This window comes from Phodopus roborovskii, unplaced genomic scaffold, assembly GCF_943737965.1.
Source record: "Phodopus roborovskii unplaced genomic scaffold, PHOROB, whole genome shotgun sequence".
In the NCBI taxonomy this organism is placed as follows: Eukaryota; Metazoa; Chordata; class Mammalia; order Rodentia; family Cricetidae; genus Phodopus; species Phodopus roborovskii.
The window spans coordinates 21787727-21930951 of record NW_026125052.1 but is presented as its reverse complement, the minus strand read 5'-3'; the positions used below and the strand labels follow the sequence as shown (position 1 = coordinate 21930951).

At 44.3% G+C, this 143225-nt stretch overlaps 3 protein-coding genes across 5 annotated transcripts in view; 2 read left to right on the top strand and 1 right to left on the bottom strand.

The window, feature by feature from the left end:
- Nol11 (nucleolar protein 11) overlaps positions 1-9993 on the top strand; it is a 20311-nt gene extending 10318 nt beyond the window's left edge. The window contains exons 11-18 of one of the 2 annotated variants that reach the window (XM_051179477.1): positions 274-348; positions 1496-1677; positions 3585-3710; positions 3861-4112; positions 5564-5642; positions 6123-6215; positions 9337-9444; positions 9851-9993. In XM_051179477.1, coding sequence (XP_051035434.1) covers positions 274-348; positions 1496-1677; positions 3585-3710; positions 3861-4112; positions 5564-5642; positions 6123-6215; positions 9337-9444; positions 9851-9967 — 1032 coding nt within the window. In that variant the 3' untranslated portion in view covers positions 9968-9993. The remainder of the gene's footprint in view (positions 1-273; positions 349-1495; positions 1678-3584; positions 3711-3860; positions 4113-5563; positions 5643-6122; positions 6216-9336; positions 9445-9850) is intronic. The other variant, XM_051179473.1, reaches the window with a different exon arrangement.
- A 27064-nt stretch (positions 9994-37057) lies between these two features.
- Positions 37058-136944, top strand: Bptf (bromodomain PHD finger transcription factor). Its single transcript, XM_051179462.1, has 31 exons — positions 37058-37975; positions 58642-59464; positions 72538-72761; positions 73746-73955; positions 74472-74660; positions 80884-81072; positions 85206-85393; positions 87458-87813; positions 88151-88282; positions 91377-91506; positions 92065-92203; positions 93436-93615; positions 95473-97753; positions 101792-101916; positions 102948-103076; positions 107081-107231; positions 107499-107541; positions 110291-110537; positions 111235-111386; positions 113087-113195; positions 114575-114792; positions 118610-118826; positions 119337-120217; positions 121382-121464; positions 121668-121893; positions 124470-124810; positions 127049-127222; positions 127935-128127; positions 128855-128939; positions 131593-131779; positions 136042-136944. The coding sequence occupies exons 1-31, from the start codon at positions 37342-37344 to the stop codon at positions 136076-136078; spliced, it is 9273 nt and encodes a 3090-aa protein (XP_051035419.1). The 5' UTR covers positions 37058-37341; the 3' UTR covers positions 136079-136944.
- A 4819-nt stretch (positions 136945-141763) lies between these two features.
- The window catches only part of CUNH17orf58 (chromosome unknown C17orf58 homolog), a 4699-nt gene continuing 3237 nt past the window's right edge, over positions 141764-143225 (bottom strand). For both annotated transcript variants that reach the window (XM_051179445.1, XM_051179450.1), the window contains exon 5: positions 141764-142303. In XM_051179445.1, coding sequence (XP_051035402.1) covers positions 142113-142303 — 191 coding nt within the window. In that variant the 3' untranslated portion in view covers positions 141764-142112. The remainder of the gene's footprint in view (positions 142304-143225) is intronic.

Below are 143225 nucleotides of genomic sequence, written 5' to 3'. Positions count from 1 at the left end.
AAAAATAAAAATAGCTGGGTATGGTATCACATAACTTTAATCTCAGCACTCAGGAGCAGAGGCAGGTATATCTCTTTGAGTTTGAGGCAAACCTTGTCTACATAATGAGTTTCAGGATACCCAGGACTACATAAACTTGTGTCAAAAAAATTAAAAATTTTATAAATCCTTAATATATGTATTTTAAGTATATGATCATATCAAGTATGCTAATATAAATTTTGTATGTGCTTTGCATTATTTTGAGAGCCTAATGAATTTATTTACTTACAGCTAAGGAGGAAAAAAATTGAAACAAATTTACATCCAGAAGTTCCAGGATCCAAACAACTTTTATCAATAATAAAGGTAAATTTAAAACAGGAAACTAGAAACCAGGCTGGTGAGATGGCTCAGTGATAAATGTACTTGTTTCACAGATCTGGTGACCAATGTTGATCCTTGGGTCCCATACAAAGGAGGATCGAAAAACCCAATCCATAAATTTATCTTACTTATATGAATGCATACCACATGAGTGCCTGGGCAGTTAAGCTACCATGTAGGTGGTGGGAACTGAACCCAGGTCATCTGAAAGAGCAACAAGTGCTCTTAATGGCTAAACCATCTCTCCAGCTCCTATTCTACATGTTCTAATGTTTAATGTTAGCTATGGTGAACATTTGTGTTGTATATTACCTTCTTCAGAGCTGGTGCAAAATGTTGCCTTTTTTGACTTATCTGATAATAATTGGTGATCTGGTGCTGTCCTCCTCCTGTGTCTCAGACTTTACGCTGCAATACAGTCTCTTATGGAATTTTTTATTCTCTGCTTGTGTGTGTGTGTGTGTGTGATTTTTTTTTCTTTTATTTATTATGTATACAGTGTTCTGTTTGCATACATGTCTGCAGGCCAGAAAAAGGTGCCTTATCTCATTACAGATGGTTGTGAGCCACCATGTGGTTGCTAGGAATTGAACTCAGGACCTCTGAAAGAATAGTCAGTGCTCTTAACCTCTGAGCCATCTCTCCAGCTCCCATGTGTGTATGATTTAATGTCACCTTCCTTCAGTGGATTGCATGGATATTGGTGTTTTGAGAGAATGTTGTGCTGGGAAGTGTTTTGTATGACATTTTGTTTGTTTGTTTTTGGTTTTTGAGACATGGTTTCTCTGTGTAACAGTCCTGGCTGTTTTGGAACTAGCTCTGTAGGCCAGGCTGGCCTCAAAACTTAGAGATCTGCCTTCCTCTGCCTCCCTGGATCAAAGGCGTGTGCTGCCACCATGCAGCCCAGCATGACTTCCCCCTACTCCCATCCCCCACCCCAAGACAGGATTTCTCAGTGGCTATGCAGCCAATCTTGGAACTCGCTCTGTAGACCAGGCTGGCCTCAGAGATTCATCCACCTGTCTCTGTCTCCTGAGTGCTGGGATTAAAGGCATGCGCCACCACTGCCCAGCTCAGTATGACATTTTTTTTAATGTGCCAACCTAAATTCTTATATTTGCCTTTTCAGAATAATTCAGAAAAACACATTGAAGTAGAACTACGTAAATTTTTGGCTAAGTCAACACCTGACTTTCATACTATAATTGGAGATATAGTAGCAGGACTTCTGGGAAGGTGTAAAGAAGAACCATTGTTTTATCCAAGGAACTGTCTGATGCAGCTCATTCAAACGCATGTGCTTTCCTACAGGTAGATGTGTGTCTCACACTTCATATGCAGCACTCTTTTGATCTTGTTTTTTGTACTTGTGATTTTTCCCTGTAAAAGTGGTTCCTGAGGAGGTATCTAGGTGAGTAAAGTAAGACTGGAGTTCAGCCTCCCAGAACCCACATAAACATATGGTGGGGTACGGCAGCCCACCTCAATCCCAGTGCATGAGAGGTAAAGATGGGACTAGTCAAAACTTCCATCTCTAGGTTCAGACCGTTTGTTATAGGGTGAGGGGCATTGGAGGAAGCCACTCACATTACTCTAGGGCCTCCACAGACACAAGCATAAACATACATGTATTAATACACCAAGACTCTGTATTTGATATAATGATATAGGCCCGTTACTTGTTTCTTATCAGCTAGCTCTGTCTTAAGTATCAACCCATTTCTATTAATCTAGTATTTCCACGTGGTCTTCTTACCAGGCAATGAGGCTGGCGTCTGGTCTCCCCAGCCTCTCCATCTTGACTCCTCCTTACTACTTCCTCTTTCTCCTTCACTCCTAGTTCCTCCTCTCTTGCTTTCCTATTGGCCAACAGTGCTTTATTCATTAACCAGTATGAGAAACATATTTACATCTCCCATCACATGTATACTCACTTATAAGTGAGCATGCATAAATTCACAGCACATGGACATAAAGAACCAGAGAGACTGCCATCTGTGTTCGGTAGTAGTCTTAGTTGCCTTTAGTCTCCTGTTTTCGTGATGAAATAGGCTGTACCACATAGACTTGACATTCACAGCGTCACATGGTGGGCTTGTGGACCCTCTTTATAGGAACTCCAATCCTGATACACATTGCCTGAATTCAGTTTTTGAATCTTTACCCCCAAAACCATTACTACATAATAATGCTGCTGACTTCTGCTATAAGCTTAAGGTATGGCTTGGACCACAGTACTGGCTATAGCACTGCTAGGCAGTTGCATTCAAGGAGCAGGGAACTCCTCCAACTTAGACTCCCTTTAAATGAGCCTGTATATGTTCACTAGATAGAGCTTCTGTGGGATGGAGTTTTGCCCTTGGGACAACTTTCCTATTGTCCAGTGTAGCACAAATGGTTTCTAGTTAAGGGTGTTTCTCAGTAACAAACTAAATGATCTTTTTTGAAATTTCCTCTATGAAACAAACTAGTCTGTTATTGCTCAGTTCAACTTCATGTATGTTCTCAGGACATGGGACAGAGTGAAACCAGAATCTTGTTTAGAATACCACACAAATGGCCCAGCGATCGGTCCAGTTCCTAAAACAGTCTCTTATTCCACTGTCTGCATTTCTCTCGACATTGCTGTTTTTAGGTCAAGCTTTCCTTTCAGCATTTAAGTGCCTTTTGAACCCCAATTACCAAACTCCTCCACACTGTAGCCTCAGAAAGTTCCAGCATTCTGAGACCCTCACAGATTGCTACAGCATCTGGAAAAAAACTAAGACGGTGGTAATGGCATATGCCTGTGATCAAATACTTAATTGGTCAAAGCAGGGAGATTATGGGGTTGAGGCCAGCCTGAACTACATAAAAAGATCCCCTGCTCCTCTCCCCACCCCTCCCCCGTTTTTTAAAGATGGCTTAGTAGTGAAAAGCACTTGCCCTTCTCGAAAAGGACCTAGGTTTATTTTTCCAGAACTCACTTGGTGGCTCAACCATCTATTATTATACAATTATATAATCTATAATTGGATCCATTATTACGAATCCAGTGCGCTCTTCTGCCTTTCACAGACAATAGGCATACATGCGGTACACAGATTTACACGCAGGCAAACCACTCATGCATGTGGTACACAGATTTACACGCAGGCAAACCACTCATGTTTGGTGTGTGTGTGTGTGTGTGTTGTTTGCTTTGGTTTTTATAGTAATTGTCTTATTTTTGCTCTCAGCTTGTGCCCTGGCTTGATGGAGATTGCCCTAGAACATACAGATGTTCAGATGTTACAGCTGTGTCTGCAACAGTTCCCTGACATTCCTGAGTCGACCACCTGTGCTTGCTTAAAACTTTTCTTGAGGTAAGTTAGAACCTGTGCTCTCATTCCCTGATGTCATTTTTCAGATCTGTGATTTATTTGACTTCTAAAATGTTGAATGCTTAGAGAGTGAACTTTCAGAGATTCAAATCGTGAGAAGAATTAACCTCTTGCTTTCAATTAACATCGTAGCATTGGTGATGACTGTCTTCGAGACATTAATATCAATATGGAGTCAGTTTTTGATTATAGTGATACCATACACGATGAGAAAAAGGAAAAGGAAGAGCAAACTGAAATAGTTCAAAATGGCTTCAGTCCAGAAGACGGTAGCTGCAGTAAAAGTGATCAGCAATTAAATAAAAAGCCGGGCGATGCAGCAAAGGAGACCATCTCTTTCCCTGTGACCTCATGTCCTGTGGCACCAAAGCGAGCGGCTCTGCTGTATCCTTTCAGACAATTTCCATTGTACTATGTCCATTAGGGATATAGCTATATGCCAAGCAGTAACTAAGACATGATTAAAGAAATTTTCCCCTATAAATGGGTTATATTTGATGCCGCTTTCAACTAATTTATTCAATGTGTCCCCCACCCTCTGTGTGTGTGTGTGTGATAGGAGATGTCATTCTGTAAATAAGTTTCTCATATTAGTTAATGAATAAAGCACTGTTGGTCAATAGGAAAGCAAGATAGGCGGCTCTAGGAGACAAGGAGGAGTCGGGGAGAGGTAGGAGTTTCAACATGTAGGACCAAGAGAGCAGAGCTCCGGACCCTCTCTCCGGGAAGATAAGACACTTAGATTGATAGAAATGGGTTAATATTTTAAGAGCTAGCCAGTAAGAAATGCTAGTAACAGGCCAACAGCTTTATATCTAATACAGTGTTTCTGTGTGTTATTTGGGGCTAACGCGGCTGTGGGACCAGGCTGGCAGGCAAACTACTTGTAACGTGTGTATTGGGGTGGATTACTCCCATGGTCTTATGCATACTTGTCAAAAACTCTACCTCAGATCTACCTTCCCTAGCCATTGATAACCTGTTTTCTTTGGGGATTCTTTTTATTATTTGGTTTGGATTAATTTTGTTTTGAGATGTGGCTCGGGTAGCCTTGGCATCATCCTGTCTCTACTTCTGGAGTGCCAAGATCGTAGGTGCTTGTCACCATTTCTTACTTGGCCTGTTTTCTCCTTCCCTCTCTTCCTCCCTCCCTTCCTTCCTTGCTTTTTCCCATTTTATTGATTAAGAAGCTGTAATATTAGGAACTAGAGAGGTCGCTCAGCAGTTAAAAGCACTGGCTGTTGTTCCAGAGGACCCAGCACCCACATAGTGGCTCATAGCTGGGACTCCTTCCCAGTGAGTCTGACACCCTCACACAGACAGACGTAGGCAGAACACCACGCACATAAAATAAAAATAAATCATTAAATAAATAAAAGGAGAAGCAATACTAGACCTCACACCTGTAAACCCAGCCCTTGGGAAACTGAATCAGAGGGATTGCTGAGAGTTCAAGGCCAGTTTGGACTAGATTAAGATTCTGTATCCCAAAAAAAGGGGTGAGGATCAAGTAATGGCTCATGCCTTTAAACCCAGAATTCAGGAAGAATAGACAGGTAGACCTCTGTGAGTTTGAGCCCAGCCTGGTCTACAAAGTGAGTTCTAGGATAGCCAGGATTGTTACACAGAGAAACACTGTCTGGAAACCACACACACACCAAAGAAGAAGCTGCATGGGATTTTTTTTTTAAAAATGTTTACAAATGAGTGGTGTCCCCAATCTCTGACAATAGGAGTGTTGGTGATCAGACCTCTTGTAAACCAGGAAGGAATGACTCTTGTTTATAGTAGTACCACCTTGCCTTTATTGAAGATTTTCCTTTAGTCCTGAATAGAAATGCAGTTCTCCATTCGGCATATAGTGAGGCCTTCCTCCTGCCACACCTGAAGGACATCCCCGCAAAGCACATCACGGTAAGTGTTCTGCATAGATTTCTTCGCTTCTGATCTAAATTGTGCTGCTTAATTCTGAGCAACTGGTAGGTCATTCTAATGCTGGGTTACTTTCATGCACATAAGAGGGAGGTCCACACGTGAAAATTGCTCAGGGAAACCTGGGTGATTTGGGGGTGAGAGACCTATGTTTCTTCTGTCATGCTAGAAACCAGGTTAAACTGCCTTAGGGTGTCACTGAAGAAACACTCAACTATAAAGAGAAAAATTTTCCTTTCTTACCTGTTGTTTACTGACCTGAGCTCATCACCCTCCTGTCATAACTAAATAGCTTCTTAGTGGTGACAGGAACCCCATTTTACTCATTCTGTCCCCAGATACCTGTCACATTTGTTTAATGTATAATTTGATTGGACAACTTTGTCCATTTTTTTCTACTATCTTGGGTTTATTTGTGGAGAACGTTTTAATACTGGAGTGTTTGTGTTTTCCCTCCAACAGCTATTTCTCCAGTACTTGTATTTCCTCTACCTGAAGTGTAGTGGCAATGCTGCCATGACTCTTCCTGGAATTAGCCCTCCAACTCTGAGCCAGGTAGGACAACTTTTGCCTTTGTCTAGAAATCTGCGTGCAGTGTCAGCCTTGGAGTCCCATAACTGATTTGTCCCTGTTGGCCCAAGATGGGATGATGCCACCTCCTCCCTTGTGCATGTTGCTGGATTGGAGAGGGCTTCTCTGTTCAGTAGATGGATTTCTAGATTCATAATTCCAGATAACAGAATCCCAAAGACATCTTTGTAAGGGAAATTTTCTGTAGTATCAAGAAGGTTTCAAACCTGTCTCAAAAAAACAAACAAAAAAAAAAAAAGAACTTTGGGTCCAGGTGTGGTAGTACAAGCTTTATATCCTAACACTCAAAAGTCAAGGGCAGGTGGATCTCTATGAGTTCAAGACTAGTCTGGTCTATGTAATGAGTTCTCATAGTGAGACCATGCCTCAGAAAATTAAAAAAAAAAAAAAAAAGAAAGAAAAGGTAAACTTTGCACCTCTGCTCCTCCAGTCCCTCTTAGAGATAACCAATATTAAAAGTTTCTCTTGTGGAGCTGGGCAGTGGTGGCACACACCTTTGATCCCAGCACTTGGGAGGCAGAGGCAGGCAGGGTTTGAGATCAGCCTATTTCAGTGTGAGCTCCAGCACAGCCAGGACTATACAGAGAAACCCTGTCTCAAAAAACCAACAAACAAAAAACTCAGAGAAGTTCCTTTTGTGTCTAGAAATAATGATTCTAGCCTGGCAGTGGTGGCACATGTCTTTACTCCCAGCACTCCGGAAACAGAGGAAAGTGGATCTCTGTGAGTTCAAGACCAGCATGGTCTACAGAGCAAGTTCTGTCTAGGACAGGTTCCAAAAGTTACACAGAAAAATCCTGTCTTGAAAACAAACAATAAATATATAGATAGATAGATAGATAGATAGATATCTATATATCTGTCTTTGATTTTTGTCTTTCTGACACAAGACCTTTAATGTGTGACTTTCTGCAAGTTGATTCTTTGTCTCAGTACCATGTTGCAAACATGTTCTAGCCTGGTACATCCATCTTTTCTCATCTCCTCTTGATACGTTGCTCACAAGTTTTGCAACGTAAATAAGTTTTGAGTTCTAATCTTCACCTGGGTATCCTTGTGGGTTTATTCCCACAAGGGAAACAGGCATTTGTTTTCAGTTTTCATAATGCCTTTCCAGAGAGTTGTGAATGGGCTGCCCCTGAAGTTGGATCCTTAGTTCCCCATACTCTGCGCACACCTGCTATTATTGCTAAACTTCTCTGTCTTGCTAATCGGGTAGGAAACAGTGAGCCAGGCTTTGGTGGCACATGCCTTTGATCCCAGCACTCAGGAGACAGAGACAGGTGGATCTCTGTGAGTTCAATGCCAGCTAGTTCAAAGACAAGCTCCAAAACAATACAGAGAAACCCTGTCTCAAAAAAAAAAAAAAAAAAAAAAAAAAAGACGAGAGGGTGCAATAGTTTTTCTTTATTCCTTTTAGTGAGGTATTTACTCAGGTTCTTTATCCATCATACTGTTATATTTCCTGTTTGGGTGGGGAGGTGTTTATAAACAGTCTTTTGTGTATGGAGTTAATTTCTATCATTTGTGTTGTTACTGTTTTAGTGTTTTTTTGTCCTTTGACAGTGTTGTGTGTTATGTATAAAGTCTTTTTCTCTCTGTTACCTCTCCCTCCCTCTTCTGATGAAGCCCTTTATTCCTGAGATATGCCCTTCATGTGATTTCATGTCTGTATGTGAGACCCACATGATTAGAACTCCTTTATGAGCATGGCTGGAGGGTGTCTACTAGACCCGGAGCTATTTTGCAGTGTCTATACCACTGGCTAAATAGACAACTCTCACCAACAAATGGGAATTGTCAATAGTCATGTCCCTCAGGGAGGGTGGCACTTCATGTACCCTCCTTATCACTTCTAGGCAAGTTTTAATTTTTGTGCTGTGACACGCACTAGACTCTTATTTTCTCTAAGGTTATAAAAATAGCCTTCTTGTTTTTCTCACCAGATATTTTTATCGTTTATCTCCTCTTAACTTATTGACTCATATAGATTGTGTATTTATTTACTTGTTTTTGTTTTGTTCTTTGAAGGCAGACTCTCCCTCTAGAGCTCACGCTGGCCTTGAATTCTCATGTGCTGGGATCTATTTTGGTGCAGGGAGTTTCATAGAGATAATTCTTCCTTTACCACTAGAAACCAATTTCTTAATGTCTTTTCATATTTGCATACTTCATAGAACATTTGGCAGTGTAGCAAGTGTAGCGTACTTCTATAAATATGTATTTTATTTGCATTATATTCACTGTGATATGCAGACCTGTGATACGTCTGTCAGGGTAGAAGATGAGTGGGTTCTTCCTTGTAACTACAGGTAATTATTTAAAAGAAAATTTGTTTTTCTTTTGTGAAAAGGTCTCACTGTAGCCCGGGCTGGCCTGGAACTCACATCAGTGATCTATCTTCCTTCTACCTCCAAAATGTTCAGATTACACCACAGCAGACAACAAGCTTTCTACATCAGATGGCTAGTGCTAACTGCTGGATTAGATCCCATCTGATTTCCCTATCACTGGCTAATGTTATCCTTACAAAGTAAAAGCAGAAAGAAAACATGCTTCTTAGAATTATTCCATCTCTAAACTTCATCTTCAAACTTTCATGAGGATTTGTTTTTCTAGCCAGGGTAGTGGGGCATGCCTTTACTCCCAGCACTTTGGGGAGGTAGAGGCAGGCAGATCTCTGGTCTACATAGTGAATTCCAGGACAGCCTGGGAGACATAATGAAACCACCTTAGGAGAGACGGCTCAGTGGTTAAGGCTGCTCTTCCAGAAGTCCTGAGTTCAATTCCCAGCAATCTCATCATTACTTACAACCATCTGTAATAAGATCTAGTGCCCTCTTCTAGGCAGAACACTGTATGCACAGTAAATTAAATAAATAAATAAATGAAGCAAGCAGTGGCTGTGCCCCTTTAGACCCACTACTTGGGAACCAGAGACCAATTTGGTTCACAAAACAAGTCCCAGGGCTTCCAGGCTGTTACACAAAGGAACCCTGCCCCCCCCAAAAAAAATTGTTTTTCTTCTGTTTGAGACCATGATGGACTTGAATTAATGTATTAATCTTTTTGTATTTATCTCTAGATTATGGATTGGATATGCCTACTTCTAGATGCCAATTTTACTGTTGTCTTAATGATTCCAGAAGCAAAAAGACTGTTGCTTAATCTTTACAAATTTGTGAAATCTCAGGTTTGTGGTTATAACTCTTCAAGTTAATTATCTTATTCTGAGTGGGGTGATGTGTCTGGGTGGGTGCAAGTATGCCAGTGCCTGAATGTGTCAGTCAGAGCACTGCTTTCTAGTGTTTTCTCCCCACACCCTGCAGGGTCAGGGTAGTGGCTTGTCTCAAGTAATTGTTTCCAAGAAAAAAAAAAAAAGCTAATTGTACATAAGTATAATCCATACACCTTACCCTTAAAATGTGGTTATAAAGAAGCAGGAATCAGCTTGTGATAGAGGAGCCATATGTGCTTCAGGCTATTGATTCATTCCAGTTCATACAACAAAAGTGTTCCTGCAAAAGCCATTAGTGATGGGAGAAAGGATGTTGTATGTGATGTTACAGAAAGTTACTCTGAGTCTTTTTCTTCTCCAGATTTCTGTCTATTCCGAGCTCAACAAGATTGAAGTAAGCTTTCGGGAGCTACAGAAATTGAGTCAGGACAAGAGTAGTAGAGGACTTTACTCCATTGAAGTGCTGGAACTCTTCTGAAAGCAGTTTTCCTTCATGGACATTCTATGGAGCTCGCTGTCTCTCTCTCTCTCTTTTTTTTTTTTTTTTTTTTTTTTAATTGGTTTTTTGTTTTCTTGAGACAGTGTCTCATTATGTAGCCTTGTCCTGGAACTGGATGTGTGGATATGTAGACCAGGCTGGCCTCAAATTTACAGAAATGCACCTGCCTCTACCTCCCAGAGTGCTGGGATTAAAGGCATGGCCACCATGCCCAGCTTGATGAAATTCTTTATGTGAGTCCACCTGCGTCCAGGGAAGAAAGTTTGCTTTCATCATCCCTTGGTGTCTGAAGAGAAGTGTGAATCCTGGACCATCACATCACCTCTCCTCAGAGTTGCTACAGGGTTCATGCAGACAGACTCTAGGTTGTAGGCATCACTGGAAGGAGGTGAAAGCTTTTAAAATATGGGATTGAGCTGATTTTAAGTAAACTTATTTGTGTACTGATAAAAGTCTAATTTCTTATACATTTTGAAAATAGTTTTTCTTTTAATAAAAGAAACAAACCATCTCTGAAGAGTCGACCCAGGGAGAGTGCATTTCTCAGGCAGAATCTGTTCCAGTTCCTTTGTATCTGTGGCCGCAGAGACCCTGCCACATGGAGCTCTCAGAACCCCAGCCAGCATGGTGCTTGCTGTCTCCTGCCATCTCTCCATCCTTCATTTTCTGCTGTCCCTGGTCTCTGCTCAGGGTTGAGGGATTCCCTCTTGCAGTGTGATGTCTCAAATGAGCTGTATAACAAGGATAATGGTAAATCTTATACCCAAATATTGAAAATGTCTCTTAAAAAACGGCTGTACTGGGGGCTGGAGAGATGGCTCTGCTTGCTCTAGCAGAGGTCCTGAGTTCAATTCCCAGCAACCACATGGTGGCTCACAACCATCTTTAATGAAATCTGGTGCCCTCTTCTGGCCTGCAGGGATACATGCAGGCAGAATACTGTATACACAGTAAATAAATAAATCTTTTTTAAAAAAAAAAAAAAAAAAAAAAACGGCTGTACTAGCTGGGCAGTGGTGGCACACACCTTTAATCCCAGCATTCAAGAGGCAGAAACGGTCGGATCTCTGTGAGTTTGAGGCCAGCCTGGTCTACAGAGTGAGTTCCAGGACAGCCAGGACTGTTTCACAGAGAAACCCTGTCTTTCAGAAAGAGGCCAGTGAGAGAGCTCAGTGGGTGAATATGAGTGCAAGCTGTGGGAGCCTGTTGACTGGAGTTCAGTCTCTGGAATGTGTGTAGAGCAGGGAAGAGAGAGCCAGCCTCTCTGAGTTCCCTGCCCTCAACACAAGCACAAAGATCTACACACCACTGCCACACACCTGTAATCCTGGCACTCAGTAACAAAAACTGGTGGAGCTCTGTGAGTTCAAGGCCAGCTTTATCTACAGAATGAGTTCCAGGACAGCCAGAGCTACATAGTGAGACCCTGTCTCAAACCTTCTCCCCAATAAATAAATTTTTTTTATTTATGGGGTGATTGATAATAACTGAGTGGTTTCCACAGTTTGGATTTAGGACAAATCAGTCAAAGTGTGATCTAGATCCCGTGTACACAGAACCTTTGTATTCTTAATTTTAAGTCACAACTGTGGTGGAGACAGGTTCCCCTCAAGACATCACTAATCTCTGTAAACTTGAAAGAAAATAGAAAAGAAATAAATAGAAGAAGAAAAAAATAGTTGAATGGCATGTTTGGAATGTCAACTGTTCAGAGGCTGAAGAAGAATAATCCTAAATTTGAGACTGGACTACATAGACCCCCATCAGGAAGGAGGGAAGTAAGACGAAAATGGGGGAGAGGCCAGAGCAATGCACTGGTTGAGACAGAGTCTCACTGTAGCCCTGGCTGGCCTCGAACTCACAGAGACCCACCTGCCTCTGTCTACACCCTGCATAAGTTGTCCTAACTCCATGCAACTGCCTGAACTAGCGCTGGGAACTGAGACCGGGTCCTTAGGAACTGGGGAGTGCTGTCCACTGCTGAGGCATCTCCAGCCCCATTTGTAAATTAAGCTAGAAAATAAGAGAAGCATATTCAGTCTGTGGTGGTCAGTTTGCAGACCCACATTTGCTTTACAGTATTTGTGGTTTGGTTGTACTTGAGGTTGGCTTGTCGTAAAAACTAACTGATCATTTAGTCAAATGAAAGTGTAGCTTACAGTGACACACTAATCCACCACCGCCCTGCTGGCCACTTGATTTTTAATTGCCTTTAAATACTAGTTGCACTTAAAGGCACTAACTTTAGGCATTCAGGAAGAACTCCATAAGGCTCTTTGTCTAGTTTGCTTCTCTATGGCAGTGATAACACTAACGAGGGCTGGCAAGGTGGCTCAGTGGTTTAAGAGTTTAGTGCCTAGCAACCACTTCAGGCATGCTGTCTGCTCACTTCCATGGCCACCACAGTTCAAGTGCAAACACACACACAGGGTTGTGTAATAGTAAAGTAAAAGTACACTATTAAAGAAAAAAGACATTCTGATTGAAAGCAGCTGGGGAAGGAAGGGGCTTACTTAATCTCACAGGTGGGTCTGTCACTGAGGGAAGTCCAGGCAGGAAGCCTGGAGGGGGGGACTCATGCTGGCTCATTAGTTTAGACCAGGATCACCTACCTCCCTTGGGCATGGTGGCATGCCTGATGGGCTGGTCCTTCCTGCATCAAGACAGACAAGACACAAACACACACACACACACACACACACACAGGAGCTCGCAGACAGGCCAAAAGCTGAGAGTTGGGAATGTGGCTTCACTGGGGCTTTCCTTGAGTGTGAAGCTCTGAGCTTGATCTCAGCCTCCCCTCTGTGAGTTTTCCTTTGTGTGTGTGTTTATTAGGATGTGTCAGTTATACATAATTATATAATAACGGGCTTAATTATGGCATTCCCCTGCTTGTACATATGTACTTCATAGTCACTCCCATTTCCTTCCCCCCCCCTCATTCTTTTGTGGGGAGGGCAGGGGATTGAGTTTCTCTGTGTAGCTTTGGAGCCTGTCTTGGAACTCACTCTATAGACCAGGCTGGCCTCGAACTCACAGAGACCTGCCTGCCTGTGCCTCCCTAGTGCTGGGATTAAAGGCATCTGCTGCCACCACCCAGCTAGCTGAATTGCTGACCATGACAATTCTTATAAAGGAAGATATTTAACTGGGGCTGGCTTACAGTCTTAAGGGTTAGTTCATTATTGCACAGCAGGAAGGATGGCTGCATGCAGGAGACATGGTGCTGGAAAAGGACCTGGAGTTCATCTTGAACTACAGACAGCAGGAAGAGACTGCCACACTGGACCTGGCTTGAGCATATTAGACTTCAAAACTCCCCCCCCCCCAGTGACACACTTTCTCCAACAGGGCACACCTACTCCACAAACCCACACCTCCTAATAGTGCCCCTCCCTAGGAGCCTATAGGGGCCATTTCTTTTTCAGACCACAATACTGTTTTCTTTTTTTTTTGTTTGGTGTGTGTGTGTGTGTGTGTGTGTTATTTTTTTAAACAGGTCTCTCTACATAGCCCTGGCTGTCCTGGAACTCATTATGTAGACCAGGCTGGCCTCAAACTCTGAGAGATCAGACTGCTTCTGCCTCCCGAGTGCTAGGATTAAAGAGCTGGGATTAAAGACATGAGACACCACTGCCTGGCCCCAGCTTGTTTGTTACTTTTTGGTTTTGTGGTGTTTTGTTTGTTTATTTATTGGTCCATCTCCCCAGTGCTTTTTGCTTTGAAGATTTTATTTTTGTGTCTCCTGGAGCTGGAGCTACAGGCATTTTCTTGTGAGCCGCCTAATGTAGGTTCTGGAAAACAAACTCTGATCCCCTGAAAGAACAGCAAGTGCTCCTAACTGCTGAGCCCATCTCCCAGGCCCATCATTTTTGTCCTGAGTCCTGGCCACAGCTCTGCTACAAGTTCCTGGCCCTAGCAATTACTCTCACAGTTGCTTTACCGTCAAGCCTCCAGGCAGTTTATTATCAATGTTCAGGCTGGAATGAACCTGTTAAAACAAAAGAGAGTGGAGGACAGGGCTCAGTACTCAGTACTTGCCATGTAAGTGTCAGTCACCAGAACTCACACAGAAAGGCCAAGCAATCCCAGTGCTGGGGAGGCTCGATGAGTGGATCCCTGAAACTCAATGGCTAACCAGCAGAGCCAAGCCTGCTAGAAACAAGGCAGAGAGCTTCCTAAGAAAAAACATCCAAGGTAGTTCTTGGTCATACGCAGGGGCAGGCATATATATGCACGTGCATGTACCCACACAGACATGCATTTAACACCTTATACGTGCACACATGTAGTTATTTTAAATAAAAACAATTGCCAAGATGTGGTGGCCCATACCTTTAATCCCAGCACTCCGGAGGCAGAAGCAGGCAGATCTCTGTGTTAGAAAGCAGCCTGCCTGATCTACGGAGTGAGTTCCAGGATAGCCAGGGCTGTTGCACAGAGAAACCCTGTCTTGAAAAACCAAAAATATAATTATTATTAATAGTAAAAGAGTGACGCATATCTGTAATCTCATCCCAAGAGGCTGGCCACCTTGTGCTTTGCCTCAGCTACATAAGTGAGACCGTGTCTAAAACAAAACAACAAAAAAAAAAATCAAAGCAACAAAACACCTTCTCATACCAGACTTGAGTGTGCCCAGTGCGAGAGGGCTTGCCTCACATCTTCAAGGACCTGGGTTCAGTTCAATCCATCCAGTTATCTTCCAGATTCTAGCTTGTCTTTTCTTGGAATTAGCATTCTTTCCACTTGGTAGCTGAGGGAACCAAGACCCAGACAGCCCCAGTGACTTGCCTGAAGTCCCAGGATGAAGGTAACACATAATGCATAGCCTGCCTTCACTATGGCTTTCCTTGTGTTCCCCGCCCCCGCCCCAAGCTCTTCCCACTTACCCAGGAGGTTACAGCACAAAAACTCAACTGCTCTGGAAGTAAACTGTTCTAGACTTGCTCATCTTGTGACCAAGTCATTGGTGCATTTCCAAGATGCCCCAAGACAGACCAAGAAGGAGCTGAGGGCAGATTCTCTCTGCTCAGCATCAGCATCCAAATTACCTCACTGCCAGGAAAGCCAGAAATGCTTGTCCTTCCAGCTTCCCCTGCAGCCTCCCCTGGCCATGCACAAATGTTCCTGCAGTAGAATTTCCAGCTTGGATGGGAAAGGAATGTATATTGAGGCCACAATAGAAAAAGAATTCAACTTGGCATCAGTCCTGGGGCCATCACATCCCTGGTGAACTCCTGAGTGTCCACACCCAGCCGCTCTCTGACTCCTGGAAGCACTCTCTCAGGATAGGGTGTGTACCGACCAAACTCAAGATGGAGTGAGAGGGGCAGGCAGGATAACCCTTGGGGGCACAGTCCTTCAGCTCTCAGCTTGTCTGCAGTGGGTGGTGGTGGTAAAATCTGGTATAAAGATGAAGCTGTCCCCAAACCCTGGGGGTGAAAGCAGCTGTTACACATGGTTAGAAAACTAAAATGAAAGGAACAAGCATAAGATTATACATCATGTGAGTGGGGTCGAAAGTTTAGTAGGTTGAAAAATATGTTTTTCAGTTTACATCAGATCTAAAACACAGGAGCTTATTCTTTTTTGGGGTGGGGGGAGAGGGAGGGAGGGGACATTGAAACAGGGTTTCTCTGTGTGTAGCCCTTGCTATCCTGGAACTCACTCTGTAGACCAGGCTGGCCTTGAATGAAAATCTGCCTCCTGTAGTGACATTTGGATCCACCACAGGCCCAGGAACAATGATCATAAGACTATGGACTAAAATTCTGAAATCATGAGCAAAAACAAGCCTCCCCCGCTTAAAAATTAGTGTTCTGGCTGGAAATATAGCTTGGTCCTCTGCAGCTCCAACTCCTGTTCCAAGAGATACAGTGCCCTCTTCTGGCCTCTTCAGACACCACGTGTGTGTGTGTGTGTGTGTGTGTGTGTGTGTGTGTGTGTGTGTTGCACAGACATACATGCAGACAACACATAAAATAAATAAATAAATCACAGGGCAGATAGCAGTGGCCCATGCCCTTAACCCCAGCATTCCTGAGGAAGAGGCAGGCAGACCTCCATGAGTTTGAGGCTAGCCTGGTCTACAAAACAAGTTCCAGGACAGCCATGGAGGTTACACAGAGAGACTCTGTCTTAAGAAATTTTTAAAAATAGATAAATTAGCCTGGGTTGTGGTGGCGCACACCTGTAATCACAGCACTCGGGAGGAAGAGGCAGACGGAGCTATGTGAGTTCGAGAACAGCCTGGTCTACAAGAGCTTGTTCCAGGAAACCTGTCTTGAAAAACCAAATAAATAAATAAATAAATAAAGGGGGGTAGTGATCTTATACTCACCCAGTGGGATTACTAATGACCTTTGCAATACACTTTTTTTCTTTTTCTTTTTTTTTTGGGGGGGGGGTTGGAGACAGGGTTTCTCTGTGTAACAGCCCTAGCTGTCCTGGAACTAGCTCTGTAGAGCAGGCTGGCCTTGAACTCACAAAGATCCACCTGCTTCTGCTGGTATTTAAGGCATGCACGCTACCACCGGCCTCACTTTTTTCCTTTCTATAATTTATTATTGTTCTTTTATGTTCATTGGTATTTTGCATATATGTATGTCTGTGTGAGGGTGTCAGAAACCCTGGAACAGGAGTTACAGACAGTTGCAAGCTGCCATGTGTGTCCTCTGGAAGAGCATCCAGTGTTTAACCCTGGAACCATTCATTTCTCCAGCACCAGAATGTATTTCCTGGCAGAAGGAATGGCTCAGCAGTTAAGAGTTACAGGCTGTTGTGAGCAACCTCACACAGGTGCTGGCAATGGATGGAAAGGGAACTCAGATCCTCTGTAAGAGCCATAAGCACCGCTGACCACTGAGTCCTCTCTCTCTCTCTCTCTCTCTCCCTCTCTCTCTCTCTCTCTCCCTCTCCACCCCCTCCAGGGATAAGAAATCAAGCACATCATGAACTGAACGGGGGTGTTTGGGGCCTGTGAGGCATCTCAGGTCTCCACTTGCAGCCTTGACTCTAAACACACCGGGTGCATTTTGTACTTGCATCCCTTAATGCTACACAACACTATTTATTGTATGGGTTAGCCTCCGAGCCAGCCAGGTGACATCTTCAGGCATTCAGCTGAGTTGGGCTTGTTGATTGCTGTCCTTCCTCCTAAGGAGGAATGGGTGTGGTGGGCCGTGGCACTTACACCTGACTTTGGAGCCACACCCTTCAGACAACTGTATGCCATTCTGCCCTAACTGCATGTGAGCTCTAGGAGGGGCTAGATTATATAAATGGGACTAGGGCTCTACCTACACGGCCATGGGAAAGGCATCATCTATGCAGGATGCTGCTGTTTTCTGGTCTCCCTACCCATAACCCCCACCCACGCTCTGTAAGTAACCCTATTAAGTGCATTGGTAAAGTTTGGTGGAATCCCAATTTCGGTTGTCATTGGGACCTTATAGGAGAAGACAAATGTTGTTTCGGCATCTCCCCCACCCCTGCAAATTATCTCCACAAATGCTGACAAATGCTTCGCAAAACATCTCAGCTCCGTCTTAGACCAAGGCGGGTCTCAAACTCACAGAAGTCAGCCTGCCTCTGCCTCCCGAGTGTGCTGGCATTAAGGCATACGTCATCACCACCTGGCTTTGATTTTGTCATGGATTTGAGACATGGTCTCAATATATACCCCAAGCTGATCTGGAACTCATTATGTAGCCCTGGCTGGCTTCAAACTTGCCAGAATCCTCCAGCCTCTGCCTCCCAAGAACTGAGATTAAGGATAAGCGTGAGCCACAAACTTGACAGTCATGTGTGAGGGGGAGGGGGGGGACAGACACTGGATTTAACTGAGTCAGAAATGAGGAACCCATAGGTTAACAACAGTCAGCTGAAATGAACTGTCTTGGTCAACTTCTCACTCGTAGAAGGACTGGTAGCACCCCCTACTGGTGTCACCTGTGTACTACACCCTGCCTAGTTGGAAAACTGGAGGTTATAAAGTTCTAAAAATGGTTATAGCTTCTTGGACTGTGATAGTTTCTCCTGTCTCACTGGCTGAATCACACCTTGTCTTGTCAGGTCACCACCATTTGTCCCTCCCTCCGTCCCTCTCTGCCTCCCTCAATCCCTCCCTCCCTCCTTTTCTTCCTTCCTTTTTGAAATTTGTTATTCTACTGTCATTGGTGTTTTGCCAGCAGGTGTAACATGTACATGCAGTGCCCAGAGAGGCCAGAAGACAGCGATTAACCAATCAATGTGCAATCTCCACCCCCCAGAAGACAGTGATTAACCAATAGCTGTGCAATCTTCCCCCCCAAGACAGTGATTAACCAATAGCTGTGCAATCTTCCCCCCCAAGACAGTGATTAACCAATAGCTGTGCAATCTCCACCCCCCCAGAAGACAGCGATTAACCAATAGCTGTACAATCTTCCCCCCCCCAGAAGACAGTGATTAACCAATAGCTGTGCAATCTCCACCCCCCCCAGAAGACAGTGATTAACCAATAGCTGTGCAATCTCCACCCCCCCAGAAGACAGTGATTAACCAATAGCTGTGCAATCTTCCCCCCCAAGACAGTGATTAACCAATAGCTGTGCAATCTTCCCCCCAAGACAGTGATTAACCAATAGCTGTGCCGTCTCCCTCCCCCCCCAGAAGACAGCGATTAACCAATAGCTGTACAATCTTCCCCCCCAGAAGACAGTGATTAACCAATAGCTGTGCAATCTCCACCCCCCCCAGAAGACAGCCATTAACCAATAGCTGTGCCGTCTCCCTCCCAGAAGACAGTAATTAGCCAATAGCTGTGCAATCCCCCCCAACCTCCCCCCACTTTTGAGACAAAGTCTCACTGCGCATTAATATCTGATCTGGAACTCACTTTGTAGACAAGCGGGCCTCAAACTCACAGAGATAGATCTGCCTGCCTCTGCCATCCAGGGATCAAGGGTATACAGTACGACACCCTGCTTCTTGCGAGGCCTTCACACCCATGTCACCTAACTCCATCTGACAGTGACACAATTCCCCTGGAGCATCAGGAGAGTGGGCATAGTTGAGTCTGCTGAGGTTCTGACCTGGCCCCAGGACTCCATCCATTCCTGCAGAAGCTGGAAGCCAGAAGCTTCCAGCTAACCTGGATTTGATATTAAAGCCGCACTGCACCGTCTTCCCTGCAAACCCATTCTCCCACAGAGATGCTTTGGTGCACCTGCTAGGCTGACTTTAGACTCTAACATCTTGTTTACTGGAGCAGACAGTTTCTCTGACAGTTCAATGTGTCCTTCCTGGCTCCCAATCTCCTCCTAAACTGGGCCCTGACCCTTAGGTATAGCCAGTGTCCTTCAGGAGCCCAGTTCCAGCCCCAGATCTCTCTTCTGCCACCATCAGGGGAACTGTGACCAGTCGCAGAGGTACTAGATTACCTCAAAGCAAAGACACACATTTAACTCCAGCATTCAGAGGTAGGAGGATATCTATAAATTCAAGGCCAGCCTGGTGTACAGACAGAGTTCCAGGACAGCCAGGGCTACACAGAGAAACCCTGTCTCAAAAACAAAAATAAGACTAGACCAGGTATGACAGCACATTTTTAATCCTGGCATTTGGGAGGCAGAAGCAGGTAGACTCTAAGTTTGAGCCCAGTCTGGTCTATACATGGAGGGTGACAGGCAAGGCTAGATGGTAAGACCCTGCCTCAGAAAAAAACTAAATACAGGGCAAGATGGAACACCTGGGAACATATGTCAGTTGGTAAGAGGCTTACTTTGTAGATATAAGGACTGGATCCCCAGCGCAGACAATAAATAAATAAATAAACTGATAGGATGGGGTGTGTTTGTGACCCCAGAGCTGGGATGAGATGTGTGGGGCTCACTGGCAATTATTTGGCAAGCTTCAGCCCTATCAGAGACCCTGGCTCAAAAAACAAACAACTAACCAAGAAACAAAACAACAACAAACAAAACCTAAGGTGACAACACATGTACATGTGTTGGCTATACTGGAACTCACTACTCCGTAGACTAGACCAGGCTGGCCTTGAATTCACGGAGATCTATCTGCCTCCCCAGTTCTGGGATTAAAGGTGGGCTCGGACACCATCCGGCTCTGCCCAGATTCTTAATCCCCAAGAAGTCTTTGGTTAGAGAATGAATGGGAGAGGGTATTTTCCGATCCCAGAGCATAGATCAATGCCCTGAAGTTTTTGGACACTGCCTGAAATGAGGGCCTCCCTCGGAAAGTAGTGCTTCTAAAGATTGGCCTGAAGGTGGCGCCCCTGCTGTTGAACTGAAAAAGCTGGACTAATCTGGAAAATGAGTGAGGATGTCTCCCCCCCGTGGAAAGGGGTGTCACAGGTGAGCTGGACTCTTTCTTCAGGGTCCTGGAAGAAAGCGGACATTACCCACACCTAACAGCACTGTCAGCCCCTGAAAGGGCTCAAAATCACCTTAAAATTTATTTTGAACTCTCCTTGTCTTCAGATCCAAAACAACATGGATTTAAATACTAAACTCCAGTCCCGTGTGGTCCCCAGACCAGTAATCCCCAGCACGAGGAACCTGGGATTTAAGAGCATCCTGGGCTTCATGAGACCCTGTCTCAAAAAACAAACATCAACATTTCCAAATAAATGTTCCAAACCCAGCCTGGAGTTCTTCCATGATAGGGTTTAGGAGCTCTTCTGAGTTGGGCATGGTAGTCCACGACTTTAATCCCAGTCCCAAGAAGACAGAGGCAGGTGGAGCTCTGTGAATTCGAGGCCAGCCTGGTCTACAGAGTAAGTTTCAGGACAGCCGAGCTACATAATGAGAATCTGCCTCAAAAATACAAAAACAAAACACCCCCAAACAACAAAAAATACCCTTTCTAATCCAAATGTGTTCTGAGTGTTTCCAGGCCATAGACACACTATTATCTACAGTAGCAGGGCTGCAGGCAGGGCCAGACTGAGGAGCCAGTCACCTTGTGTCTTATACCCACCCAGTTCCATGGAGCCTGGCTCAGCAGCGCGGTCGGTCAGCTAGGTGATGGCGCTGCAGGCTATCTGAAGGATTATTCATTCATTTCTGCCCACTCTTCTAATCAAGAGCATCTATCTGGGCAAACAGGCCTCGGCAAGGCTGCTGTCAGCCGTGGGATCCCCAGGCTAGTTTTCTAAACTTGGAGAATCTGGGCACTACCCATTGTGTGTGAGGGGTATGTGTCTGGTGTGCTATGTGTGGTGTATGGTACATGTGTGTTTTACATTAAGTCCAGCCTGGACATTCCTGGCCTATAGGGCAATTTACTTTGCATACACTTGCATGTGTGTGCCTGTATGTGGGGAGGGTGGTAAGGTGTGGGTATGTGAAATGTATGTATGATATATGTGTGCTGTGTGGTGTTGTATGTGGGTTGGGGGAGGGAGAAGGGGTAGGAGTGTGGCATGTAAATAGTCTGTGTGTGTGATGTGTGTATGTATGTGGTGGAGGTGTGTATGTGTGGGACTGGGTAATGTTATTGATGTATGGAGCATGTGGTGTGCAAATGACGTGTCTATGGGAAGGGTGTGTATGTGGTATGTGTGTAGCTTTTGAAGTATGTATTGGTAGGTGTGTGCTATGGTGTTGGGTGTTGCATGCTTGTTGCTATATGTTTGAGGCATGACATACATGTGGTATGTACATGGTATATGTATATGGAGGCATGTGGGTCAGAGAATATGTGATGGTGTGATGTGTGTGTGTGTATGTCTGTGTAGCTGTGTATGGTGTGTGCATGTTGTCTATGGTTTGAATGTATGCTGTGTGTAGTATGTGCCTGGTGTGTTACATGTCTGGTGTGTGTTGTTAGGAGATGCACAGTGAGGTAAAGCATACCCCTTGCTTGCAGGCTCAGGGACACACTAGCCAAGACACAGGAAGTCTGCACTTCCCTAGTCCCCCCACTTCCTGTTTGTTTTAGGAAATGAAGAGAAACCTGTGTGGCCCAGCAGGGCTGGCATGTGCATGGCCTGTTTCCTCCCTCGCCTTCCCTCCCCTAAAACAGCACATTCAGTAATGCCAGTAACTGTTTAATAACATTCCGATTTTCTCAGATGTTAGCGTTAAAGCTTCCTGGCTGAGGAAGTGGGCATTTGGGTAAGTAGGGTGATAATAAAATGGTCAAAATTATTCAAGGTGGCTTTGGTTCAGCAGGAAATCAAAATAATTTGTTCTCCTATTATTTCTCGTAAATGACCCACTAGAAAGACCAAATGGAATTTTCTTTCTTTTCTTTTTTCTTCTTTCTTTCTTTTGGTTTTTTGAGACAGGGTTTCTCTGTGTAACAACTCTGGCTATCCTGGGACTCACTCTGTAGACCAGGCTGGCCTCAAACTGAGATCTACCTGCCTCTGCCTCCCAAGTACTGGGATCAAAGATGTGTGCTACCATGCGTGCCCCAAATGTGTTTTTTCAAAACCTGTGCTTACTTCACTCTGTATTAGCCAGTCCCAGACAGGGAGCAAGGAAGGCCAAAAGGAGCTGCTCAATAACGGAAACCCGGTCAGAAGAAAACGTGGGTTGTAGTGGCACATCCCTGTCATGCCTGCATGCAGGAAACAGGCAGGAAGATTAGGAGCTCAAGCTCTCATCAGCATAGCAAGTTTGAGGCAGGCCTGGGCTGTCTGAGAACTTCTTGTCTCAAAAACAAAACAAACAAAACCCCCCACAGGGCTGGAGTGATGGCTCATTCAGTAAAATGCTTGCAACAAAAGCATGGAAACCTGAGTTCAATTCCCAGCACCAACATAAAAAGCTGAGCACAGAGTACTGGGAAGACAGAGCTAGGAGCATCCCTGGGCAGCCAGTCTAGTCAAAGCACCAAGGTCTAGGATCAGCAAGAGATTTCTAGAAATACGATGGAGCCAAGTGTAGTGGTACACTCCTCTAATCCTAGCATTGGAAGGCAGAAGCAGTCTTCTCTGGGAGTTTGAGGCCAACATGGTCTACATAGTAAGAACCTGTCTTTTGTTTGTTTGTTTGGGACAGGATGTCTTGGAACTGATTATCCAGACTCACAGAGATCCACCTGCCTCCGCTTGCAGACTCCTGACATTAGAGAGGTGTGCTGCCATCCCTAGCTGACCCAGCTTTTAAACAAACATAAATAAGTAAGATGGAGAGATTGAGGAAGATCTCTGACATTGACCTCTGACCTCTACACACATGTGCTCACAGATATGCACATATATATGTTATATTTTATGCACATACTATCACAATACAGACACACACACACACAAACTTTCTCCTGGAAACAAAGTTTGCTTTCTACTGCAGGACCAGAGAGGCTGTGAATCTGCATATGGATGCCAGTTGTGGGGAAGGTCAGCAGCTACAAAGGAAGTTTGAGGCCAGCCTGGACTACATCAGGCCTTATCTGGATGAGGGTGATGAAGAGGAGGGGAAAAAAGTCACTGTGAACCTGGGTATAGTAAAACATGCTTAGCACTCAGAAGGCTGAGGGAAGATTATGAGGTCAAAGCCAGCCTGTGCTGCATAGCTAGCTCCAGGCCCTCTGTACTACACAGAACGTTTGTCTCAAACAACAACAACAACAACAACAACACACACACACCAGGGATTACAGGCCTGTGCCTCCATCCCTGCTCTCTCTCTCTCTTTTTTTTTTTTTTTTTTTTTTTTTTTGGTTTTTCCAGACAGAGTTTCTCTGTGTAGCTTTGGAGGGCTGTCCCGGAACTCACTGTAGATCAGGCTGGCCTCAGACTCACAGAGATCAGTCTGCCTCTACCTCCTGAGTGGCAGGGTTAGAGGTGAGCATCTCTACCGCCAGGCCCTAGCCTCTTTTTTAAATTGCAGGTCTGCTGTTGGAAGATCCTCACAGTCATGAGGCAAACACTTCACTGTTATTCCTCACTTTGTGATTGCATTATCCAGAAGGAGGTGTGTGCGTGGGGCGGGGAAGGCTTTTAGATCTGCTTAAGACCTGGCTTAAGATTTAACTTCTGTCTATATGTGTGCACATCTATGTGTAGGTATGTGTAGGAGTTATATGCAGTTGTAGGGCTGAAAGCGGAAGTCAGGTCCTCTGCAAGAGGAGTTATACTTTTTCATTTGTTTGTTTGTTTCTTTTTGAGTCAGAGTTTCTCCGTGTAGCCCTCACTGTCGTGGAACTGACTCTGTGTTAGACCAGGCTGGCCTTGGTGGCCTAGAGCTCACAGAGATCTGCCTGCTTCACAGATATCCAAGGGCTGGAATTAAAGGGTGTGGCTTAATTTTTTTACTTTTTAACTGAAAGAAACCTAGTTCTCGGAGAGCTGAGAAATCATGTCATTCTGTAGTGGTTGTGGCAGTGCGTCCAATCTTGTCACCTTCCATTCTTTTTAGATGTCTACTAAAACACACTTGCACAGGCACACACACACACAATTGTAGCAACTGTTACTAGTTATCCACTAACCTTGGTAAACAGTCACTAGATTTCCAGGTCCCTGCTAAGTTCTTTCTTAGCTTTCTTCCATTTTTTTCCTCAAATAATTCCTGTCTGTTTTCTGCTTTACACATGAGGAAAATGAAGCCAAGAAGACACCTCTGGGCTTGGAGGCTAACGGTGAGTGAAGGGCCTCCCTGTGCAGCCCCTGGTTGGCCTGGAAGTCTTGCTTTGGCCTCCCCAGTGCTGGGAATACAGGTGTAAACCATCTTTCTTGGCTCTTGATTCAACCCTGGGGTAGCATGAATGAAGTCCTGTGTTCAGCCCCAGCACTGAAAAGAGATAAAGAGTTTAGGGATGGGAAAGAGAGGAGAAAGGGGAGGAAGAAAAGGAAGGGGAGGGGAAAGAAAAAAACAGAGGGGAAGAAAAGGCCAGGCATGGTGGCACACACCTTTAATCCTAGCACTTGAGAGGCAGAGATAGGAGGGTCACATGGTCAAAGCCTGCCTGGGCTGCAGGACACCTGTTTAAATAAGTAAATACATAAAATTAGCCGGGTGGTAGTGGCACGCTCAGCAGGCAGAGGCAGGGGGATCTCTGTGAGTTCGAGGCCAGTCTGGTCTACAGAGTGAGTTCCAGGACAGCCAGGGCTACACAGAGAAACCCTGTGTAGAAAAGCCCAACACATAAATAAATAAAAATAAAAACAAACCAGGCATTGGTGGTACATGCCTTTGATGTCAGCACTCAGAGGCAGGAGGATCTCTGTGAGTTCGAGGCCAGTCTGGTCTACCAGAGTGAGGTCCAGGACAAGTTCCAAAGCTACAGAGAAAACCTGTCTCCTAGAAACCAAAAATAAACTAATAAATAAATACAAACAAGGGGCAGGCAAGGCTCAGTAGAGCCAGGTAAAAGACGTGTCCTGAAACTTTTCACATTTCACTATCACTATATTGGTGTATTGGGTCGTTTTTTGTTTTTGTTTTTGTTTTTGTTTTTTTTCTTTTGTTGAGGCAGAATTTTGCTGTGCACCTCAGGCTGGCCTAGGCCATGTGGTTGACCTGCTTTAGTCTCCCAAGTGCTGAGATTACAGGTATGAATGAGCCACTATGCTGGGTTTATCAACATCTTTGATTGTTTCCCAGACAGGGTTTCTCTCTGTAGTCCTGGTTGTTCTGCAACTTACCATGTAGACCAACTGGCCTTGAACTCACAGAGATCTGCCCACCTCTGCCACCTGTCTGTGACACCTACCCAGAGAGTCACTAGGAAGGTGAAGTAAACATCTTTATAGTGTGCTTAGCTCTGTCACTTGTGTGCAGGACACACTTAGTAAATGGTTGGGCTTTTTTGTTTTGTTTGAGGTTTTTGTTTTGTTTTGTTTTGCTTTTGGTTTCAGCACTTGGGACCAAACCCAGGAGCTTGTGAAGGTTAAGATAAACATTCTAGCCAGGCAGTGGTGTTACATGAGGCAGGTGGATCTCTGTGAGCTGGAGGCCAGCCTGGTCTACAGAGTGAGTTCCGGAACAGCCAAGGATGCACAGAGAAACCCTGTCTTGAGTGGGGGAAAAAAAGATAAACATTCTACCACAAAGCGTTTTGTGAGATAGGTTCTCCTTTTGCAAGCATGGTCTTAGTTACTGTTCTGTTGCTGTGATGAAACACCATGACCAAAAGCAACCTGGGGAAGAAAGAGTTTGTTTGGCTCGCATCCCCTGAATCAGTCCATTGAGGGAAGCCAAGGCAGGAACACAAACCTGGCTGGAACCTGGAGGCAGGCGCTGATGCAGAGACCATGCAGGAGTGTGGCTTACTCTCCCATGGCTTGCTCAGCCTGCTTTCGTTCTTTCTTGTTTCTTTGGTTTTGTGCTTGCTTGGTTTTGGTTTTGGTGCTATGATGCACAGTGTGACCTACCCAGAGAATCACTATGAGGATGAGACAAACATTTTACAGTGCTCAGCCCAACAGTAAGGTGCAATACACACACACGGTTTCTCCGTGTAGCCCTGGCTGCCCTCGGATCTTGCTCTGTAGACCAGTCTTGAACTCACAGAGAGTTCTGCCTCCCAAGTGCTGGGATTAAAGATGTGCACAGGCCAGGGGTGGCACCTCCCACAGTGAGCTAGGCCCTTCCTCTTCAGTCACTGGTTAAGAAAATGCCCGACAAGCTTGCCTTTAGCTCAGTCTTCTGGAGGCATTTTCTGAACTAATGTTCCTTACTCTTGGAGGACTCCAACTTGTGTCAAATCAACATAAAGCTAGTCAGCACGTCCAGGCTGTCCTCAAATTCTTGAATTAGCCCAGGATAGCCTTGAACATGCAGTGACTTTTCTGTGTCACATTCAGAGTTCTGGGACTATAGGTGGGAACCACCATGTCTGGCAAAAATCTTGATGGAGTACTAACTGTTAAGTCATAAAAGTGTTTGGTAGAGTCACACACACACACACACACACACACACACACACACACACACAGAGCATTGGGCAAAATTAGGTATGTTCTGTAATCCTGGTTATGTAAATTGACCAACAAAGACCCTGGGCCTCTCCAGCCCATGGCTTTAAATGAGGTCACGTTACCCTTGAACCCAAATCTCACCGCCTCACTGCCCCCACCTGTTCATACAGTCCTCTGCAAAGGCCTTGAGGCCTTCCAAATATCTGTCAGATGTCTGTGCTTGTGGCTGGACAGATAGCTGGGGGAGGGGAGGGCAAAGTGACCACATAGATAGGAGGACCTGATTCCTAGTACCCAAGTCAAAAGCTGGGCTTAGCATGGGCACTCGTGTGAGCGTGCACAGGCGTGCACACACACACAGAGACAGACAGAGAGACACACACAGACACAGACAAATGCACTCACACACACACACACAGAGACACACACACACACACAGAGACACACACACACTCACACAGACAGACACAGACACACACATACACAGACAAACACACTCACACAGACACACACACAGACACAGACAAACACACTCACACAGATACACACACACAGACATACACACAGACACACACACACATAGACATACACACAGACAGACACAGACACACACACACAGACACAGACATACACACACCTCCACACTTGATGGTCAGAATCACTCTTCTTTCTTCTTTTTCTTTTTGATTATTCATTTATTTGGTTTGGTTGGTTTTTTTGTTTGTTTGTTTGTTTTGTTTTGTTTTGTTTTGTTTTGAGACAGGGTTTCCTCTGTGAAACAGTCCTGGCTGTCCCAGAACTCACTGTGTAGACCAGGTTGGCCTAGAATTCACAGAGATCCACCTGCCTCTGCCTCCCAAGTGCTGGGATCAAAAGCGTGTGCCACCACCGCCTGACTCAGATCTCTTTCTTAAACCTTTACCATTTTGAGGCCACCGGGTGAGGTGACCCATCCACTTGGTTCATCAGGGACTGAGGGATTTCCTGGAACTCCAGACCCGGCACTCATCTGAGACGTCCTTAGCAGAAGCAGGATGGGAAATACAGCACAACGTCGATGCCCAAGTGAGGCTCTGTGTTCTCAGATGGAGCCAAACTGTATTCCTCACTAGACAGGCTCCGGTGGATTGCTCGGAGACTGAGTGCGATGGGTATGGCGGTTTGAGTCAGGGACCTTTTTTATCCCTGGTGACAGAGAAAACAAGCAGACTCTGAGGACCGATCAGAACATGGTGAGTGGTGACTGAAGCAGCCATGAGAGTGGACAAGTGGACAAGATCTAGAAACAGGCAGAGACCCCAGGTCAATGCCAGTAAGGCACCATGCAGCAGTAAGGGGGTCCACAGCCCAGGTCAGGGGCCCCAAACACAGAAGGAAGCCTAGGATCTGGGGTTTATAAGGTTTGATTTGGTTTTGTCTTTTTGAGATAGGGGGCTCTCATGTAGTCCAGACTAACCACAAACTTGCTATGGATATGACTTTCAAATCCTTAATCCTTCTGCCTCCACCTCCCCTGTGCTGGGATCACAGGCATGTGCCTAGACACCACGCCTGCTTCATGTGGTTCTGGGACTGAGTCCACAGCTTTTTGCATGCTGGGCAAGCTCTCTACCAATTGAGAGCATTCCCAGCCTTCTTCCCCTTCTTAGTTTCCATGTTTGTTTTGATGCTGGTCAAGCAAGCTTTCTACCACTGAGCCATTCCCAGCCACTTCCCCTTCATCCAGCTCCCAGCTCGTGAAATGCAGGTGGTTGCCCAGTGCCCACGAGACTCTCTCTCTCTCTCTCTCTCTCTCTCTCTCTGTATTCCCTACTATAATGGTCCCACTTATCACTGAGATAGCTAAGTGGTTAATAAAAGTAAGTGCTGCTCTGGCAGAGCAACTGAATTAGGTTCCCAATGCCCATGTTGGGTAGCTGACAGCTGTCTATATCCAATCCTAAGAGGATCTGATGTCTCTGGTCTCCTAGAGCACCTGTAGTCACACAGACACATCCATATACAGACACATGAATATCATTAAAAATAATAATAAAGATAAATGCTTAAAAAGAGTTCGATTGGTGTATCTGACCACCATTATTTATTTAATTTGGGTTTTTCCAGACAGGGTGTCTCTGTGTAACAGCTCTGGCAGTCCTGGAATCAGCTCTGTAGACCAGGCTGGCCTCAAACTCACAGATCTGCCTGCCTGTGCCTCCCAAGGGATTAGAGGCCACCACCATTTGGTGTACTTCTGAGACAACTTTTAATAGTCAGTTCTTTCGTTCAACCCAGGTGGGTTGTGGGGATTGAACTCAGATCATCAGGTTTTGCATCAAGTGCCCTTCTCTGCTGAGCCATCTGGCTGACTCTCAATCCATCTTAATAAGAGTCATGAAGGATGGTAGTCACAGACATGAGCGTGGGAGGAATCACTCACCCATGTCTCCGGGTGCTGGAGCCTCTGCAGTCCTTATAACCACTACCAGCCTTGCTTACTGGCTTTCTGTTTGTGTTTCTTTGTTTCTGTTTTCTGGTATCTGTGGTGTATGCGTGCATGCGTGTGGATGTGTGGATGTCAGAGGCCCACATTAGGTATCTGCCTTGTTCCCTCCTCATCTTATCTTTTGAGACAGGGTCTCTTGCTGGACCTTGAGCTGGCAGTTTTAGCTAGAAGGGCAGGCTGGAAAGGCTCCAGTCTCTGCCTACCCAGCACTGGGATCACAGGCTCATGCCGCCTCTTTGTATAACTGGGGATCTGACCTTGGTACTCATGTTTGCATAGTAAGTAAGCATTTTGTCTTCATCCCCCAGCATCCCCCTGCCCCTGCCCTTCTCTCTCTCTCTCTCTCTCTCTCTCTCTCTCTCTCTCTCTCTCTCTCTCTCTCTGAGAAAGAGGTTTCACATAGTCCAGACTGATCTGAAACTCACTAAACAGACCAGGCTGACCTTGACCTCCCAGAAATCCTATCTCTGCCTCCTGGGTGCTGGGATTAGAGGCAAGGGGCCCCATCCCAGACTCATAGATTGAATTTCTAAACCTCATTCCTCATTCTCTATTTTGTCCTGGATAATATAGTGTTTCAGAACAGAAACTGTTCCAACCCAGCTCCCTTAACTGATGGGTCTGGCAACTGGGCTCAAGGCTGGCTAACCCACCTGCCTAAGGTAATCATTTCCTGTGTAAACCAGCTTCACCTCTACTTGATTGTTTGCTTGCTTGCTTCCTTCCTTTCTTTTTCTTTCTTTCTTTTTTTTTTCTTTTCTTTCTTTTTTTTTTTTTTTTCTTTCAAGACAGGGTTTCTCTGTATAACCCTGATTGGCCTAGAACTGTAGACCAGGCAGGCAGGCCTCAAACTCAGATATCTGCCTGCCTCTGCCATCAGAGTGCTGGGATTAAAGGAACATGCTACCACTACCTGGAACCCTGAATTTCTGAGTCTTAACAGTAGACCTGTGATACCCTACCCAAGTCAGGTTATTCCTGTTTCTGTCTGGCCAATTCCCCACAATCTCAGGCTTAAAAGATGTTTAAACATCTTTTGTTACATTTTATTTATTTATGGATTCGTGTTCAGGTTAAAGGTCAACTTGTCAGAGTTAGTTTTCTCCTTCCAACATGTGGACCCCAAGAATCAAATTCAAGTCCTCAGGCTTGAGAACAAGCTCTTGTCCACTGAGCCATCGCATCGTTGCTCTTCCTTTTCCCGTCTGTGTGATGCTGGGAATTAACCCTAGGTCCTCACATGTGCTGGGTAAGAGCTCTAGCATTGAGCTATGTCCCCAGCACTTGTTTTGGGACAGGGTTTCAATTAGCCAAGGTTGCCCTCACACTTACAATGTACCCAAGGCTGTCCTTGACCTTTTGACTTCCCACCTCTTGAATGCTGGGATTACAGATACGCACCACCATGCCTGGTTGTGTCTTTGGATTTATAAAGACCATATCTTGGGGATAGCTAGATGGCTCAGGGGTTAAGAACACTGTTCTTCCAGAGGGCCCAAACTCAATGTGGTGGGTCACAACTGTAACTCCAGTTCCAGAGGATCCAAAGCTGCCTTCTGGCCTTTACAGGTGTCGTGCATGAATATAGTTCACAGGCATATCTGTATGCAGAATACCTATACAGGGAAATTGATTTATTGTTTTGTTTTTCAAGGTAGGGTTGGTCTATGTAGGCATGGCTGTCCTGGAACTCGCTCTGTAGACCAGGCTGGCCTCCAACTCACAGAGATCTGCCTGCCTCTGTCTCCTGCGTGCTGGGATTAAATGAGTGCACCTTCACTCCTGGCAATAAATAAGAATTTTAGGAAGGATTTGTTCCATGTTCAGAGTGACTGGAGGCCTGCTGATGTTGAGCCACAGGCAGGTCAGGGGTTACTCAGGTCTACATCACAGCACAAGGGGCTTTGATGACTGGAGCTCATGACCTCGTGGAGCCCACGTTGTTCCACCCCCAGCTATGTATGGGGAGGTTGTATACAGCCTGCTGCAGCTCTCGGAAGGAACTTTTGTGGGTGCACTGAAGGTACAGAGCCTTGCTCTCTTTGCTTGCCAGCTGTTCTTTCTCTGGGTCCTAACACAGTATTCACACAATTATGAAGTTTATCCTGAGCAGAGTATGTGTCCCACTTAGCCAAGAAGGGCTGGTAATACTCCCTTCCTTGAGACCATATGTCTAAAAGAACAGGCCTGAACACGTCCCGGGAAACACAGAAAAGTGCATCCCCAAGCTTTTTAAACTCCCATTTTGCTACCACTCCCTTAACTCATAGTGACAGACTAGACTCATGGAGTAACTTCACCTGATCAGTCAGGTAGGTGACTTTTAAAGTTTATGTGTATTTGTGTTTGTGTCAATGTAAGCCAAGCGTGTATGTGTGTGTGTGTGTGTGTGTGTGTGTGTGTGTGTGTGCGCTTGCATGCTCACCTACAGTGTCCAGAAGGCAGGCAGAGGCCAGAAGAGGGCATCCATCAGATCTCCTGGAGATAGAGTTAAAGCAGTAGCGGGCTGCCCTATATGGGTGTTGGGAACCTAACCCTGATTCCTCCAGAAGAGCAGAAGCCCTTTATAAAATTACTTATTTTTATTTTATGTGCATTGGTGTTTTGCCTGCATGTATGTCTGTTATGTGGGTGACTGACCCCCTGGAACAGGAGTTGCAGACAGTTGTGAGCTGCCATGTGGTTGCTGGGGACTGAACAGGGGCCCTCTGGAAGAGCAGCCTGTGCCCCCTTTATAAGACCTTGACAGACAGGCAGGAAGAAATCTTCCCAGCACATAAGTGAGTTGTGTTCTTCTGGTTCCCTTTGCCACAAGAAGGACTCTCCCAATCCTCAAGCCAGGTGGTCATGAACGTAGGAGTGTCAGAAAGGCACCTCAAAGAATAGACAGAGAAAGTGAGAGTGTTTGTGTCTTATAATAATACTTAACTTGCCAAGCAGTGGTGGCGCACGCCTTTAATCCCAGCACTCCAGAGGCAGAGGCAGGCGGATCTCTGTAAGTTTGACGCCAGCCTGGTCTACAGAGCAAGTCCCGGGACAGGCTCCAAAGTAGTACAGAGAAACCCTATCTCAAAACACAAACAAACAAACAAAAAGAATACTTAACTCTCTGGGCAGTGGTGGTGGTACAAGCTTTTAATTCCAGTACTTGGGAGGCAGAGGCAGGCAAATCTCTGAGTTCAAGTCCAACCTGGTCTACAGAGTAAGTTCCAGGACACCCAGGGTTATACAGAGAAATCCTATCTCAAAAAACAAACAAGCAAAAGAACTGCAAAACACCGGTGCTCTTCCACAGGACCAGGATTTGGTTTCTAGCATCCACATGGAAGCTCACTGTCTGTAATTCCAGTTCCAGGGTATCCAGTGCCCTTTTGGCTTCTTCAGGCATAGTTTACAGACACATGCACATGAAAATGGTCAGTGCAGAGGAAGCTTCGATAAGTTGAGTGGACAATGCTCACGCATGGGACTGAGATGTAGTTTAGTTAGTAGAGTACTTTTATAACATGCAAAAGGCCCTGAGTCCCGTCCCCAGCAACAGGTAAACTTGGCATGGTGACTCACACCTGTGATCTCAGCTCTTAGGAGGTAGCAGGATCAGATAATCAAGGTCATCCTTGGCTGTATATGAGAAGAAACACACACACACAGGGACAGACAGACAGGCAGACACATGCACGTGCAGGCATGGGGGGGGGTGGTTGACCTGTGGATCTGAGGACATGAACAAAGTAACACAAAGTAACAATCAGGCCAGTGCAGAGATTAGGATGGGCTCTTGGCGGGGTTGTCCTGGAGAAGGCCTTGCCTGTTGCTTTTACTGAGTCGGTTTTATGAGGAAACAATATGATTCCACCTGTGTAGAGATTTCCTCCTATCAGCCTCCTGATATATAGGTCAACCCAACATCTGCCTAGTTCAACAATACAGTAACTTCTTTCTTTCTACCCCTCTCTCTCACTCTTCCTTTGAGGTGGGGTCTTAGTCTCCTGGGTGCTGGGGTTAAAGGTGTAAACTGGCTGGAGAGATGGCTCACCAGTTAAGAGCATTGGCTGCTTTCCCACAGGGCCTGGGTTCAATTCCCCACACCTACATGGCAGAGGATAACTGTCTAGAACACTCTAATCCCAAGGCTTCCTAACCCTCTCCTAGCCTTCATTGGGTATTGTACACACATACATGTAGTATGCAGACATACATACAGACAAAACACTTACACACACTTAAGAAAAGCATGCACCACCATGCCCAAAAATCTGTTAGAATTTGATTTATTATTTTTAATGTGTCTGTGTGAGGACTGTGAAGGCCAAGAAGGTGTTGGATCCCCTGGAGGTGGGAGACAGTGGAGAGAGTTACAAGAAATGGGTGCCGGGAACTGGACGGGTCCTCTGGAACAGTAGCAAGTGCTTTAAACCATGGGCCATCTCCTGAGCTTCCCAGACTGCCTTATACATTGTAGCGCCCCTAAGACTGACCTTATCACGACCTCACACGACAGCCACTGACTTCATTGTGTATGCCCATGCCCGACAGTGGTTAGTGTCCTTTGTCTGTGCTGGGACTCGGGTTCAAACTGGTGGCCCACATCTTCTCCGGAACATCAGGAAGATGGAAGGCAGCAGCTTCAGAGGCTGGATTCCATTTAGACTCAGAACCCGCAATTCTAAAGCTCTCAGCATCCTCCTTTGGAATTCCTTTTCCGAGGAAATGAGCCAGAGTCACTTCTCTGTGGCTGGCAACCAAAAAGTCTACGTAACACCTAAAATCTCTCATTGTTCCATATATTATGTTTATAAAGGATTGGTAAATACATTTTCTTCTCTGTTAGTTTGCAAACTCTGAAAAGCTGTCCCCATTTCTAATATAATACCCTTGCTTGCCCTACAGTATGTGGAACACTATAGGTGGACAGATTGCAAAGTTGTAGAGTCTGGGCCGTATCCACAAAGTACACATTTGGATCAATCTGCAGTATGGTTGTTCTGTCGTCTGACTTGATGCAGGCCACTAGTCTGAAACCTCAGGATGCTGAGGTTGGAGGATCATTTGAGGCCAGGAATTTGCACCAGTCTGGACGATAATACTGTGTGACCTTGATTTAAAATAAAAAGTCCCAACATTGGCACACATCTATTCCCAGCATTAAGGAGGCTAAGGCAAGAGGAACAGCAGTTTCAGGCCACCAGCTTGTGCTACATAGTGACACGGCTTCAAAACACAAAACAGATAAAAAGAAAGGACTATGTCATAGACCTGTGAAGTAGGGGCAGAAGGGTTTGGAATTCAAAGACTGCCTTAACTACAGAGTCAGTTTGAGGCCAGCATAATACCCTGTTTCAAAACAAATCAACATTTAAGAATATGTTCCTATTATCTAAAAAAAAATAAATAAAAAAAAAATAAAAAACCAAACAAGCAAAAAACAACAACAACAAAAACAAAAAAAACCTAGCCATGCCGAGGAGGCTCCCACCTTTAATCCCTCCTCTCCCGGAGGCAGAGGCAGGCAGACCTCTGTGAATTCCAAGGCAGTCTGGTCTGCAGAGTTCCAGGACAGACGGGGCTGTTAAACAGAAACTCTGTCTCAACTCTTCCCATCCCCCCAAAAAAGTTTGGCACTTAATTATTTATTTGTGTATGTGTGTCACAGCTTGTGGAAGTCAGAGGGGAACTTATGGGAGCTGGAACTAGATCTCCTCTGCTTTTTATTATTTGTTTTTCAGAAAGGGTCCCTGTGTGTAGTCCTCTGCTTCTTGAGTGCTGGGATTGAAGGTATGCCACTATGCCCGACAGGTTTCCTTCCTATATCATGTGGGTCCCAAGGATTGAACACAGGTCAATAGGTGTGGTGGCAAGGACCTTTACCCACGAGGCATTATTTGCCCTCTATTAAATAACTGTAATCTATCTATCTCTCTCTACACCACACACACACACAGATTTTTTTTTAAATTTTCTAATTTTTGCCATGACTGGGTATGGTGGTGGCACATTGTCCAGTTTGATGCCAGGATAGGCCTCTTCATCTAAAAACAAACATGTTTCAGTTAAAACCCCCATATTCTCTTGAAAAATCTAGAAGATGGGGGACAGGCATGGAGGGACCTGTCTGTAATTCCAGCGTCTGGGAGGCTAAAGCAGGAACATCAAAAGTTTGAGACCAGCCTGGAGTACATAGTGAAAGCCCGGCCCCAAACCCTTCAGTGCAGGATGGCAAACGCCTTCAATCCTAGCACTCAGGAGTTAGAAGAAGCTTGTGAGTCTTCACGAGTCCGAGTTGTAGGCCAGCCTTGTCTACATTGGGAGCTCCAGGCCAGCCAAGACTGCATAGTGAGACCCTTCCTTAATAAAATGCCTACCATTACCAAGGAAGATCTAAAGTTCTGCCTGCATTCCTGATTCCTGTAGCTGCATTTTTTTTTTTTTTTTTTTTTGGTTTTTCAAGACAGGAGTTCTGTATAGCTTTGGAACGTGTCCTGGAACTAGCTCTGTAGACCAGGCTGGCCTCGAACTCACAGTGATTTACCAGCCTCTCGAGTACTGGGACTAAAGGGACTAAAGGCGTGCGCCACCAACGCTGTACTCTTTAAACAAAACTCTGGCGTTTGTTACCAAAGGACTCATGTTACTCTCTTTATTTTCGTTACCTATGAGGTCCTTATAGGTAAGTTTACCACCCTCAGAGATCACCTGAAGTAAAGTGAATAAATAATAAATGAATTGGCAAATAGCCCTTGCTTTTTTAATTTTCATCTAATTCTATTCACCTAACTAACTATACTGTATTAAGCCATGTAGAGGACTGAATCCTATTAATTAATTATTTTTCTTCAAATGACTTTTTCGATTCTCACATCTATCAATACAGGTTCCTAAAACCTTTCTCTTTTTCCCCCAGGGCCGACCCCCAACCATACTGGCTTGGATCACCCTAATTTGGCGACTTGTGCATGTGCCTGAAATTTCATCAGTGTAGCCAGCTCCCTGGGCCAAATTGTGACTAGTGATTCGTCAGGTAGACATTATTTCCTTGTAACACAAATACACAACTTTGTGAAGCCAATTATAGACAAGACGCCATCCTCCCTATCGCAAGTTTTCGCTGAGGTGTGGAAGTTCCTAGCCGGGAAGTGGGAAAGATGCGGGAAGCTGCAAGGAACCACATTCTGGGATTTAACCCTGGCTTTCGGGGTAGGGACTCCGAGAAAGTCTGTGATCCACCCCGGGGGTGTGGCTCCCGGCGTGCAATCCTGGAACAACTTCAGGACCCTCTAGATTCAAGCCTTTGGGAGCTTCTACTTGGGACTGGCTATCTCCAGCTCCTGGCTGGCTTTGCGCGGCGGCGACTGTCCTCAGTCTGTAGGTCGCGCCCTTTCCGCGACACATCTCACCGCTCTCTTCTGCATCAATTTCCCCAAAAGGACCAGTGGCTTGGTTGGTGGGCAACTCCCTGTTTTGCAACCCGGCTTGCAGAGACACGTGTAGAGCTCCTCTTGAGCTCCAGCTCCAGCTGCGGGGTGTGTGTGTGTGTGTGTGTGTGTGTCCCAGGAGAAGACCCCAGGTTAGGGGACACCGCACGCCACCCCTCGGCCCTGCTGCGCCGCCGACCGGCCGCGCAGGGGCGCCCCGGGGCCTCCCCGCCCCCGCCGCGCCGCTCCCGCGCTCCCCCTAGCGGCCGCCGCGCCGCCTCGCTCAGTCCCAGGCTCGTCGGGCGGCGCAGCTCACGTGACCGCGCTCCGGGCCTGCGGCCGCTGTCGGTTCCCCCAGTCACCGAGCGAGAGGGAAGAAACAAGATGGCGGCTGCAGGCGATCCGGAGCGGGGCCCCGGCAATTCGGACTGAGCCTTCTCTCTCCACCCCGCCGCTGCCGGGCCGCGCCCCTCCCGCCCGGGCCCCGGCGCCCTCCCCTCCCCCTCGGCCCGGCGCCCCCCGGCGCCCCTCCCCCCACTCCTTCCGCTCCCCCCCCCCCCCCGGCCGCGGCTCCGACATGAGGGGCCGGCGGGGCAGGCCGCCCAAGCAGCCCGCGGCTCCCGCTGCGGAGCGCTGCGCCCCGGCCCCGCCGCCGCCGCCACCGCCGCCGCCGCCGCCGCCGCCGCCGCCCGCGTCCGGACCCATCGGGGGGCTGCGCTCGCGGCACCGCGGCAGCAGTCGGGGCAGGTGGGCCGCCGCCCAGGCTGAGGTGGCGCCCAAGACGCGGCTGAGCTCGCCCAGGGGGGGCGGCCGCAGGAAGCCACCGCCGCCGCCACCGCCGGCCTCCGCCAGCAGCGCCAGCGGCCCGGGCCGGGGGGGCCGAGGAGGCGGGGGCGGCAGGACGGGGGGCGGGGGCGGCCACCTGGCCCGGACCACCCCGGCCCGCCGCGCCGTCAACAAAGTGGTGTACGATGACCACGAGAGCGACGACGACGACGAGGAGGAGGACATGGTCTCGGAGGAGGACGAGGAGGAGGAAGAGGACGGCGACGCCGAGGAGACCCAGGATTCTGAGGACGACGAGGAGGATGACATGGAGGAGGACGACGATGACTCCGATTACCCGGAGGAGATGGAAGACGACGACGACGACGCCAGTTACTGCACGGAAAGCAGCTTCAGGAGCCACAGCACCTACAGCAGCACTCCAGGTACCCACCCAGGCCGCCCGGAGACTCCTTCCCCACCTCCTCCCCTCCCCCTGGCTTGCTCCCTCTCGAGTGCAGTGCATCCTGCTTTCCAGCTCCCCACCCCCCCCCCACTCCGGCCTGTCCCCCACGCGGAGGCCACGGCGCATCTAGTGACAAAAAAAAAAAAAAAAAGACAAAACAAAACTAGATTTGCAAAAGGAAAGAGGCGCATTGTTCAAAATGGAGATTGCATTGTTGCAGTTTGCAGGCCGCACTCTGGTTCGCTCTCCTTCTCCCCCCCTCCCTCTTTTTCCTCTTCCAAATTTGTGCCAAGTGCGGTGTCTCCCCCAGGCAGGATTGAAACTTTGGCACACTCGTATCCATTGAGTTCGTTTTACTGCTCTTGTTTTGGTATGAGTATTCTATTTATTTGTTTTTGCAATGAAAGCAGCCTTCTGCTTTGCAAACCATTGCATTGCATGCCTAATGCGTTTTCCTGTATATTTGGGAAAATTACCTGTTCCTTAAAAGTGGGAATTCAGATATCGTAACACACATAGACATACTTCCTTTCTTACCCCTAGTCATATAGTTTGAAAGCTGTTTTGCAGGAAGGGCTGTTGGGTTAGCAGGGAGCTTCATTTGGCCCTGTGCGTGCGTTTGTGTTCTTCGAGTGCTCATGGGCGCGAGCAACAGTTGCTGGTAAATGGCTGATTAAAGAGCAAACCGAAAACCTGACCAAACCAAATTTGGCAAGCCTTCCGATTCAGAATTGCTTTGGTTAAGTTCCAAATAAAAGTATAACACCAAAGGGCCGTGTGTCCTAACCAGTTTGATCTTGGCTTTGCGTGGGAGATGCAGGGTTGCCGCACCTGTTGCAGAAGAAGTGTAGTTGATCATCTGGGCGAAATTGCTGAAGATGAACTTTATGAAGTCACAGTGTAGAAATGTCAGCTTGCATCCGACAGGACTTTTTCAATTTTTATTCTGTTTCTGAGGAAAACGTGGGTTTCTCCATGGTGACTTCTCCTATGTTTTCTCACGTAGTTTCTTGAGATTGGCCCCTAGATGTGTCTAGTTTAAATAAAAAGCACACATACAGTTGTTCCTTTGTAGTAAATGAATAGTTATTGGGGAGGAACCTTAACTTGTAGCAACAGACAGTCAAGAGTTTGCTTTACTCTGGATTAACAGAATTAAAATCTAATTTTAAGGACATTTACAAAGTAAAGTGTGTGAGGATGTGTAGATAGTCTTTCTTGTGAGTTCTTGCTATACCATTTTCAGAGACTGGGGTAGCAGAAGTGGTTAAATTTCAATGTTTCCTTTTTTTTTAATTGTAATTGATTAAATCCTTAACTGCCACAAGTATGAAAATTAAACCAGATTAGACTGTGTTAACATCAAGTGAAAAAGCCAATTCATTTGCCTGATTCTTAAGAACAAGTTGCTTAGCTTAGGGAACTTGGAGGAGAAGCTTGGAGGGAGACTGTCTTTTAGCAAGTTCCATTTCTTGCCAGCTTAGTTCAGTGCGTCTTTTATAGTAATAGGTTTTACTTTAAGAAATTATAAGTTGGCCATCCCTGTACCACGAGCCCAGAATTGACCTGAAGACTGACATACAGTAGTTGAGGAAGTTAATTTTTGAGTTAGGACGGAGTCATTTTGGCAGGGTGTTTTAGCTAACTTTTAACTCTTCAAAGCCCTGGCAGACAGTACTGATGAATTTGAAGGCTGGGCATCTGCTTGAATTCAATTGCAGGGTGTGGCTGGGGTCCTTTTTTAATTAACCACATAAAACTTGTGTACTCCAAAAAATTTTAAATGAATTAATTTATTTGAGAGAGGGCCTCTCTACATAGCCCTAGCTGTCCTAGTACTCATTATATAGACCAGGCTGTCCTCGAACTCACAGACATCCACCTGCCTGTCAATGCCTGGCAAACTTGTGTACTTACGATACTTCAAAGACATTTTTCTTCCAGTGACACTTGTAGCCTACCTTGGTGTGTACACTTGTCCTATATTTATGTGAATTAATAACTTACAGGTGTAAGTTTTGATCTTACACATCCTGCAGCTCCTAATAGACATGTCCATGGCAGATCCGCATGAAAGACTGTTTGGATAAGTTATTGTTAGTAGGTGAGACTTTTGATAATTCTGTAGTAGGTGCCATAACTTAAATGATCAGGTTTTAAGAAACTAAAGTTGGTGAGATTATATATTGAAGAACGCTTCAACTAGTAACTGTTTTTAACAGCAGATAGATTATACTAAAAAAAAAAAAAGAACTTTTAAAAAGATGTGATTTTATTGTTATTTTTAAAATTGTATGTGTGTGTCCATGTGAGGGTATATGCAGGTCAGATCTCTTGGAGCTCTTGGTCTGAGAGCCATCTGCCATGGGTGCCTGGAATTGAACTCGGGTCTTCTCCTAAGGTTGAGCTGTCTGTGGAGCCAGAGTATACTGTTTAAACTGCTCTCCTTTTTCTTTCTCTATTGGCTGTGGAGTTGACTTGAGGATTTGAAACAAATGACTTCTTCAAATGATGATAAAAGGATGCTACATTTGGTGTTTTTGACTTTTAGAGTCTGTCTATACTTGTTTGCAGTGAGAATCCATGGCAGCAGTGAATTGTGCCATTGGTTTTGTTCTTGGTACACCTGGGAGGATACTTCAGGTCAATGTGTATTTGTATGTTTGGGTTAAGGTACACTTAAGCCACCCGAGGACTGCCAGGGCTACAGAGAAACCCTATCTCGAAAAACAAAAAAGATATACTTAAGAGAGTACGTCCAGTTGGGTGTGGTGGTACACACCTTTAGCCCCAGAATTCTAGAGGCAGAGGTAGAGGCAGAGGCTGAAGGATCTTTATGAGTTTGAGTCCAGTCTGGTCTACATAACAAACTCCAGCTCATCCAGGACTACATAGAGAGACCCACTTTCAAGAAAGAGCAGGTGGCACACACCTTTAATCCCAGCACTTTGGAGTCAAGAGGCAGGTGGATCTCTGTGAGTTTGAGGCCAGCCTGGTCTACAAAGTGAATTCCAGGACAGACTCCAAAAGCTACACAGAGGATCCCTGTCTCTGAAAACAAAAACAAAAAACAAACAACAACAAAAAAAGAGCAAGTCCAGAGAGGAAAGTAGAGGAATACATCTCGTATAGTCAAGGCTAAAGAGGCGTATGCTTTAGGTAATGTAGAAAGTTTGGTTAGTTAGTTTTTGTTTTGTTTTTTAATAATTTTATGTGAATTGGTGTTTTGCCTGCATGTATGTCTTTCCTGTAACTGAGTTATAAGATAGTAGTGAGCTGTCATGTGGGTGCTGGGAATTAAATCCGGGTTCTCTGGAACAACAGCCAGTGCTTTTAACCACTGAACCATCTCCCCAGCCCTAGTTCAGTTAGTTTTTGTAGTTAGTGCATTGGCTTGAGTATTACTGGCATATTAAATTTCTGGCAAAAAGAGCTGTGGGTGTTGTTCATCTGGTACAGTGCTGGCTTAGCACTCATGGAGCACTGGCTTCAATTTCCAGCACTTATCCTGGGTTTGGTAGTGGATGCCTGTAATCTCAGCTCTCTGGAGGTGGAGACAGGAACAGACAGACCTTCACAATCATCTTTAGCTACATAGTGACATGTGCAGTCTCTCTGACATCAGACCGAGTACCTTCACTAACCAAATAGTATACAAGTAGATACTACTAAATAAATAGCTAAAGAAATAAGTTCCTAGTGTAATTAATTCATTGACCTATTTATTGAGTACTCTGTAAGTAATGTAACTGTTGATGCATACAGATTGTCTTATTAGGGTTACTATTGCTGGGCTGAAACACCGTGACCAAAAGCAACTTGGGGAGGAAAGAGTTTGTTTGGCTTGCATCCCTCCATTGAGGGAAGCTAAAACAGGAACATAAACCTGGCTGGAACCTGGAGGCAGGCACTGTTGCAGAGGCCATGCAGGAGTGTGGCTTACTTGCCTTGTTCTCCATGGCTTGCTCAGCCTGCTTTCTTATAGAACTCAGGAGCACCAGGCCAGGGGTGGCACCGCTCACCATGGGCTGGCCCTCTCCTAATAGATCGATGATTAAGAAAATGCCTACATATTTGATGACTTACAGCTTGATCTTCTGGAGGCATTTTCTCAAGAGATTCCCTTCTCTTATATGATTCCAGCTTGTGTCAAGTTGACATAAAACTAACCTGTACACAGATATTATAAAGTCAAGGACTTTAAAATTTTAATATTTATTTATTTTGCAGTAGAGTGGGTTTCAGAGTCAGGGTTTTTCTATATACCTTATGTAGCCTGGAACTTGCTCTGTAGATCAGCCTGCCTCTGCCTCTGCCTTCTGAGGGCTGGGATTAAAGGTGAGCCCTACCAAGCCCAGTTTTAAAAGTTTATTTAGCACTTAGTCAGAGGCAAGCAAATCTCATTGAGTTAAAGATCAGCCTGACCTATAGAGCAAGTTCCAGGACAGCCAGGGGTACACAGAGAAACCCTGACTTGATAAGCAAAAGTTATTTTATTTGGGAAATTTTCTTTTTTGTGAGTTTGGGACTCATTGTCATCCTCCTGCCTCAGCCTCTTGAGTACTGGCATTAAGGTGTGAGCTATCACACTCTGCTGTTTACTTTTTTTTCATTGTGCAATAAAATTTTCTCCATAGGGCAAATGCTACTGTAGAGATGTCAATTATTAATGGAAACTGGAGATCATCTCATTTTGCTTTAGTTACAGGAATTTGGTTGACTGAAGTGTTTATCTTTTTTTTTTTTTTTTTTTCAATTGGTAAAAGTTTGTGTTGGGCTGAAGATATGGCCCAGTGCTTTGGAGCATTTGTTGCTATTGAAGAGGTTCCAGGTTCTATTCCCAGCATCCATCCACATGTTGGCTCACAACTCCAGTTCCAGGGGATCCAATGCCCTCTTCTGACCTGGGGCACCAGGCACCCACGTGGATACATTAGAGACATGCAGGCAGAAACATTCATACGTAGAAAATAAATAAACCTTAAAATGCATATATAAAAAACCTACATAGAGTTAGTTTATCTGGTAGGCATAATTTTCTGGTATATTGAGAAAAATTTCCCATCAAGGACCTGTTTTGTGGTACTGGGGTTTGAACCTAGGTAAGCAAGTGTTCTATATGCCCAGCCTTTTTTATCTTTTTTGTTTGTTTGTTTTTTGAGACAGGGCTTCTCTAAGTGTAGCCCTGGCTGTCCTGGAACTTGCTCTGTAGGTAGACCAGGCTGGCCTCGAACTAAGGGATCTGCCTGCCGCTGCCTCTCAGGGTTAAAGGTGTGCTCCACCACTGCCCAGCACCTGTTATCTCTTTAAGACAGGCTTTTGTTAGGTTGCCTTGAATTTGGCAACCTTCCTGCCTTAACTTACCAAGTAGAGTAACATACCAGAAAATCAGATTTTTTTTCCCTTCTTCCTTTTCAAACATGATCTCACTATAGACCCCCTGGCTGGCCTGGAACTGGCCTTGAATTTGTGATCCCCCTGTCTCAGTCTTTCTGGTATTGTGATTATAGTCATGGACCATTATGTCCTGCTCAGAATGTGCATTTTCAGTAGACATTTGGTAGAGTTTGATAGCACTTTGATTTTTTTATTTCTTTTTTTAAAATTTTATGTCCAATGTTGTTTTGCCTATAGAATGTCTGTATGAGGGCATCAAATCCCCTTGAACAGTAGTTAGACAGTTGTAAGCTGCCATGTGGGTGCTGGGAATTGAACCTGGGTCTTCTGGAAAAGCAGTCAGTGCTCTTAACCACTGAGCCATCTCTCTAGCCCCTTGATAGCACTTTGAAATGTAACATTTTTGATATAAACAAAATGATTTATGTTTTGCTTGAGACAGAATGCCCCTTGTGTGAGACTTCTGGGACTATTTAGGTATGTTTTTAAAATTTGGCATCTTTACTACTTCAAAACAAAATCCTGGTATCCTGGGAGCCTTAATGATTTATGTCCTCTGAGGGTTATGACAGCAGAGATTGGTGGCAGAGATGCTCTGAATGAGCTGTAGATCCCCAGAAATAGAGTGTAGTACTCTACTGGTAGTATTTACTCCTTCAGTGTCACCCCAGTATACACAGACTCCCTAATGCTTCAAGGGGGGGTACAAAGTGGAGACTTAGGGAAGGAGGACCAGTGCCCTGGTTTGTGGGGTGGCTGGTGTGGGCAGAAGCTTCCTGGTTGGACTTTTCTACAGTAAGAAGGGAGGCAGAGGAGGGAGCAGCATGATCTCAGCGCTGATAGTAAAGTGTGGGCAGTGGCAAGAAATGCGTAGCAGGAGCTGGAGCTCATGAATAGGAAGTCAGCTGTGTGGTTGCATTTGCTACTCTGTGCTGGGCAGATCCCTAGAGAAGCAGGCTGTGGCCGTGCACTTTCTGCCCTTGCCTGTTGCATTGGGCAGTTGGGTGATCCTTGGCATTTTCCCCCTCTGGAACACTGAACTCATGTGCTGGGTTCTCATCAGCAGTACCCTTTGTTCATGCCTGAACTGGTATCACATCAGATCAGGGAGATGGTACTGTGAGGTCTCTGGGGTAGCCCTTTTTACTGCCCTGAATGGTACACCGGAAAGGTGGTCTGAAGCATTCTGTCTTTCTCAAGATCAGTGTTAGGAGCTTCATTCTGGTTCCTGGGATCAGTCAGAAGATCTGGGAATAGTGCTCTATGGCCTCAGTGATTGAGCAGGATGGCTAGGAGGAAAGTGAGCTAGTTGGTGGGATCTGGATGAGTTTTGTAGCTCTGAATGGCAGCTCAATCAGGAGTTTCCCAGCCTTGACCCATAATTGTGAGTGAAGAATGAATGCACCAGCTATCCCTCTGGAAGAAAGCCAGCATGATCAGGGATGAAACAAGACCTGTTTTGACCACCATTGCCTGCGGAGGTTCACCTTGAGAATTAAAATGAGGCCAGGAAACTTACTAGAGTTAGGCAGCATGGTCTGTGAGTAGTGGTCAGGCATGTCCTGTGTCTGTGATCATAAGTAGGCTTGTGTGCGGCTTACACTTGCCTGCTCCTCTGGTCCCTACCCACAGGCATATTTGGAAATGGAGCTGTGCATGTTGACATGTGCAGCAGAATCTGGGAGGCTGAAGCCAGGAACTCTGGTCCCTTTTGTTAGGCCCTCCTTTGCTCACCCTTGAGACCCTGTCCTCCCTGTGACTGTGACTTGCAAGGGATATTGCAGTTTGATAGAGTGTAATACTGATTGGGCAGCAGTAATCTGGTGACAGAAAGGCCAGGAACAGCTTGGTCCATTCTGCTTAGACCCATAACCCCCTTGTTGTGGTTTATTGTTTAGATTCCTCTTGCTCATCTTGATCCATTTTTTTCCCACCTGCTTAGAGTATAGTCAAAAATCTCAGCTTAATAATAATAATAATAATAATAATAATAATAATAATAGATCAGTTATTTATTTTATGTGTGTGGGTGTTTTTTTCTGCATGTTTGTTCACCACTTGAACGCTGGGTGCCCTCAGAAGCTGGAAGAGAGTGTCAGGTCCCATGAGAGTGGTGAGGCGGTTGTGAGACCCCTAAGTATTGAGATGTCTCCAGCTCTACCAGTTCCATAGTTTTGCAGCGAGCCCCATTCTAGTTTTTTTTAAGAGATGCCTCAGGAGGCAGAGGCAGATTTTTATTCTTTAAGAACCCCATCCCCACCCTAGATCAGGTCTCAACTATGTAGCTCTGGCTGTCCTGGTACTATGTAGGCTAGGTTGGTCTTGAACTTTAAAGAGATCCACTTGCTTCTGCCTCTGCCCCTGCCTCCCCAGTGCTGGTATTAAAGGCCATGAGTCACTACACCCAGCTATTTAGTAGTTTGTGTGTGTGTGTGTGTGTGTGTGTGTGTATTTTTCCCCCCCTCTCCAAGGCAGGGTTTCTCTGTATTGCTTTGGAGCCTGTCCTGGAATTGGCTCTGTAGTAGACCAGGCTGGCGTCGAACTCACAGAGATCCCCTTGCCTCTGCCTCCCGAGTGCTGGTACCAAAGGTGTGTGCCACCAATGCCCAGCAGGTTTTTATAAAATTTTAAAGATATATTTAGGTGTTTTTGCCTGCATGTATTTATGTGTTCCTGGTACATGCTTGGTGTCTAGGTAAGTCATAAGAAGCCATTAGATCCACTGGGACTGGCATTATGAATGATTATGAGCCTCCGTGTGGGGCTGGGAACTGAATCTGGGTCATCTGTAAGAGCAGCAACTCTTAACTCCTGAGCCACTTCTCCAGCCCCCATTATTATTACTATTTTGAGACAGAGTCTCATTGTGTAGCCCAGTTCTGACCTGGAACTCACAGCAATCTGCCCACGTCAGCCTTCCTACAGCTAGGATTATAGTATGAGCTCCTACACCCAGTGTGGAAATGAAATCATACAGGAAGAATGGTGCCCCATTATGGAGGGGCATGCACGTAATCCTAGAACTGAAGCCAGGAGTATCAAAAGGAAGAAAAGAAAGAAGCTACATTATTAAATGAATTGTGTGGTTTTACATTTGCATTCATGTATTTTGTATGGGGTAGGGTTGCAGGTGTGCCACAGCTTGCAGGAGACCATCTGTCCGTCCACCATGTAAGTTCAGGAATTGAGTCTGGCCCTCAGATCTGCAAGCACCTTTATCTACTGGGCTAACTGGCCAGTCCCAAATATGCTTTCATTCTTCTCTTTGCTAGTTTTTTTTTTTTTTTCAAGACAGGGTTTCTCTGTGTTGCTTTGTTTGGAGCCTGTCCTAGAACTTGTTCTGTAGACCAGGTTGGCCTCAGACTCACAGGGATCCGCCTGCCTCTATCTCTGGGATTAAAGGTGTGTGCTGCCGCCGCCACCCAGTCTGTCATTTCTTTTTTAAGTTGGTATACAAAGCGATGAGCTTCCTTATGAAGTTTATACACATGTGTCATTAAGATTTTTCACTCGCTGTTGTAATGTTTCTTGCCCTCCTGCAGATTTTTTGTTTTTTGACAGGGTCTCTCTCATATGACCCAGGATGGTGTTCAACTCCTGTCCTTTTTGTCTTAGTGTGTGGAGTGCTGGGAGCCCACCCTCATTGGCTCTCAGCTACTTTTTTTTTTTTTTTTTTTTTTCTGGTACTGTGGGAGTGACCCTAGGTCTCTCTGTTTGATAGCTAGGCAACCACTTTACTGCTGTGATATATTCGCAGCCCTTTGCAAATTCAGTTTAATTGTTGTTGTTGTTTTTCATGACATGGTTTCTCTGTGTAGCTTTGGCTGTTTGGGAACTTGCTCTGTAGACCAGGCTGGCCTCGAACTCAGAGATCTGCCTGTCTCTGCCTTCTGAGTGCTGGAATTAAAGGCATGTGCCGCCACCACCACCACATGGCCAGTTTAAATTTTCTAAAATCACATTTATTAATATATCATTTTTCTTTATTTATTTAGAGTGTGTGTGTGTTCCTGAGTGCACACACACGTGCTTGTGTGTGTGTGTGTGTGTGTGTGTGTGTGTGTGTGTAGGTCATGGCACAACTTGTAGGAGTCGGTTCTCTCCTTTGAGCATGTGATCCTGGGGATTGAATGCAGGTTACCAGGCTTGCTTGGCAAAGCACTTTTGTTCATTGGTTCTCCTTAGTCCCCTGCAGTTAGCCATAATAGTTTGTTTCCTTTTAACTTTATGTGTATTCATGTTTTGCCTACATGTAAGTTTGTGCATCATGTGCATGCCTGATGCTTGTGGAAGGCAGAGGACAATGTCATGTCCCCTAGAACTGGAGTTAACAGGTGGATGCGAGCTGCCACGTAGATGCTGGGAATTGAACCTGGGTCTTCTGCAGAGCAGTAAGCATTCCTGTTTGTTTGTTTATTTGTTTTGGAGGAGATTGGGTTTTGTGTTTCGAGACAGGTTTTCGCTGTAGCTTTGGAGCCTGTCCTGGAACTTGCTCTGGAGACCAGGTTAGCCTGGAACTCAGAGATCTGCCTTCTGAGTGCTGGGATTAAAGATGCATGCTACCACTGCCCGGCTCCAGGAAGCACTCTTTTAACAATGAGCCATATCTTCATCTACTGGCAATAGTGGTTATTTTTTTTCCTTTAAATTAGCTTACTGGAGCTGGGATGATGTTCAGTTGGTAGAATGCTTCCCTGCATGTTCAATTTCCAGCACTGCATCTCTTCACCACTTGTAGACTAGGAGGATCTCCTTCCATCTCTGCAGTGCCTGACTCAAGCCTCTAACTTGCAAGAGATTCCTCTCTAGCTTTATGCCATTCAGTGAGAAAGTTGTGTAAGTGTAAATTCATTAAAATGATCTAAAATTGGACCCCCAGGTCCTCAGAGGCAGTAGGTACATTGCAGTTGACCAGGAGCCATTTGGGACATTTGCTGTCATTTACTGCAGGCAGTTCTCTAGGGCCCACTGCTCCTATTGGGTCAGTGACAGTTTCTTTCTGTGGCTTTTGTTTGCCCTAACCCTGTGCTGCCTGGGTAGCCTTAGTAGTAGTGCTCTGGCTATGGTTCCCCTTCCCTGAGGCTGTTGGTCAAGCATTGTTTATATGAGATGATGGTGTTGTATATTTTTGATGGACTTATTTTTATTTTGTATATATTGGTGTTTGCCTGCATGTATGTCTGCATATATGTCAGATTCCCTGGAACTGGAGTTAACAGACAGTTGTGAGCCGCCATGTGGGTGCTGGGAATTAACCTGGACCCTCTGGGAGAGCAGCCAATACTTTTAACTGCTGAGCCATCTCTCTAGCCTGGTGTTGTATCTCTTGCAGTAAGATTTTGGGGTTATCTTTAGGATACTTACAAAATACTAATGGTTCTTGTTGGTCAGGAAAGGGGCAGTCAGTTAACAATGTTAGAAAATGGGACACAAATTTTATCAAATCTTGATAAGATAAACTTTGAAGTCACACACACACACACACAAACACACACACACACACACACACACACACACACACACACACACACACAGAGTTTATACTTGGTTAAAAAGTTAACTTGTTAACTCAGATTTCCTGTGATTTAGAGTTACTATGTGAGCCGGGCATTGGTGGCACACACCTTTAATCCCAGCACTCGGGAGGCAGAGGCAGGTGAATCTCTGTGAGTTCTAGGCCAGTCTGGTCTACAGAGCTAGTTCCAGGACAGGCTTCAAAGCACTACAGAGAAATCCTGTCTCGAAAAGCCCCCCCCCCCCCAAATTACTACGTGAACTACTTAGGTGTCGTAGGGTGTACTCTATCGAATTAGTTAACTGATCATGTTCATTCCTTGTTATCTTGATGGGGTTCTTGTATGACCTAGTGACGAAATTGCTCTTTAAATCTGCCAGGAGAGTTACTGTTAGGCTGGCTCGTCCCTGCTGTGCTATGTCCTGTGGTTCACAAGAGACAGCCGAGTGGCGCGTACCATGGCACTCTGGGTGCAGCTTCTGTGTGCCTACAAGTGTAGCTTCCTACTTAGGATTTGCATGTTCACATTACCTCCTGCCAGATCTGTTTACAGTGTGTTCTATTATGGAACCTAGAAAGAACTTCAGGATTTTTTTTTTTTTTTTTCCTTTTTCTAGATGGGGGTTTCCCTGTGTAGTCCTGACTGTCTAGACTTGGGTCTGTAGACCAGGCTGGCTTTGATCTTAGAAATCCAGTTGCCTGTGAGTGTTGGGATTAAAGGCGTGCACCACCACTGCCCCGTCTGTCTGTCTGTCTGTCTGTCTGTCTGTCTATCTATCTATCTATCTATCTATCTATCTATCTTAGGTGTGGATTTCTTTCATCCTTCTCTCTTCTGATGCTCACGCAGCTGCATACACGTTTGTTTGGAGAAACAATCTAATATTAAAAATAGCTAATAAAATGTAGCACTGCCTGACATCCACTTTCCCCTGTTGTGACATCACAATTGCTTCTCATAATTCCTGAAGTTGGAGTTGGTTTCTTTAGTTATGGCCATGTTCAACTTTCACAGCATCATTTAACCACAGTTCTGGTTTTGTGTTTAATTTTTTGAACGTGTGTGTGTGTGTGTGTGTGTGTGTGTCTGTGTCTGTGTCTGTGTCACATGTACTGGGGCTCAAGTGTGAAATAAGAGTGAATGAAGCTTGTCAGGATCTAGGCATCTGACTGAGCTCATCAGACTTGGTGACAAGCACCTCACCTGCTGAGCTATCTTGCCAGCCAAAAACAACACATTTCTTTTCTTTTTGGTTTTTTTGAGACAGGGTTTCTTTGTGGCTTTGGAAGCTGTACTGGAACAAGCTCTTGTAGATCAGGCTGACCTTGAACCCACAGAGATCCGCCTGGCTCAGCCTCCAGAGTGCTGGGACTATAGTGCTGGGACTAAAGTATGCCCCACTGCCTGGCTCAAAATAACATTTCAAAAGTATATTTGCTGTAATTCCAGGTGTGCATTAGGATGTTGATTCAGCATTTCCAGGTGACCCTTGGTAACCTTAGGAGTTTGCCTTTTTGTTTTTTGGCCTTTTACTAAAGCAGTTTTGAGGGGGTCTAAGAGATGGTTCATTGAGTAAAGCCTAATGATGTGAGCTAGATTCCTGGAACTCACATAGTAGGAGGAGAGAACGGATTCCCCACAAATTGTCTTCTGACTTTTGTGTACACGCACGCACGCTCTCTCTCCCTCTCTTCCTCTCCCCCTCTCTGTCTGTCTCTGTCTGTCTCCGTCTCTCTCTATCTCTCTCATTCTCTCATTCTCCTGGTTCTGGGGATAGAGCCAGGGCCTTGTGTTTTCTTTGCTGTGCTGGCGCTCTGCCACTGGGTTTAGGTCCTAAGGCCCTATCATTTTGTAGCTCAGACTGGCTTTAAACTCAGGGTCTTTCTTCCTCTGCCTCCTGGTACTACAGACTTGTATCCACACACCTGGCACCAGATCTAAATCTAATAAACGCTGACATTTCAGGGTATTTGCTTCAGACCTCTGTTACCTTTAAAGATGAAGAAAGTTATAGATTGTTGACCTTTCCCTTACTTTGCTTCTCCAGAGGTAAAAAAGTCCTTGTGAAGTTGGCATGTATTGTTCCCATCCTTATTTTTATACTTGTGCTGATGTATGTTTGTATATGAGTGTTTTATGAATGTTCATAGGGCTTGAGACAGGGTCTCTCTCTTTTTTAAATTTATTTTTGTTTATTATGTATACAGTTTTTTGCTTGCATGCCAGAAGAGGGCACAGGTCTCATTACAGATGGTTGTGAGCCACCATGTGGTTGCTGGGAATTGAACTCAGGACCTCGGCTAGAGCAAGCAGTGCTCTTAACCTCTGAGCTATCTCTCCAGCCTGAGACAGGGTCTCTCTTGATGTAGATCAGGGAATCCTGGAACTCACAGTCTCAAGTACTAGGATTAAAGGCATGTGTTGCCACTACTTCCTGGCTTCTTAATCCTTTGTGATAGTTCTCAAAGGCAAATTCATTGACCAACTGTGGTGGTTGGTTTTGACAATGGAGGAGGAGCTTCACCTGAGTTTAAATCCAGGAAAAGGTGCAACGCTTGGGTGTCAGCATAGGGTCTCAGCATAGTGGCTGGTACCTGGACAAAGAATTTTGCCTCCATGAGCATCTTTGAAAGTCAGTAATAGCAGTAACTATTCGTTGAGTGTGTGTGAGGATAAAATTTGATAATGGGCTCAAACATACCTTGAAAGTACTCTGAAAGCTAGCCGCTGCTTTTATATTATTCCTGGCATGGAGAGCCCAGGAATGGGGCAAATGGAATGCACTTACACATAGCTTTGTAAGTAATAGCCCTAATACTGGATTGGGACACTGTTCCAGATCTGTCGAGGCCTTGTAAATTTTTTTTGGAGACAGGGTTTCTTTTTATAGCCTTGGCTGACCTGGAACTCACTCTGTAGACCAGGCTGGCCACAAACTCACAGAGATCCTCCTGCCCCTGCCTCCCGAGTGCTGGGATTAAAGGTGTGCACCACCACTGAGTCTTGTAAATTCTTGTGAATTAGTTTTTCTCCTGGAACTCCCTCTGTAAACTAGACTGGCTTTGAACTCACAGAGATCTGTCTGTGCCACCATACGCTGTTTATGTCGTGGTTTTTAATGATTACATCATTCATAGCTTGCATATGTGTAACAACTGGTTAAAACTTTCAGTTTTATTAGGCAGGAGAGATGGCTCAGAGGTAAAGAGCACTGGCTGCTTTTACAAAGGACCCAGGTTCAACAGGCATGGATTCGGTGCATATATGTACCTACATACAAAAGGGTTATACACATAAAATATTAGAAACGGAATTAGATTTTATTTCTTTGGTTTTTCGAGATTGGGTTTCTCTGTGTAGCCCTGGCTATCCTGGAACTCACTGTGTAGTCAGTTCCTCCTGAGTGCTTGGATCAAAGGTACCGCTAGGCTAGATTGTATTGATGGATAGCACTGGCATGCAGGAAGTACATATCCCGTGCTAACATTCATCTTTCAGATGTCACTTAGGGAGGGAGTGTCCCACCACTTTTTCCATGTGCTTCAATGGTTTTCATAGTCTAGATGTCAGAAAAGACCACAAATATTCCATTCAGAATTAATAAAATTAAAAACTTTTAGAGTATTGGACAATTAGCAGTGGTTTCTGGATTTAATCTTGACATGACCTCTGTATCTCCACCCTGACACTGCCTGATGGTGTTAACTTGCTGCTGTAAAGTCATGATCTGCTCACTAAAGGAGGTGGGACTACACAGTTATAAAGATGCACATGCCGTAGGGGGGTGGACAGTGTCAGAGACATACTCAGTCACTGTGGCACAACACATTTGAGTGGCTCCCTGAAAAATGGTCTTTGTCTGCCAAGTAAGCAGCACCAATATAAAATGTAAAGGTGGGGTTTTGACGTCTTAATTAAAAATGAGAAATTAAATGAAGATTGTGACCTTGGTGCATATTTCTAAAACTCAGGCTTGTTGAAGACTCGTGCAGCAGTTTGTGAGTACAGAGAAGAGACAGTCTCTTCAGGGAATCCGAAGCCTGGGCTCATTCCAAGCATCTGTGTGCACAACCACATGGCCCTCTAACAGGACAGCCTGTTGGAATGGTCCTGCACTCCATGCAGTGTTCTTCTTAGTGCTTGGACTCTGAGCATCGTGTCTGCGACACTTTCCCTTTGCATGCTCAGCTCCGAGGTCCCTCCTGAGGTAGCCTTTTGCCTCTCTTCCTTAGTTTCCAGCTAGTACTCCCCTCTGCTTGTTTCTCTAGTACTTTTCAAACTCTGGCTGCGTTTCAGAATGCACTGAGCAGAGGGCTGAAATACAGACATTTCTCAGGTTCTAGGCCCTTGGGCAAAACTTTTTTGACATAGGATCCTGCACTCTGACCCAGGTTGGCATGGGTGATTTTGTTGTACCTCCCCATAGTTTTAGGAAAGAGTGCTTGAAGGCAGCTTTTTGAATGGCTAGGGTGGAACCCTAATTTCCTAGGTAGGGATCTGGCAAGTGATTGTGCACGTGACACACTACAGATGCCAGTTTTTATCTATCTATCTATCTATCTATCTATCTATCTATCTATCTATCTATCTATCTATCTGTGAGAAAGAGTCTCTCTATGTAGCCCAGGCTGTTCTGGAACTTTCTGTGTAGCCAGGCTGGCCTCAGACTCACAGAGATCTGCCTCTGCATCCCAAATGCTGGGATTAAAAGTGTGTGCTCCCATGCTGGGTACTAACTCTATAGTCCAGGCTGGTTTCAGCTCTTCCCAGTTGTGAGATTACAGGTGTGACCACAACATGTGAGATTACAGGTGTGTACTCCGTAGCATTTGAATCTGCAAATTGAGCATAATCTTATTTTTCATTTACAGACGCTCACCCATAGTCATTAGTGGCAACATTACCTGACTCATTTCCCTCTCTGCTTCCTAACCCTTCCTTTTTTCGAGAAAAGGCTGCCCTCAGAAAGAGCTGCAGCATCCCTCCTACCCAGCCTTCTATGCGCTAGGATTGTCAGTGAGCTGACACACTCAGCACTCACTCTTTTCTTTGTGAACAAAACAAAAGTGAATAAGAAAGCTCAAAGTATAAATAAATCAGTCATCTTTACCGATTCCCCTGTCCTCCCCAGAAGTAACTCCTTTTAAAAGACACCCCTGACCTCCCTTTGTTCCCAGGCAGCTCTGTTCATTGTTCCTTAGTATTCCATGGTGAAGCAGCGTGAGGCTCCATCCCCAGTGCCAACAAAGGGAAAGAAGATGTTATTTTTGATCTTTTTTTCCCCCGTGATGCTGCAGTTTGCACCTTTCACCAGGCACATGCTCCACCACTGAGCAACATTTCCAGCTAGCTGGCTTGGTTCAGCACATAGATGGATGTAGATGCTTCATAATTGACTGAACTGTTGATATATATGGAAGCTAAAAAGAAAAAAAAATACAAATCATAAATTCTGTTGAATGAAGTGTTTTGTGCTCCATTGTGAGTGGCATTATCCACCTGTAGGATAGATTCAAGAGGCAAAGAGAATTTTGTGATTTTTGCCACGTTGCCTTCATTGAAAAAAATTGAACCTAGCCCAGAGTGGTGATACCTGCCTTTAATCACAGTACTCAGGAGGCGGAGGCAGGTGGATCTCTGTGAGTTCGAGGCCAGCCTGGTCTACAGAGTTGAGTTCAGGATTGCCTGGGCTATATCAAGAGAGACCCTGTCTCCATCCCCATGTCCACCCTTAGTGTTAAGGCTGGGAGGTGTGGTATGTGTGTAAGCATAGCTTGTGCTTCTAGCCAGATTGTGGGAAGTCTTGAGGCTTTTTCTTAGCTTTACTTCTAAAGTCAACAGAGTATTTGTTACTTGGGCAATTAAAATACAAATCTACTGCCTCAGTTACTCTGTATCCCTAAGAAGTCAAGGGACAAAATAAGGGAATTTATTTGCAGTTTTGGCCTTGGAGGAGGGGGAAGAATCTAATACCCTTCCCACAGTGGCCTATTCAGAATCCATGGAAAGCCCGGAGACAAAAGCGGGTGTAATGTAAATTAACTGTGGCTTGGGATGATCTGTTTTTTTCTGGGTGGGGGAGGGGACTGGGTCCTGCACTGCCTCAGAAGGGTTTATTTAAATCTCTTCTGAGTAAAATAGGGTCTTACAAGTCTTCATTTTGAAAGAGAAAAGAACATTTTGTGAGACGGAAGGTCCCGCCCCTTTGTCCCTAAGTCCCTTCCTTTAGTAGGTGGAGAGTTAGAGCGCTTGTTGTCTTGTGGCGGATTCCTGCTTCCTTGGAATTTTGCAAGTGAAAAAAAGTTAATTATCTGAGTCAGTCTTTCTAGAATCTTTTCTCTTGTCCTTCCTTTTTGATTGATCACTGCATAGACTAGACTTCAGCCTCAGGGACTTGAAGGAAACAGTTTTAATTTCCTACTTGATACCTACGTGTAGAGTACATCATGTGAAGACTGGAGGGAAACATGGGAGAGTCCCACCACGTGAGCCTGGGGGATCAGACTTGGGTTCTCAGACTTGGCAGCAAGCGCCTTTCCCCAGCCTCACCAATAGGGACTTTATAGCTTTTTCTACTTTTAGTTTTTTTGATATTGATTTATTTTTATTTTGTGTGTATGAGTGTTTATATATGCATGTGCACCATGTATATGCCTGGTGCCCACAGAGTCCAGAAGAGGGTGTCAGAGCCCCTGGAACTGGAGATACAGATGGTTGTGAGCTGCCATGTGGTTGCTAGGAATTGAAACCAGGTCCTCTGGAAGAGCAGCCATTGTTCTTAACTGCTGAGCCATCTCTCCAGCCCCTTCAGGGACTTTCTAACTGACATACCTGTTCAGTATGCAGCTGAGGAGCAGAGGAACTTGCTCCAGACGACAGTCTTTTGATACGCTAACATCCTCAGAAGCAGGTAAGTCCTCGAGCACATGCTGAAGACACGGTTGACTAACTCACCCTGATCTTAATACTTGGTGATTCTGTATTGTAGCATCAATGACACTTGGATTTTCATCCTCCTACTTGTCATCTTCATTAGTTGAGTTGGGGTGGAGGAACTGCCTTTCTTACTGTGTATGTCCTGCAGCCTTGTCTGGCCAACAGTGACCAGATTCTCTTCCACAGAAAGTGATGGCTCTGTTCTTATCTGGAAAATACATTCTCCAGATACATTGAGGGTCTTTTCTGTTTGTATTCTTTGGTGATTCCTTTTTTCTAGTATCACGTACCACTTTGGTTTGCAGGTAGAAACCTAGGGAAGGTGCTGGGGAGCAGTTAGTTACAAGCAACTCAGTTTCATGGTTAATAAAACTTAATTATACAAGAATGAATTTAATCGATCTCATTAACATTACTTTTGAAAATTAAAAACTTATCATTCTATAGACACCAGAAATTAAGTGTAATAGAAACAGTTTAGAAATAACTTGTTCTGTTTTTTCTTCTTTTTCTTTTCTTTTCTTTTCTTTCTTTTTTTTTTTGAGACAGGGTTTCTCTGTGTAACTCATCTGTAAACCAGGCTGGCCTAGCTCACAGAGATTCACCTGCCTCTGGCTCCTGAGTGCTGATATTAAAGCTGTGCCCCACCACTGCCTGGCTAACTTGTCGCTTTTTAACAAGTATTTCTTCTTACGCTCCAATTCAGTTTACTATGGCATGTATTTGAGTATGATTGAGGGCAGGGCATGCCTCTGAGGTCAGAGGACAACTTTGGAGGTTTGCTTGGCAAGTGTCTTTACTCCCTGAGGCTTCTCTCGCCTGTACTACTGTCATAAGTGTCATATGTGAACATACTACAGACTAAGTTCTTGGTGTGTGTGTACTTACCCAATGTGTTCAGGCACACAGAATGTGTGTTTATACTCAGATAGCTGCATCTAGTCCGTGGTCTTGCTTTTTTTTTTTTTTTTTTTTTTTTTTTTTTTTTATGGTTTTTCAAGACAGGGTTTCTCTGTAACAGTCCTGGCTGTCCTGGAACTCACTTTGTAGACCAAGCTGGTCTTGAACTTACTGAGTGAGATCCATCTACCTCTGCCTCTCAAGTGCTGAGATTAAAAGTGTGTGCCACCACTGCTTGGCTAGTCCATGGTCTGTGCATGTGTGTAGATACATAGATGGATGGATGGATAGATGGGTGGGTGGAAGGGTGGGTGGATGTAGCCTGTGTGCACTTAATTGGTTGGTTAAAAATTACATTCCTTGGTTGCTCTCCCAGGCAAGACCCCTTTTCCTCTCCAGTGCTGGAACTTTCCTGTCCTTTGCCTCCTTTCCCTATCCGTCCTGAGCTTGCTCCTGCAAGTACAGCTCCTGCAAGCTGTACTTCTGTCCAGAGGGGGCACAGTGCGAATCTTTTGTTGTTTGTGAGGTGTCTGGCTGATTCAAAATGAGATCTGCAGCCTCACCCCTCGTGCTGGCCATTTTATATGAAGGTAGCTATTTTTTTTTTTCATGTATATTTTGTCAAATTCTTAACAAAACAGTAAAAAAGATCAGTTGCCTGTAAATTCTTAAGTAATTGGCTATATTTTATAATTTTTTTTTTAAACTTCTGCTTTAGAATTGCATAGGAAGCCAGGAGTCCCAGTATAGCCAGAGCTACACAGAGAAACCTTGTCTTAAAAAAATAAAAAAGGAGGGCTGCAGAGATGACTTAGCGGTTAAGAGCACTGACTGTTGAAGGACCCAAGTTCAATTCCCAGAACCCACACGATAGCTCACAACTGTCTGTAAACTCCAGTTCCAGGGGAGTTGACACCCTCATAAGGCATACAAGTAGGCAATACACCAATGTACATAAAATAAAAATAAGTTACGAAATAAAAAGAAAAAATAAAAAAGTAGATCGATAGATAAGTAGATAAAAGAGTTGAATGGAAAACTTTGGATTTAGATTTTGTTTTTGTAAAGATTTGTTTATTATGTATACAGTGTTCTATCTGCATGTATGCCTGCACACCAGAAGAGGGCACCAGATCTCATTACAGATGGTTGTGAGACAGCATGTGGTTGCTGGGAATGGAACTCAGGACCTCTGGAAGAGCAGGCAGTACTCTTAATCACTGAGCCATCTCTCCAGCCCCCTGGATTAAGATTTTTTTTTGTAGACAACAATCAGAACTAAATCATTGTATTAGGCATGATGACTTACACTTGTAATTACAGCCATAAATGAACCCTAAAGCTCCAGGCTAGCCTGGGCTATAGAGTAGTGGGACTGTCATAAAAATTAAAGAACTAAGTCACTGATTTTTACTACTACTACTACTGTTATTGTTGTTGTTATTGAAATTGTCTCACTATTTAGACAAGGCTGTCCTGGAACTCATAGAGCTTCACCTTTCCTCTGCCTCCTGAGTACTGGGATTAAAGGCATCATGTACCCTTACACAGGGCTGGGGTTATGTTTGCTATTTTAATGATTCTAGGCGTGAACTGGGTGGTAGTGGCACACACCTTTAATCCCAGGTGGAGGCAGGTGAATCTCTAGGACAGCCAGGCCTGTTACACAAAGAAGACCTGTGTCAAAAAAAAAAACAAAAACAAACAAAAAAAAAAAAACCAAAAAGACTTCCTGGGGATGGGCCCAAGACTGAGACATGTTAAATGCCCTACCACTGAATTATAACTTTTGGTCTTGGCATTAGTTTAACTTGAGTGTTGTAGAAAATCTGGCTGGTATGTTTGTAGGAGCAAGGTGTTGTATTAGCCTGTAATGCTGTTGTGTCGTTATTTACAGGTAGGCGAAAACCAAGAGTACACCGGCCTCGCTCTCCAATATTAGAAGAAAAGGACATCCCACCCCTGGAGTTCCCCAAGTCCTCTGAGGATTTAATGGTGCCTAATGAGCATATAATGAATGTCATTGCCATTTATGAGGTGGTGCGGAACTTTGGCAATGTTTTACGGTTGTCCCCTTTTTGCTTTGAGGACTTCTGTGCAGCTCTGGTGAGCCAAGAGCAGTGCACACTCATGGCAGAGATGCACGTGGCACTTCTGAAAGCAGTTCTTCGCGAAGAGGACACATCTAACACCACCTTCGGCCCTGCGGATCTGAAAGACAGCGTGAATTCCACCCTGTACTTCATCGACGGGATGACGTGGCCGGAGGTCCTGAGGGTCTACTGTGAGAGTGATAAGGAGTATCATCATGTTCTTCCTTACCAGGAGGCAGAGGACTATCCGTATGGACCAGTGGAGAACAAAATCAAAGTTCTCCAATTTCTAGTTGATCAGTTCCTTACGACCAATATTGCTCGTGAGGAGCTGATGTCTGAAGGGGTGATCCAGTACGATGACCACTGTAGGGTCTGTCACAAACTGGGAGATTTGCTTTGCTGTGAGACATGCTCAGCTGTGTACCATTTAGAATGTGTGAAGCCACCTCTTGAAGAGGTGCCAGAGGACGAGTGGCAGTGTGAAGTCTGTGTAGCACACAAGGTGCCTGGGGTGACTGACTGTGTTGCTGAAGTCCAAAAGAATAAACCATATGTTCGACATGAACCTATTGGGTATGACAGAAGCCGGAGGAAATACTGGTTCTTAAACCGAAGACTCATAATGTAAGTACATCTGGCCATCATTTTTGTACTTATCATGATTGACAAGACAGAGGTGTTGATGCACAAAACTTGTAGTTAAAGACCTTTGAGCTGGAAGGAGTATAGATAGGCATTCACAGGGTATTTTAAGAACTGGGCATTGAGATGCGTTCACGAGAGATGCAGACTGCATACCATTCATTTCTGTATTCGGAGAAACAGTGTCCTGGGTGTAATTCTGCGTGCCGTTCCAAAGCCCACTGGAAGCCTCGCACCTTACTTGGAGTTAGGGCTGCAGCCTCCTCTGTAGTTTTACCACGTGGTAGTCACGTGGAGTGCACTGGAGAAAACCTGTCCAAGCTGGGCATTCATTCTCGGTTGCCGTCCCCCCAGGAGATCCCAACATATGGAGGGTCATAGTCTCCCTGAGTCATGTGCTTTCAAGAAACAACTTGGAGTTAGGCCTGTGGGACAGGAGGATCACAAGTTCAAGGCCTGCTCTGCTCTGCTCTACAGAGTGCGTTCAAGGCTAGCCTGGGCAATTTAGCAAGACTGTCTCAAAATAAAAGTAAGCAGGGGCTGAGGATGCAACTCTGTGTCACGTGTTTGCCCAGCATGTGAGGCCCCTGTGTATAGTCCAGGAACACAGAACCCAACGGTGCAAAAGAAGCTTCCAGCGGCAGGGCGAGTGGGGTCATGGAGCACTGTGCTTAGCCTGGTCAGGAGGCCAGGCCGTGTTCAATTCTGGACTGGCTGCATATTGAGTACCCTTAGAGACCCGGTAGCGGGCGCGCACCACTTGGTATTTTGAGCTTTTATAGTTTTGAGGCTTTCTTCCAGTCCTGGGTCAGGTCAAGAGAAAACTGGTGACATGAACTCAGGGTGCCATGTGGAGGGAGAATGGCGCTCTCTGAGACTTGACATTCGAGTTACTGTGTAACTTACTGATTCTCTTTGCTGGAAGCCTGTGGAATTTTCTCTGTATCTGGGTTGTGAAGGTGTACAGTGATAGGCACTTGTGTGGATCTGTTGTCAGGCGTTGAGCATTTGGTTGGCTCAGCCTCCAGAGTGCTGGGGTTCCACGTGTTTGCTGCCACACCCAGGTTCTGAGTAGATGTTCCCCATGTTGCATGGTTTAACGTCTTCTGAGCTGCTTCTGCCCTGGTTTGTTTTGGTCTTCTCCTTCTGGTGTCTTAGGTGTTTTGTTGTTGTTTTCCCTATGTTGCTTTGTCTGTCCTGGAACTCCCTCTGTAGACCAGGCTGGTCTGGAACTCACAGAGATCCGCCTGCCTCTGCTTCCCGAGTGCTGGGATTAAAGGCGAATGCCACCTACCCCCGTCTGTTTTCTTAGTTTTAAGCTGCTGGCTAGTACTGTGAACTACCAGCTGATTGGAAGCTCTAGGCATGTAGGTGGCCATATCGATTTCAAGCTTGACCATGGGGTGGCAGTCACAGTGTTAGGAAGTCCCTGCTGTCTGTATCCTTCCTTAGCTCAGTTTACTGCAGCTGGGTACTGGGCCTGAACGGGCCTTTTCTGCTGTCCTGCTTGGGGCACACTGGCACTTAGAAGCAGACTACCTGCACTGTGCCTACAGCATTCTGTCATGTCATACCAGGCCTGGAGGCTTTTGATACACAGAACTTCAGCTCTGCTGTATTCTCTTAGAGACCAGACCTTTGGTGGCTGGAAGAGGAGAGGTGGTCTTTAGGAGTATGCTTAAACAGCCCTACTGCGGTTGTGTTTCAGAGTTGCCCGTCCCATATCCACAGCCACGCCTGTACTCACACCCATGTCCTTGGAGGGTGAGTCTTCAGCAGCTGGGCTTGGGACTGGGCTTTCTTGGTTTTTCATGATGGCCCTGATCACTTAGCTACCTGCTTTCAGCTTTTTAAATTGTCTTTTCCCAATCCTGAGTTTGTCTTTTTAAAAAGGTTCTTTTTGGTTCTTTTGTTATGTTTTCAAACAAGCTATTGCTGTTGGGGGCAGGCTGGCTGGAACTTTAGATCCTCCTGCCTCAACTCGTGTATGGTGGGTTATGAGCCAACATGCCAGCTGTGCTTTTTTTTCCCAAACAGGGTTTCTCTGTATTGCTTTGGACCCTGTCCTGGAACTTGTTCTGTAGACCAGGCTGGCCTTGAACTCACAGAGATCTGCCTGACTCTGCCTCCACCAATGCCCTGCTTGCCAGCTCTTTAGCATGTTTTTTTTTTTTTTTAAATAAATTCTTTTGACATTTGTTTATGTGGAGTACAGGCGGCTTGTATGCTATATACAGAGTACCTGTGTGGAAGTTAAAGAACATCTTTGGGAGTTAGTTCTTTGGCTCCTGGAAATGGGACTGAGGTGGTCAGCGTTGATGACAAGCTCTTTTCTTTACTCACTGAGCCTCAGTCTGCCCCTTCCTTTAGAAGGCTGGTTTCACAGCCTCTGTCTTTTCTTGAGCTACTCGTTTTGTATGGAGACCAAAGGTGTCCGGTGTGTGTTCTGGGTACAGCTCAACATCTTTGATGCCGATAATTGGTTGTCTAGGTCTTCTTTAGTTTTAGAAGCCTGTGAATAGTAGCTAATCACTTAGGTAAATATAGGCCAAAGCCACATTTATTGAGCACCCAAGAGATTGGGTGTCTTGAGCATTTTACATACAATTCTTAAATTAATCTTTACAATATAGGTCTATGCCTGCCTGTAGCTTATGAATGGTGAGACTAAAACTAAGGGAGATTAAGTAACTTGTCCCAATACTATATAGCTGTTAGCAGGTGTGACCTGACCTTGTTTATTAGAATGTTTCTAGGGCTGGAGAGATGGCTCAGAGGTTAAGAGCACTGACTACTCTTCCAAAGGACCTGGCTTCAAGTCCCAGCACCTACATGGTGGCTCACAATTTATAATGAGATCTGGTGTCCTCTTCTAGTGTGCAGGCACACACGGAGGCAGAATGCTGCACACACACACAATCAATCAATCTTTTTAAAAAAAAAAGAATGTTCCTAATATTGGTTAGAATATACCCATGTTGGCTGCTTACAGACAGCTATCTGTAACTCCAGCTTCAGGGGGAGCTAATGCCTCTTGTCTCTGCAGGCATTGAACACACTCTCTCTCTCTCTTTCTCTCTCTCTCTTAATTAATAATAAAGACATATATTTTAAAAAAGAAGACCCCCCCCCCAAGACAGTTTCTATATGTAACAGTCCTGGCTGTCCCGGAACTCTGTAGACCCTGTATACTCTTGTCTCTACCTCCCAAGTGCTGGGATTAAAGGTATGAGCCACTACTGCCTGGCTAAAAAGAAGTTTTTCTAACCATATTGTATGCTGCATTTTAGCTTCCAAATGACCATTTTGAAAAGATTGCAACTTGAGTTATTTTAGCTTTTAAAACCAATGCCATGAGGCTAGAGATATGTGGTTCAGCAATTAGGGTGCCAGTTCAGAGGATGAGTACATTGCCTGTAGCTCTTGTTCCAAGGGGCATGACACCCTCTTCTGGCTTCTTTGGGCACTGCATTCATGTGGTATAAAGTCCCATACTCAGATAAAACATTCATCCATACACATTTTTAGGAAAAAAAAAAAATCTTAAAAAAAAAAAAAACCAAAATGAAAACATATATGACTAGTTTTTGTTCTGTCACTGAGTGTCTGAGAGCTTTTCTTATCAGAAATAAAGGTGCTTTTAGAAAACACCAACTAAAATGGAACATTACTGCTTTTACTTAGTGACTCAGGCAGATGCACTCAGATAGAGCAGATGAAGTAAGACTTTGGGAGGAAAGGGCTTGCCAGTTTGAAAGTGAATATGCCTGAGCTTTGGAAGCCACAGGACTGAAGGACTCATGTTATACTTTTAAGCACTTTTGTGGACTAATCAGACACACGTTATTGATGAAATTAAATAGTCTCTTAGTGGAACAGCAAATTTATTCATCTAACTTTGGTTTGGAAATAACATTTTATAATATTCTGTTTAAACATTGGCTTTATCAGCTCTCATGTTGCAGATTTCTCTCTTGGTTCATAGGAAAGTGCACAGACTTTCACGACCACTCAAACAAATATGAATCATTCTTTTGGTTTTTGTTTTGCAGTAAAAAATTGGGTTGATTTATCTTTATGTGTATGGATGTTTGCCTGTTTGTATGTGTATCACGTGTGTTCCTGATTCCTAACTAGGCCAGAATAAGGTGTCAGAACCTCTGGTTCTAGAGTTAGCTGCCATGTGGATGCTAGGGATGGAGCCCTAGCAGTCAGTGCTCTTAAGGTCCTGTGGTGTGTTTTTACTCTTGTTTTGTACTTTTGAAACGGGATTTTCCTTGGTAGACCATGTTGCTTGCAGAGGTCAGCCTGCCTCTGCCTTCGGAGGGCTGAAGACGTGCACCACTGACCTGACTAACAATGTTTTTATTGCTCCGATGTTTTGAGTATTTTCTGGGTAATATTACTGAGGGTTCTTTAAATGTTAGAGTGATACTAAATGTTTGTGTCAATAATCAGAAGGAAATCTAGAATATTTCTGCATCATTTGTGAAAGTCAGTTCCCTCGTGGTAGAATATATGTAGAAGCTTGGGAAGTTTTCAGAACCATGCAAACTGTTCAATTGACTTTCTGTAAGCGGAAATAAGGTATGTGTTTTTCCCTGGAAGCCTAGAAATTTAAAATGTTGAATCTGGGAGGCCCTGCTGCTCTTAGTAGGGGAAGCTGTCTGAAACAAAGTCTGCCAGTGAGCAGTATTTTAACTGTAGTATTAATTCATAGGCTTTTTTCATCATTGCATTTAGTTAGTGGGCATTAATATGTTAATTGTGTAGGTTAGTGACATGTGCAGTAAGAGAACAATTCTGTGTGAATGTGCACCAGCAGATGCCATGTCCAGACTAGACTCCAGGGACTCTCCTGTAAAACCACCCTCCCAATTCTGTTCCCTGCTTATTTTTTGAGACAAGGTTTCTCTGTGTTGTGTGGTCTTGGTGTCTTGGATCTCAGTCTATAGGCCAAGCTGGCCTCGAGCTCAGAGATCTACCTGTGCTCCACCACCTACGGGCACTGAAATAGTCTTTAAAATTTTTTTTGCCCTTGAGATAGTGTCTTTTGTAACCTAGGCTGGCCTTGAATTCTGTATAATACTGAATATGACCTTTAACTGCTGATCTTTTGCTTTTGCTTTTTGGCTTTTTTTGAGATTGGGTTTCTCTGTAGCACTGGCTGTCCTTGAACTAACTCTGTAGAGCAGGCTGGTCTCTTAACACACAGACATCCTCCTACCTCTGCCTCCCAAGTGCAGAGATTGAAGGCATGCACCACCTGGCTTATGTATTATTTTGAAGGACTTAATTATCTTACATGTGTGGGTGCTTTGTGTAGACTTGTGAAAGTGTACTTTGTATGTACTTGATGCCTGCAGAGGCCAGAAGAGGGTGTTGTGGAGGATGCCCTAGAACTGGAATTACAGGGGGTTATGAGCTACCATGTGATTGCTGGAGATGAAACTGGGGTCCTCTGCAAAAGCAGTCAGTACTCTTGACCACTGAGCCCCTCATTTTAATTATTTTAAGTTTCTGTGTGTATGACTGCAGGTGCCCATGGAGGCTAGAGGATTTATAGGCAGTTGTGAGCCATCCCAACTTGGGTGCTGGGAACCAGACTCAGACCCTGTGCAAGAATAGAACATACTTATAACTCCTGAGCCATCTCTCCGGCCCTGTTCTCTCCGGTTACCTGTTCTAACCCATGTAGTCCCCCAGCAGTACATTGTTGCGGAACTGTCAGGGTTTTCAGCAAAGATGGCAGAGGCAGGTCAGTTCTTATTTAAGGTCACACAGCTTGTGGTAGAGTCAGGATGGAACCCAGAGCCCTCCTGACCTGGCGGTTGCTGGATCTGTTAGAGGATGGACACAGTGACGAGTTTAGTGGGAATGAAGTCAGTTGTGAAGGCCAGAAGTCAGACCTCAGAGTGTCAGCAGGGCTCAGGGAGGAGAACCCTTTCTCAGCTCCCCAGCTCTCAGCGCCCTGGTGCCTTTTTTCTTTCTATCAAGTGCGCCACATTTTTTTCTTTAGCCTCTTCTCCATTGTCACTTCCAAAGCCTCATATTTTAGGATGCTTTACAGTAGCTCCTAGTACCAAGATTTGGGCATCTGCTGGGGCTGCTGTGACAAAAAATGCTAAAAACAGAACTATTGATGTTTAATAAGAATCAGGAGAAATAGATAGGCCAAATAGATATTTATTCAGGGAGAAATAACTCACAACATAGAGGAACACCAGCAGGTTCCTGGTCCCAAGGATGCCTGCGGATGCTCTCCTGTCCCCATGCTGCAAGCAAGAGAGCTCTTAGAGCCCCCTCCTCAGACTTAGTTCCCCCAGGTAATGCCGGCCCTGTCTCCACCCCCAATGGGCGTGGTCTGTGCCACAGGTGCAGACAATGAATATCTCACTATACAGAACTTTATTGAATGGTTCAGAGTCCTGCATCCCAAAGCCTGAAACCTGGAAAGCCAGACTCCTCCTTCCTAAGGCTCTCTCTGTGCCTCTCTAGCCTTGGACAGACCTGTCACACCTCTCTCCACCAGTAGAGTGACTAGTCATTAGAGTCAAAACCTCTGGGTAAATACATTTGCTAAACAAGGTCACTCTGAGGTTTTAGGTAGGCCTGAATTTTGGGGCCAGTATTCAGCCCATTACAGGATTTCTTACTCTTGTGTGGATTTGTTGAGAAAAGAGACTTGAAACTCACCTGTGAGTCATCTTCAAACTTCCTATTGAGCGTCCCAAGTCAGTCCCGCATGCTCTGTGGTCTAGGTCAAAGTCAAGCTGTAAAGCACACAACCATAATATGTATATATTTGTTCATGGTTCTACTTAGGCAAGAATCTTTTCCTTCCTACCCTTCTGACACTCTGTGAAGAGGTGGGGACACTTGAGGCAGCTGGGCCACTCCCAGTGAGCTGGAGGGACAGTTCCACCAGGCCCAGGCAGACTCACTGTGAGTCAGCTTGTTTATACTGAGAGAGGTAGCTGTCCCTGTATAGTTAGGACACCAGTTTTGATTGGCTAAACTGGCTTTGATAGCATCAGCAGTTTGTGCTCACTATTTCATTGCTACATTTGTAATGAATTTATTCTGCTTCCCTCCACCCCAAAACAGCAAAGTCAGTGTGAATATTATGTATTTTATTTTTGATGAGGAGGATAAAAGAGAGTTTCAGCAGCCCGATTTTAGAGAGGTGTTAACATGTTTCTGTCCTGGAGAAATGATCAAGGGACTGAGGATGAGGAGTGGAGAGGTGTTTGCGCATGCGTGGCCTGAGAAGAGAAAGCAAACTGGAAGTGTAGGTGCTGGGAGTGATGTGCGGAGGAGGTGTGAGATATGTCTCACATGCTGCCACAGACAGACTCAGAACTAATTGGTGGAATTACTACAGGTTTGAGGAATTTCATTGTAAGTAAAAACTTACTAAAAGTGGTAGTACATGCCTTGAATCCCAGTACTCAGGAGACAGAAGCAGGTTCTGAGTTCAAAGCCAGCCTGGTTGGTCCACAGAGCCAGTTCTTGTCTAGCAAGGGCTACACAGAGAAACCCAGTCTTGAAAAAAATAAACCAAACAACTTCTTACAAAAGTAGCTGAGTGCAGAGTGGACTTCTGCCTGAAGCGGTGAGTTAGTGTGTTGTAGAGGGGAAGTTCTGCAGAGACCAGGATAGAGTCCACGTGCCTGTTGGTTGTAGGGATCCTTTCAGAAGTGTGCGGCTTGCTGTGGGAGTTGGAGAGATGCACAGTGGTTAAGAGCACTTGCTGCCCCTGTAACAGAGGGACCAAGTTTGCTTCCTAGGTACTCACAGCCTCCTAACTCCAGCTCCAGAGGGTGTGATGCAGTCTTCTGGCCTTCACAGGTTCTCTCTCCCTCCCCCTCTCTCAGGTTCTCTCTTTCTCAGGTTATCTCTTTGTCAGGTTCTCTCTCACACACACACAAATAAATAATAAAAGCTAATAAATGAACAGAATGTCCACTTAGTTGAATTTCTTCCTATTATACTATCTTATTTTCATAATTGTTTAGTACAATACTTGGCAGTGTGAACCTGGGGCAGTGGCGCCTAAAAATGAGGTGAACAAAAGTCTCATACTTTATTCAGCCCACTTTATTCAGAGAATTAGACAATTTATACTATAGGGTTAAGAGTCACATGAGTAAAGCATCCAATCACAAGGATAAGCCTCATGTAGGTAAGCTGTACATGGCAAAACAGGTTTTCCCAAAGAGGCTTATAAACAACTATAGCCAGTTGTAATTAATAATTTGAAGTAAACCCACTCCTACACAACACACCTTGGGAGGGTCATAGATGCATATTCCCAGAACAATTCCATATTTTTGAAGAAACAGGTCACAAGTCTAGTCTTCTTGGAGTTTGCTCACAAGCATACAGAATTCCCCCTGCAAGACTCCATTTTTGGACAGTGTTCCAACACATGATGAAGCCTTATACTCCCCAAGTATGCTTCCTATCCCCCAAACTTTTAATTCTTTAAACAATTTACATTTGTTTGTATATGTGTAACTCCCCCCCTCGTCTCTCTCTCTCTCTCTCTCTCTCTCTCTCTCTCTCTCTCTCTCTCTCTCTCTCTGTGTGTGTGTGTGTGTGTGTATGTGTGTGTGTGTGTTCATTCAGAAGCTAGCTTGGGGAGTTTATTACCCTTTTACCATGTAGCTCGAACTTAGGTCATCTAACAGTCTCCTCCATTTATTTATTTGTTTGTTTGTTTGTTTGTTTTTCAAGACAGGGTTTCTCTGTGGCTTTGGAGCCTGTCCTAGAACTTGCTCTGTAGACCAGGCTGGCCTCAAATTCACAGAGATCCATCTGCCTCTGCCTCCCAAGTGCTGGGATTAAAGGTGCCTGTCACCAACACTCAGCTCCTCTCCCCTCCACTTTTTAAAGAAGGTTTGTTTTTAATTTTTAAAATTACTATTATTTTTATTTCATGTGCTTTGGTTTTTTGCCTACATGTATAGACATGTGAGGGTGTTGGGGCCCCTGGAACTGGAGTTACAGATAGCTGTGAGCTGCCATGTGGGTGCTGAGAATTGAACCTGGGTCCTCAGGAAGAGCAATTGGTGCTCTTAACCACTAGGTCATCTCTCCAGCCCCTGAAGATTTGTTTTTAATATGTGTGTGTATCTGTGTATGGGTATGTGTATGGGAGTTCAGTGCCCATGGAAGCCAGAAGAGGGCGTCAGATCCCCTGGAACCAGAAAATTGTGCCTTACCTGATGCGGGTGCTAGGGACCAAACCTAGGTCCTGTGCATGAGAAGTACACGCTCTTAGCTGTTGAGCCATCTTCATAATGAGAAAGTCTTAAGATAGAAACTTTAGAAAATAAAAGATAAGAGCTGACTAACTAAAGTTATAGATAATCCTAAATTCTCCCATTACGTACTTGGCACTGTTAATTTTTAACATGGCATTATGTTTTAGAACCCACCCCCCCCAAAAAAAAAAAAAAAAAAAAAAAAAAAACAGGGTTTCTCTGTGTAGCTTTGGCTGTCCTGGAACTCATTCTGTAGACCAGGCTAGCCTGAAACCCAGAGATCACGTGTATCTGACTCCTGAGTGCTGGAATGAAAGGTGTGAACCACCGCCTGTCCTGTTTAAGAGCTTTCTATAGAACTTTCTGCTGAGAAGACTGTCGTTAACCTTGGAAATTGGATTAAGATCCTTGTCATACTAGTCAGTAAGAACTCAGGAGACTCACTCCTTGCCCATCTTGGCGGCTGCTCTTGATTGATGGCTGCCCTACACCTAAGACAGGAAGATGGTGGCTGCAAGGAAGGTGACAGCTCTAGAGTTGATCTCTTCTAGCCACCAATTTGTTACGGGAAGTGGAAAGTACAGGCCGGGGCAGACAGACTCTGAAGCTCACCAGACAGGGCAAAGCCAAGTTGTTTTGTTTTGTTTTTTTGTTGTTTTGTTTTGTTGTTTTTTTGGTTGTTGTTTTGAGACAGGGTTTCTCTGTAACTTTGGACCCTGTTCTGGAACTCGCTCTGTAGACCAGGCTGGCCTCCAACTCTCAGAGATCCCCTTGCCTCTGCCTCCCAAGTGCTAGGAGTAAAGGCATATGCCATCACCGTCCTGCCAAAGCCAAGTTCTTATCCTCACCAACAGCTGCCCAGCTATGAGGAAATCTGAAATAGAGAATACTATGCCATGTTGGCCAAAACTGGTGTCCATCACTCCAGTGGCAATCAGTAATAGTGAATTGGGCACAGCATGTGGGAAATACTATAGAGTGTGCATGCTGGTAAAAAGTAAACCAGGAAGGTTTTTCTTGAATAAAACTTGGCCAGAGCTCATTTGAAAAGGAAAAAAAAAGATGGGGGGGGGGGCCTGAAAGACTGGTGGTGTGTGCTTCTTTAATCCCAGTACTCAGCAGCCCGGTCTACAGAGTGAGTTCTAGGATAGCCAGAGCTGCAAAGAGGAAACCCGTCTGGTGAAGGGTAGGGGTAGGGTAGAACTTAGTTAAAGTATCTATTGGAGCAAAATGAAGAAGGGTAGATGTTTAAAACATTTTGTGTTTCGGGGTGGTGGTGGTGGTGATATACATTTTTAATCCCAGCATTGGGGAGGCAGAAGCAGGAGGATCACTGAGTTTGAGGCCACCCTGGTCTACAGAGTGAGTTTTAGGACAGCCAGGACTGTTTCATAGAGAAACCCTGTCTTGAAAAACAACAACAACAACAAAAACAGCAACAAAAAAGTTTTGTGTTTATGACAAAAACCAAAAGAAAAAAAAATCTGGGTGGGAGCTAGGCAGTGAGTGGCTCAGTATGAAACATTGGTTGCCTAAGCCTGAGGCCCTGACCTGAGTTCAGATCTTAGCACCTGGCTCTTTTGCTGTAACCTGTGCACTGTGGGCGGTGACATGAAAATCCCCAGGGCTTCCTGTTCAGTGGAGAACTCCTGTCTCAGCGGGTAAAGTGGAGCCTATAGAATGGAGTGCCTGAATTCACCTGGGGCCTCTGCACACACGGGGATGCACAGACTTGTACCCATATTTGCACATATGCCAAAAAGAGGGAAAATTGGGCTAGTTTTTTTCTTTAAAGTTTTGGTACTTGATGTATAATTAATATATTCCTTTCAGAATTACTGAATGTTAATGATACATTTCTGAAATTCCTCTGCAATAATAATAATAATTTGCATCTATTGATCACTAATGGTGTCCCAGTTACTGTGATAGATGCCCTGTTTAATACCTTCAAGTCCTACAGTGGCCTGATGCCTGTGGCTGTGTCCTCACCCAGTAATAGTGAAGCACATAAGTGGCTTGGAGGGAGTTTGTCATCGCCATGCCATCTATCTCAAGAGGCTGAGTCTGTTCCCAGCCAAATCTTTTCTACTTAGTGACACTGAGGCTAGAACTCAGGCCTTGAGCATTCTTCACTGTTTTATATTCCTAGACCCAGAGTGTGTCAATGTAGGATGTCCTCCTCTGTTGTCTTTTTGAGAGCAGAGTCTCACTGAATTTGGGCTTGCCAGTTAGTGAGATGGACTGGCCAGCAAGCCCTAGGTACCCACTTCCCTCCCACATCCACACTGCGCCTTCCTTCATTGGAGATGCCCCAGACCCACCACCCTGGCCTAGAATCTCAGACTTGTGTAGGTGTGTACACACGCTCACAGAGGCCTAAGGTTGATGTCAGGAATCTTCTTGATCTCTGTCCACTTGACTCTTTGAAATACCACCTCAGTCAAATCCAGAGGTCAACGATACGGCTAGTTTCTAGTCTCATTAGCCAGTTTGTGTCAAGGATCCCTGTGTCTACCTTTCACTTTTTGGGCTAGAGTTACAGACAGGCCACCATACCCGTTGGAACTCAGGTTCTTTAGCCACTAATCCACCTCCCCTCCCAGGTCTTTGCATAGAGCTCCCATTGAGGGAGGAAAGTACAGTCTTGTGTATCTCATGTACACTCCTGAGTTCCTCTTGAATGGGGGAAAGAAACTTCATGAGGGGCGGGGGCTTGTTTATCAGGTGTTTTGCTTGTTTGTATTTTCTTGTGACAGTATGTGTGTAAAGCTGGTTCTCCCTCCCAAGTGCCCGTATAACAGGTATGTTGCACACTGCTAGCCGTGTGGAATACATTCTTGAAGCCTTGCTTGAGGTGGTACTCTGCCTTGTTTTTTCAGTTAGTGACCTTCTCTATTGAAGTTTCCAGTTCGCTTAGATGTGATGGAACCTCAGGAGAGTTGGCAGGAAGATGTCTCCTCCCGTTTGAGTTTTGGTTGTCTTTAAGAAGAGAGAAGAGCCAGGTGGTTGTACACACACTCAATCCCCAGCATTGGGAACCAGAGGCAGTGAGATCAAGGCCAGCCTGGTCTACGTGGCAAATTCTAGGTCAACCAGGGATCCAAAGTGTGACCCTGTTTTAAAAATGATTTGGGGCTGGAAAGATGTTTCAGCAGTTTCTACTATTTCAAAGTTCAGCAGTTTCTACTATTTCAGTTCTCAGCATCCACTTGGCAGGTCACAACCATCTGTAGCTCTGGTTCCATAGGATCTAGTATCCCCTTTAGTCTCTCTGGACACTACATATTGTGGTACAATTATACACATAGGCAACACAAACATAAAATAAAAATAAAATCTTCCAAAAAAAGGAGATGGATGATACACTGCTGCTGCTGAATCTGGAATCAAGGTCCCTCCGGGTCCTTGAATTTAGTAAAGCACCTGTCATGGTGGCAGTGTTTCTAGATGTGACAAACAGTGTGTCTGTGCTCTGCCTTGTGGTTTCCCAAGCTTTGAGACTTGTGAAAGCTCAGGGTTAGGGGTCTCAGCAGGCTACTACAGTAGAGTTGCTTGAGGTCTGGGTGGTCCTTTGTATAGCTCTGGGTGTTAAAGTCATGTCTTGCTAATACTGAAAATTGTTTGTCTCAAGGACTGAGAACTTAGAAATCCAAGTAGTTAGAGACTATTTAGATAAACAAGAGAAATGGACATGTAGTCTTCACATTGCACAGCTGAATTTGGGTAGATGTCTGTCTGTAAATGCCGTGTGTCTAATGTTTTCCCACACTGATTTCACAACAGAGAAGAAGACACAGAAAATGAAAATGAAAAGAAAGTCTGGTACTATAGTACAAAGGTCCAGCTTGCAGAATTAATAGACTGTCTAGACAAAGACTACTGGGAAGCAGAATTGTGCAGAGTTCTAGAAGAGACTCGAGAGGAGATGCACCAGCACATGGCCATCACGGAAGACCTGACCAACAAAGCTCGGGGCACCAACAAATCCTTTCTAGCAGCAGCTAATGGTGAGGGGGCCCTCTTGCTTGCTTTTTCTTGTTAAATTTGAGATAGGCTCTTGTATAAAATATTCTGAGACTTGAAAATGTGTTAAAATGTCCAACTTACGCATGCTTTGCTTTGACTCTATATGCCATTTTTTTTTCTACAGTGATGCTATCCATGCTAACATAAATTTGGGTACTGTGCATTTTAGTCTTTTATTTCTTGCCTTGGTCACTGATTGTTGCCACCCACCCTCACAAACATTTATGTTTTGTTTGTAACTCAGGCTGGATTCAATTTATTACATAGCCCAGGTTGGCCTTGAACTCATGATCGTCCTGCTTCAGAATATCGAGACTGTCAGGGGTGTCCACCTTTGCTAGCTCATTTGTATCCTCCTCAGTATATTCCTTGCATAGTGTAGACAACTTTATAGAATATTTTCTTTATTTCAGCCAGATAACTCTCACCCACACAAAATCAAATGGGCACACTTCTTTAAAGGCCGGGTCTCACTGTGTATCCCTGGTTGTCCTGGAACTCAATGTATAAATCAGGCTGCCCCCAAACTCTTAGAGATTCACTTGCCTCTCCCTCCCTAGTGTAGAAATTAAAGATGTGTACCACCACATGTAGCCATAAAGATCTTTTTTTGTTTGTTTGGTTGATTGGTTGATTGGTTTTTTGGTTTTTCAAGACAGGGCTGGCTGACAGCCCTGGCTGGCCTCTAACACAAACCTGTGTAATGTTTTTTTTCTTAAATACTTAAATATATTGGTCATTAAACTTTTTGAGACAAGGTCTCACTATGTAGCCCTGGTTATCCTGGAATGTGCTGTATAGATCAAGCTGGTTTTGTACTTAAACACCTGCCTCTGATCCCTTAGTGTTTGGATTCAAGGTACACACCGCCAAGCCCAGCGAACATTAAAATTCCTAAGTGGCATTTGTTAGTAACTTTATATTTGACATGGGGTGAAAACAATTATATCTGTTTTTCATTATAGAAGAAATTTTGGACTCCTTAAGAATCAAAAGAGGGGACGATATTGATTGTGATCAGAGCCCAGAAGACACAGAAAAAGACAAGGATGAGGTGGAGAGTGGCAGCTCCAGAGATGCGGAGAAGAACAGAGAGGGTTCAGGAGACCAGTCCCTCGAGAAGGGCAGTGGCGACACAGCCTTGGGTGAAGAGCCTGGGCAAGGAAAAACTGAGGGTAAAAGAATTACTTGGTTTAAAAGAAATGTTTGATTAATGCTTTTTGTTTGAAACCTCCAATTTTACTTGTCAAATGGAAATGAAAAATTTTACAGCAAACAGCTATTTTTGATTTCTAAAGATATTTAAGAGTGTCCCTTGTAACATTACAACCATTGGAATGAGTTTTGTGTATTGATGGATTTACAATAATGTTGTACTTATATTCCCTAAGAAGTTGGCATCCCTTGAAATTTGTTGATGAAAAATATATACCAGAATATACACTTTGGTATGTGATAAAATATGTTCTTAAAAAAAGAATTAACTCTCAAACATTCTTACTATCTTACTCTTTATCTTTGGATGGCCTATTGCAAAGCTGTCCCAGCGTCTGAATTGCTTTGAATTGGCCACCAAAGAGAAGCAGGGTTTTTGGTGATTGATGGTTTTTAGTAGTTGATTGAATGTGGCCACTTGTCCAAAAGCAATTTTAAAGCATATCTTTAAAGTTTTGTTGTGCGTTTTGCTGTAGAGCCAACAGAAGTTGGGGATAGAGGTAACTCTGTGCCAGAAAATCTTGGTGACAACACAACTAATGCTTCTTCAGAAGAGACTAGTCCCTGTGAAGGGAGGAGCCCCGAGGGCTGTCTCTCAGAAACCCATGATAGCAGCAACATGGCAGAGAAGAAGGTGGCACCTGAGCTCCCCCCGGACGTACCAGGTACAGAGGGCAGTGTACCAATGCCTCTGTAATGGGGGGAACCCTTCCCTTTGCAGTGAAAGCTGCATGTCACCTAGAGCCCGGAAGTCTGCATTCATTCATGCTGCTTGCTCACAGTGCCATTGCTGATTGCTAAACTGTCACCTAACATGGATGTTTGGCAGATGGTCTTGCCAATAGTGCCTGGAACTCCCTCTTAGTGCTTGTGCTTGTGTTTCTTAGATGGATTTGTATGCCTGGTCACCAGACCATCCTGGCAGAGATTTGATTTGAGTTACTCACATAGTAATGTCTGTCTCCATGTTGAGTTGAGGCTCTGTATATACTAACACATTAATTTTCTGTTTGCATGTGCTCATGTAGTGCTACATGTCAGATCATAATATATATTGGCAGAGAATCCATCATCACCAATCGTTTTTGCAAGGTGCATTGATATGTTAACCAATAATTCTAACTGTAACCTTTTTAGCATGGAAATTTTACTTGGAGTAAGTTATCATACTAAGAATGTGTAATATGACCTTTTTGCTTTTCAAGAAATCCAAAGGTATTTTTATTACAGAAGATTAAAATCAGAAAATAAACACCGGTATATCACCAAAAAAAAAAAAAAAAAAAAAAAAAAAAGTCATAGTTGAGGAAATCCTTAAAGGTCCTTTCCTGTGTATGTAAAAATATTGCTGTTTCCGAATCTGAGTTCTGTTATTGCTGTGTGTTAGTTGTGCTGGGATGTACCAGCTGTGTTGGGAGCACTGCTGTCTAGAAGATGTGCGTTCTAGGTCTTGTGCCCATAAATCAGTGCCATCTAACCCTTTAAGGGCCTCCAGGTTTCTGATTGGAATGTGAAGGAGTTGGGCGGCCAGCTTGGAACTTTGCTGAAAACCCTTAGGTTTTATACAGGCTCCACGTGAACCCCAGCTGTCAGCAGAACATCTGACATGGTTGACGGTGTGGGGACTGTGGGAGATCTGGAAACTATACTCCAGTGAAGCGGGGAGCGGTTGACTGGGTTTGACGGTGCAGCCCGTCCGTAGTCTCAGTGCTGGTAAGGCAGGCAGGAACTTGGGCCATGCACAGTGAGCTCCAGGCTAGTTGGGGTTCTGAAGTGAGACCCTGCGTGAACATACAAAGAGTTTTAAAAAAAAAAAAAAAATCACTTAGCCCAGGAAACTAGTTTTGGTGGTTGGAAATCCAATATTCCTCAAGTATTTGGGTGCACTGACCTGGGGATCCAGTAGGGATTCAATGTGCTGAAATTTGAAGTCATAGAAGTAGAAATAAACTAGAGTGAAATTTTGATTGAATATTAACAACTTTATTAAAATTAAAATTGTTTAGAAAACAGATCTGTCAGTGAGACAGGTGATGTTTCCCAGGAGTGTTTCCTCAGGGACTGAAGGAACACGGGCTTAATTCAGTTTCACAGCTGAGCGCTTCTAGGTTTTGGTCAGTTTTAGTCTCATTTTCATGTATTCGGGGTGAAAGGTTTTGAAGGTTGAATACTGAACTAATGTCGGGGAAAAAAAAAAAAACCTTCCGTGTTTGTTATTTTGTCTCTTTCGATGGATTAGTTCTTAATGTAAACCTCAGACATACTAGGCCTTCAGGGTTGACATAACTGACCTGTTTTTAAACCAAACTTGGTTGAGTTTGATCTGTTAGATCTGTAAATTCCATCTTTGTATGCTGTTTTAACATTATTTTACATTTACTTATTTTGTGTGGGCAAGTATGAGTGAGCGTGTGTATAGGCATCCATATGCCCATGAGAGATCCAAGGGCTGGAGTCAGTTTTCTTCTTCCTGGGATTGAACACAGTTTGTCAGGCTTGGCAGCAAGTATCTACCTTCTGAGCCATCTTGCCAGCCGTCATTTTTGATTTTATCAAGTAGTTAATAATTGTAATGAGTTTCAGACTCGGCAGTTGAGTGGGAACACATCCATGACCAAAGTAGAGTGGAGTCCTCATGTCTGCGTTCTGGTGGACAGCAGTAGACCTAGAGTGCCCTCTGACCTCCAGAGAGGACGCTCTGCCGCCTCCTCAGGCTCTGCTCTGCTACTCTGTGTTCTTACTTGTCCAGCAGGTAATTGTGTTACTGTTCTGTGCCCCGGGAGGGCGCTGTGTGCTCAGGGAAGCCCCAAACCATTCCTTGTTGTCACTGTTGATGATCTCTCTGGTCAGTGGATGAGGCGGTCAACTCTGGTAGGGAACATCTCGCTTGGTTTTCTTTTCTAGAACGTAGAGAATATATTTAGACATGACATTTATTGATTAAAAAGCCTTTTGATACAATAATATTATCAGAGTGGGTGGAGAGATGTTCTGGGTAAGCTATATTTCCTTGAAGTGGTAAGTGGTGGATGTTTACAAAGTGAACGAACACCCAAGGACCCTGCCCTCCAGAGATAGTGTCTGTTCTGCAAGAACCAGTGTACTTAACTGCTGTGCTGTCTCTCCAGCTTCCCATGATAGTTATTTAAATAGTTTCTGGTGTGGGGCCATAATGAGTAGAGTCTCCAAGGGTCTCCAAAGGGCTTGTGCAAGCTTTCCTAACAGTGTGAGAGCTCTGCCTACATACAGGACATCATTGCCTTCAAGTGGCATTAACACTGTCACTTTTTCCTTCCTTTTGGGACAAGAGTAGAGAGGAGCCTTCCAGTTGGCATGTGGGTCTGGGGGGAGGGGTTGTATTGTGATTTGTAACTGTAGTTACCAAGTGACTGGGGACACTGTGTGTGTGTGTACAGGTCTTTTGATTTTCCTCTTTAATGAAGTGCCTGTCATTTCCTTTGTACACTTTGTGTTTGTTTTGTTGAAAAACATAAGTCTTTTTTCCTTAAGGCTATCTTCACTAAAGCAAAAATTCCCATGTTGCTTTTGTCCAATTAATAATCCTTGATTAAGTGCAACTTGGTTGTAATCATTTTTCTTATCTATTACTGCACCTGATTTTCTAATACTTTGACTAGGGTTTTACATCTACTTTCATAAGTGAGATTAGCTTATATTTTCCTCTGTCCTTATCTGTCTCTAATAACGAGACTATTTTATCTTCATTAAAAATAATCTTGGAGCCAGGTGTCGGTGGCACATACCTTTAATCCCAGCACTCAGGAGGCAGAGGCAGGCAGATTTCTGTGAGTTTCAGGCCAGCATGGTCTACAGAGCTAGTTCCAGGACAACCTCCAAAGCTACACAGAGAAACCCTGTTTCGAAACAACAACAACAAACAAAAAAACAAAACAAAACAAAAAATCTTGGGGGCTGGTGAGATGACTCAGTGTGTAAAAGCATTTTCCATGTACACTTAAAATCAAGTTCAGGAGCCAATGTTGGAAAGCAGTAACTAACTCCTGAAAGTTGTCATCTGAACTCAACATGCATCCTGCGGCACATACACCCCCCCAAAAAAGCACATACACTATAATAAATACAGTTTAAACAGTAATGGTAATTTTGAGCTGGAGCGGATAGTTCAGCCATTGAAAGGACTGAGTCCTACCCCCCAGAATCTGTAAGTCAGGCATGATGGCAGGTGATCTCAGTGCTGGGGAGACTGGCCAGTCAGTCTAGCCTCTTTACAGAGTCCCAGGCAGTGAGAAACCACTCCAGAGATTTCAGGGCTGGTGAAGATGGCTCAGTTGCTCTTGCTGGGCAAGGCTGACTATATGAGTTAATTCTCCAGAACTCACATAAAATTAAAGCAGAGAACTGACTCCAGGAAGTTATTCTCTGGTCTCTGCACACAGCTCTTGCATGCTTTTCTCGTGTGTGTGTGTGTGTGTGTGTGTGTGTGTGTGTGTGTGATGGTCCAGCTTCTGAAGTCAAGGCTCTGATGGGCTCCTCCCGTGTCTGCTGTTAGTGCTTCAGCTTCCCTCTCTACAACTGTAGGTTGCAGCTTACAGTGTTTTTGCTGTCATGTCACTCGCTTTTGTAATAAATTAATTTTGGGTGGTGATGGGTGTGGGACCTAGAGCTTGTGCTCAGGAGGCAAGCAATTCCCAGTGTGAGTTTGACATTGACAGATGTCTCTTGTATGCTTGATGAAAGCACACACATACACATTTGTTGTTGGGTATAGTAGAAGACAGTGACATTGCTCTAATTTAGTGCCTTCTTTCCCTTCATTGTAAAGTGTTTTCAGTTCATTTTTAGCAAATGCATCCTAATGTTGATATTTTCTTTTGAATTAATATTTTAATCATTTTGAAATATACATAATATTTACTAATGTTTTCAAGCTATACTGCCTTTCTTCTGGTTGGCATTTATTTTCTATAGTAGAAAAGTTTTTTTGAAGTGTGTGTATGTCTGCGTGCGTGCGTGCGTGGGTGCGTGCGTGCGTGCGTGTGTGTGTGTGTGTGTTCATGTGAGTGCAGATGCCCATGGAGACCAGAAGAGGGCATCAGATCCTCTGGAGCCAGAGTTAGAGGCAGTTGTGAACCAGCTGATGGGGGTACTGGGAACTAGCCTCAGGTCTTCTCCATAACAGTGAGTGCTCCAAGCCTCTGAGCTATATTTGCCGCCCCCAGAGTGGAAACATTGTAACATTAAATTGTATTTATTTACTTTGGGTTAAGGTATGCCATGGCATGTTAGTAGAGCTGGGAGAACAACATAGTATGACTTGTGGAGGTCCGAGGACAACTTGTGGAAGTATGTTTTCTCCCTCTACCATGTGGTTTCTGGGGATGGAACTCACTCAGGCTTGACAGAAGCCTTCACCAGCTGAGCCACCTTGATATGAAAATTTAAAATCTAAAAATGCATACATTTTCAAGTTTTACCTTGACATAACATCTCAACGGAGAGCAGTATCACTTTCAGGGAATTTGGTAAAAGGAAAAATGACAGGTTTAGCCTAAACACAAAGGATCTGAATATTAAAGTAGGTATGCTATGGTAACCATCATATTGGATGCAGTCAGAGACCCAAAATATTTCATGTGGCTCAGGTGAAAGAATGCTAGACTTGAAAGTTGGGTGGTGGTATTTTGAAAGACAGCATTTTTATTTACTGTATGCATGTGGGTTCAGGGTCTAGAATTTGGCAAGTATCAGTAGCAGATAATACTAACATTTCTGTAAGTCCCTTTTCTTTTATGGTTTGGTTTGGGGTTTTGTTTTTTGGGGAGGGGGCTAGTGAGACACTGTCTCTCTGTGTAGCCCTGGCTGTTCCAGAACTCGCTCTGTAGACGAGGCTGGTCTCAAACTCAGTGATCTGCTGGGACTAAAGGCGAGCGCTAGCACCACCAGCTGCCCTTTGTGTTCTGTTTAGTTTTGTTTTGAGTCTAAGCCTCCTGCTCAGTCTTTCTGTCTCAGCCTATTGGGATTGCAGGTGTGAGCACAAGGCCCACCTCCCCATGTGACATCAGTTTGCATTCTTTTGGCTTGAATGAAGTGGTCATATTTCCATATGTTTAAAGGCAACTTTAATTCCTTCGTGATTATTCCTGTGTTCTCTAGTCTGTATGCTACGGTAACCATCATATTGGGTGCAGTCAGAGTTCTAAAGCAGTTGGTGGGGCCATTGTTTTCCTCAGTCATCACTGTATTTCATGTAATTGGTGTGACCAGATGTCATTTGTTTTTTACTTAGTGGTAATACCTTGTCAGTGACCAAGAAGGAATGCAGGCAGCCTCGCTTTTCTGAAATCCCATGGGTTTTAGCTTTTCCTCATACTAATTTCTGTACTGGTAAGGAACTAAATTGCTAGCGATGCTATGAAATTACCTAGAAAATGTGACCTGTTAACATTTAGACAGAAAACCTTAAGGGTAAAGAGTCCTCATAAACTCCATTTCCATGGAGATCTTTGAAACTCTTGAAGTGTGAGAATGTAAGCTTCGTGTTTTGGGTGTTTTTTTTTTTTTTTTTTTCCTGCAAAATTACTTCTTCTGTATCTGGTGTGCCCTGAGTTATATGTGCAGCCATTGCCTTGGTTGTTTTTTCCTCGACTCTGAACTGTTGGAAGTTAGCTGCTTTGTGTTGGATGACGATAAAGAGCCTCTGAGTGGATGGATGGAGGGACTTCATAGGACTTGTAGGGCAGTGCTTACCAACGTCTTCTCACACAGGGTACCTCACGTTCCTCCACGGTCGACTCTGCTCTCTGCCGTTGAGCATCGTGATGAAGTCCTTCAGCCATTAAGTGCTTTTCTGACATTTAGATTTTGATGTGATCTTCAATGTAAAAATCAGGTATTTTATTTTTCTAGAAGACTCTAACAAGACATGTGACAGCAGTAACACTAGTGCCACCACTACCTCCATCCAGCCTAATCTGGAAAACAGTAACAGCAGCAGTGAACTCAGTTCTTCCCAGAGTGACTGTGCTAAGGCAGCAGATGACCCTGACGCTGCAGAGGGAGACTCCCACACACCTGTCTCTGCTCAAGAAGAGACAGGTAAGAGCGCACTCATCCAGTCAGGGGACAGGGCTTCTTCCTTTTTCTTTTTGTTTTTTTTTTTTTTTTTTTTCTTTAAGCATTTTTAATTTTTAAAATAAAAGTATAGTGGGTTGGAAAGAGTGTTTTGTTTTTGTTTTTTTAATTAACATGAGATCACTGTTTTTGCCTTACAAAAAACCCTGTAAGAGGAGAAAAATAGAAACCTTTTTATTCTCCTGATGTAAAACCACCATCAGTATAATGTTCCTATCTGTATGTTTACAATTTTTTTGTTTTCTTTTTTTTCTTTTTTAATATATAAATGGGATCATTCTGCATGTGTTATTCTGCATCTTGTTTTTTTGTTTTTTGTTTTGTTTTGTTTTTTCCTTTTTCCTACTCAGTGGCCCATGGTAGGGACTCTTCATGTTAGAGTTAAATGCATTGTTTTTAGCTGCTGCATGGTATTTGGCCATCACCATGGTGGTGCTTCCTGCCAGCCTCCACATGTATCTGTATTCTGCAAGCATTTCTGCCATTGTAGGCAACAGTGAATGAGATGACTGGCTGGTCCAATGGTAGGTACTTTTTACAGATAATAGTGGCTACTGCTTAATTACTCACTCAAAAGGGACAGCCTCCTAACTTCCATACTCGTATGTTTCCCTGTTTGCACACCTAAATTTAACACCATTTATCTTTTTTGGCAGTGGTAAGAAGGTATTTCATGGGAAGTACTGCATATCCCCACTTATGAATGTGGTTGCTTCTTTTTGTGTGTTTAATATTCTGTGTTTTGATGATTCCTGTTTTTGCTCATTATGTATCATGGTCATTAATATCTGCTTTGTATATGTGCTTACATATTACTTTCTTGTGCTTAATTCTTTACTGTCTGAAAGTTTTACATTTTTATGTTGTTAAATTTCATCTCTTCCTGCAGGGTTTCTCTGTATGTTGTGTGTATGTGGTTTTTTTTTTTTTTTTTTTTTTTGGTAAGGAAAATGCTTTCACAAAAAAAATATATTCGCAGTAATTTCTCATAAATAATGTAGCACTGTTTTAAATTTATCTTAAATATAATTTCAAACATGACCTAAGGTTGGAGATGTGTTTTACTTAGGACTTTTTGCATTGTAAGTGGCCAAACCATCTTAAAATAGTTTAAATGTAGAGGGACTTTTGTTAGCTTATATAATTGGGAAGTCCAAGTTCTCCTGAAGTGTACATGGATCCAGTGATATAACAACTGCTCTGTCTCCCCTCCCCCAGCCCCCTTCTCCTTTTGAACCAACTTAAATTTGTTTGGTGTGATAATTTCATTCTCTCCTAATACAGACAGGCTTTTTCCAAGTTGCAGGTAAGAAGGCACCAGCAATTTGTTTTCATGTCTTTCCAAGGTCTGTGGCCCAAAGGCAAAGCCCCTACTCCTGCTCCAAATCAAAAGTCTTTGAGGAAGGAATTTGAGTGGCTTATCTTGGATCATATTGTTCCACACCTGTGGCCAGGGCAGGCAAGGTATTATTGATGGCTCCAACAAAAGTGTATGATTGAAATGGGGTAGGAGTGATTTTTCCAAAGTACAAGGGCTGTTTTAAAGATAGGACTGAGCAGATAGCTGCAGCTCCAGCCTTTGGTAGCCCAGTACAGCATGGTCACTCACGTCTGTTCAGTATGTCCAGTTCATATTGCCTCTGTCTATGATGCACAGATCTCACCCTCACCTAAAAATTTCCAAAAACCCTTGGCCCACAATTGTACCCAGTAACTGTAGTTATATCTTAGGCCCTATCTAAGATTTCTGTGTGCTATGCATTAAGTTTGACAGGTTTGGGTGTGTCTTAACTTTATAGCCCATATGAAATTGTGAATTTAGCTGTTTTAAACATTATTGTCCGGGCAGTGGAGGGTCTATTTTGATAGATTTGGGATGGCAACAACAAATGAGAAAAGAGAAGCCTGTGACACGTTCCTCTAGGAGCCATTTTTTTGTGGCAGCCTGGTTTCTGCTGCCACAACAGAATGAGTTACACAGGGTAGGCTTTTGGGAATTGCTGTTGACTGAACAATCATACACAGCAATTTGGAGAGTTGGACAGTTCCCTACCCTCACTCCCTGGGGCAGTTTAACATTCCATTGCAGACTTGTAGGAATTCCCACCAGAACCTGATACTGAGTAACTTGCCTCAGGCTCCATGGACAGAAACCCTTCTGCTTCCTCACTTTGTTTGGTGAGCCTTCGCCCTTTGCCAGAGGGGCTGATTTAGAGCAGAAGTCTATTTTGCCATCAGGTTGCCCATTGAGATTGACTTCTTAATGACAGCATTGTGGCCTTGGGTAGAGTGTGCTCCATGAGCATCTCTCCTCCTCTCCCTGAGTCTTCAGCTCTGACCCTTGCAGATAAAGTTGTTCCTTGCTTTGAGTTTTGCTAAACTAGCAAACGCACAAGATTAATTCTGAACAGCATTGGATTGCAGCTGTACACAGAGGAGCACCTTTCAGAAAGCTCTTGCCCCTCCTTCTGTTTTCAGCAAGTCCAGCCTAAACCCAGACAGCATCATAAAGTCAATTACAGGGTGTAATAAGTGGTCCCAAGAGTTGAGCACCTTGGCTTTAGAGCTCCAGCGCATGGAGAGTCTTAAGAAGATAGCAGTATCCAGGATTGCTGGCTTTCCAGCTTGGCATGGCAAGATACTCAGCCCTTGATCTATCCTGATTGACTCAGTGGCATATTTTGTAGACTAAGTCTAAAAATACTTGCTGGATTATTTAGGACTTACTTCTATTGACAGAAATCTACCTTGCTTAAAATATACATGAAATTTTATTAGGGCTGGTCAAAGCCTCGGGTGCACTGTCAGGTTCAGGAAGCTAAGCAAGGTTACCCAGACATCTTCCTCAGCATTTCCTCTTCTCATGTCTGCCCCAGAGTATTGGGGGATTTTTGTTCCCTGTAGGCAATGGCCTTTCTACTGTAGAGGTCCAAGTTACAGCTTTAATTCACACCCTTCCTGCTCACTAACAGAAAAGCCAAAATGGTAGGTGTGGGTTCAGGCAGAGGCTGAAACATGTGCTCAGCACGTGCTAGGCTTTCAGTTCAGTCTCAAGGAAGAAAAGGAGAGAGAAGAAACCAATTTAAAAGCCAAGAAATGGAGGAGAGTGATGACTGGAGGGAGAGTTGCCTAATGGGATGGTGGGATGTTCTGTCTAGTTCTGTCCTGCTTCCAAAGGCATGCTCCGTGGTCTGTAACCCTGTTGCTGTTACACAGTTAAATTGGGCAGATCACCCCCCTCCAGAGGGAAGGACAGGTAGGAAAAAGATTGAGCCAGCTAGTATTGAACAATCCCCTGAAATGAACAGCTAGTTTCCCGATTTGCATCTGTCTCTGCTTGTCTAAAAAACCACCATGTATATAAAACAATTCCTGTCCCTGGGTTTACCAATGCAACACTTTTTAATTTCTTTTTTTAAGCTTTAAATTAAAAATCAGGCCTTGTTCAATTTTCTAGCCAGTGGAAAAGTATGGTGCTGAATGGCTGGGTAGTATGTTCATTGTCCCATGTGAGATTCAATGATGAATGGCTGGATATGTATGTGCATTATTCCGTGTGAGATTTGTGCACAATGAAAGCAGATCACCATCAAAAATGATGTTATAAAGCAGATGTTGAGAGATCGTTACTTTGTTAAAAAATAATTGTTTTAATGAGTTTTCACAGAGAATTGTGTAATTTTTAGGGAAAAATTCAGTTGGCACTTGTAAAATTCAAGACTATTACTACTTAAGTGGGAAATCTTTCTAAAATTAACTCTATTCTTTTAATATATGAATCCATATTAGATATATAAGGCAACATTTTTGTATGCTTTTGAGTTGTTATGTTTGTTATTTGCAAGTTTTTGGAGTACTCCTCTCCAGTTTCAAAACAGGTAATACTTTTCTGCAAAATAATGAATGACTCATAGTATTTTTGCTCTTTGTTTACTGTTGAGGAAAACTGACATTTGCTTTGCCTATGAAAGGACTTAATCTGTTTGATTCTCTTGGACTTTAGATATATATGGCATAGAAGTGTTGGATAAATAAGGCATTCTTAATTATTTACTTCCTGCCAGCAATCACTTTGTGACATTTTCATTTGGTAATAGGTGACTTCCGATTGGAGAAGTCTAATGGAGAGATGGCTGAGTCCCCTGGAGCTGGGAGAGGAACGTCCGGCTCTACTCGAATCATCACCAGATTGCGAAATCCGGAGAGCAAACTTAGTCAGCTGAAGAGTCAGCAGGTGGCAGCGGCGGCCCATGAAGCAAATAAGTTGTTTAAGGAGGGCAAAGAGGTGTGTTGTGTTAAAACAGACTCTGTGCACTGTGAAAAAATTTAGAATTGTGGACAGGAGAGATGGCCCGAGGTTAAGAGCACCAGCTACTCTCCCATTGGTAACCTTCAACTCCAAGAGGTCTGATGCTTGTGGCCTCCAAGGGCACCTGCACCCATATGCCAACACCCACAGTCAGACACACATTATCAAATAATTAGAATGGGATTGTACCCTGAAGTCTCTAAAAAAGGGACATGGAATTTATAGACTTACTTTTGAGTTATGTTTTCTTTCCTGTAGTGAGTACCAAGAGCAAAAACTTTTAGTCTTGTATTGTGGCAAATACACTCAAATTTGGTCTATTGGAAATTCAGTGGGCAGATGATGTTAGAGTCAACTTTTTTGTTTGTTTGTTTATTGATTTTATTTTATATGCATTGGTGCTTTGCCATGGGTGTCAGGTCCCATGGAACTGGAGGTACAGACAGTTGTGAGCTGCCATGTGGGTTCTGGGAATTGAACCCAGGTCCTCTGAAAGAGCAGTCAGTCCTCTTAAGCACTGAGCCATCTCTCCAGCGCCCTAGAGTCAGCTTTATTGCATACAATTCTTTGTTATTTGTTTTTCCTTTTTTTCTTTTCTTTTTTTTTTTTTTTTTTTTTTTTGTTTTTTTTTTTTTTTTTTGGGTTGGGGGAGGTCCTAAATAGGGTTTCTCTGTAGCTTTGGATCCTGTCCTGGATCTCACTTTGTAAACTAGGATGGCCTGGAACTCACAGATATCCCCCTGATCCTGCCTCCCGAGTGCTGGAATTAAAGGCCATGTGTCATTGCGACCCCCTGTAGCCCATTTCCTGTGAGCACTTGTTGCTAGTAGCTCTTGGTAGAACAGAGAGAGCTATCTTCCTTCAGTAGCCCTGACTGACCAGCAGGATCAGAACTGAAATCGAGTAGCACTGCCTGCTCCCAGCTGTGGGCACAGCATGTTGACAGCTGTGCCTTCAAATGATCTTTTTACTGGATAATTAAGCCAGAGTGACCCATTAGGAGGCTGAAGCAGGGAAGAATGTAGCCAGTTTGAGGCAAGTTTGGACTACTGTTGAGTACCAGGCCAACTCGGACTGTGTAGCAAGTCCCTGTCAAACAAACAAACAAGACCCCTCACAACCCCCACCCATTACCTCTGCATTATCAGAGAAAAATAAACAACCAGAATTGATTTTTATGGTTCACTGAAAGATTGAGCCCAGCTTTTTGCGAACATTATTTTAAAGACCCCAGGGCCTATAGCAACTAAAGTTGGAATAATGAAAAGAGCAGTAGTAGAGAGTTTTAGCCATTTGTTTTTCAGGGTTAGTGTGCCTAGTGCCCTCCTCTTTCAATAAACTTCATGTTAGGGTTTCATAGACAGATAGTGAATATGTGCCATTCACGAACATACCCAGTGGTGTCTAACCTAATCCTCAAGGCCATTCTTTTTTCTTTCTGCAGTCATGTCTTTCTTATTTAATTATAAACGACAGGCTTTCACTTTTGTTTGTTTTTCAAGACAGGGTTTCTCTGTGTAGCCCTTTATAGACCAGGCTGGCCTTGAACTCATAAATATGTGTGTGCATACAAGCTCCCAGATTAATGAGGTGGCATCAAAAGACAACTTTGTGGAGTTAATTTTTTCATTCTACCCTTTTGTGGTACCCAGGAATTAAAGTTGGGTCAACAGACTTGTGTTGAAAGTGTCCTTACCAACTGTCCCCTGCCCTGAGACAGTCTTGCTATGTAGCCCTGGCTTAGGCTTGAATTCATATTCTTCCAGCCTCAACCTCCTGAGTGTTGGCACTATAGGCCAGTTCCAAGTTCTCTTTAAATTTGACTTCATATCTTTAAAAACCACACCAAGCCCCTCCACCAAAAATCAAATAAATAAATAAATAAATAAATAAATAAATAAATTTGGATTTTAAACTTCAAACTTTTAGTCACAAAATGTCTCTTATTTGGAATACTGGTTACACTTAATTGGAAGACAGTTGATCAAACAAAATTTGCATCATTTGTATAAATAATGATGTCTTTATTTTTCTCCTCAGGTGTTGGTAGTTAACTCCCAAGGAGAAGTTTCGAGGCTGAGCACCAGAAAGGAAGTGGTCATGAAAGGGAACATCAACAATTATTTTAAGCTGGGACAGGAAGGGAAGTACCGAGTCTACCACAATCAGTACTCCACCAATTCGTTTGCCCTGAATAAGCACCAGCACCGGGAGGATCATGACAAGAGGAGGCACCTCGCGCATAAATTCTGCCTCACTCCAGCCGGGGAGTTCAAATGGAATGGATCTGTTCATGGCTCCAAAGTCCTTACCATATCTACGCTGAGACTCACCATCACGCAGTTGGAAAGCAACATCCCTTCTTCCTTTCTTCATCCCAACTGGGCTTCTCACAGGTAAGGAATCTCAGGTTCATTTGTTGCTGTAAATATGCTAATTACCTAGAAATCCATCCTTGGATAACTTTGGGTTATCAGAATTTTATCCCTGGGAGCCAAGGGGAGACCAAAGTTAAAGAATATTGTAGGTCAAGCTGTTGAGAGGATTGAGTTGCTCCTGGTGTAGCAAAGCTCCCATTCTTTGAGCTAGGTGCCCTCAGTGTGCCTGTGTGCGCTCCTGCCCCACAGAGCACTTTCTCATTTGAGATGTAAAGCAGAATCATTCTAGACCATGGCTACTGTGTTTTCAGTTAAGGACAATGGAGTGAAATTGTTTCTTCCATCTGAAATGCAGGGCTAATTGGATCAAAGCTGTTCAGATGTGTAGTAAGCCCAGAGAGTTTGCCTTGGCTCTTGCAATTTTGGAGTGTGCAGTTAAGCCTGTTGTGATGCTGCCAATATGGCGAGAATCTCTAGGACACACCAGGTGAGTGAATTCTAAGTCTTGGGATTGATGAGTATAGGATACTTCTGAAATGCTAGATCATTAATAATCATGGAAAAGCCCTTGGGGGGCGTCACAGTAAAGGCTATCTCTTCCCAGTCTCCATTAATTCTCAGGATTCAAAACTAATGCAGAGGAAATGAGAGCAAATAGATTTTTTTATTATTTTAAATTTTTATTTATGGGGCTGGAGAGATGGCTCAGTGGTTAAGAGCACTGACTGCTCTTCCAGAGGACTTGGGGTCAAGTCCCAGCACCCACGTGGCAGTTTAAAAAACTGTGTGAAACTCTGGAACCAGGGGATCTGATACATTCATACCAATGCACATAAAATAAAAATAAATTATTTTTAAAAACCAAGACAAATTTTTCTTTGTGTGTATGTGTGTGTGTACTTGACCATACCATGGGTATGAATAAATGGAGAAATTTATTCTTGTCAGGTGACTAGTGAGAAGCTTTTTTGACTGGACGAAAAGAGCTGTGTCTGCTTTGCTTGTGTGGATGTTTGTTCATCATGTGTATTCCTGGTGTCTGCAAAGGTCAGAAGAAGGTGTTATAACACCCTGGAACTGGACTTTTAGACTGTTATTAGTTGTGTGGATTCTGACAACCAAACCAGGGTCTATGCAAGAGCAGCTTGCATAGCTTGGGGCCATCTCCAGCCCCAGAAGTCACTTTTTTTTTTTTTTTTTTTTGTGAGCTATATGAGATCCTATCTCAGCAAACAAACCACAACAAAATAGTTCAGGGGTTAAGAGCACTGAGTTCAGCTCCCTGCACTCAGGTGGTGATTAACAACTGTCTATAACTCCAGTACTGGGGGATCTCGTGTATTCTTCTGACCTCTATGAGCCCCTACAAACAGGAGGTGCACATATACTCATGCAGGCTCTCATATCTACACATTAAATAAGCAATGAAATAAAGCAATACTCATTTAAAGCAGAGATATGAGATTGAGGGTAGAGGCCAGCCTGAGCTACATGTTTCTACATATACATAACCTTGTCTCAAAAAATATATTTGCTGATCAGAAGCAGCAGAGTAGTGCACTCAGCCTAAGACACTTAGCTCTGCCGAGGACACTGCACACCATTGAACAAGGAGGACATGTTTCAAAGCAAGAGGCCTCAAGTTGATTAAGATTAAAAATCAAAACTAAACAAAACTCACAGTGCTAATTGAAGAAAGACAAAACATGAATTAACTTATATTTTTGTTCTGATACTTTTCTTTTTAAACAGATTTAAAAAAAAAAAAAAAAGCCCAGGTGCCATGGAGGAGGAAATTGGACACACACACACACACACACACACACACACACACACACACACAATTCTAAGTGGAAAAACTGTTACTGTAATTAAATTTAAAAGAGAGCTGACAAATTGAGGGAAAATATTTGAACCACAGATGGAAAATGTTCTCAATTGGCAAAAGCCCAGTACAAGTGTGACAAAGGACCCGGACAGGCATTGTGCAGGAAATACATGTGAAAGGCTAGTAGACACAGAGGATGGTGACTTCTTTCATAATTAGCAATCAGTGGAATGGTATTGTTTCCCTCCCAGTTTGGCTAGCAGTTTGTAAGTGTGACCCTCAGCTCAAAAGGTATGAGGCCGCAGTTGGGTTTGTGATTGATGGACAAGTTCCTTTCACTCCTCCCATGTGGTCAGTATTTCAAGTACAGGAACTTGTGGTCTTTGCCATTCTGTCAGGGAGAACCTTGGAGGGCTACTCCTCATGTCATGAAAGACACGAAATGCAGGTTGTATCTCTGAGTAAACCACAGCATAGCGTTTGGGTGCTGCCTCAGACTAGGTGAGGAGCTGCCAGTTCATTCTCATGGTCTGGCTCTCAGGTGACCATAGAGAGGTATAAGGAAAATCTGTCACCCTCTTCACCCCCCCTCCCCAGAGAAGCGAGGAATGACAACTAGGGCTGCATGGTCCCATCCTGATGGGTCTCTCTTGAGCTTTCAGTAGTGTCCAGGGCTTTGTGCCTAACAGACGAGACTGAACTACAGATCTCGTTGTATTGCTGTCTTTCCCCGTAAAGACATTGGTGGTGGTGGCAGAGCAATAGAATTTTCCTTCAGCACACATGACAATGAACTATACCAAAGCAAAGTGAAGCCTTTGTATGTGGTGGTGAGAAAGGATCTGTTAGCTTGCCAGGCGCCCAGCTGCTCTCCTGATCACTGTCAGCAGAGTGATCTGCTCTGTCAAAGTGATGGTTCAGGGTTTGAGCTGGAGCTGGTCCCTCAGGAATTTATAGAGTAGCTGTGGAAAGGGCTGGTGTGGCACAGTCACACCTTCTCCTATGCCTGAGGCTTGTGTTACTGTAGTTATAGCCCCTGCTTTTCTCCCTAGTTCGGAGACAGGGAACAGCATCCCCTTGCACTCTGCCCAGCAATCTGTGAGGGTCTCTGGGGCCCACAGTTGTCACCAGTGAGCAGTGTATGAAGCTGCATGTTGAGGTCAATGAGCTTTCTCAGTACACGGGAGGACATGGGGAGGGAGAGCACTTCTTTGTTTATTACTTTGAGACAGCATCTCAACGGATAGCCCAGCCCAGTGTGCCCTCAAACTTGAGATTGAAGATACTACTTTAGCCTTCCACGTGCTGAGATGAAGAGCTTTTGCTATTACACCCAATTTTATTAATTTCAAGTATGATGCGAGAAGACTTCCTGGTAGAGTGCTTGCCTAGCATACCCGGGGCCTGTGTGTTAGTCCTCAGCACTACAAGGAAGGGGTCTGGCTTGCAAGCTCTCCAAGTGTTTGTATTTGCTGCTTAAAAGTCATAGTCTCAGTTGTTTGGTGTCAGTTCTGTTCAGGGTGGGCTCTACATGGGTATCTGTAGTGTGGGCTTGTGTATGAAATGTTACAGGAATGAGACACTAGTGTTTCTGTGGGGAGGTGTTTCTTTTTATTGTTCCTTTTCTGCTCTGATCTCTCAGGGCATGTACTGATTTTTGTCTGTTGGTAGTGTCTAGGGTGTAGGGTTAACTAAGCGCTCTTTCTCCCCCCCCCCAAATTAAATGTAATTTTTAAAATCTGTGTGTTCTCAGATTACACAGAATGACATCAATTGAAAGGGAAGAAAAGGAGAAAGTTAAAAAAAAGGAGAAAAAGCAAGAGGAGGAGGAGACAATGCAGCAGGCCACGTGGGTAAAATACACGTTTCCAGTGAAACATCAGGTAACTGGCGCTCTGGCCCTCCCACCGTGCGCAGCATTTCTGAGAGTTTTATTGTAGAGTTTCAAATGCCGTCATTTTACTTTACTTTGTCACAATCTTGAATTAATGAGGTGGTGTGAACACATCTTATTATTTTGTAAGTGTGTAATTCTCTTATGATTTGAGACTAATTTGCTAAAACTAGTAATGAAAATAAAAACATTGTTAAATTTAATAGGAGAGTTATGGTCTTTGATAAATCTTCAGATTCCCACTGAAAATGGATTATTTGGTGACTGTAGTTAATTTGCCTGATTCTTTTATTATCATATTTTGTCTGTGTGAGTGTGAAAGCATATGCACATACAGTGGCTGCAGCATAATTGGCAGGAGTTGGTTCTCGTCTGCACTGTGGGTCCTGGGACGGAGCTCAGGGCATCAGTCAGGGTGTGCCTGCGCGCCGCGCCCTTCCCCACTGCTGTCTCTCTGGCCCAGTTTGCCTGTTTCTTAGCCTGTGTTTAGCAGATACTTCTAATACTAAGTGTGCTTATCCAACCATTGTGCTTTCTTTCCTACCAGGTTTGGAAACAAAAAGGAGAGGAATACAGGGTGACAGGGTACGGCGGCTGGAGCTGGGTCAGCAAAACACATGTTTATAGGTTTCTTCCCAAATTACCCGGCAATACTAATGTGAACTACAGGAAGCCATTTGATGGAGGTGAGTGAGTAATGGACTGCTGAGGAGATACGGCTAATGTGAAGTCTTTAGTGTTTCCAGGGCTGATGGCTTGCTCGTTTATAGGGCCACTTCCAATTGGTGTTATTGCTTAGGAGTTCATAGTCTATTGACCTTGTTCCAGATAAATGTATCCTTATGAATTTTTAAATAGCATGTGATTTACTCATTTATAAGTTCTAAAGTTTCTCTTATTTCAGATTATTTACATTTTATGTTTATGAGGGTTTGTCTTTATGTGTCTGTGTACAACACATGTTCATGCCTTGTGCACACAGAAGCCAGAATGAGGACACTCTGTCCCCTGGACCCTGGGGTTAGAGGTGGCTGTGAGTCACCAGCTGGTGCTGGGAACTGAAGCCAGGCCCTGTGCAGAAACTACTAGTGCTGTTAGCCAGCGGAGCCAGTTCTCCAGCCCCATAAATTCTAAAGACTTTTAAATTACCTTTATTTAGAAGGCTTTGATATGTAGGATTTTAGTTAAAAAAAATGAGAGAAAATTATTTTTGTAAGTACTGAATGAAACATGTAATTACTATTTTCAGAATCTGGATTTTTTTTTTTTGGTTCCACCTACCCCAAGACCTCATATTCAGTACTAGTTTACATTTTCAGTACTATGCACATATTAACCTAGAAGGGAAGTGACAGGTGCCAGCATCTGAGTCACAGTGCTCAAAAACATCTCCCTTTTGTTTGTGTTGTATGTGTCGAGGTCAGAGGTCAGTCTTGACTGCCACTCCTCAGGATTTAACACCCAACTTAAATGTAAGAATGTGTATGGTACTTCATTTGGTTTGATTTGTAATTAGAAATAATGAAATATACTCATTGGACAGTACTTGGTGGTTTTCTCTAAACTAGATCTGTTGAGATTTTAGGTCAGGAGGCTGTTAAGAGGCTTGTAGAGAGCCTGTAACTGCAGGCTTTGATTTCCTCTTACCTCTTGAGGCATCAGCACACACATATGCATAAAGACACACACAAATAAGAATAAAAATAAACTGGGTGGTGGTGGCTCACATCTTTAATCCCAGCACTTGGGAAGCAGAGGCAGGTGGACCTCTGTGAGTTCGAGGTCCATCTGGCCTTCAGAGTGAGTTCCAGAACAGCCAGAGAGAGCTACACGCCTGCCTCAAGAAACAAAAGTAAAGATTCTTTTAAAAAGTTCTAATATTAAGTCTGTCTGTGTCCATACATGTGATTGTTTTTAGCTAAAAATACTACAGATGAAAATAAGGATGAATCAGATAAAAGAAAAAGTCCACGAAGTCCAAAAAAAATCAAGACAGAGTGTGATTCGGAGAAAGGGGAAGCAAAAGGTGCAGACGCTGCCGCAGGAGCAGAGGAGAGCGCCATGGAGCTGTCCAAGGTGGCTGAGAAGAAGGGGCAAGGTGAGCAGGCCCAGAGTTGCGGCACTAGTGCCCTGGGTCAGGTTCCACCGAGGCACCACACCCTCTCATAAGAGTGATCCACCCCACCAAGCTCTGTATGTCCACAGACGTGTTCAGCATTTATGACCATCAGACGTTTTCATTGTGGCTAAGGAAGTTGATTTCTGATCCCAAGCCTATTCTTGGTGCATTTGTCTGTTTTAGACATTACAATTTAAGTGAAATTAGGCAGTCCGTTGTTCTAATTTAATCCACCACTGTGTTTTCAAGGTTCATCCACATTGCAGCATATTCCAAAGAATAGGCCACAACCCTGTGCAGTCATTGATCAGTGAGTAATTGGGCTGTGATGAACATTAACACTTTAAGTTTTGGGATTTGTTTCTCAGTTTTTTGAAAAAAAAGAGAGTCTCTGTGCCACTCTGATTGGCCTGGAACTCAACTGTGTAGACCAGGCTGTCCTGGAGCATACAGAGACCCACCTGCCTCTGCCTCTGCCTCTGCCTCTGCCTCTGCCTCTGCCTCTGCCTCCTGAGTGCTGGGACTAAAGGTGCCACCACAACCAGCTAATGTTTGCTTTGTTTATCTTTAAACGTTATTTATTTGTTTTGTGGGTTCCAGGGATCAAACTCAGGACCTCACACACACACACACACACATTTGGCAGCAAAGCCTTTATCCAGTGACCATCTCACCAGCTCTGTGAACAAGTATTTCTTATATTTATGGTTTTGAGCCTAGCCTTTAACATCTGAGCTATCCCTCCAGCCTGAACAAGTATTTCTGTAGACACAAATTCTCACTTCTTAGTGGTATACCAAGGAGTGGAATTGCTAGTATCTATAGGGACACTATATTTAAACTTTTGAGAAACTTTATGGCCACTGAGATATATAAATAAAAACATTACACTTTTTCTTAAACACAAACTTTGGAGATATCACATTGGATAATATTCTTTGTGCTGAAGCATGAGGACTGGCAGTTTGTATTCCCAGAGTCCATATATGTGTGAGTTGGCATTGAGGGCCTGCTTGAAATTCTAGCACTTGACGCCAGGGCCTTGGTAGCTAGAGAGCTGTATTGGTGAGCTCTGGGTTTGAAGAATAATGTGGAGACATATTGAAAAAGAATTCAGAGGTTGCTCTCTCTCTCTCTCTCTCTCTCTCTCTCCCCTCTCTCTCTCTCTCTCTCACATACACAGGAACCTAACAAACATACATGTATGAAATAAAAACATAGGCTATAATTTTACACCTATAATCCTAGCACGGGGAGACTGAGGCAGAAGATTGCCTTGTGTACGAGCTACAGAGTGAGACTGTCCAGAAAAACAAAAGCACAGCTCGACTGTTAACTGACTCCATGACACATTCCATGGATCACATGTTATTTTTCCACACATCCAGAAAATCTGACTTTTCTACTAAAATCAAACACTAATTTTTTTTTTACCCCCAGACAAGGTTTCTCTGTGGCTTTGGAGGCTGTCCTGCCACTCACCCTGTAGACCAGATTGGCCTTGAATTCACAAAGATCCGCCTGGCTTCCAAGTGCTGGGATTAAAGATGTGCACCACCACCGCCAGCATCAAACACTAATTTTGAAATGTTTATAAATAATAACTGGAAGGAAATTCTTAACAAATGAAAGAACAAAAATAAGTGATCTGTACTTCTAGCACCCAGTCTAATGAGTTATTGCAAACTCAAGCCTAATATGCACAGTAATGTCCATGACCTACCTATACATGTGAAAATAACAGTAATAGATACTTGTAAAAAAAAATGAGAATTTCTCATGAGTAAAATTGCTTCAGAATAAAACTGATGTTTTATCAATGTCTTTAATTCACAGATATGAAAGAAGTTTCAGATTCTGATCATGACAAATCCTTCAAGGAAGAACCGATGGAGGTAGATGATCACGTGAGAACAGAGTCACACATAAACTGTCAGGAGAACACTCAAGTGGATGTGGTCAATGTCAGTGAGGGCTTCCATCTAAGGACTAGTTACAAAAAGAAAACGAAGTCCTCCAAGCTGGATGGGCTCCTGGAAAGGCGGATTCGACAGTTCACACTGGAAGAGAAGCAGCGCCTTGAAAAACTGAAGCTTGAGAGCGGGGTGAAGGGAGTAGGCAAGCCCCCCACAGGCGCTCTTAAAAGCCCCTCTGAATCAGCAGTAACAGCAAAGGCCAGCGAAGGCTGTCAGGGTGACTTGCTGAGACAGGAACAAAGCCCTAGCCCAAGCCAGGCTACCCCTGGTGACTCTGGACAGGGGTGCTCACAAAGTGATTCCTCAGTTCTTGGCCTCAGTGAACCTTGTCTGAGTACAAGCAGACTCTGTCCAAAAGATGAAGTGTCAGATGGTGTCTCTGTTCAGGGTTCAAGGCCAAACTCTCAGAGACAGAATGCTGTTGAAAGTGACCTGAATGCCAGTATCCCAGAGCCTGCCAGTAAGGGACTAGAACTAAGTCAGACTAAAACAAAAGGAAGTGACTTTTTCATTGATGACTCTAAACCAACCAATGCAGATGACGTTGGCACTTTGACCTCTAAGAGCAAAAAGCCACTCTCACTGGAAGATAGCAGCACCAAGAGTACATTACCTGTGTCAGTACCTAAAAGTACCAGTGACAGAGATGCCCGGTCCTTCCCAAAAGCCATGGACTTTGATGGGAAACCAGGTTGTGACTCTGAATATAATAGCACTTTGGAAAATAGTTCTGATATTCAGGATAGCAGTGAAGAAGATATGATTGTTCAGAATAGCAATGAATGTACCTCTGAGGAGTTCGTAACTCCAGACCAAGGCATGGGGAGTGTGGAGCCTTCAAAATGTGAGTTAGTTCCTAAATCCACTGAAAATTGTGAAGATAAACTACAGGGTAAGGTAACTGAAGCAAATGGTAAAAGAACAGGTCAGCACCAAAAGCCTGATGAGAGACCAGTTAACAAATGCACTGACCAAATTAGCCTAAAACATGCCACCGACAAAAGGAATAATGAAAATCGAGAGTCTGAAAAGAAAGGACAGAAGGCAAATAAATTACAAATAAATGGCAAAGATAGCAAAGCTAAGGGGTACCTCAAGGGGCAGTGCATGAAGGACGGCTCTGAAGGTAAAGTTGTGAGTGGTACTGTTGAACCAAAGGTCAATAATATCAATAAAGTCATCTCTGGAAATGTCAAGTCTCTTACTGTTAAAGAATCTGCTGTGAAGCCGTTCGTTAACGGTGACATTATCATGGAAGATTTCAATGAGCAAAACTGTTCAGAAACCAACTTGCATTCACTGAGCTCTTCAGATGCCAAAGGTAATCACCAAGACAGCCTCCATACCCTACCGTCCACCAAAGAGTCAGACAGTACCCAGGTAATCATACCCCCAGCCCCTTGTCCAGAAAGTAATTCATTTAATCAGGTGGAAGATATGGAAACGGAGAGTCCAGAGGTTAAGAAGGTTACGCCATCTCCTGTTACTTGTGGAGAGGTGTCTAACCTTAATAATGACTTCCTGGATGAAAATGGTCTGCCCTCCAGCAAAGACGAGAATGTCAATGGAGAGTCCAAAAGGAAAACAATCATCACAGAAGTTACCACGATGACATCCACAGTTGCCACAGAATCAAAAACTGTCATTAAGGTAGCAAAAGGCGACAAGCAAACTGTGGTTTCTTCCACAGAAAATTGTGCCAGATCCACTGTCACAACTACCACTACCACGGTGACAAAGCTCTCCACACCCTGCCCAGAAAGCGGTATGGACACCATCTCTGTAAAGGAGCAGAGCAAAACCGTGGTCACAACGACAGTGACGGACTCCCTAACCACTGCAGGAAGCACGCTGGTGACATCTATGACAGTGAGCAAAGAATACTCCACAAGAGACAAGGTGAAACTGATGAAGTTCTCAAGACCCAAGAAGACCCGCTCAGGGACAGCCCTGCCATCCTATAGGAAGTTTGTTACCAAGAGCAGCAAAAAGAGCATTTTTGTGCTGCCTAATGATGACTTGAAAAAGCTGGCCAGAAAAGGAGGGATCCGGGAAGTCCCTTACTTTAATTATAATGCAAAGCCTGCCTTGGACATATGGCCATACCCTTCTCCTAGGCCAACCTTTGGTATCACGTGGAGGTATGTACTTTATGTGTTATTGGGGTGAGGAGAGGCTGGAGTTTTTTAAAATTCCATTTCTAAGTAAAATGAGCTCCCAGAGTGGAGGAAGCTAATGTGTAATGGCCAGGATCAGTGATGGGAATGGGATGGAAATCTTCTCGCTCTGCCAGTGGGTGGTAACTGATGTTTACCTAGCAGCCATGGACTTACCAAAAATGTAAGGGATTCTTTTAACATGCATGTCCATTTTAACTCCCATGAGACAAGAGGCAAATGCCAAGCTTGTTTTCATGGTCTAACTTTTCAAGTTATTGCATGATGTTTGCTCTGCCCCATGACAACCACAGAATTGGATGATCACTTTCTGGGATTCATAAAAACATGCCTGTAAATTCATAAAGCCCGTCACGTCAGACCTTCCTAGTGAAATTTATTTGCATGATAAATGTATTGTGGGTTTCTCTGTTATTTATGTAAGAAAAGAGAGACTATAATTTCCTTAGGAAATGTCGTAAAAATGCAGAAATAGTCTTGTTTAAGCATGTTCTGGGCCCTCTGTGTTTGGGGAACAAATTGTAATTTATAGTATTGACAGTTGCTAATCTATGTTCGTCTTTCACTGGGAAGGTGTCTTAGAAGTTTTCCTATGGACATAGAGTAATTTGCCTATGACCACAGGCCAGGTTAAGCACAGTACCCAGTTTTCCTGACCCAGCCAGCACTTCATGTGCTGTTTGCCTTTCACATGCTTGTCCATGTTCTGTCCCTTTTCATGTCTCTGTCTCTATCTTTCTGCCCTTGTTGAGGGGGATGAGCATTAAGAACATGACACTTGGAAAGCAGCGTGCTCAAGGCTACAGTTGGTTCACATGATTGTTCCGGCAGGTTACCAAGCAGGGCATCGTCTCTCTTAAGACTTGTTTCAGTATGTCTTAAGTATTTTCAGATGCAGTTACCATCATCCATCTTTATGCCCTTTATATTGTAGTCAGCTAGCTAGTGTCAAAAAAGACCACAAAAGTGGTGTAAATGCAAATTCTCCCGAAAGGAATTCATTCACTCTGGTGACCACTCATCGTTTCTATGAGCACGTTTTTTTATACCTCATCATTGATTTGAAGTAAGATGTCATCACTCCATGGCACATGCACTAGAGACAGCTGAAAAGTACACTTTCTCTGCAGGGCCTGCAATGAAGGATTTGCAGAATCCTGCAGGGAATCAAGGAACTCTTCATTGCAGTTCATGGAGTTGTAGGATTGCTCTGCACTTTTCTGCTTTCTTCATTGAGAGCGGTCCCAAAGTGCATCCTTGACTGCCCTGCAGGTAACTTCTTTCCCACTGGAAAAGTTACTATATACATACCAGTAGTTGAACTAAGATGCCCCGGCAGGCAGGGAGCTAGCATTTCTGCTCCTTGTGTTCTAAAACAAAAGGTAGTTTCGCTGGGAAGCGCTGTCCTCTGAGCCTGAAAAGTAGCAGGCGCCAGAGCCCAAGTGTTCATGGCACAGGCGCCTTGACTTACATACAATGCTTTGATATGTGCTGGCATGCAACATACCTGTTTGGTCAGTCTCTTATTTTTTAATGGAAAGAAATACTTTACTGTACATTCTTAATTTGTTGAAGTTGAAATTTATAACTATCAATTCTGACTAATGGAAGAATGGGTAAAATTATGTGTTATTTTGATTTTAGAATACTTTTTTAAAACTGCTACAAAAACTATTCATGTAAAGTGCATTTTTATACTAACCCTTGAGTCTCATGTGTTTGCTGCTTAGTAGAAGAATTCTGAGTGATGGTGTGATTCTCATTTACTTGTTTGTTTGTTTATTTGTTTATTTATTTATTTGTTCAGGGGTGGTTCTTATGGGTCTAGCTATGCAGCCCAGGCTGGTCTCAAACTCCTGCCCTCCCACCTCAGCCTCATAGGTAGTTAAGACCACATGTAGGCCCAGCTGCATGTGTGGTACATATTTTTTAATGTAATATTAAAGCTGAGCACTATAAAAAAAATCTACATTTGTCTCATGGGTGCAGTAAAACCTTTTTTGACCTCTGTACATACATTTCCTTACATCTGTTTTCTCTGGCAAGACTCTGTGTTACTGTCATTTTGTTCTCCATAATGCTGCTAGAGGTCCTGCTAAAATGGCTCTATGCTGGGCCTATTATGAGTGGTTGGTGCACAGCTCCAGTACTGAGGGGAGGGAGGGAAGCATGCATCACCTGAGGATCATTAGGAGAGCCTGGGATCTAGTTTATGTGCTTTTCTTTAAGCCTTCTTTCTGGCACAGCTCGTTCTGACTTCTGCTTTCTTCTCCATGCAAGCTACTTCGTCATTTACACCCAGCCCTTCTCTCTGGCCATAACTACACAGGGTGTATCATCTGAGAAGTGTGTGCTTTTTACAACTTTGTCCCTTCGTGTGTGTGCCCCTTGCCTTCAGTCAGCCAACCATACACACTCATCCGATGAACATGTACTTTGAGACTATGGCAGACCTATGTACTTGCTTCTCTTACAGCTTACTGTAGATTCTAACAGACTTCTTTGTATCCCAACTTCCTTCACAGTCTTGACCCGTTGGCAGGATTCCATTGTTTGAGTGAGAGTGAGTGAGCGAGCTAGCAGACTGAGATCATCTGTGGGATGTGTTCATCCACTGATGTTATCTACATTTTAAAATGGGGTTGCTTTTGGGGACCAGGGATATTGATCATGGTAGAATGCTTGCCTGCTATGTACAAGACCATGGGTTCTGTCCTCTGTGCAGTAGAGGTAAGACAGTTATTGTGTGTGAGCCAAGACAGGCAGAGTGAGGATCAGAGTTATTGTTGCACCCTAGAGAACAAACAGGAAAGAGAGAATAAAAATCCTCCTGGCCCACCAAACTGGCACAAGGCTTTTCCATGGGGCATGGCCCGAAGTGACAGACACTTTGTTCCTCCCAGGATACCCCACACTAGTCAGCATCTTAAAGGCTCTGTTGAGGGTCGAGGGTTCCTGGGCTGTCACGGATGGAGGTGCAACAGCCATTCAACTAGAGCTTTCCTTTCCACATTGTTCATTTCTCCCGTGTCAGTAACAGTTAAGAAGTACCGCCTTTTGAGTATGGGAATTGTCCTGAGAGTCACCATTTGCCTGTTAGTGGAGGAAATTATTTTCATCATGCAGGTTTCGTCTATACTGCATTCAGCCAGTATATTTACTTCATTCATGTAGTATGAAAATGTCCAAAGGAGACTGTAATTATTCAGATCCTAAAAAGGAATTAACAGTCATTGGCTGCCTTAATATATGTTACAGTGAATTCCATTTTAGAATAAAATATTCATTGAAATTGAGTAAACTCATGTTCAGATGTGTTCTCAGCGTTACTTATAAAAACAAAAATAGATCTAGTAACTTTCCACTCATGCTTATAGAAAAACAAGAAGCCAGATTCCCTTCCCTTCTTCAGAGTAACTGATGCGGGACTGTGCCTTTATTATGGAAATGGCTTTCTTCATGGGATTGGATTCTAAACTTATCCCGTGCCCTTAGTATTCAAGAGCCACCATGGACTACAAAATTCCTTTTGGTTCCACAGGTCTTCTTGCATTGACAGAGTGTTTTAGTTTTGCTTTTACTCTTTGATAAAATATAAACATTTTCAGAATTTTTTTTTTGTTTTAGCAATAACTATTTCATCCTGATTTTATCTTCCAGACCCCTCTATCATATTTAGTAACATGGTTATTGATTTTGTTTATTCTCTGTAGTTTTTCATGCAGATATTTTAGTAAGTTAATATAACAATCTTTATAAATTGTTGTCTTACTGATCTTAAGAGAGAGGGGGAAAAAAAACCTTACCTACTTATATGACATTGGAAATGAACTTAAAGCTGTTATCTTAAAGAATGTGTAATGCCAGTCTTACAGAGTCTTGTTAGAAATACTGAGGTACAGTGAGCGCCAGAAACGTCCTTCAGTTTCATAGAGAGGAAGAGAGTATGAGTGGGTGTGTGTTTGTATGTTTATATGTAGTTGATCTGGGTTGTTCTTTCAGGTATAGACTTCAGACGGTAAAATCCTTAGCAGGAGTGAGCCTGATGTTACGGTTACTGTGGGCCAGTTTGAGATGGGATGACATGGCAGCCAAGGCTCCTCCAGGAGGAGGGACTACACGGACAGGTAAGGGAGTTGGGACTTTTAAGTTTAAAAGATGTAAGGCTAAGGATATAGCTTGGTTGCTAGAGTGCATATCTCCTGCACTAACATGTGGACCCGTGTTAGGTTCCTCGCACTGCATAACCTCTTTGTGGTGGTGCATGCTTGTTACCTTACCAGTGAGAAGCTGGAAGAGAGAGGATCAAAAGTTGACTATAATCCTTGCCTGTGAGTTCAAGGCCATCTTCTGTTACACTGTTCCATGTAGCAAAAAAAAGTTGCCAGACCTGGCAGCATAGGCTCAAAATGCCAGCTCCTTAGGAGATTGAGGCACGATGATCTAATCCGTGACCTGCTCGGACTACTTAGCTCAAGGCCAGCTAGAGCAACTGCCTCAAACAAAACAAACCGAGAAACTAAAAATGGGTCTGTGGCTGTAGCACTCGGCCTAGCATGCACAATGCTCTGGACTTGACTCCTAGCACTGGACAAAAATTGAATCATGTGCCATTCACTAATTTTATTAAATACTTGTCTTATTTTGTAGAATTTAACCTTGCTCAAGTTTTCCTGAGTGCCGTAAAGTCAGTGTTAGGAGCAAGGGTCACATTCTAGGTGAATCTGTACACACAGACCTGTCTAAATATTTGAGTGAGAGTAGTTATTCTAGTGTGTAAGTCACTGGACCCTCAGGCACCACTTTGACAGGTGCCACCTCTGGGAGTGAACTTAGACCTTGTGTCATTTTTTTTTCCTGCTATTCATGCTGAGGTGGGACAATTGCCACAAGTCTGATGCCAGCCTGGGCTTACATCTCAAGTTCTAGACCAGCTTGGGCTATAGAGGAAACTGTGTATTCTCTCAGAAGGAGCATAGTGAGTGCAGCGTAGTGAGAGCCCTGCTGCAAAAACAGCAGCACGCATTCTCTCCTGCGGGGAGCGTCAGCTGAGAGCAAGCAGTGATTGATGCTGGCTCATCTTTAAAGAAGTACCAAGTGCTACATGTTCTAAGTGTTTCAGAGGGTTGTTAACAGTGTGTAAATCATGTTCCCATAGAAACATCTGAGACTGAAATCACAACCACAGAGATAATTAAGAGGCGTGACGTGGGTCCTTACGGCATTCGTTCTGAGTACTGTATCAGGAAGATCATTTGCCCCATTGGAGTTCCAGAAGCACCAAAGGGTAAGAAATAGGAAAAAAGAGAAATATCATCACTGCCTGGTGGCTGTATGTTCTGTTAGTTGAGATTTTCTAGTAGTTGTCCCTTTCACTGCTTACCTTACATCACAAGCTACTCCTGTATTAAGAAGCATAAAAACGAATTGTCAAGACAGGAGAGTGTTGTGAGTCCAGGCTACCCTGGCCTACAGAGTGAGACCTGTTTCACAAAACAAACTGGGAGCTGGGAAGATGACTCAGCAATTAAGAGTGCTTACCACTCCAAGGCCTTTGTCTGAATTCCATGGACTCCTGCATGTATGTACATATAAACTCATGCAGGCTAACATACATGCACATAACTAAGACTAAATCCTTTTGTTTGTTTGTTTGCTTATTTGTTTAAATCCTTAGTGTTAAAACTAATGTACCAGCACTCAGGAGGCAGAGGCAGGTGATCTCTGTGAGTTCAAGGACTACCAGGGCTACACAGAGAAACACTCTCTGGGGGGGGGGGATAAAATGTGTGAAATGTTTCACAAAGAAACACTTTTTGAAAATTTTTCTTAGCCAGGAGTTGGTGGCACACGCCTTAGTCCCAGCACTCCGGAGGCAGAGGCAGGCGGATCTCTGTGAGTTCCAGGACAGACTCCGAAGCAATACAGAGAAACCCTGTCTTGAAAAACAAAAATAAAATTATTCTTCCTAAATGTACACCTTTACTGATATTAACTGACACTGCAGATGGGATAACTCCCATTTAAAAAATGCTGGTAAGGTGGCTCCTGTCATAGGAGATCATGGCATACTGTCACAGTGACAGCTGTTAATGCAGGTACCAGAGTGACCAGCTCAGATGGCCTGCACAGGGCAGGTCCTTCACTGCCATGCCTTGCCAGGGGCCAGCTCCAGCAGGTTGTAGGAACAACAAAACACACGCGAGACTTAGCTGAGGGGCAATACTTAATCATTCTTCTCTTTATTTTTCTCTTTCTTCTGCTTCTTTATGTTTCTGTTATCCTTTTTGTACCACCTAAAACAAGAATTTCTGCACAAGAAGGAAATCCCCTCACAGCCATAAAGTTACATATTTTCCAAAAACAAATTACTTTACACAGGAAGAAATTACATTATGATTACAAGTTACATGTTTTTCTTAGAAGCCCACAAGTAGTAAATATTTTCCTTTGTATTAATTTTCCCACCATAACATCTCCACCCCAAAGCAAAGATTCTTTTAACACTGATTAACAAGGTTTTAAACAAGCCAAGTCTATTTCAGCCACTTCTTTTGTGCCGCCCAGCAGAACTGTTTACGACCTCAGTGTAGCTGATTTCTGTCTACTCTACACAGCCTTACTCAGGTTGTCAGCTAACCATCTATTTTTCTTCACACACAATGTCATTTTTTTAATTTCCTTTCACAAATTTGGTTTGGTTTGTTTTTTGTTTTGTTTTGTTTTGTTTTTTGTTTTTTTTTTTTTTTTTTTTTTTTTTTTCCTGTGTTCCTGGCTCTCTTGAAACTCACTCTGAAGACCAGGCTGGCCTCAAACTCACAGAGATCCACCTGCCTCTGCCTCCCAAGTGCTAAGAATAAAGGTGTGCGCCACCAACAACTGACTCTACTTTTTTTTCCAAGGTGCACACCAAAACCTGTGATTAATTCTGTAAGCTACAGAATTAGCTTACCAAGGAACTCAGACCTAACCTTGTCTGTAGGAACTACCTTCTTTAATCGTCGGCCTGTGGAATTCTCTGACTCACATCTCTTAGCATCATTACTCTATAAAAACCATCTTGATTATGGTCTTCATGTACATTGCCTAGTGTGGAGGGCGGTTTTCCGGTGAAACAACCACACTATGCCAGACACAGTGGGATGCTTCCTCATAGTGATCACACCATGCCAGACACAGTAGGAACTCGATAGCCGCAAGCAGGAGAAGGCACAGCGGAAGCTAGGGGCATTCTCCACGCAGTTCCCCTGGGGCTTTGACTCTCTGGGGCACACCCATTATAGGCAAGCTGTCGGGTGAGCTGTGCTCCCTAAACCACATTGCGACTGCAGTCCCTCCTGCGTGGCCGATGCCACTCTCTCATATTGCTCTATGTAGTCGGGTTCTCCTGCCCCTCTGCTCCCTGGCATCTGACTGCTGTGCTGGGCCCTGGACAAGGCTCAGCTCTCATCTCTCTTTACTGTACAGTGTCTTAAATCTTTATAATTATTATTTAAATTTGAACAAGGTTATTATACATGTCAATCCCAGTTCCCTCACCCTCCCATCCTCCCCCAGTGTTTTAAATCTTACTGGGAGATTTGTATATGTTCTTCAGCCTTTTAGATCCCTTTTTTTTTTTTTTTTTTTTTTTTTTTTTTTTTTTTTTGGTTTGTTTGTTTGTTTGATTGGTTGGTTGGATTTTTGTTTTGTTTTTGTTTTTTGTTGTTGTTGTTGTTTGTTTTTGTTTTTTTGAGACGGGTTTTTCTGTATAGCTTTGCAGACCAGGCTGGCCTCGAACTCACAGAGGTCTGCCTGCCTCTGCCTCCCAAGCGCTAGGATTAAAGGTGTGCACCACTCCCCAACCCACAACTGGATCCCTTTTTTATACTGGGTAAATGTATCCTATCTCCTCAGTGCTGTGGAGGGGAGTGGGTCTTAGCAGCCCAGCTGTGATGGGCTCTAGGGTTGCTCTAGTCCTCAGACAGGGAGCGGTTGAGGGTGACTGACACATTGTGCGATGGCACAGACTGACACTCAGGGGTCTGAAGGAGAAAAATTGATGGCATGGGTTCCATGCTAAGCTCTAGGTCCTGCCGCCGCTTACGTAAAGGGCAGTGGCGGTAAGGAAGGGAGGGAGCAGTATGGTCAAGGAAGCCCTTTTGCTCGTGGTTATTGGCCTTGCTTCCTACTGCACCAATCAAAAAGAGCCATCCTCCTGCACCACAGCTGCTCTGTGTACTTGTTGGGGTGTCCTCTTCACCAGGACTCCCCTTCCTCTTTTTTATTGTTGGGTTCTCACCAGGCCAAGGAGAAGTAGTCCAGGTGATCCTTGGAGTGGGCAATGCCAGGGATTTGGCATTCTCTCTCTCCTCCCTTCCCCAGAGTCACAGCCCTCAGCTTTCCTCCTAGAAATGCTAAATCTTTAAAGAACTTGTATTGGTTCTGGAGTCTCAACACTGAATTGCTCTTAGTCACATGTGGAGGAGGGATAGAGTCCTAGGCAGAGAGGACAGGTGTAAAGGCCCACAAGTGCTTTATCAGAGTTGGTAGCCATATCCTGTGAGCCTTGATGACTGCCCACTTTACAAATGGGGTTTAATTGGAAGACAGCAGCATTTAACTCTGACATTGTTACTTGTTTTTCGACTGATTATTTTGTAAAATGATGTGCATTGGTGTTTTGCATGTATGTATTTCTCTATGAAGAAGACTTCAGTTCCCCTAGAACTGGAGTTTACATATGGTTGTGAACTGTTGTTGTATGGATCCTAGGAATTGAACCTGGGTCCTCTGGTAGAGCAGCCAATGCTCTTAACCACTGAGCCATCTCTCTAGCCCCCAGACACTGTTTTTTTGTTTGTTTTAATTATTTCTGTGTGTGGTGTTTTGCGTATAGGTATGCGTATACGCAGGTGTGTGCCGGGTGTCTTGGAGGTGTAAAAAAGTCATTGGATCCCCTTATTCTGGGGTTAAGCACAGTTGTGAACTGCCATGTTGATATTGGGGATTGATCACGTGTCCTTTGGAAGAGCAGCCAGTGGTTTTAATCCCCTGAGCCATCTCCTATGCCGTAGGCACTGGGGTCCAGAATTGCAGTGTAGACCACCTGACCTATATGGTCTCAGGGGTTTGTAGTATCTGGCCCTTTAAAAGGAAAAGGTTGGCTGGTGGTGGCATGTTGGGCTATGTGGCAGACCCTGTCTCAAATTAAAAATGTAGTTTGCCACCCACTATGCTTCATGAGATAAGATGTCAGAAGAACTCCATCCAGATGACATTGCTGAAAACCCTCTGATTTCTTTCATCAAGAAACACCCACACCTCAGCGGAAAGGCCTTCGGTCAAGTGCACTGCGGCCAAAGAGACCCGACACGCCCAAGCAGACCGGCCCTGTTATTATTGAAACCTGGGTGGCAGAAGAGGAGTTGGAGCTCTGGGAGATCAGGGCTTTTGCTGAGAGGTAATCGGCTAGCACCTGCTCATACTAAGGGTTTTAGCCCTCAGAGGTCGGGAGTTGTCACATTAATACTTGCTCTAGTCCATTTGGGTAGTTTCTTTAAGTCCTGTTTCTAAATTTTAGTGTGCTAGTATTATACATTTGCTATTTTTAAAATGTCTCAAATATTCACTTAAAACAGAAATACTCCATTCTTCTCTATGATGCCAGAGTCACCCAGATTTCATTTATGACACGGTCTCTGATCAGTTGCTCCTTTTCCCCCTGCAGAGTGGAGAAAGAGAAGGCTCAAGCGGTGGAGCAGCAGGCAAAGGTCAGTGGACGGAAGGCTGGGTCACTGCCAAGAGGCCCTCGCCAGCCAGCACATGGCAGACTGACCTTTTTAGCCAAATTCAGGCACATGAAAAGCCCAGGGGCTCTATATTCACATGGGACATTTAACGTGTACCTCGTGTTTCATTTCTCGGAAATAACTGTGATACACTAATCTGTGGGTCTGCCGATGGAGCACAAGACTGCAGGGTGTCAGGTTCTCCTCTGAGTATTGTTACTCTTCTTTGAGTAGTTTCTAGAAAGAATTTTTTTCTCACTGAACTCTAATGAAATCTATGAAGAAGTAAACTTCACTAAGGCTCTGAGTTCATTGTAATTGGCGCTCACTAAGTCGTCGCTTAATTTTTGGCATCCAGTACGGTGATCAGTATACTGTATCTGAGAATCCGAGGAAGAAACTTAGAGGATAGAAGTAGAAGAATGTGTTTTCTTACAGTACTGTTGACATAGCTACAGTTATGTTCATTTTACAAGTAGGAGTGTTTTTGCCTGCATGTGTGTCTGAGCACTGCACGCCTGTCTTCTGGTGTTCGGAAGAGGGCTTCAGCCCCCTGGAGCTGGAGTACAGATGACTATGAGACACTATACGGGGGCTGGGAACAAACCTTGGTCCCTGTAACAGCGCCAGTGCTCATAAATCTGGAGTATCTCTTCAGCCCCAGCTGCACATTTTTAAAAACACGTTTTGGGTTTCACGCTATTCTTTTTTCATATTTTATAAAGCGTGTATTTCAAATTTCAAATTACTATGTGTCTTTCTCCTGACTTAAATTTTGAGAAAATAGCACTTTTGGGTAATGTGCTCAATTCTGTCATGGAAACTTATAGAAAGTCACAAGCGTCTGTTGTTACTATAACAACTGCCTAGTTCTTCTCTTTGCTTTTTTTTGTTTGTTTGTTTGTTTGTTTGTTTTGTTTATTGAGACAGGGTTTCTCTGTGTAGCCTTGGCTGTCCTGAGACTAGGCTAACCTCAGATTCAGAGTTTCACCTACATCTACTTCTTGAGTGCAGACATAGCTTTGTAATTAACATAGCGACTGTGTGTTTACTTGGGGTTGAGGCGGCTGCGGAACCAGGCTGGCGGGATAGAACTTTCATCAACATAGCACTTCAAGTTTTTAATGCATTTTTCTCCCAGTGAAATACTCTTAATTACTTAATTTTGTTTTTGCTGTTTTCCTTCTGGCCAGTGCGGTCAGGTGAAAAATGAGCATTGGTATGAAATACTTCAGCGTCTCTTCAAGCATGTGGTCCGTCTGCGAAAACAACTCAAATAGAATGGCTATGACTCTGATAAGTGAGGCCTGGGTTTGGGCTCAGTAGAGCTCTGAGAGTCTCACTGAACCTCAGGTTGTCCCAGATCTTAGTGTGTGTGGTTCAGGCGGCCTCAAATCACTGTGGTCCTCTTGCCTCTGTCTCGCAGGAGCTCTAGTTACAGGCAGGAAGTCCAGCTCTTGTTTGTGGTTTTGAAACAGTGTTGCTCTATATCTCAGGCATTCTCAAATTCTAGGCAACCCTCCTCCCTCACCATTTGAGTGGACCTCAGTGAGCTCCATCACAGCTCCATCATGTGTCCTTGGGCCAGTTGCACAGCCGCTCTGAGCCTCAGGGTCCCAATGCCAGCTTTTTGATTTAATGAGAAGTATTGCTGAATGAAGTACTCCACATGCAGTCCACCCTACCTGATGTTTCATTCATGGAAGCCTGTGCATTAGACCACTGCTGGTTAACTGTGCATAAACTCTGCCAGTCTTTAACATACAAGTTATCTTTTTCTTCCTCTTTTACTTTGGTTTTGTTTTGTGACAAGGTCTGTGTTGTCCTGGCTTCCCTAGAACTTTGTATGTAGAGGAGGCTGGCTTTGAACTCACAGAGAATTGCCTCTTTCAGCCTCAGTGTTGAGATTAAAGTCATGAATCACCCCGCCCAGCCTGATTTTTGAGAGTGGATTCTGCTGATCTTGAATTTGAAAATTCTCCTCAGAGTTGAGATTACAGATGTGCCTACCACACCCATTTTAGCTTCATGTTTTTAGTTTATTTTCATTTTTATTTTTGCAGTGCTGAGTAATGAACTCAGAGCATGGTGCATGCCAGGCACCGTGAGTGACCCTGATGTCTGATGATGGGAGTCTTTCCTTCTGAAGCATTTAAAGTATCTCTTAATTATATAGTACGATGTAATCCCAGCACATAGGAAACTGAAGCAGGAGGATTGCTCCAAGTTAAAAATGACACTGCACTAGATAGTTTGTTCCAGGCCAACTTGGGCTACAGAATGAGACCCTGTCTATGAATAAACAATAACAAAGTCTCAAAATTATTTATAATTCCCCTTTAACTTGATCGCAAGTTTGCCAACCAGAATAGTAATAATTAAAGCTACCATCATGCTGTTTTTGGTTGGATAAACTAAACTATTGCCGTGAACAGGCTTGCCCACCCCTTCTGCTCTGGCTCTGGGGTGCAGATGTTGTCTCCAGTACGATTTTCCCACTGGCGTTCTCACTCTGAAAGTTATATGTTACATACAACCTTTTGACCTTTAAATTTTTTGTTTATGAACAATTTATAGTACTGTAGAGACTTGGGACTTGATACTTCATGAAGACTTCAGGATAAATTCAGACAGGCATGTTTTCTCTTTGGTGGTTTACCATCGGGAAATCCTACAAAATGAGGTTTGTCGTGTAGAACTGGAGTTTACGTTTCCTTTCCTTGACTCTCAGAAACGTTTGGAGCAGCAGAAACCTGCAGCCATTGCGGCATCTACCACATCCCCAGCAAACAGCACAAGCAGCACCGTCTCACCAGCTCAGAAAGTGATGGTGGCTCCCATAAGTGGCTCAGTCACCCCTGGAACAAAGATGGTGCTGGCCACCAAAGTTGGGTCTCCTGCCACAGTCACATTCCAGCAAAACAAGAATTTCCACCAAACCTTTGCCACGTGGGTGAAGCAAGGCCAGTCCAATTCAGGTAGAGCCGGGGTGAATGAAACATTGCTTTCATTGCAGGGGAGAGGTGGGCGTTTCTAACATTCATTTCTTGAGAGTGGTGTTTTCCTTCTGCTGCTGCTTATTACGCAGGCAGACTGACAGTCGTTTGTCGTGGTTGCTTTTGTGGGGTCCTCTCTCAGCCCTCCCCTCAGTACCCACAAATGCACTTGGAGCAGAGAGGAGTGATTTTATGAGATACAAATTGAGCCACATTTCCTGCATCGGTGCCCTTCCTAGAAGTCACTGCGCTGCTGGTTATTTAAGATCTAAAGCTTATTAAATGTCTTATACCCCATTAGCCACCAGCACAGCTGCCACCTCTGCTACAGCCATTGCCAGCACAGGTCAGACGTTCCAAATTACAGGCAATCCCGTCACTATGGCAGGAAAAGTAATTACCAAACTGCCACTTCCTGCAAACAGCAAGATTGTCGCTGTAAATGTACCAGCAACACAAGGAGGTAAGGGAGCCTCACAGAGTCTGAGTTCACCTTCGCCAGATCATGCTGTCGCCATCACTCCATTTCCTCTCGCCGGTCTCAGTCGTCAGGTCTCACATTCTGTGTAGCCCGCTCTGCAACCCACCACACGTAGTTTTTCCTCAGACACCAAGCAGCACCTGATGCTTTGCCGTGAAGGGTGGTGGCTCATGTCTTCTTTATTTATCTCTCTTTAAGGCGTGGTCCAGGTACAGCAGAAAGTCCTGGGTATCATTCCATCAACGACAGGTCCGAGTCAGCAAACCTTTACTTCATTCCAGCCCAGGACTGCAACCGTCACAATTAGGCCCAATACCTCAGCCTCTGCGGGAACCACTACTACGTCACAGGTAAGTGTTTGTTCTTGGAGGCTTTCTCTGTTGAGAAATGTTGAACACATCCGGGTGGTGTTTGTGTGGCCCCTTCCTTCCAATATCACTTCAGTTCATCATCTCCCTTCACTATGATACTACTGCGTGCACCAGCTGACATACAGTATATTTCAATCTGTTCTCTTTTTTGTTTTTTAAAGATTTATTTATTTATCTATCTCGTTGCCGATTACTTATTTTATGTGCATTGGTGTTTTGCCCACATGTTCCCAATTTGTTCTTTTTTTTATATCAGAACCGATTGGGAACTGGAGAGAAGGCTCAGCAGTCAAAAACATTGGCTTCTCTTTCCAGAGGACCCAGGTTCAATTCCCATCACCCACATGGCAGCTCACAACTGTCTGTCACTCTAGTTCCAGAGGATCTGACACCCTTACACAGATAAACATGTGGGCAAAACACCGACACACATAAAATAAATAAAGCTTAAAAGGGGAGAGGCCTGGGAAGATGGCTCAGAGGTTAAAAGCACTGGCTTCTCTTCCAGAGGTCCTGAGTTCAATTCCCAGCAACCATAGGGTGGCTCACAGCCCTCGGTAATAATGAGATCTGGTGCCCTCTTCTGGCCTGCAAGGATACATGCAGGCATAACACTGTACACTTAATAAATAAATCAATCTTTAAAGAAAAAAAGGACAGATTGAAATATACTGTACGTCAGCTGGTTCACGCACTCATGAGGTACAGCATTTCTTCGCACTAGTATCATGGAAAAAGTTTTGAAGTAAGAATATTCAGGCTTGATAGGCAGTGGTGGCTCAAGTCTTTAATCCCAGCACTTGGGAGGCAGAGGCGGGTGGATCTCTGAGTTCCAGGACAGCCTGGACTGTTGCACAGAGAAACCCTGTCTCCAAAAATCAAGACAAGAAAAAAGTTCCTGCTCTAACTATAAAACTGAAATAATGTGGGCATTATTGTCATCTTTTAAACTGTAAAAGAATATTGGATTTTTTTTTTTTTTTTTTTTTTTTTTTTTTTTTTTTTAATTGCAGTCTCCAGATTCTAGGATTCAACCTCTTCCTTGAGCATTAGTGACAAGCTGAGCCTAAGTTTTCTATCTTCATAATTCCCCCTTTGGGCTGGAGAGATGGCTCAGTGGTTAAGAGCACTGGTTGGTCTTCCAGAGGTCCTGAGTTCAATTCCCAGCAACCACATGGTGACTCACAACCGTCTGTAATGAGATCTGGTGCCCTCTTCTGGCCTGCAGACATACATGCAAATAGAACACTGTATACATAATAAATAAATCTTTTTAAAAAAAGACAAAACAAAATTCCTCCTTTGTAACAACACTAAATACAATGTCAGATATAAAAGTAGAGAGGCAGAGGTGGATGTGTCTACAGAGTGAGTTCCAGGGCTACATAGCAGCAGAACCCTGTCTCAAATATGTATTTGTGTGTCAAGTCTCTGCTGTGTCTGTGGGATTTTTAATGAAATTGAGTTCTAAGTCCATTGTGTCATTTTGAAGCCATTTCAATTCTTTACTTTGTTTTGTTTTTCTTTTTCAAGACAGAGTTTCTGTGTGTAGCACTCGCTGTCCTGGATTCCGTAGATCAGGCATTCACCTGTGTCTGCCTCAGGGTGCTGGGATTGAAGTCATGCTCCCCCAGGCTTACTGCCACAGTTTTAATTCATTGTCCTTTGTTCATCCACAGGTGATCACGGGGCCTCAGATCCGTCCCGGTATGACGGTGATTAGGACACCACTGCAGCAGTCAACACTAGGAAAGGCCATCATTCGCACACCCGTGATGGTGCAGCCAGGTATTCACGCATGCAGGATTACTAGTTCTGTATTTGGACATGTCTAGGAAATTGTGACACACCGCTCTATTTGGTCCTCTTTAATTGGTACATAAGTGTACATTAAGTTTCTGATCTGTGATGGGATGTGAACGCAGATACCGTTTATTCTTTTCCCTGCCAAAAAGAGGAACGTTTTACTTAAAAAGTGAGTAAGGGAAATGTCCAGTAAATTAAAAGGTAGCGTTCAGATGGCGCAAAGAGAACAACAAAGGTTTTGTGTGTAAATTGCCCAGGCATCATCAGTCCTTGAATCATTCACAATTAATGTAAGCAGGTTAAAACTATATTAGAAGTCAAAGACTGTGAGCTAGGCCTGGCCCTTGGTGGTAGAGCTTTTGTTTTCCGTGTGAGGAAGGCCCTGCCTATGGACCATTTCACATTGGGTGGAGGGGGGCTTATAAAATTGAATGAAAATTCAAAAACAGGGCCTACAGAGATGACTCATTGGTTAAGGACACCTGGCTTGAATGTTGGATCTGATGATACTTCAAAGAGAACATGCACGTATTGGATTATCTCAATGATCCTCATGTAACTGACCACAACTAGTCTATTTTTAGATTCATTTATTTCACTTTGCATGTATGAGTGTTTTTGATTAAATGTATGCCTGTGCTCTGTGTTACTGACTGACTGGTGCCTGCCACAGCGGATGCCTGGAGATAGAGTTATGGGCAGTTGTGAGTTTGGGAACTGAACTGGGGTCCTCGACAAGAATATCAGGTTCTCTTAACCCCAGTGCTTCTGTGGTAGTTGAGCGGTACCGTATCTTAGATGGCAACTTTCCCTGAATTGTTCCCAAACTGTAGTGCATAAGGCATGGAGCTCTCACGTCACATTCAGTCTTGTGGGTCACCTTGAGTGGATGAGAATAACTCAGAAGTTTATAAGGAAGCGCAATAATGAAAAGCTTTTGTTGCCTATTATCAGATCATTTCATAAGGTGGCCAAACTTAAGAACGTAATTCCCCAGAAAGCGCCGAGTCGGATCTAACCCAAAAGCCATTACATTTGAGAATCAAGGAGATGGCTTTTGTTTTGTTTTCCAGACAGGGTTTGGATCTACGAAACTGACTCTGTAGACCAGGCTGGCCTTTGCCTCCCTGGTGCTGGGATTAAAGGCATGTGTCACATTGCCTGGCCTGGACTGTTGATCCTTAACTCTGTTGAAGCCACTAGGAATCTTTGGCTCTAGGCCTATGTTGAACTCACCTTGGGTTATTGGCAACCAAGTGTCTTTTTGCAGGTTGAAATGAACAGCATTCATCTGGAGTGTCAGACTGTTTTAATTCCCATTATGCTAAGAGCATGTCATCAGTGAAGCTCTCTTGTTGCAGGGGCTCCCCAACAAGTGGTGACTCAGATCATCCGAGGACAGCCTGTTTCCACTGCCATTTCTGCTCCAAGTACGACTTCTTCATCACCTGGGCAAAAAGCTTTAGGTGCAGGAACAGCAGCCGGGGCTCTACAGCCGTCAACGCCACAACCTCCTCGTCCCCAGCAAGGGCAAGTGAAGCTCACCATGGCTCAGCTCACTCAGTTAACGCAGGGCCATGTAAGTGACTTGCCTTTCACTTGAGAGAGTCTTATTTTTGCTCCAGTTTTTGTTTGATCTTGGGTCAGGTTTGAAGTATACATTGAAAAGTTTCTATACCCTGATAAGTCTCTCTGCCAATGCAGCACTCCAAATCAGACCAAATCACCCAAATTTTAAAAGCCAGTGTTTAATGCATACAGTGCTCCCGGATGGCCTTCCAGCCCCCCAGAGAGGAGATGGGAAAGAAAGACCAGAAAACCAGGAGTCTATTCTCTCCGGGGCAGTTTAAATACCCTGTGGGAGTGGTCTTGATCATCCCTGGAGGAGGGGCCATAATTTGGTGGGCTTTCTGAGATGCAGCAGGGTTTGGAGAGACATGGGGAGCCTGGGGGATGGGGCTTGGGTGGGGTTTGCACCATTAACATCCCAAACTCTTTGGGTAAATGGGTGCCAGGGGCTGGGGTGAAGCTTCCCCCAAACATACATCCTGTAAGAAACGGCTGCTTGGGGCTGGGAAGGTCTCTCAGAGGTTAGAGCACTGGCTGCCCTTGCAGGATGCACCCAGGTTCGTTCCCAGCACCCATAACTTCCTGAAACCCCAGTTTCAGGGGATCTGACAGCCTCTTCTGACCTCTGTGGACACTAGGCATGTGCGCAGAACACAGATGTACATTCAGGAAAATCTCATACATATAAGTAAAAACCTTTTTAAATTACACAAAGAGAAGAAATGACTGCCTCCTGGAGTCAAGTAAGAATATTTATTATTGGCAACATAATTGTCCCACTCTTTCTAGAGTTCTTCAGTTAGAAGTTGTGCCAATGAAAGGGATAAGTCAATCACCAAAACTTTATTAGTTGAGCAATTTTCCTAGAAAAAAAAAGTAAAGTTTGATAGCCTGCAACATCTAATATTGTTGTCTAATCTTCTATCAAAGCCCCAAATTCTCAAAAGCCAACTATAGTTGGGTTATTTTTATTTTTATTTATTTTTTTTTCTTCTCTCTCTCTCAAACAAATACACAGAGACTCTTCTTTTTACTCTGTGGCTGGCCCCTGACATTTCCCTCTCCTCCTTTTCTCACCCCTTGCTCACTCCTTCCTCTTTGCTAGATCTCTCCTCCTATTTATTCTCTGCCTGCCAGCCCCTCCTACTTCTCCTTATTAAACCAATCAAATGTTTTAGTCAGCAAAGTCACACAGCTTCACAGAGTTAAACTGTGAACATAACATAAAAGAATGCAACACATCTTTGCATCATTAAACAACTATTCCACAGCATAAACAATGTGACACGTCTTATACTAGTATTCCACAAGAGCACGCTGATTGGCACTCCACTGGCTGAGCCTTATAATGGCATTTGGAAAGATCAGCAAGAGTGCTGATTGTGTTGAAGAGCAGAAGAATTTGCTTGTGTGCAACTAGATTTCAAAATGGACTGGAAGGCGGAAGATAGCTCTGTGGGTAAAGGGCTTGCTCCACAAGCAGGAGAACCTGGGGTCAATCCCCATCACCTGTAAAAGAAGTCAGCTGTGAGGGTTGGAGAGACGGCTCAACAGCAAAGCGTGCGCACTTACTTCCCAGAGGCCCCAAGTGCAGTTTCCAGCTTCCTATGACCCCATCTTCAGAACCCCCCCCCCCGACACATGTGCAAAGACACACATACATGACGCACACGCAAACACACAGTGTAAAAATAAATTTTGAGAGTAGCTATGCTGGCACACTTGTAGCTCTAGAGCGAGTCTCTGGGAGCTCCACAGTCAGGGACCCTGTCTTTTAAATGAGGTGGAGGAGGCTCGAAAAATGGCTCTTACATAAGACCCAGGTGCAGTCCAGCATCCACATGGTGGATCACAACCACGTCCAGCCCCACTTCTCTGCTTTCCAAGTGCTCACTTCAAGTTTCCACACTCAAGCAAGCTCATAGACATGTACATAAGGAAAGCACCCATGCCATCCTCTGACCTCCATGTAAACACGTGAGGGAGCACATACGCTCATGTACACCTTGAGTGTACGCACATGCTAAAATCCCATAAAACAACAGAGACTAGAGTTGTGCTGCAGGTGGTAGAGTGCTTATGTAGCATCACAAAGCTCTGGCATGTGCAAGGTCATATGTTCCCGTTCTTAGCACAATGTACATGTACACATTCATGAAAAAGAAGGAAGAAGCTGGTAGCAAAAGAATCAAATGAACTCGATGAAGAAGGAAGAAATATTAGTGTTCAAATCTCAAAATTTCCACTAGCTCTTGAGGGAAATGTGTATTATAAGCATCTACCTAAGAGACTGGTCTAAATTGAATGTTCATGGAGATCAAGAGTTAACTAGGGATCAGAGTGAAGGCTCATGTGTATCCAGCAAGAGCGTAACTTCATTAGTTAAGCCTTTCCTAACAACCTTGATGCTGTGTAGGTTTGCGGTGTGCACACTTGGTGGGTTGGAAAGTCTGCTCCTGGGAGTGCCAGTGTGCACTGGTACAGATATCTAGAACAGTACAGTTCATAAGAATCAGTATCTTAGAGCAACCAGATGTCTGTGTGGGGAGTTAACAGTCAAGTGTGATAATTCCTGCAGAATGGAAGTGAGGTAACTATAGCTCTAGAGTAGTGGCTCACAAATAAAATATTGAGGTCACGTGTAACACAAGTTCTAGTAGGTCTTAATAATAAAAGCCCAGAGTCACATATATGGAGAAATGTTGAGAGATCAGAGAGACGAAGTTGCAAAAACCCCTAGCCTCCTTACATACTCATCTTCCCAGCTGAAAAGAGACTGAGCTCCTGTCTCCTCCCATCTTATCGCTTCCCCTCTCCACCCAGACATATGATTTCCTGCCTGTCTGTACAGACCTCCAGACCTCTATGGTTAACTAGTGGCTAGTTAACCTCTGCCCTCTAATCTTCAGACAAGCTTTAGTTGTTAAAATATAAACAAGATATCACTACATTTCCCCACTTTTGCCTAAAATAAAAGGTTATATGTACTAAAAGAAAAACTATATACAATAAGGACAATAACTATAAAAATATAAATAACAGGCAATGAATACATGAACAATGGCTAGTCTATTAATAATTGACAAATTCAGAGTGAATACTCCATGTCTATCCAGTCTTGGTGAGTACAAAAAGTTGTGCCTAATTCACTTTCTGTTCGAACTTGCATTACCTATCTCTCAACCATATACACTTTACCATTATTTAGTGTGAATTTGCTTTCTGAATCTGATAACAGGGAAAATTATAACTATAAATTCGTTAGCTCCATCAGAGACCTGACTAAGCAGGAAGTGCAATCAAGCAACTTCCAAAAAAAAAATGTGAGAAATGACAGAAGCATCTGGCTTCCTGGATAGTCAACCGATGCTCTGCAGTGTTGGAGCATCCATCTTCGGCCTACTGGCCTGGCATATATTGACACACTTAAATGAGAAGCAGGATAAAAATACCCCAGTCTGCCAGAAACCCAGGAAGAAAACTGATTACTTCTTAAGTTCTGGTATCATAGATTAGTGGCCTCAGACTTACAATTGCAGGGATCAGAAACTGCTCAGGGCCTTGTTTTACTGATTGATTAAATGGAATCTAGATAGGTATGATTCTTGTAGCTGGGAAACTGGCTGCTCATTGGAGAGTTTGGACTGGAACTTTGAGGTGTTGGTATCTTTCCACTGTGCTACACAAGTACCCTGTCTGTAATTCACCTGGGTTTTCCTGGTGCCATTGCAGAGAAGGATCTTCATAACTTAAATGATTTCATCAAAACCCTGTACAGATTTGTCATTTAAATGCTGTGTATTTCATGTTGTCTGCTTTTTCCACAGGGCGGTAACCAAGGCTTAACAGTAGTAATTCAAGGACAAGGTCAAACTACTGGACAGTTGCAGTTGATACCTCAGGGGATGACCGTCCTTCCAGGGCCAGGGCAGCAGCTCATGCAAGCTGCAATGCCCAATGGTACCGTCCAGCGATTCCTCTTCACCCCGCTGTCAACCACAGCCACGACCAGCAGCAGCACGGCCACTGCCTCCACAGCAGCAGGTAGAAACACTGTTGCCACTTGTGCTGGCCTTTGGAGTAGCAAGGCCCAGTGCTCCGCCTCCAGCCTGCTTGAGAGCTGGACTGCTGATACGGTCATCCTCTGTGTTTCCACGCCTTGTTCCCAGACTCCCCGTACCCTTCCCGAGTCATAGAAAGCAGGAAGGAATAATGGGTACCATGACACCAGTGTGCCATGTGGAGCCCTCTTTGTCCTGCGTGAGCTTAGGGAGAATGAGTTCGTGCAGCTGAGAACCAGCCTCCTGCAAGCCCTCGGTGCCTGTTGCCATGCCATAGTGAAAGAATGCAGCTGGACAGAGTGCCTCGGCACGCCTAGATGACATGCAGGGAGCGTCTCAGCTCCCCAGCCTAGGAGATGCCTAATCCAAGTGCACCTGAGTGGCGGGCTTACCTCTTCCAACCTGGGCTTCAGGAAACCCCTTCATAGCCCCCTTTCACCACACTCTTCCATCCTGAAGCCAGGGAAATCACTTTGTCTTCCTTTTTTTACAGGGTCAGAACAAAAACAGAGTAAATTGTCACCCCAGACCCAGGTCCAACCAGCCACAACCCTGGCGCCAGCTCAGTCTTCAAGTGTGAGTCCTGCAGAAGCCCGGCCACAGACTCCTCAGCCTGCCACACAGCCCCAGCCCCAGCCCCAGCCCCCAGCTCAGCCTGAAGTCCAGCCCCAGCCAGCTGTCTCGTCCCATGTCCCTTCTGAAGCACAGCCCTCCCAGGCACAGTCATCTAAACTCCAGCAACAGTGTCAGCCTCAGAGCTGTGTCCAAGGACAGTCTCCTGTTCGTGCCCAGAGCCCACCACTGACTGGAATACGTCCATCAGCTCCATCCCAAGTGACCCCTGGACCGCAGCCGCAGGTTCAGACTGCAGCCTCACAGGTGGCTTCAGGCCCACCCTCCACCTCTCTGCAGACGCCTGCACAAGGCCAGCCACAGTCACAGCCCCAGGTACAGTCTTCAACTCAAACTCTTTCTCCAGGACAGACATTCAGTCAAGTTACTGTCTCGTCCCCATGCTGTCCTCAGCTACAAACACAGCAGCTGCAGCCCCAAGTCATTACTGTGCCTGAGCTCCAGCAAGTCCAGGCTCTCTGTCAGATCCAGTCCCAGGTTGTGGCTCAGATACAGGCTCAGCAAGGTGGTGGTGTGCCCCAGCAGATCCAGCCGCAGTTACCCATTCAAGTTCAGCAAAGCAGTGCTGTGCAGACCGAGCATGTTCAGAGTGTGGTCACAGTGCAGGCAGCCAGTGTGCAAGAGCAGTTGCAGAGGGTTCAGCATCTCAGGGATCAGCAGCAAAAGAAGAAGCAGCAGATAGAGATTGAGCGTGAACACACCCTCCAAGCTTCTGCCCAAAGGGAAATCATTCAGAAACAGGTAAAGACATTAAGTCAAAGCAGCATGTTGGGTAGCGTGAATTACTGTGCTGTGTGGTAGACTTAGTGCTTTGGTTGTGCTAGGATTCTTGAATGAGACATGGTCACTGGTGGATAGCCTCAGAAGACCAGAACACTGCTTGCCCGTTCTGGTTCAGGACCTAATGGATATGTAGCACCAGTGCTTATCAGAAAAACCAAGTGGTAAGGCCACCGTCAAAATGTAGCGATTCATTTGAAGTCATTTGATTTGCAAGTGTCATTCCTTCATTTGCCTATTGACTAAGCAAATTGTGGACAGACTGAGTTTATTTGCATTACTTGCCACACCCTTGTAAAAATGTCTTAAACCCAGATGTTTGTCCATAGCATCCATGTAAGGTGGTAATGAGCAGGAGGGGCATCTTGGAATAGTATGTGGGTGCAGGAAGTCACTTAGACAGCTAGAGTTCTGCCAAAACGAAGCTGGTGACCTGCAGTCTTCCCGAGGACACTCCGGTCATCAGCTACCTGCTCCCGTCAGCACTAGGCAAGAGGTTCCAAGTTCTGAGGTAGCAAGTTCTGAAGCACTGTTTTCTCCCTGAGCTGTATCCGCATTAAACTTGTCTCTTTGCAGCCACATGGGATGTTAGGATTAAATTCCGTCATATATATGATTGTGAAGGTGTAAGGTATTATTTCTGTGAACGTAAATCCTCTGTGACATGTTCAAATCCCAGCTCTTGTATTGTTTCGTGTATAAGCCGAGTGAGTGTTACTCCAGGAGCTGTCTTCCAGATCTTTGTAAGGGCCAGGGTACTCTTCAACCTGGTGGCTGCAGTGTGTGGAAACCCTTTGGAGCATAAGAGTTGGTGACATTTTTGGGCTTACTATTTAATCTCAAACAAGTTGGTTGACTTCTCTGTGTCTCTGTTTATTTAGAAAAAAAAGTGTCCCTATATTTCAATGTTACCATGGAGAATAAACAATGTCAAGTGCTTAGCTTAATTCAGAACTTGGTGCCCAGTAAGAGCCCGGGACCACCTAGCCACTTTCTTTTTATCTGTGTCAGTTAGACAGTTCTTACTGGTTCCTACATCAGCATGTGCTGTTATTTCTACCTGTGTGCTAACTGAACTTGTGTCTGTTATAAAATGTGCATTTATGGATTTGTTCTGTTCTCAAGGTGGTGATGAAGCATAATGCTGTAATAGAACATTTAAAACAGAAAAAGACCATGACTCCAGCTGAAAGAGAAGAAAATCAAAGGTAGGGAGAGACACAGGCCCACCTGAGAGTCTGCACAGTTTGGTTTGCCTTTGGTCTTACCCAAGCTTAATGCCAGGAGTGGTTATGGTTGCTCCTGGAAACTCTGCAGTCCGTTTGTACATCGTCTAGGGACGTAGACAAATGGTGCCTTACGTGTCAGGGTGGAGCAGCCAGTGTTACAGAGGTTGTGTGTTTTCCTCTAGAATGATTGTGTGTAACCAGGTGATGAAGTACATTCTGGATAAGATAGACAAAGAAGAGAGACAGGCGGCAAAGAAACGCAAGCGCGAGGAGAGCGTGGAGCAGAAGCGGAGCAAGCAGAACGCCAGCAAGCTCTCTGCTCTGCTCTTCAAACACAAGGAGCAGCTCAAGGCCGAGATCCTGAGAAAGAGGGCACTGCTGGACAAGGAGCTGCAGATCCAGGTGCAGGTAGGAGCCAGCGGCCGTCAGCCAGGGCTGGGTACACCTGCTGAGATTCCAGCTCCCTTCTAGAGTTTATATTAATGTGTTGGTAGCATGGACAGTAAGTAATAGGTGTGCTTGGATTTTGAGAGGCAGCAGGCCTTTCTAAGTTTGTCATCCTCCAATCCGAGAGTGTTGAACCCTTTTTGGGTTTTTTTGTTTGTTTGCTTGTTTGTTTTTCTAGACAGGGTTTTTTTTCTCTGTATATCCCTGTCTGTCCTGGAACTCACTCAGGTCAGACCAGGCTGACCTGAATTCACTGAGAACCGCCTGCCTCTGCCTTCCGAACCCTGGGATTAAAGGCGTGCTCCAGCACCGCCCCAACATGGGCTGACCAGTCTTAGTTATGTTGGATGTGGTGTGGCTTTTATTATCTGTGCTATCATTCGTCCAGAACACATTTCAGAAGAAGAATGCAGAGTAATGTGAACATAGGAAAACACACTTATACAGACTTTTCCTAGCTTGAACGTGACACTGTAGGTACTGCTCATCTATTCATACATATTTACAGAGCTTTCTGATAAAGAAGCAGGCTATTGACAGCATCAAATAAGAAAACACCCATCAGACCAGCAAATGGTCTTACATGACGTAAAAGATTGGCAGTCTTCCCACAGAAGCCAAACCAGCCAGGGCCAGCAATCAGGTTATTCGCTGGAGGAAGATGAAAGAAGGAAGCACAAACTGCAAGAAAGAAGACAGAATTGGTTTTTTTTGGGGGGGGGGAGGGGGTTTGGTGTAATTATTACATTACATCCCCAGGGAAACCATATTAAAAATTTAACAAAATTAAGTTTGACAGCATTAGAATTAACACTGAGTACAACCATTGTCCCAGTTTCCCGAGACAAAGATCCCATTCACAGTAGAATCAGAAAACTTAAAATGCAGTTCCACACTTGGTGCTATGATACAGTGCAGGTAAGAGTTATTTCAGTTACAGCCCCACACATGACATTAAGTGATTGTTCCAGGCCTGGTGTGGTGGTGCACACCTCTAATCCTGCCGTTGGGAGGCATTCAAGGCCAGCCCGGACTAAGTCAATTGCAGGAGAGCCAGAGCTATGTAGTGAAACCATGCCTCAAAAAAAAAAAAAAAAGAAAATGAAAAGACATATCTCAGATATATTAAAATTTTAAAGGCAAAACACAAAACAAGGTACTAAGAAAAAAATATACTTGCCATTTTTGAAATCTTGGAAAGCAATTCTTGAAAGTGTTTTATTATTTCCTTTTCTCTTCTTGGGGGGGATAGGGTGCAGTTTTGTTTGTTTTTTGAGACAGGTTTTTCTCTGTATTGCTTTGGAGCCTGTCCTAGAACTCACTCTGTAGACCAGGTTGCTCTCAAACTCACAGAGCTCCACTGGCTCCCAAGTGCTCATTTTTCTCTTCTTACAAACATCTGCATAAGGCCTCTACATTTGGTCTGTTTCAAACAGGATCTTTCTTTAGCCCAGGACTGGCTTCAAATTCCTGGGCCTCCTACTTCAGCCTCTTAAATGCTGGGATTACGGCCTATACCCCGTGTCCAGGGATGGCTCTCCTTTAGAATGTGTAGGACTCCTTCCTGTAGGTGCAAGGGTTCCATCCAGTTAGCCTTACAGCAGCCATTATTGTTCAGATGCTGGGAATCTTGCATGTCTAGACGTGGAAGGAGAGTCACAGGCTGAGGAGGAGGGCTACAGCCCTTCTTCAGCTGCCATCAGTGTGTGGGGATTTTTTTTTTTTTTTTTTTTTTTTTTTTTTGGAGACGTGTGGAGATTAGCATTTTCAGAGGTAGAGAGTGAGAGAGAGAGAGAGTTTCTCCATTCCTGCCCTTCATCTTCTCTGTAGGAAATGCGGGAATTTCTGATCTGCTTTTTTAACCTTCTGGGAATTGAATTTGGGTCATCAGGTTTTTGTGACAAGCACTTTTACCCACTGCACCATCTCTTTGGCCCAGGATCCTCATTTATGGACAAACATGTTTAAAGACACTAGTGTTGTTTTGGGGGTGTTCGTTTGTTATGGGATTTGTTTTGTTTTGAGACAATGTCTCATGTAGGCCTGGCGAGTCTCAAACTCACCTGTGTTGCAAAGGACGACCTTTAATTGGTAACCCTCTTGCTTCTCTCTCAGTAGCTAGGGCGGTGCACCTAGTTAGAAAAGTGTATTTTGTTGCCTAGGTCTCCTCTCTTAAATCCAAACAAGGACAGTCTTTCTCTTACTCCGTTCATGTTCGCTGCCCGCCAGGCCATGCTTTGGGTCTTGAGTTTGGTTCATGTGCAGACTCCTAACAGGAACTGCTTGGATGAGCTTGATACACGCTTTTCCCAGCACTTACTAAGGAGGCAGAGGCAAGCATATTTCTCTGAGTTCTAGGCCAACCTGGTCTACAGATTGAGTTCCAGGACAGCCAAGCCAAGGCTACACAGAGACCCCAAAAAGGAAAAAGAATAGGAGGGATGGTATTTGTCAGGTGGGGATAATGTCCAGCTCCTGCCCAGGTTGCTCCTTCACGTAACCGTGCTGGCCTTCTGTCTGTCTTCACTTGCCCACAGGAAGAGCTGAAGAGAGACCTGAAAATGAAGAGAGAGAGAGACATGGCACAGGCTGTACAGGTCAGTGCTGCTGCATCACCCACACCCTCAGTGCCAGCGCCAGCGCCAGCGCCGCCACCGGCAGCCCCGCCGGCTCCTCCTCCTTCACCTCCCTTGGCACACGGTCTGCCATCTGCGGGCCACCCCACAGCCCCACTGCCCGCCGCTTCCCAGAAGAGGAAGCGGGAGGAGGAGAAGGACTCCAAGTCCAAAAAGAAGAAGATGATCTCCACCACCTCCAAGGAGGCCAAGAAAGACACCAGGCTGTACTGCATCTGCAAGACGCCCTACGACGAGTCCAAGTGAGTGCCTCTCCCCAGTGTAGCTGTTGAGTGAGCAGTTGGCAGCACCGGGTGAGGGCGAGCCAGTGTGAGGCTGGGCTTCATCTTGCATCAGATACTTGGCTTGACACAGTGCAATAAGGGGGCTGTTCCACATGCTCATGGGTCTTGCTTATCCTCAGCAATGTCCTTTTCTGTCAAAAACAAGCTTGCTGTGGCCTCTTTGCTTTCCCAAAGCGCTTTGTGGGCCTGCTCCTAATCAATCTGCCAGCACTGCGTCTTGCAGCCCAGAGTCCATTCCAAAGTGGATGGCACAGAGGTGTCACATTAGTTCCCGTTTAAAAAAAAAAAAAAAAAAAAATATTTTTGTCTAAGTTTCCACTGCCTTACTGGAAACAAAAGCCAAAAGAACACATGGTGTTCCTTACATCAGTTTGTGAGTTTGACATTCAAAAATTGGTGGGCGCAGCAATGGGAAGCTGTTTTTGACAGTTTTATATTTGGTGACATAAATGAGATTTTAGAGATATTATTGGTCCATAAATATGCTTTTCTTGTTCCTTTTTTTTTTTCAGTTATTGCTATTATTCACTGTTTAACTTCTGTCCAACATGCAAATATAGGCCAGTGTTTTACAGTACCAAAAGTTTAAGTGTGTCTTAAAAAATGATTTAGAATTAGAAATTCTTCCTGTGTGTATGTGGTGACAGGGAAGCCACTCCAGTGTGCTTGCTAAGTCACCATCAGTTTGTAAGTGTCTGGTGGAAACTCTGCTGGGAGACAAGCTGCCTGTTGAACTCAGCAGAGTGTAAAGGTCCTCACTTCCCACTGTGTGTCCCTCATTAGTGACTGTCCATCGTGTAAAGAGTGGCACTCTGAACTAATTCCCCCAACAGTGCAGTACAGGCGTGCCTCACTTTAAGTAACACGTGGCGGATGGGGAACCTTACACAGTGTTCAGTCCACAGAAGACCATTTTGACACAGCTTTCCTGGGATACTGGCGTTGCTTAAAATGAGGTGCACCTGTACATGTGCTCGTTGTGTTAAGCCTGCCTCATTATTTTGTGGCTATTTCACCTTTTTTTTTTTTTTTTTTTTTTTTTTTCTCTTTTTTTATTTTCTTTTCCAGTTTGCCATTGACATTTCACGGCAGTCTCCTTCACTCCTTCTCACAGTTGGAGTAGGGAGGCGTTTGTCAGTGCTTTGTGACCTCAGACCAGACCAGCCTGGTTTGGACATTGAGTCACTAGCTGCTAAGGAGAGTTGCTTAAAAATGGAAACTCAGGTCCTGAAATGCCTTTCAGAGCATGTGGCACCTGACGAGGCGACATTTCTATGGCCTCAGCAGGTCCTCACCTGAGGCAGGGCATGTGGGAGTCTTGGTGCAAAAGCAAGGGTCACCGGGAACAGGTTGCCATCTCACTGTGTGTCATTCCTGCACAGTCACGAAGCATCCCTCTAGGTTAACTTGCAGCACCGCCTGGTAGAACGGAAGGGACCAGTGGTGACAAGGCCAGCCTGGTAGCCTGTGAGCAGTGCAGGCCTGCACAGCTCCCATTTGCTACTTGTCACTGCTCCCCAGGACCCAATGTCACAGCACCTGGGCCCCTTTCATCCCTCCCTCCCGCCCTCACACACTCCCCTTGCCAACTCAGTAAACAGGAGTGACTGCATACATGGACCTCTCCTAGTTCCTCCGTACCGTGTCTGACCATTTGTCTTCTCCACCTGGCTGGCCTGCATGTTCCTTGTACTGTAACTTCTCCTCCGTGTTTGCGCTTCGCTTCGTTTCCAATTGTAAATTGTGAGATACATTTTCAAACCTATCTAAGAAATAGCCCTGATATTGAAATGGCTTCTGTAGAATAGGTTTGATAGATGTAAGTCTTTGATTCTTTGGCTTTGGTTTTTGTGCCTGTTACAGTTTCACACACATTCATTATGAGGAAGCCATTACATTACCATCAGTGTGTTGTTAATTTTTTTTTTTTTTCAAATTCCAGTATGTTTTTAAAGAAACCATATTTCACTAAACAATGTGTTTGTTGAAATCGATGTGAGTGATGACATGTCCACCCTTGGCACAGTGTCAGATGCTGTAGTTAGCCACTGGTAGAATGGTTGGATTCATAGTGTTTAGCTGACTTATTGCAGAAATTACCCTGTAAGAAAGTGAAGCAGGGTAGGGAAGACAGATTTACATGCCATGCAGCTCAAAATGACAACTACATTGTCATTTCATTGTGAATACTTTTAGGTTCTATATTGGCTGTGATCTTTGTACTAACTGGTATCATGGAGAATGTGTTGGCATCACAGAAAAGGAGGCTAAGAAAATGGATGTGTACATCTGTAATGATTGTAAGCGGGCACAAGAGGGCAGCAGTGAGGAATTGTACTGTATCTGCAGGACACCTTATGATGAGTCACAGTGAGTTGATAAGAGCATCTGTTTGACGATTCAGGAAGCCGCATTGTTCAACTGGTCACTTAATGTGAAAATGAAAAGCAGGGCCTCTCTGTGGTGTGTTACACACCTACGTTACTGAGCCTTTCTGGTTTTTTCTCTTTTCCCTCTTTCTCTCTCCTTCAAAATGTATGTTGCTTCCTAGTGAATGATTGAGTTGCATTGGGGGAAATGTGGTTAAAACAGTACATTTGATTCTTCAATATGTAATAGAAAGTAATGGAAACAGCCTGACTGGGGACCTCACCTTGTCTGAAGGCGTGCTCTGTTACAGGCTAGAGAAGCACCCTTTAGGATAAGCTGTGGCTGCTCCTAGATCACTGATTTTGAACCCTCATTTGATACGGGGCTAGTTGAAAGCTTTTTTTTTTTGGTTTTTCTTTTTGCCTTATTTTGTTTTAAGCTTTAAAATCAATCAAATGTTTTACATTTTTTTCCCTCAAAATTGGTTCTACAGTAGTACATAGTATTTTTACTACATGTTTGCTATTATTCTTAACATCCAAAGTACTTGGTTAACACATTGGAATGTCAGTCTCGAGTAGTAAAACCATAATACTGAAGCTATTTTATACCCAGGGGTTAGCCAGTCTTCAGTTGCATGGTGGTTTTAAGGGGATCTAAGTAGAAGCAGCCCACTCTCTCTGGCCTCACATTTCCATTTTGGATCTTACAGATTTTATATTGGCTGCGATCGATGTCAGAATTGGTACCACGGGCGCTGTGTTGGCATCTTGCAAAGTGAGGCAGAGCTCATTGATGAGTATGTCTGTCCACAGTGCCAGTCGACAGAAGATGCCATGACGGTGCTCACACCACTGACAGAGAAAGACTATGAGGGTTTGAAGAGGGTGCTGCGCTCCCTACAGGTGAGACTGCCGAGTGCGGCGCCTGAAGGTGAAGCCAGAGCCGCCTGCCTGTGGAGATGTGTCTAGGGTCTGAACTTTGCATTCTCTGGTGAGCACACTTGGCTGTGTCTCAGGACTGGGCGCGAAGGGATGGACAGAGTCGTATGTGCCAGCGACGTGACGCTTCCCAAATGCACCTTCTCCGCTGTTTCTTCTCTAAAGAAAACTGTGTCTCACAGACGTAGCTGAGCAAACGGTTACTCTCTCACTAGATTGGGGGTGTTAGAGATGGGTCAGGACAGGACATTGGGTTAAATCTCCTCTGTAGCCACAGTCACAGTGTCAGAAGAACTGGAAACCAGTACCAGTTCCTTACCCAGCGGTGGTAATCACTGCACACTTCGAACCGGTCCAACCCAGCATTCCTCAGCTGGCCGGTCTTCACGTAAGAACCAGAGTACAGGTTTCATGACTCTTGCTGGTGCTCCACACCTGTCACCAAGGACCTCAGAGCCACCTTGGAGGACTGTAACTGTAAATCATACTCATTTAAGAAAATTTGTAACTGCCACCCAAGTCACCTTGTGTAACCATTTCATTTCTTGAATGTAGAGCTGACTTGAATTTTCAGGCTTTGTTAACAGATCCAGTGAGTCAGCTGAGTGAGTGAGTGTGTGTGTGTGTGTGTGTGTGTGTGTGTGTGATTAGCACTTCCGATGACAATAATGATGCTTGTTCTTTATTGTAGGCCCATAAGATGGCTTGGCCTTTCCTTGAGCCGGTAGACCCCAATGATGCACCAGACTATTACGGTGTTATTAAAGAGCCAATGGGTGAGTGCTCCAGATGAATAGGAATGTGCTTCTCAGGAGTCATGGGCAGCATTCTGTTGTCCATGATGCTGTTGCATCAGGAGAGTGTCGGGAGGTGACAGCACAAACTGTATCGTTCGCTTAGAATAGTCACTAGAAGTAGCATTTGAAGCTGAGTTTCATAGGTACTCTTAGTCCAGGCTGACTCAGACACCCCCCACCAACCCCCATCCCCTCACCCACTCCCCGCACCTCCCAAGTGCTGAAGTTACCGGAAAGAACGCTGCAGTCTGGGAATAATCTACTGAAATTTATATATGCATGCCTTTGAGCTAGGAGCGTACCTTGGGGATAAGTGTATATATTCATGGCAGCAGTGTTTGTGATGGCATAACACTAGAAGTGCAATAAACCACCAGTCCAGGAGTCACTGAGTCATACTGTATGTGAGTGAGGTTGTACAGCTGTACAAAGAATGGGTGGAATAGGGAACCCGGCCTGAGGAACAAGCAGATCCAGCAACCACAGTGGAGAGCCAGGGGAACATAAAGCCTTTCCCAGGAGAAAAACACTATTAGACTAGTTAAAACTGAGCATACCAGGGCTGGAGGATGGCTCAGAAGTTAAGAGCGCTGCTTGTTTTTCTAGAGGTCCTGAGTTCAATTCCCAGCAACCACGTGGTGGTTCACAACCATCGGTAATGAGATCGTGCCCTCTTCTGGCTTGCAGGGATATATGCAGGCAGAACACAGTATACATTATAAATAAGTAAATCTTTCGAAATAAAACAAAACAAAACTGGGCATACCAAAAGGGGAGCTGCATGCAGTTGCATTTCAGAGAATGTGCCAGCCATTGAAGTTAAAAAAGTAATGTTGAAGAATTCCCAAACCACTGACATTCCCTTTAGCTGATAGAAAAACTGTTTTTAAAGCCAGCTAAGTATCCTTAAAAGAAGGGAGATTGAGTCAGATCCATCTGAGAGCTGGGTGGACAGCTCAGGGAGAGCACTTGCCTTCCTAACTTAGAGGCCTGGACAGACAATGATGCCATCTCCCTGTTGGTCTTTTCAGAGCAGTGGTTCTGATGCTTTGTGTTGAATTTACTGGAGCTGGAGAGATGGCCCAAAGGGTGGGGCAGCTGGCTGGTCTACCAACAGGCTCAGGTTTGAGCCCCAGCACCCAATGGTACAACACCAACTTTAACACAGGGGGTGCAACTCCCTCATCCCTGCTCAGCACACAAACACAGTGTTTGAGAATTGCATTTTTGTTTTTGTTTTTTGATACAGGATTTCTCTGTTAACAGCCATAGCTGTCCTGGAACTAACTCTATAGACCAGGCTGGCCTCGAACTCACAGAGCTGTGAGTGTGCCTCCCAAGAGCTGGAATTAAAGGCATGTGCCACCACCGCCCGGCTGTCTTGTAGTTTTTGAGACATTTCATTCTCTAGCCCAGCTTGACCTTGATTTCCCACTCAGAGCTGTCAGCTCCTGAGTGCTGGCCTGACAGGTGGGAGCCACCACTCCTCGTGTTCTCTTTTCAAGAGCCAGGATGCTTTCCTGTCTCTTTCCTTTTGCGTTTGTTATGTCAGTTCAATATAATATGCACCTGTTCTTAGATATGTCGAGGAAATGCAGACCCGCAAGACTTCGTTGAGAGACGTGAACACTGCCATCTGTGTCTAGGCTTTAAGCAATAAAATCTCACATTCTAGTCTTCCCACGCCCTTCCAGTTTTGAAAGTCAGTCTCGTTCTTGTCCTGGATGTCCTAGAACATGTAATCCTCCTGCCTCAGCCCCCTGGGGTGCTGGAATTACTGGAGTATACCATCATTTCCAGAGACAATTCTATATTTACTAAAAGTTCATTAAATGTATATAAAAATGTCCAGATGGTGTAGACTAACTTTAAAAGTGGTAGGTTGCTTTGAGGGCTGAGGGAACCAACATGGTGTTACTGAACCTATTATAATATGATAAAGACAGCTGGTCAGTGGTGGCGCATGCCTTTAATCACAGCACTCAGGAGGCAGAGGTAGGGGGATCTCTGTGAGTTTGAGACTAGCCTGATCTACAAGAGCTAGTTCCAGGACAGCCTCCACAGCCACAGGGAAACCCTATCTCAAAATACCAAAAGAAAGATGATAAAGCCACTACTATAGATGACATTTAGTCATAATTCTACATTGTGTTCACAATTTGGAATTTTAATTAACCTTAGTATGCATCGTTGTTTGTGTTTGCTATTTTACTATAAAAGATAAAGACAGGCTGGGTGATGGTGGTGGCAGTGCACACCTTTAGACAGATCTCTGAATTTTAGGCCAGCCTGATCTACAGAATGAGTTTCAGGACATCCAGGGCTACACAGAGAGACCCTGTCTTGTAAAAACAAACAATAAAAAGCAATTGAATGAAAGCTGTTCTGTGTAGTTAACTAAAAATGAAAGCACCTTCTGAGCAGCAGCCAGGATTGATGTCTTAGGACCCAAAACAGAAACAGTGTTGACCAGTCCCAGGCATCCTTGCCTGGACTATCCTCCAGATATGGGGTAGAACATTCAGAAGAATTCCAAGTAAACACGCATGTTGAGTTCATGAGAGCTGCAGGGCGTGACTGCATTGGGAGAGCCTTATAGCTGTGAATGTATTTTATGTTTTCTGTTTTTAAGACCTTGCCACCATGGAAGAAAGAATACAAAAACGGTATTATGAAAAACTGACTGAGTTTGTGGCAGATATGACCAAAATTTTTGATAACTGCCGTTACTACAATCCCAGTGACTCCCCCTTTTACCAATGTGCAGAAGTTCTTGAGTCATTCTTTGTACAGAAACTGAAAGGATTCAAGGCTAGCAGGTAAGCACGGGTGTTCAGTAACCTGATGTAAATCATTTCTTCAAAGTTTGTACTTCCTATTGAAGGATCGGCCAGTGGTTTGTTTGTAATAAGTTTGTTCCTTCAAATAAAAATACTGTTCCTACAAAGTCAAGGCTTTAACCCCAGCACTCAGGAGTCAGAAGTCTGTGATGTTGAGGCCAGCCAGAGCTGCATAGTGAGACCCTGTCTCAACAAACAAACAGAAACAGATGATGGCACTGAGGTCTACTCTTCAGGATGGGAGCAGTTATTACTGGGAAAGCTCCATGTCTATTCATATGGTTAAAATGAAATCATTTTGTAAATGCTCTCCGTGGGAATCTGTCTGCAGGACCTGTGACAAGCAAGGAAGGCTCTGGCTCCCTTTGAGCCACCCATTGATTAAGCAAGTGAGAAAGTTCTCCAAACTCTCGAGTTATGTTTGCTACATCTTAGAAGTCATCAAACAGTAGTTTTCCAGGTGTTTTTCTAGGCTATGCTAGATCTGAAGTCCTCCATGTCTTTCTAAACCATAAAAACATCGTAGCAATTTTGCAAGAAATTTTGTTACTGTTACCTCCCCGCCCCATCCCAAGTCCATGAAGCTCTGCATCCTGGAGAGGTTTGGTGCTTCTCCAGTGATTAACAGCTATGTCACTGCTACCATTCTGTAGCCCTAAGAATCACCATTCACGGTACCATATCCACCCAGCCAGCCAGTCATCCTAGATGTTCTGGCTGTGTGACTTGGGTGGGTTGGGGCCTGGGCATCTGTGTATCATCCAAGGTGTTCCTAAAAGATTCCTTAGCAAGTATTAGAGTCAGTGTTGCGGGCTCCAAGTGAAGCTGAGTGAGAGCACCGGCATGCATTCTCAGCCCTGGGTCACTCCTCATTGTACACAGTGATGCAGTGCTCTACCACGTAGCCTCCCTCTGGGGAAAGTCTTGGGGCTATTTTCTTTCCTCTCCCATAGCAAGGTAGATGGTTCCCAAGAGGTGTGTTTTAGACAGTGTTGAAACATGGGCAGTAGCGGAGGCTTTTAAAAGGTAACAGCAGAGTACACTAAAATCTCATCAGTGGTGAGCAGAAGGGAGATGAGTCCAGTACAAACCCAATCCAGATGCTTTAGACAATTCAGGAGCGATCCCAACATACCGCCCAGAGAGCCTTACATATGTGAATCCCAACACTTAATAGAAACCTAGAGAAGAGCAACCTAAGATCCGTGTAGCTATGTTGGAAGTGTTGCTGGCATCTAGCCCATGGGGGCCAGCGAAGCTGCTTGCCAGACTGCTGGGCAGGCCAGCCTCCGTGACAAAGAATGAGCCATCCCCAGAATGTCATGAGGGACACTAAAAAAGCTCATTCTTCGCTGGAGATTAAGTTGGAGACCTAGCAGATACTGCCTCAAATAGTGAAGAAGTAACTGCCCAGCAGGGAGCTCTGAACTCATCCACAGCACCTACCTACCAGGTGAAGATTAGCAGACATGCAAGGAAAGCCTGCATGGAGAAGGAAAAGTCCATGGTGGAGCAGAACACACACCCTGTATCATGTCCTGAGAAATTATCAAGCACACTACACCTACATCCGGGAGAACAGATTATTGGGAGTGAAAAAAACCCAAGATAGTAAAATTAGGAAAAGACAGTGATGTAAGGGATGAAAGTTCACATCTTGGAAATTATGAAATAAAAATGTCACGGTGCCTGATACTCGGTGAGAAGGAACAGACAGGATGAAGGAGACTACCAAGGTCACTGTCAGAAAGTAGAACGTTGAGCACCAACTTCCTCTGTGCTGCACGGGATGCTGGGTAGTGGGGAACCTGGGCTCTGCCATTTGCATCCTTATGGAGAGAGGGGCACTGCTGGTACACCAGGGAGAGGACAGCTGGGAAACAACCACTGCACGTACAATGCTGTGACGCCGCTAAGTGCCAAGGCTAAAGGAGCTTCCAGAAGACAGAACAGAACAGGATTAGACCTGTACCAGTCTTGAGGAAATGTGTCAGCTTACAGTATACAGATGTGGGAACAGTGCAGTGGAAACAGTACATGGTTAACATGTCAGGAAGGGGCTCATGGGTTATTACAAAGTATGTGCTCCAGCAGACATAAGCACATCAAGGAACAAGACTTAGCCCCTCCTCTAATCCCAGCATTTGGGAGGTAGAGGCAGGCAGATCTGAGTTCAAGATCAATCTCGTCTATAGAATGAGTTCCAGGACAGCCAGGGCTACACAGAGAAACCCCATCTCAAAAAATGGGGGGTGGAGGAAAGACAAAAGAGACAGGACATTGGGTGCCTGGAGAGGTTTAAGTCTTTAATCTCAGCTACAGAGTGAGACACTGACTCAAAGCAAAGGAAAACTAGACCTTAGAATCCAAGAAACAAGAGGTCCCAGCAACCAACCAAGAATGCATGGAACCTACGTGACGTTTTTATGTCCAATATGTGTAACAAGTGTTGATCAGAAGACAACAGTGTCCAAGACAGGAATGTCTACAGAGAGCAAGCGTGTAGACCTGAGCTAATTAGTGGAAGTCAGAAAACCCTAACCCTGTGAAGTAACCAAAAGCAGGGAGGGTAAGAATGCTTTCTCAGAAATGCTAGGTGCTGCAGAGAAAGAGCTCTGGGGCCACAAGAGCTTTGGTGTCTTGAATCAGCCTAAGGGTACTAGGTGAACTCACTTCTCATTTGCGAAAGCAAAATAAAGTTGGGAGAAGTGAGAAGTGCAGCTAAGGAGGGCAGGAGGAGACAGTCACTCCAGGCCCAGTAAGCGGAGCAAAGGCTGCTGACCCCTTCATTGGGGGGGTAGGGGGACGGTGTGTTCCCATTCATGCCTTGAGCAGGTAGTCATCTGATGACATCTCTAAAAGTGTCCTTTTAAAAAGTTGGAAAGGAAGGAAGGAAGGCTTTTGGAGGTAGCTGGGATCTGGAAGCTGGGTACATGGAGTCCTACCTTTGCTGCCAGACTTGCAGGTAGAATTCCAGAGTGGAGGATGAAAGGGGGGGGGGGGAAGGCTTTACAGTTCTGGGGCTTGTAGCTAAACAAGGATTTGCGGAAGATAGGAAAAGGCATAGTAACCTACCGAGGTGTGTGTGTGTGTGTGTGCTTCATTAAGTACACATGGTAACACTGGCCTGCACTCCCAGGCGTAAGGGACCACTATGGCATCTTGCCACCAAGTTGCTTCCGTGGCTCTTTGGATGGTAAGGCATTGTGTGTGTTTAAGAACACCAGAACTGAATTTAGAGGTTGGCTCAATTCTGCTCCAGTGCATTGAACATGAAGAGTTGTGCAGAGGCCAAAATGGCTGACTGTTGCGTTGCTGTTCTGTGCTCCAGGCTTCTGTTCTCCCCAGTTAAGGCAGGCACAGGGCACGCGGACCTCTTCTATTTCTGCTGTTAACCTGGCCACACCTTCTGTTTTTAAGTTGTGATCTCCCAGATTGTGTGTACATTATTCTCATTTCTTTGTTCTGATTCATTTATACCATCCATGTTCTTTCTTTCTTACAGATTGTGATATCTTTAGTCTGAATTTTTAACTGGAATCAGAACTGGATGTTGAGGTCACTATTTTACCACGTGATTGCCTAATTCAAAATTCCCCTCCCAAAGGTTGAAACTAGTTAATATAATTTTTTAATGTTAAATACAGATGTGTAGATACATAAAAAGTTTATTCTGGCAGCCATGTTGGACAATGGTTTAAAGAATTGTGAATGCTCAGGGTGCTGTACCTACCTGCTATTGCAATATAAAGTGCTACGAGTTAGTCCTGCTGCCTGTACAGTAATTTGGTTACTAACAGAAATTGTGAATGGAACTTTCTGGACTTCAGTTGAAAATGTGATGCTAATATTGCTACTTGTCTTTTGATGGAACTTTCCACTTCTTGCATCATTGTAAATAGCCAGGCACACACACCTTTTACTACAGTAATGCTTCTTCCTGTAAATGTCTTTGTCCCATTTGCTGAAATGGTGTAATCTTAATAGACAATATATAGTCGCTTATATATACATATATTTTTAAACATTGGCTTTTTCCAGTGAGCTACCATGTTGACTGTACAGTGAAGAGTTTTACTACTATAGCTTAAAGATTTCTTAATCGTTAATTTTTTATCTTTGCTTGCCAAGGGTGAGTGAAAGCCTGGCTGCTTCCCCAGACCGGCCTTGGCGTCCACATAAAGTATCATTGTCTCAGAAATGAAGGGTGCTTAATTGTCCCCTTTTTCTGTATTCTGTAGGTCTCATAACAACAAGCTGCAGTCTACAGCTCCTTAGAGCTCAGCGTGTCACCTAAGCGAGACACAGCGAGAGGCTGGTGGCCTGAACTATTTAAGTTAAAGCCACATGTTTTCAGTCAGGCTATCCCGACAAGGCTTGACCATAACCTCGTTCCTATTGGTCACAACAGTCCAATTGTATTCTTGGCCAGTTTTGTCCAACGGACAAAGGAAAAGCAAAGTCAACGGCACCATTGTCTTGTCGAGAGCAAATGGCTTTACCAATGTGGCAGAAGCAGGAAACTTTTGTTTATTGAAAAAAAAAAAAAAAAAAAGAAAAAGCAAGAAAAAAAAAAGATGCTATGGGGTCAAGTGTAACTCCGTGGGTGCCACGCCTGCTCTTCAGTGAAGAAGCTGCTTAGAGTCTCTCAGAAAACTTTTTGACTGTATTTATTTATTGTTGCAAAAAAGACGCTTTTTTATTGCTGCCCTCATTTGTCAGCTAATTATTTTTTCTTATAAAATCCAGCCCTGGTTACGTGTATCCATCTATATCTTATCATGATTCCTGTAGGTGAAGTACAAGGCGACCTCTAGATGTCTTTTCTTTCTATGAAAGGAGCTGCTATGTACACATGTGCACACACAACTGGGAATCAACAATGAGTTTATTGTTCATGGTAGACACAGATGAAGCTTGCAGGAAGGCTGGGATAAGTAAGTGGTCCTGGACTACAGACTCCGTTGCCTTGAATACACCAGTACAAACTGTCATTTACTCTGCACCAGGCTAAATGAGCAAAATCTATTTGAAGGTATCTTGTTTGTAAACATTTGTCAGATTCTAATTTTTTTCTTTTTGTATGAAAATTCAACTATGGATGTATATGAATCGAAATAAATGGAGATAATTTTTCTCCCACAGATGGAGGTCTCTTTGAATGTGCGCTAATGATTGCTTGTAAGCCTTTGTGGGGAGAGGGAGGGCCACCAGGAATCACAGGCAGACGGCCTGAGTTTCTCCAGCAGAGCAGAGGCCCTTCTTTTCCTAATTCCCAGTCCCTTGTCATCACATCAGAGCTCCTAGGGAGCTGACCTCTAATAACAGGAATATGACACAGTATGTTATCTTCATCCCCACCTTCTGCAGTTCTAGGCAAATTACCAGTCACCCCTGTCTGTGTGGGGTGAAGGGTGCTGAGGTGACCGTGGCCTCCCCTTTGTGTTGGTTGGGTTCCTTTGGGTTTTGTTTGTTGCAGTAGGGGAGAGTCGTCCAAGACTAGGGCGCAGGGTGGAGCAGACAGGTGAGCTCTGCACGAGCCTCCTGCCAGTGTCCTTGCCTTCCTTCCCCTTGTGCTGCTGCTCTATGTTGTGAAAATCAGCTGGAGTTGGATTGTGCAGCTTCGCAGACATTTCCTAGACTTTGCACTAGTACATATTAGCCTTGTCCTGCTGAGTTCTAGAATCTACCTAGTTTTTGTTTTTTAAAAGTCCTCTATGTTTGGTGTAGCCCTGCTATGCAAAGCCTTCCCCAGCCCATAGTTTCTCGACAGGAAACTGTGGCAACAGTTGGCAGTTCTCTTCTCCAGGCTCAGGTGTACAGGTTCCTCTGGGCTCACACGCTCTGCTGGAGCCCACCCCCTCTGTACATAAAGATGTCGCTTTAGCCTATGCTTACAGCTAAAGAGACTAGATGCTCAATATGGTAACAAAGCTTTTGCTTAAACTATCAAGGTGGAAGTAGTTAAATACAGGCTATTTTGTCCTCCTCGTTTACAAAAAGAAAATGTTCCATGTTGTAAGCACCGTGCTGATGCAGGAATTCTACATTTTAATGCTATGATGTGATTCTGCATCTAGCCACATCACAGTATTCCTGTACTATCTTATTCATATATCTAAGTAAACATGGGCTCGATCACTTCAGCTTGTTGCAGCAAGAGCTTTCCTACCTGTAGGCAATAGATTGCTATGTTTTTAACAAATTGTAGCAAATTCTAAATAATTCTTTTTTGTACGTAATAGGACATTTCATCCTAAAAAATAAATAAATAAATAAATAAAGTAATGTTTTTGACATTGGATTCTGTGCAGTTTCTAATGAAACAATGGTTGGTTGGTTTGCTGTTTGATATATTTTCTGTAGCTGTTGGCATTGCCAAGTTGTACAGAAGGGGGGTGGGTTGTGGATTTCTGAGACCAGGAAGATGTTAATTTCATATTGTGTACTTAATGGTATAAAGACTTTTGCAATTTCTATCACCATGTAAAGACATTTTATAATTTTATCAGACTATAGAGCTTTAGTCTTTCAAAAGGAATTTTTGAAAAACGTACATTCTTATTTCAAAGCTGCTTTTTCTACTGATCTGAGGAACTTCTGCTACTCAAAGAAATGTTAAGCTGTTCGCTTCGGCAGCCTGAGTGGTCCGATGCGCATTGGTGATATGGTTAGGGTGTTTCTGCCCGGGCTTCGCACCTATAACCTGTACGTTCTTTGCTTTGATAGATTTCTTTGGCTAAAAGTATTTTTAGCATTTCCTGTGCTTCATCTCCAAGTTCACAATTTGAGGCCATTTCATAAGATATATTTTCATAATAATGTCTGTGAGGCTTTTCTCTCCTGTGCAAATTGTTCAGGGTTTGTAGTTACTGTCCTACAGTAGGTCAGCGAAATTGTGACCTTTTGGAGATGTTTCTACAGTAAAAATGACCTTTTTCTATTTGGAGTGGCCTGGAGTGCTGTGTAGGGACCCTGACAATGTGTTGCTGTTTGTAACCTTTCCTCTTAAGATCTGCAAATAAAACTTCTTTCCCTGTGTCTGTCCATTTGTGTCAGGGTTAGACCTCAGTTCTCGCGTTTCTAATGTAAGAGCCAACCTGGTGGCTATACACTTAGACTGACATTTACTGTGCACGTGTGTGTGTGTGTGTGTGTGTGTGTGTGTGTGTGTGTGCGTGCGTGCGTGCGTGCGTGCGCGCGCGCGCGTGTACTTGTGCATTATTTTCATGTGTATGAGTGTTTTGCTTGGATATATGTATGTACACCACATGTGTGCCTGATGTCTGTGGGTGTCAGAAGAGAGGGTATTGAATCCTCAGGAACTGAATTCACTGTGGCTGTGAGCCACCGTGTAGATACTGAGAAATGAACCCAGGTCCTCTGCAAGAGCAGCCAGTGATTTTTAACTGCTCAGCCATCCCTCCAGCCCCCAGGATTTACTCTGGAGGCAGATTCCCAGCAGGGTCTTGAACTTGGGAGTGTTGTTCTCTCCCTAGCTAAGTACTGGCTCGTAGGCCCATTGTGGGGGTGGGCAAGGATGCTGGGGGAATGGAGAGACTCTTTCTAGTCATGTGGTGTAGTTTGAGGGATTTTTAGATGCATAGAATGAGATTTTGGGAAAGACATTACTGAGCATAGCACATTCCAGCATAAACCAAATTTCAACTGATAAAATACTGTATTTTCAGACTAGAAGAGGCCATGCACAGTTCACTTGGTCACCTCAAAACTGAGTTGAGAAGAGAATTGCACGATGCCATGTGAGATTTTTAGAGACAGTTTTTAAACTCAGTATCACACATACCAAAAGGCAGGAGGAGGAGGAGGGAGACTGTCTTATAAACCTTTACCTAACAAAAGAAAAATGCCTCTCCCCCTCCTTGAATCCTTGAAGTAACAGCTTAATTTGAAGGACAGATGCTGTTGAATTCATTGAAGGCAACTGAGTACTGTATTGCTGAAGGACTGTTGTGTATGTACATTAACACAATGGGCCCTTCAGGCTTTGGAGCACTGACCCATGTTCTGGGAGTGGGAGTGTGTGTGGAATCTATCAGTGGGACAAAAGGATTGAGACGACAACGATTTGCTCATCAAATTTTCCTATATAGAAATTGCAACCAAGGTCCTTTTTGCCAACCTGGAATCTCCAGCCCACTACTAACTGACCATGACTGAACCTTGCTAGCCTTGTCTTGCAGACCCAGCCTTGAAGGATGGCTTTTATTAATTTTTATCCAGGCAGTCTCTACAAGTGCTGGGTTACTGGAGAACCCTGACCTCCAATATATTGAACCTGAGGGTCTGACATTGGCATTTTATGTGTATGTATGTGTCTATAGGGAAGTGTGCATGCCAGTGCCTGAGGTAGCCAGATGCCCTAGGGATACAGAGAATTGAGAGCCACTTGATAGGGGTGCTGGGATCTGGACTCCAGTCCTTTGTAAGAGAAGCAAGGATCTTAACTCTGCAATCTTTAAAGCCTCCTCTTCCCTATTCTGGGCCAAAGTCTCTTGTAGCCCAGGCCGGCCTCACACTTATGTAGCCAAGGATGACTTTGATCATACTCCTGCCTCTACCTCCTAAGTGTTGGCTTACTCTATCACACTTGACATTCAGAAACAAAAAAAAAGTCAATGTCATCTTTGGAAATTCTCTAAAAGACCTTCAGCTGGGAATGTGTGGTATAGTTGCAAAGAGCCTGCAGTGCCCTTCGTTGGTCCCATGAGCTCAAGTATAGGGCCAATTTGGCCTCTTTGGAAAGTGCCGGCCAAGGCTGCTTTGACTTTTCTCGAACCAAAAGAAACAAACAAGTCCCTTTACCACCAAGTAGAAGCTCTCAGCTTTATTTCACTAATGTTTCCCGTGCCTGAGGCAATAGTTACCACATTGCAGTTTGTTTTTTCCTCAGACAGGTCTCTGTCCCTGGCTGTCCTGGAACGTACTAAGTAGACCAGGCTGGCCTCAAATTCTCAGAGACCCGCCTGCCTCTGCCTCTTCAGTGCTGGGATTAAAGGTGTGCAACGACTCCCACAGCATTATGTTCCTTTGTGGGACAGGGTTTCACATAGCTCAAGTTGGCCTTGAACTCTTGACACACACACAGCCCTCAGACTCCCAAGCACAGGATTGCAGGTTCGAATCACCACATCTGCCTACACATTGTGTCTGTCATAGCTGTGTTCCCAGGCAACTCTCCAGGGTTCCTCTGCCTTCCCTTTGACAGTCATCTATATATTCACTCCATTCTCACTGTGCCTTTGGCTGGCCTGGGAGTCACAGATACCCACCTGCCTCTGCCTCTCCAGGACTGGGATTGAAGGTTTGTGCATTCTTAGCATCTATTCTGAAATACAGCCTGATCCTCTGGGGGGAAAAAGCAGTATGTCCTTGTGGACTCCAGCATAAAATAATTAAACTGAGTTAGTGACTGAAGGTTTTTCACACCAAACAAAACAGCTCCACTAAATGGCCTGTGGAGTGACACTAATGAACACTGCTTCCAGGGTTGGGGAAGTAAGTTTGAGGAAAGCTTTTTTCCCAAATCTTTATGATCATTGAGGCCCCCAAAAAAAGTAAAACAGGTGCATCCAAGATCTGATTTCAAGGCAAAATTTACTGCTTTGCAAACAGTGGTGACACTACCTCTTAACAGAAAAATGACATCAGATACACTGGAAAATGTGCTGGAATAGATGCCAGTTTGGCACAAAACAGTTTGTTGGGAGCAAGGAGACATGGCAGTACACAAGGGTACGTCAGGAACACACTTTGAATGGTGTTTTGCTTGAATTAGCCCTTGAAATGTATAATTTTCATACTTAGCCTGGGCTCTGACCCTAGTGCCTCATCTAAATGACATTTCATATGTAAATCAGTTCTGATGGGAATGTTTATTCTCATGTGTGGAATTTAAAACTCGATGCTTTAAATACAAAATCTGGCCCAACACATGATAGATACTATTCAAAGTTGTATATTTAAATTCAAGAAAGGTTTTGTGTACTATTTCTACTGGAAAAAAATGTATTAAATTAAAATAACTTAAAAAAAAGGACACGAAGTGGTGTGGTCTGTTGATTGGGCAGGTCAAGTGTGTGTTCACTCTGTTACTGCTTTGCCGAACTCCCCCACTGTGCTCTGGAGCACACCTTGTCAGCATTCTGTAAATGAAGTGGCAGCTTTGAAGTTAAGCTGCACAAGGAGTTCTTAAGCTGTGGGCCCAGTTTCAAATAGAAAGAGCCCTGCTATGTGAAGACCAGCTTTCCGTGTCTTACTGCCGAGTTCACAAGTGCCAAGTCGGGTCTGTTCAGATGCACCGGGTGTGGCTGGCACCTCGAACTTGCCACTCCCGATTTCGGTTAAATCTTTTCACATAGCTGCTGCTACCCCTGAGCAGTCCGTCTCCTGGACGCAGGCGTCCTCTCAGGACTTGGAGCAGAGCAGTAGGTAGCTGCCGCCGCTTATGGTAGATGTGACCCATCACAATATACCGGCTTCCTGAACAAAAGACCCAGGAGAGAAATGATGTCATTTAAATGCCTGGAAAGAGTAAAATCTGAGCTGGACTCTTGTCTTGCTAATGATGCACATGCATGCATGTGGCAACTTCTCTGGCCTGTAGGCAACAGGTGGGAAATCTACGGAGAAGACAACCTGCATACAGCCGACCTTAGAGACCAAAGCCCCGTCTACCCCAGAACATCTCTAGGAAGAGATGAGAACAGGTGTCCCCAACACTGCCACCACCCAAAAAACCTTTATCAACTCAGTGCTGTACAGTAGAACCCCTTAGCCACCACCTTTCAAAATGATGCTGGGATGTTTTGGGGTTTTTTGGTTGGTTAGCTGGTTTGTTTTTCTCTGTGCAGCCCTGGCTGTCCTGGTACCAAGCTGGCCTCCAGCTCATGTGAATCCACCTGCCTCTGCCATCCGCCTCCCGGATGACACTTGGGAGCATCGTGCCCAATGTTTTTTGTTGTTTTTCTTTTGCGAATGTAGCTTAGTCAAAGCTGGCCTTGAACTCTGTATGTGGGGGATGACCTTGAAGTTCTGATCCTCCTGCCCCCAAATCCCTCCTGGGTACTGGAGTTGCCTGCCCGTGTACACTACCAATCCTGGCCTGTTTTGTGCCAACCGCTGTTCTCAACTTTTTAAGAGAGCTGAAATAGTACTGTAACCTAAATTCTATTGGTTGGTTACACACTTCTGTCCCACAAAGCTGGGATTGAGCCCCACCAGTAAGCCAACATGTGTTGAAGCAGGAGGACTGCCGTGAGTTCGAGGCCACCCTGGGCCCCATATCAACAGCCTGTCTCAGACAAATTCTGGTAATGTAACTGATGACTTGCTTGCCTGGTGTATGAGGCCCTGCTCAATTCCTAGTCTTCGAAAGGGGTTGGGGAGTGTGGCGACCAACAGA

Excerpts from the sequence above, each read along its gene's own strand:
- Bptf (XM_051179462.1), top strand. The coding sequence starts at position 37,342 with ATGAGGGGCCGGCGGGGCAGGCCGCCCAAGCAGCCCGCGGCTCCCGCT. Across the intron at positions 88,283-91,376 it reads GAATCTCTAGGACACACCAG|ATTACACAGAATGACATCAA; the intron begins GTGAGTGAATTC and ends GTGTGTTCTCAG. Across the intron at positions 121,465-121,667 it reads GAAAGAGAAGAAAATCAAAG|AATGATTGTGTGTAACCAGG; the intron begins GTAGGGAGAGAC and ends GTTTTCCTCTAG.